Consider the following 144,179-nt stretch of genomic DNA (forward strand, 5'->3'; position numbering starts at 1 on the left):
CCTGAAGGGAATAGTCACCCCTAAAGAAGTTCAGGCATACCTTTTAACAGTGCAGGAGGGGGTATGTGGAGGCGACACTCCACGTTCCCGCCTGTTGTTGGTTTGGGCAGATCGGAAGCCTGAAGGGATCCGTCGCCCTCTGTAATTCATTAGAAGGAATAAAGAATAAAACGTTAAAATAAAAATTGTGGTCTGAAGACCAGACCCATGTGCCTCCTACAGACACTGAGCATGAACTAGATCGGCTGGATCCAGGGTAGATGCATTCTGCAGAGGAGGAGGAGTTAATTTTGTTATATTCACTTAGTGTCAGAAGCATACACCCATGGCCCTGTGTCCCCCAATGAGGCAAAGGACAAAATTAAATGTCTCAAAATATGGTGCTGCAAAAACTTTATTTTGAAAAAAAGTGTCTTTAGTGTGTAACAGTAGCCAAACATAAAAAAACTGATCTAAATCTGGTATTGCTGTAATAGCACCGATTGAAGAATAAAGTTGCTTAATCACTTATACCGCACGAGAAACGGCATAAAATAATAAATATTACCAATTCTTCACCTTCACCTACTGTGGATTTGTTCATTCTGCCTCCCAAAGATCGCAGTAAGGCTCAGCACACAATTATCCTGCACTCTACACTGAGGGCTTATACCGGGGTTTCCGTGTAAATCTCTTAAATACGTGATTCAGCCAGAACCGCCGGTGGAAGATTCCCAATAAGGGGGCAGATGGAGGCACTGTGAACGCCAAAGGACCTGTGATCCGGCGGTGTCAGTCTTTTTAGGCGTGCATAAAAACAAGGCCCACCATAGTTTTGTGCACCTCTGAAAGGAAGGACATAGCTGAACAGAGGCCAAACAGAGTCCATAGTAACTCTGCTGCCTCATTATAGTGATTGGATCCCTCGGGGGTTTCATCTGAATCACATCGCTCGGAGATTTAGATGGAAATTTTAAAGTATGTGCTCAGCATAGCACACCGTATAAACATCTCAAAAGTTATGAAAAATGTATCCAATAAAAGCTTCAACTCAATCCACAAAAAAGCAAGCTCTCGCTCAGGTCTGTCATCTGTTAATGGAAATATAGGGGGCTTCCACGTTACTGGTAGTACAAAGGGTATGGAAAAGCAAAATGGCTCCTCACCTCCCTTCTGAGCCCCAGTGTGCATAAACCACCTTTATCGTTCACATTTGAAAAAAAAATTCCAAATTGGATCACTTGAGGGGGGAATTCTGCTCTCTAGCACTTAGGGGCTCTGAATATGGAGTCCGCAAACTATTCTAGGAAAATCTGTGCTGCAGGAAGCAAATAGCGCTCCATCCCTACCAAGACTCTCCGTATGGCCAAGTTGTACTGTACAGCCACATATGGGGTATTGCCAAGTTCAGTAGAAATTATGGGACAAATTTTGGTGCCATTTTTACCCACTTCATGTATGAAAATGTAAAATCTGGGGCTAAAACAACATTTTTGTGGTAAAAATATATATTTTTTTCTTCACTGCCCCAATGGTATAAAATTCTGTGACCCAACGATGGTGTCAAAATGATCACTGCACCCCTAGTTTAATTCAACTAGAGGTACATTTTTTTAAATGGTGTCACTTATGAGAAGTCCTGCTGTTCTAGCACCTCAGGCTCTCTCCCAGTGGGTTATGTTATTTATTAACTATTTTGTGTGACTTAATGCTCTGATTTAGAGGCATGAAAATTAATAGTTTGAAAATTGTGACATTTTTTCCAAATTTACATTTTTTTTTTCACAAATAAAGTCATAACGAAGAAATGTTACCACTATCATAAAGTATATGACAAAATCTAAGAATCAGTGGGATCCGTTGAAGCTTTCCAGAGTTATAACCACAGTGGTCACATTTCAAAATTAAGGCCTGGTCAATAACCTACAAAGCGGCTTGGTCCTTAAGGGGTTAAGCTTTAAACCAGGGGTCCTCAAACTACGGCCCGCCGAGGACAATTATCTGGCCCTTGGGCCCGGCAGACATTGAATTTCACTACAGTTCAATGTCGGCGGGCCCTGTAATCGCGGGCCGGGCAGAATGACTAGGCGGCGAGGAAGGCGATGAGCGACCCTCCATATGCAGCACAGACCATGTGATTGTCATCACGCCCCCTGCATGGCCTGATGACGTCACATGCACTGGTGAGGCTGAAAGAATATGGACTGGCAAGGCTGCATTGATGGGCAGTGCAGTCTGCGTGTCTCTAGCACTGTATATATTTTGGTATTTTACTAATAGCAATTTAGAATCCCTAGGAAACAATGATATCAAGAAAGAACAATTGCTTCACTTGTTACGACTAGCAGTGACAAATATGGAATCGGACATTGACCATCTCATTAGCCAAAAGCAGGCCCATAGTTCCCATTGAAATACAGGTAAGTTTGTTGATTTAACTTTACTTGTTCTTTATTTTAAATATTGTATTTGCTCCTATTTTGTTTTTTACTTTTTTTTTTAAATCAGATAATTTTTATTAATAATATTCAAATTGACAACTACACACAGTTGTGTCAGCAAAGGAGAATAAATATGTTTACAAACATTTTGAAACAATCCCCCAGTTCCCCACCCTCCTCCCTTAAAGCCTCTATAAACAAGAATAGGACAATAGCATACATTGCTTACATAATAAAACAACATCCCACTGGAATCAGTTCCTCTCCATCCAAGGTTTCCAAAGTGTTTCAAAAGTTTTCATACTTTTCCTTTTTTTATAAATACCCTTTTCCATATTAATAACCATATCAGACTGTCTATAAAATTCCTGCAGAGTCGGCGGTACCTCACTCAACCAGTGCCTGGCAATTAGCTTTCACGCAACATACCATAATCTAGCTATGGCCACTTTATGATGATTTGGAACTCGGATCTCTTCCACATATCCCAATACATATATCACAGGATCGCTTGCGATTGTACAGCCATATGATTTCCCAATTGCTTCTCCCACATCCAACCAGTATGAATTCAATCTCGTACATTGCCATAACATGTGTAGAATCCCTGCCCCACCCCCCCGGACTGGCACCTAGGACACTCGGAAGTCTGTCTCAGCCCTGCCTTATATAGCCTATCGGGAGTTCTATATACTCTGTGAAGCACATATATTTGCGAAAGTCTACCCGGCTCACTTAATGATAACACAGGTCAACCAAAAAAAATTTTTTTTCTGGTGTCCAAAATATTTTAATGAATTTGGGGTATTTTTGGGGTGCTGATTCTGAATATGCTATCAGTTTTGCCAGATTGGCTCAAGTTTTTGAGATTTTTGGTATCTTATTTATAGCACTTGTTGGTAAATGCGACGCATCATCTCATTAATTTCTTTGGATTAGTACTTGAACTGAGCAGTTCTCAATATAGTTTTGTGTTAATTAGTGTTCTAAAAGTTTGTTCATAGCTTGATTTTTGCACTAACTTTAGGTTGTTGTCTGTTTTCCAGTGAAAAGCATGAACTCATCAAGAAGAAGTCGTCTTAACGATCCAGACTCATTCTGTTACATTTGTGGTGAATACACACTGCCAAAACATAACAGGCTTCGTAAAAAAAGTGTATTTTGCCTATTTTGGGGTTATGCTTGGGGACCAAGACAAGTTTTGGGCACCACACATAGTGTGCAAAGCATGTATCGAATTATTACGAAAATGGAGCAAAGGACAAAGAAAAAGCTTCAAATTTGGTGTTCCAATGGTGTGGAGAGAGCCAAAAAATCATCATGATGACTGTTATTTCTGTGCAGTGCAAGGATTCAATAAGCATAAGAAACGAAAATGGGAGTAACATGGAATCTGCAAGAAGGCCTGTCCCTCATTGTGAAGATGTGCCTGTACCTGTGTTTACCATAAATAACAGTCATCATGATGATTTTTTGGCTCTCTCCACACCATTGGAACACCAAATTTGAAGCTTTTTCTTTGTCCTTTGCTCCATTTTCGTAATAATTCGATACATGCTTTGCACACTATGTGTGGTGCCCAAAACTTGTCTTGGTCCCCAAGCATAACCCCAAAATAGGCAAAATACACTTTTTTTACGAAGTCTGTTATGTTTCTTCTATGTTTTGGCAGTGTGTATTCACCACAAATGTAACAGAATGAGTCTGGATCGTTAAGACAAATTCTTCTTGATGAGTTCATGCTTTTCACTGGAAAACAGACAACATAAAGTTAGTGCAAAAATCAAGCTATGAACAAACTTTTAGAACACTAATTAACACAAAACTATATTGAGAACTGCTCAGTTCAAGTACTAATCCAAAGAAATTAATGAGATGATGCGTCGCATTTACCAACAAGTGCTATAAATAAGATACCAAAAATCTCAAAAACTTGAGCCAATCTGGCAAAACTGATGACATATTCAGAATCAGCACCCCAAAAATACCCTAAATTCGATGAAATATCTTTGGCACCAAAAATGCTGTTGACCAGTGTAATTGGGGAATATATTCCATGATATCCCCCCATTTATCCTCCTCTATCCTTCCCAGCTCTTCCTCCCATTTCTCTTTTGCCTTAATAGGGAATCTTAAGAAAGGCATATAACAAATCCCTATAAATATCCGAGACAACCCCTTTCGTTCCTCCCGTCACACATAGTCCACCAGAATGTCTCTATAAATTCCCATATCCATCGTTTTACTCTGCGCAAGATAGGCATGTCTCAACTGTCCATATTGAAACCCACAGGTCTCCTGCAACCCGTAACTCTCCAGCAGTGCCTCAAAGGATAAAAGTCCTTGTGCGTCCTGAATCTGAGCCACATATTGAATACCCAATGATGTCCAATTTTTTAATTCCCCCATTTTAATAAATTCAGGTAGTATTTCATTATGCCATATTGGGGAGAGATTTGTTAAAAGTCCCACTTCTCGTTTTTTTAATTGCCTCCCATACTTTTTGAACCAGTATCAAAGTAGGATAGGCCGTTCCAAACTTCCCAAATCCCCCTGCCTCCAATCCCTGAACCAATGGGTCCCTTCCCACCAACCAAACCAAAATCCACTGAACCGAACCCATTCCATTCACCTCTCTCCAACCTCTCATCTGCTGACCCTGCGCTGCCAAAAAGTAGATCCAGGGATTCGGAAGGGCCAATCGCCCCATCTTTAGGCCTCTGAAGCAATTCCAGCCTAATTCTTGGCTGTTTCTTCTCCCAAACAAGGTCTGGAAATATAGAGTTAATGTTATGAAACCACTTTCGGGGCAACCAAACGGGGGAATTATGCAATATATACAATAATTGGGGCATGAGAATCATTTTAATTAAGTTTATATCTCTCAGTGGTGGGAAGGATAACTTGCATCACGCCCCTTTCTTCCTAAACCTGTCCAACAATGGGGACAGATTCAGATCGACGTAGCTCGAGAGAGGAAAAAACACTTGAACACCTAAATATTTGAACTGAGAAACCACTGTCAGCTTACTACCTTCCCCTGATATTGGGATGTCAACACCCCCTTTTATCGACTATCAAGATATTTGACTTCGCCCAATTTTTTTCAAGACCAGATATATCACCAAATGTCCTAAGAATATGCATCACACCCTCCAAGGCCTCTCCAGAATTTTCTAAAAAGAGTAACATGTCATCTGCATATAGGGCTATTTTCTCCTCTATCATGCCATACCGGAATCCCCTAACCGAAGTCGAGCTCCTAATTGTCTGTGCCAGGGGCTCCACTGCCAAGGCAAATAGCAGCGGAGACAGCGGACACCCCTGCCTAGTCCCCCTATATAAACCAAAACTTCCAGACAACTCTCCATTAACTCTCACCCTAGCAGTTGGAGAATACAATAACCTCACCCACGAGATAAAAGTCAGCCCGAAACCAAAAGATCTCAAAACCTCCCAAAGATAGCACCATTCAACACTATCAAACGCTTTACGCGCATCCAGTGAGACTACAACTCTATTACCCTAGTTGTCCAACGGCAGGTGCAAGTTCAGGAATAATCTACGTAAGTTTATCGCTGTAGACTTATTTGGCATAAAACCAGATTGATCAGGATGGACCAGATTCTGGACCACACTTGCCAAACGGTTAGCCAATACTTTAGCAAAAATCTTAACATCCGTCGTCAGCAACGAAATTGGCCTATAGGATTCCGCCAATTCCGGGTCCTTACCTTCCTTTAAAATAACTACAACTGTCGCCTCTCTCATGGACGCCGGCAGCTCTCCCTCCCGTAGCGCCTCATCAAAAACTATCTTTAATTTAGCCACTGAAATATCCAATAAATTCTATATCTCAACCGGGAGTCCATCTGCTCCAGGGGCCTTGTTGTTAGTCATTGACATGACAGCAAGTCTAATGTCCTCTTCCGTTATATAGGTTCATCCAACCTCCTCCTATCGCAATCCCCAATCCTAGGACGTTTCGCCTCACCCAGGAAGTTTACAATGTCCCCCAATGTAGCCCTCAACCCAGATGAATACAACTGTTCATAAAAACTTCTAAACTCACCCAAAATATCCACTACATCTGTCAACACAGTCCCCTCATCGGTCCTTAGTTTGTACACATATGATGATTCTTTCTGTGCCGCCGTTACCACCGAGAGCAAGTGCCCCACACTTTCTCCTTCCTCAAAAAACTGTAATTTCTGAAAAGCTCTTCTTCTCTCCGCTTTTTTCATATACAACTTATTAACTGCTTCCTGGGCTTCCCTTAGTCTACATTGAGATATCTCTAATAACCTATACCACAAGGCCTGTATCCACAATTCAAAAATATATAGGATAGAAAGGATAGATTCAGTGCTAAATAAGCATGTGACAGTAGTAAGCCAACAAAAGTGGGATCACAGTGAACACCAGGCACCAACAGGTGTGTGAAAGTTAAATAGATCACTCAGTAAGGCTGCTGTCATACTAGCAGTATTTGGTCAGTATTTTACATCAGTATTTGTAAGCCAAAACCAGGAGTGGAACAATTAGAGGAAAGGTATAATAGAAACACGTCAGTACTTCTGCATTTATCACCCACTCCTGGTTTTGACTTACAAATACTGATGTAAAATACTGACCAAATACTGCTAGTGTGACGGCAGCCTTATAACCACATGAATCTTATATATAATGAAGGTGATTCTAGGTTTTGGAATCTTAAGATGAGCCAAAATAAAACCTCAAAGAAGGCTATATGCCACATTAAAAAGAGTCAAACTAAGGATATCCGAGTAAACGTAGTAATTATCTGGAGGTGCCTGGAGCTCTGTGATGCCCACCGTCCCCAACGCGCATTTCGGCGCTCAGCCATCTTACTTAAGATTCCAAATCCTAGAATCACCTTCATTATATACAAGATTCATGTGGTTATTACTGAGTGATCTATTTAACTTCCATACACCTGTTGGTGCCTGGTGTTCACTGTGATCCCACTTTTGTTGGCTTACTACTGTCACATCCCTGTACAATTTCTGTTTATGTAATTGTAAAGTTTTTTTATATCCTTTTACACATTGATTCTTTATGGTGCTTGTTCTCGATATGATCTCATTGAGATACCTCTGATGGGTCCGACACCATATCTCTTTCTGCTCTAATTTCTCTATGATCTCTTTATCTTCCATCCTAGTCTTGGATTTACATCTAGAAATCTCCCTAAAAAGAAGGCCCCTCAGAAAAGCTTTCATTGCGTCCCAAACTACCCGCTTATCAGCGCTATCTTCATTAAACTGCCAGTACTCTGATCTCCTTCTTAATGTTATCCATATTAATATGTTCAAGCCACAGGGGGTGAAATTTCCACCCACCTCCCCATCTAATCAAGAGCTCTATAGGCTTGTGGTCCGAAATCACTCTCGGGAGATATTCTATCCCACAGATCATGCGTGTCATTAAATCATTTCCTAGTGCTAGGTCAATCATGGAAAGGGAACCGTGGGTTGCAGAATAACAGGAGTAACAGACTACATTCTCATTCCTCACTCTCCAGAGGTCCATCATCCCCAATTCTGTCATAATTCCCAAATAATAAATATAATTCCCAAACGTCGACAGTTTTTTAGTGCCTTTGCTTAAACCTTTCTTATACCTGTCCCACCCTTCATCCATCACATTATTGACATCCCCAATAATTAACATTGGTAATCCCATACCCCGTTTATACAATTCAAATATTTCTTGTACCTTTTTCCCAGAATATGGGGGTGGGAAGTAAACAGCCGCTAGACATAATGGTTGCCCATAAATTTTGCAGAATAACAGAACATATTGCCCATCTCTATCTACATGACTCAATTTCTTCAAAAGGCGTGGACGCCTCAATCAGCAGAGTCCCCCCTAGCATATGAAGAATACGTAGAGTGATAAGACCTCCCTATCCACCTCCTTTTTAACACTTCTACCTTTTCTGCAAGTAAATGTGTCTCCTGGAGACAAATGACATCCGGGCCCCGTTTTCTCACATATTCCATAACTGCCGTTTTCAGAGTTCCCTCCGACAGTCCTCTTATATTCCAACTAACAACTTTAATTGTCTCCCACCATGAAACCGCACAAATACAAATTCCTGACCCCTTGAAATAGGATGTTGTTCCCAGCAAACTATAAGTCCCAATTTCCAGCAATAGATCTCACCACTCCCCCCCAATATTAACACAATAACCCATAACTAATCCGCTGTTGTCTTTCACCTCTCTTATCAGAGAGTAGGTAGTCCAGCGTCTAGCTACCCTTCCCTCAGTACCTGTAATCCGCTGTAACTAGAACACCTCCCCAACCCCTCCGCATATAAAACATTATGACAATAAGTCCTCTGAGAACCGCAATAAACTATTAAACCAAAGTTCGGAGGTAACAATAAGGCAGCATCATCTTCATCTCCAGAATCTTCCTATCACTTCCCTCCTTCTTTGTTAGCTGTGAGCTTCTGCTTATTTAAGTCCAGCCACTTAGTGGCTTCTGGTGTTGGGAAAAAAGTGAACCGCCCCCAGGGCTAAAACCCTTAATTTCACCGGGTAGAGAGTAGAATAAATCAATTTCAAGTCTTTCAATCTCCTTTTAACTGCTCCATAACTCATCCTCTGTTTTTGCACCTCAGCAGAGTAGTCAGGGTAAATAGAGATCTTCTGGCCATTAATGTACATCCTCAGCTGCACGAGCACTCCTCAATATAGCATCTCTGTCCCTATAGTTCAGAATCCTAGCAAAGATAGTACGAGAGGGGAACCCCGGCGGGAGAGGTTTCATAGGAACGCGGTGCGCTCTTTCCACTGCAAATAACTTAGACAGGTTATCAGCGCCTATCTTGTCCTTTGTTTTTTACTTCAAAATAAGATATGTGCAGTGTGCATCCGAATTTGTTCATAGTGTTTTTTAACCCCTTTCTGCAAGCTGACGGAATAGTATGTCAGCTGGCAGATCCCCTGCTTTGAGGTGGGCTCCGGCGGTGAGCCCACCTCAAAGCCGTGACATGTTAGCTGTTTTGTACAGCCGACATGTGCGCGCAATGAGCGCGAGCGGAATCGCGATCCGCCCGCGCCCATTAACTAGTTAAATGCCGCCGTCAAGCGCTAACAGCGGCATTTAACCAGCGCTCCCGGAAGTGCTCGCATTGCCATAACAACCAGAGGTCTCCTTGAGACCTCTATGGTTGTTGATGGCCGATTGCTTTGAGCGCCACCCTGTGGTTGGTGTTCAAAGCAACCCTGCATTTCTGCTACATAGAGGTGATCTGTGCTTCACCTCTATGTAGCAGAGGCGATCGTGTAGTGCATGCTTCTAGCCTCCTATGGAGGCTATTGAAGTATGCCAAAAAAAATTTAAAAAAAAGTGTTTAAAAATATAAAAAAAAAAAAAAAAATATATATAAAAGTTCAAATCACCCCCCTTTCGCCCCAATCAAAATAAAACAATTAAAAAAAAATCAAACATACACATATTTGGTATCGCCGCGTTCAGAATCGCCCGATCTATAAATAAAAACAAAGGATTAACCTGACCGCTAAATGGCGTAGCGAGAAAAAAAATCAAAACGCCAAAATTACGTTTTTTTTTGGTCGCCACGACATTGCATTAAAATGCAATAACAGGCGATCAAAAGAACGTATCTACACCAAAATGGTATCATTAAAAACGCCAGCTTGGCACACAAAAAATAAGCCCTCACCTGACCCCAGATCACGAAAATTGGAGACGCTACGGGTATCTGAAAATCGCGCAATTTGTTGTTTTTTTTTTAGCAAACTTTGGAATTTTTTTTCACCACTTAGATAAAAAATAACCTAGACATGTTAGGTGTCTATGAACTCATAATGACCTGGAGAATCATCATGGCAGGTTAGTTTTAGCATTTGGTGAACCTAGCAAAAAAGCCAAACAAAAAACAAGTGTGAGATTGCACTTTTTTTGCAATTTCATCACACTTGGAATTTTTTTCCCGTTTTCTGTTACACGGCATGGTAAAACCAAAGGTATCGTTCAAAAGTACATCTCGTCCTGCAAAAAATAAGCCCTCACATGGCCATATTGACGGAAAAATAAAAAAGTTATGGTTCTGGGAAGGAGGGGAACGAAAAACGAAAAAAGCTCCGGGGGTGAAGGGGTTAAACTATATTCCGGCCCTCCAATGGTCTGAAGGACCGTGAACTGGCCCCCTGTTTAAAAAGTTTGAGGACCCCTGCTTGAAACGGTTAAGTCAGCATGAACGAATTCAGGAAAAGATAGATAAGTAATATACCAACATAACAGTATGAGGGCTTGCTGTTATTTTTTACAAGTCAACTGTTTTGTAAACAGCTGGTCAAACATCTTAATAATAAGAATATTCTTAAAGTATAGTATACTTTTAACAAGTCACTATTTGGTTAAACCACCACAGACAATAAAACAAATTAGACATTTATTCAAAAAGTTACATTTATTTAACAGAAAGACAAACCTAACCATACTGTTCATTCTTAAGCGAGGAAGACTGTCATATGTAATAATCATACGTAATAAAACTTCCTCAAAAACAAATGCTAACAATTAAGAACTAGGAAACTAAATACAAATTTGGCTTAGCAGGTGTAAAGACTTGTCCAGTACTATGAAAGTAAATGACTTCAACATTAACGACACCTAACTCCGATATAAAGTGGACAATTAAAACTGCCTTTATTTTTTATATTTATTTACTTTATTACAGTTAAAGGGAATTTGTCAGCAGATTTTTCCCATTTATTCTAGAGCAGCATAACAGGGCAAGAGGGCCTGATTTACAGTGATGTCTCACTAATGTGTTGTAGTTTCAATACAAATCAGTGTTATATCAGCAGAAAATGATCACTGTGGGCAGGGCAGTCAGGCCTGTGTGAGCAAGCCCCTTCCACTGATTATCACCTCCTGATCATGTACACAAGAAACTGCCAAAATCAGGAGTGTGGGCAGGGTGATTCACAGCTCAGCACTCTGACCTCTGCTACATCTACAGCAGGGAAAAACAGGGATTCCATCAAAATTACACCAAGCAGTCCAGAAAGTGACATCCCTGAAATCAGGGTCTCTTGCCCTATATTGTGCCGCTTTCAGATTACATAGCAAAAATCTGGTAACAGATTCCCAAGACACGCAAGATTCATAAATATATATATTATGTTGTCATCATCCGTGGAGCAATGCTCATTGACATCAGCTCTTGGAAAAGAAGTTTGCAGGCGTAAGGCATTCGTACCAAGGATATCTGTAGAGGAGGAAAAAAGAAAAATATTAAGAGCAATATTGTATATACTGTATGAGCCATTTTATTAATGAAGAGTTAATACATTTACTCTAAAACACAACATTAACAAAAAATATTTATGACAAGGCATTTATGAAAATGTCTAGGAAGCCAGTGGTTAATGGCATTGAATGCTAAAACTTACAAATGGAGATGCTGACGGATTAAATGAAAATTAACCAAACACTATAAGGCTATGTGCACACGTCAGGATTTCTTCCAGAAATTTCCTGAACAAAACCGGACATTTTCTGCAAGAAATCCGCATGCGGTTTTTTTCGCGGTTTTCTTGTGTTTTTTTTACGCGTTTTTTTTTCCCGCTTTTTTTCCGGAGCTTCCCAATGCATTAAATAGCGGGAAATACGCAAAAAATCCGCAGAATTAATGAACATGCTGCGTTTTATACCGCGATGCATTTTTTTTGCGGAAAGAAAAATGCATCATATGCACAAAAATTGCAGAATGTATTAAAAATGATGGGATGTTTATGTATGCGTTTAAGCGTTTTCCCCACGGAAAATGGACGAAAAAACGCGAAAAATCTTGAACGTGTGCACATAGCCTAAAACTGATTTCATGGTGCTAAGAAGGTGTAATAATCTTCCAATGCTCAATTGTATGAGAGATCTCGATACAGTGTTCAAGTGGCAGACAAACAGGAGAAAAATTAATATTTCCAAACGTAGAATTATCCTTTGGCACTAGCAGCTCAAGCACATGGTAAAATTCTGGGAGTGCCAGATTACAGAATAGTCTACAGAAGATTAACGTTACTTACTTGTGTTTTGTTTCTGCATCCTCTGCATTCATATGTGTGAGTCCTGGTATTTGCGATTGCCATCAACCCACAGAGATTGCAGACATGTACTTGGTAGGGGTCGGACGCTTCAAATAATCTCTCCCGAAGAAACTGGGCAGCACCATGTGCAATCTGACAGTCACGCTCCATTTCTCCAAATCGAAGACCTCCATCGCTATTAAGGGACATTTTAATAGTCAGTGCAACGTTTTCAGCTACACAATCATTAAGGAGGTGAAAGAAGGTGACCATTAAACATTACAGACATGTTAGTAATGTAAGACAGACCGGAGAATGACTCAATACCTACTGGAACACAAACGAGCGCATCCAATGATTAACGCGTCTCGTGTATACCTGTCCAGCACTTTACACGGCACACAGTATGCGCTGACTGGCAATCTTTTTAATCTGTGCTAAGCTAAACACTTACCGTGATCTACCTTCCATAGGCTGTCTGTTCAGAATCTGAATTGGACCTCTTGCACGAGAATGAATTTTATCATCGACCATATGCTTCAATCTCTGGTAATAAGTAGGTCCAATGAAAATCTGGGATGTGATTTTACGTCCTGTGAATCCATTATAGAGAACCTGTATGTCAGAAAGTAAAACAATATAAAGGGTTAATGTAATCACAAAATAATCTTATTTTTAAATCAGGCGACTGTGTGAATATGCCTCCATATACTATTTTGATCCACACATACCAAAGGCTCCTGACTGATATGGGGCATGTGGCTAATATCTAATAAGAGGCACTTTTCACAATAGTCTAAATCTATATGGCACATCTTACCTTCATACTTCATGATGTACTTTAAGGCTATGTGCACACGTAAGGAGGGTCCTCTGCGGGTTCTCCCGCAGCGGATTTGATAAATCTGCAGGGCAAAACCGCTGCGGTTATCCCTGCAGATTTATCGCGGTTTGTCTTGCGGTTTCCTCCTATACTATTGATGCTGCATATGCAGCATCAATAGTAATGTTAAAAATAATAAAAAAAATGGTTATATACTCACCCTCTGACGTCCCGATCTCCTCGGCGCTGCACGCGGCGGTCCGGTTCCAAAGATGCTGTGCGAGAAGGACCTTCGTGACGTATCGGTCATGTGACCGCGACGTCATCGCAGGCCCTGCTCGCACAGCAACCCTGCGACGGGACGGCCGCATGCAGCGCTGAGAGGTGAGTATATCATTATTTTTTATTTTAATTCTTTTTTTTTTTTACACAAATATGGTTCCCAGGGCCTGGAGGAGAGTCTCCTCTCCTCCACCCCGGGTACCATCTGCACATGATCCGCTTACTTCCCAAATCGTGGGCATAGCCCCATGCGGGAAGTAAGCGGATCAATGATCAATGCATTCCTATGGGTGCAGAATCGCCGCGATTCTGCACAAAGAAGTGACATGCTGCGGAATGTAAACCGCTGCGTTTCTGCGTGGTTTTTCCCGCAGCATGTGCACAGCGGATTGCGGTTTCCATAGGGTTTCCATGTAACTGTAAACGCAATGGAAACTGCTGCGGACCCGCAACTGCAGAAACGCTGCGGTTCCGCGGTAAAAACCGTAACGTGTGCACATGGCCTAATAGCTGACGATCACAAACTTACATACTGCTGGGTATCACTACTGCATGTCCTTATCTGCACTTTTTATGTTAGGTTATTGTTTGTCCAATTGTGTTAATAAAATATTGTACTTTTAAAAACAAACAAACACTCCTTTTTCAATCTCTCCTGTCCTTTTAGGAAGAGTTTAAAGCAGTTTCCTCATCATCCCAGACAGGATTACAGTGACTGATAACGCTGCTGATGACACAGGATCCAATCATAACAGGTAATTTCACAGCTCCTATAACATATCTAGAATTACTTATTCTTTTTTTTTAAATTAATTTAACATTAATTAACATGCTATATGATCAGAGAAGAATATCAGACAAGCCATGGTACCATGGTTTCTGAATTTAACAATATAAAATGGTTTACCTCATTTCCTCTAAGATGATATCCATAGTCTGATAACAAATTTGAAATCTTTTGCACGTTGACTGCATCATTAAACGGCGTTGCATCACCAATTTCTCCTTTGTTTGCCGATACCTATAAAAGTTTAATGTAGTATAAAACAATCCCAAAGATCACCAAGTATAATGTCACATCTGACTATAATAGAATTTCTTCTTTACCTTCCCCTGCAGACATTCAATCAAGTGACCAATAGTCATACGAGAAGGGATGGCATGAGGATTGATGATGATATCTGGTGTAATGCCTTCACATGTAAAGGGCATGTCCTAAGATTAAACAATACATGCATTAAAAAGGCAGTCATGTGTCTTAAAGAGGTATTCGCATATTATAAAATTGGCAGAGTTTGATAGCATGAAAAGGAGATTTTTGTGTACTCACCGTAAAATCTTTTTCTCCGAGCCACTCATTGGGGGACACAGGACCATGGGTGTTATGCTGCTGCCACTAGGAGGACACTAAGTAAACAGAAAGATTAACTCCTCCTCTGCAGTATACACCCCTTCACTGGCTACAATTTCCCAGTTCAGTAGTAAAGCAGTAGGAGCATGAACAATGACAACCTATGTCAAAACCAAAGAAGTAACAACAAGCCAACCAGGCTAACAGGGTGGGTGCGGTGTCCCCCAATGAGTGGCTCGGAGAAAAAGATTTTACGGTGAGTACACAAAAATCTCCTTTTCTCCTACGCCTCATTGGGGGACACAGGACCATGGGACGTACCAAAGCAGTCCCTGGGTGGGGAACAATATGCTAATACCCCATGTACCACTGACTTACGGCTAAGGAACTGCCGCTTGCAGAATGCGCCTGCCAAGGGCGGCGTCTGCAGAAGAGAGAGAATGAATGTGGTAATGTTTGGTGAAAGTGTGCAAACTGGACCATGTCGCAGCCTTGCAGACCTGCTGTGCTGACGCCTGGTGCCGAATGGCCCACGAGGCGCCCACCGACCGAGTAGAATGGGCCTTGATCCCAGCCGGGATAGGCACACCCCGGACACGATAGGATTCTTGAATGGCTGACCGAATCCACTTAGCTAGAGTAGCTTTGGAAGCGGGAGAACCCTTCCTGGACCCGTCTGGAAGTACAAACAGGACATCCGACGTGCGGAAGGGAGCCGTCCTCGAGACGTACCGACGAAGAGCCCTCACCACATCAAGAGTGTGCAGAGCCTTTTCAATGCAATGGACTGGAGCCGGACAGAACGAAGGCAAAACAATCTCCTCATTGAGGTGGAAAGGAGAAACGACCTTGGGAAGAAAAACGGGAGAGGTTCTCAAAACTGCCTTGTCCGGATGAAAAATTAGAAACGGAGGGCGGCAGGAAAGTGCCGCTAGCTCCGAGACCCGTCTGATGGACGTAATAGCCACTAGGAAAACTACCTTCCAAGAAAGGAAGGTCAGGGAAACGTCCGATAGCCGTTCGAAAGGAGTCTCTTGAAGAGCTCCGAGAACCAAATTAAGATCCCACGGATCCAAAGGCATTTTGTAGGGAGGCGCCACACGGGAAACTCCCTGGAAAAAAGTCCTGACCGGCAATCTATTGGCGATTTTTCACTGGAAGAGTACTGACAATGCCGAAACCTGACCTTTTAGAGAACTGAGAGCAAGTCCCGAGTCCAGGCCAGATTGGAGAAACTCCAATATGGCAGGGACAGAAAATACTAGAGGAGATCGCCCCTGTGTGTCGCACCATGAGAAGAAAATTCGCCAGGTACGGTGATAACTGCGCATGGATACGGGTTTCCTAGCCCTGATCATGGTGGAAGACACCTTGGGGGTAAAACCCGCTTGGCCTAGAATCCAGGATTCAACGGCCAGGCCGTCAAAGACAGGGCCCCTGAGTTCTGGTGGTAAATTGGGCCCTGTGAAAGGAGATCCACACGATCTGGAAGACGCCAGGGGGCGTCGGCGACCAGCTGAACTAGTTCCGCATACCATGCCCGACGCGGCCAATCCGGCGCGACGAGGATCACTGGTACCCCCTCTGCTCTGATCTTCTTGATGACCCTCGGCAGCAGGGGAAGAGGGGGAAAAATGTACGGGAGGCGGAATTGGCGCCAAGGCAAGACCAGGGCGTCCACTCCGAGGGCCCGTGGGTCGAGGGACCGCGCAAAGAATTGTGGAATCTTGTTGTTCATTCTGGATGCCATGAGATCCACATCCGGGGTCCCCCAGCGATGACAAATCTGCTGGAAAACTTCCGGGTGAAGGGACCACTCGCCGGAAGCGAGACCCTGGCGGCTGAGGAAGTCCGCCGCCCAATTCTCCGCACCTGGAATGTGGATCGCTGAGATGGGCGAATGGTTGGACTCGGCCCAACGAAGGATGTGGGACACCTCGAGCATAGACTTCTTGCTGCGGGTTCCCCCTTGGCGGTTGATGTACGCCACGGCCGTGGCGTTGTCGGACTGGATTCTGACCGGGTGACCAGCCAGAAGGTGGTGAAATTGGAACAATGCTAGCCTGATAGCTCGTATTTCCAGGAGATTGATGGGAAGACGGGACTCTCGAGTGGACCACCGTCCTTGAGCTGTGTGATGGTTGAAAACCGCCCCCCAGCCTATGAGGCTGGCATCGGTGGTCACCACCAGCCACTGCACCGGGAGAAAAGACCTTCCTTGGGATAGGGAGGACTTCAGCGTCCACCACCTGAGGGTCTTCCTGACCCGTGGGGACAGGAGGAATCGGCGGTCGAGGGAGAACGGATTGCCGTCCCATTCCGAGAGCAGCGCATGTTGTAGGGGACGGAGATGAAATTGCGCGAACGGAACCGCTTCCATGGCAGCTACCATCTGCCCGAGAACGCGCATGCTGAATCGAATGGAGTGGGAGACTGGGCGGGAAAGGTCCTGAGCTCCCTGCTGCAAGGCCAAGGCCTTGTCTAGAGGGAGGATGACCAGACCGCGAGAAGTGTCCAGTGTCATCCCAAGAAAAGAGATCCGATGTGCCGGAACTGGAGAGGATTTTTGGAAGTTTATCTTCCAACCCAGGCGAGAGAGAGTATCCACCGTGAGGACGACGGACTCCTCGCAGGCTAGGTAAGAAGAACCCTTTATCAGCAGGTCGTCCAGGTACGGCAGTACCACAACTCCCCTAGAATGAAGAATGGCCATGGCAGCCGCCATGACCTTCGTAAAGACTCTGGGAGCGGTGGCGAGACCGAAGGGCAAGGCCACAAATTGGAAATGTTCTCCGCGAAATGTGAAGCAGAGGAACTGTTTGTGCGGAGGAAAGATTGGTATGTGCATCCTTGATGTCTATGGACGCCAGGAATTCTCCTTTTTCCATAGACGCGACCACAGAACGGAGGGATTCCATTCTGAAGTGTCGGATTTTGACGAATTTGTTTAGGAGTTTGAGGTCTAGGATCGGGCGTAGCGATCCGTCCTTTTTGGGGACCACGAATAGATTCGAATAGAAACCCTTGAATCTTTGTTCTAGGGGGACCGGAATGATGACTCCGTCCTTTTGTAGAGCCCGTATTGCCTGGAGGAACGCTGTGGCCTTTGACTTTTGAGGGCAAGACTGGAAGAAACGCATGGGTGGAGGGGAGGAAAATTCTATTTTGTATCCGGTGGACACCAGTTCCCTGACCCATCCGTCGGAAACGACTGAGAGCCAGGCTTGACGGAACAAGAGCAGGCGCCCGCCTACTTTGTTGGTGCCCTCCGGATGATGCAAGGAGTCATTGGGAGGATCTATGGGATGTGGATCCCTTAGACCCGAGTGGTCTCGGTCTGGGTTTCCAGTTACGGTTTGGTCTGTAAAAGACCTGGGCGCCTCGGCCACCGCGCGAACCGCGTCCTGATGCGGAGGCAGAGGATGTAGAAGACCAGTTGGCATGGTGACGAAAAGGCCGAAATGGAGGTTGCTGTTGGTACCGAAAAGGCCGGGTAGGCTTTTGCTGGGGGAGAAATTTACTTTTTCCTCTGGTGGCATCCGAGATCATCTGGTCTAATTTTTCTCCAAATAACCGACCAGCCTGGTAAGGCAGGGCTGTCAAAGAACGCTTGGAAGCCGAATCTGCTCGCCAATCCCTGAGCCACAGGGCTCTCCTGATGGAGATTGCATTGGCGGCTGCCTGTGCGGCGCAATTAGCTGCGTCTATTGAGGCGCTGACCATGAAGTCCCCGGCCTGAGCTATCTGGTTAGCCAGATTGATGGCTTCTGGAGATAAGTCACTAACTTGGATGGTCGAGGAAAGTGTCTCGGTCCAAGAGACCATAGCCTTAGCCACCCAAGAGGCGGCGAAGGAAGGGAAGAGAGAGGCTCCTGTGGCCTCAAAGACGGAGCGAGCCAGATAGTCAATCTGGCGGGTCAGAGGGGTTCTTAACGGAGGAACCGTCAGAGAGAGACAGGATGGTTTTTGACGCAAGATGTGATACAGCCGGGTCCACTGAAGGGGACTGCAGCCAGTCCTTGATCAGTTCCCGAGAAAAAGGATATTTGGCCTCGATGGACTTTTGCCCCATGAAGCGTTTATCTGGACGGTCCCTATGTTTTTGTACAATCTCCTTAAACTCAGGGTGAGAGCCAAAAACCTTTTGAACCCGTTTAGTCTTTTTGAATGACACCGCGTGTTCGGGTGCGGATACGGAGTCCTCAGTCACCTTCAGGGTCTGGTTGACTGCCTCGATGAGAGAGTCGAGAGACTCTTGGGAGGGAGAGGATTCCTTAAAGTAGGAATTGTCGGACTCATATTCAGAGTCGTTTGGGTTTGGGGAAGGGGACCGGGAAGCAGAGCTTGCAGGCGCTGAAGGACTTGTTGGCCTATGGTCAGGGGACGAAACGTGAACCCGTTTTCTAGAACCCCGGGTAGAAAGTGACAGGGTACGCCCCCTGCTGGAGGATGGATCGGTACCGTCGTCAGAATCCTCCGCGGTCTGACTAGGAGGGGGGCCCCGGAGGGAGTCAATTGCCTTGACCAGGGAAGCCACGGACCGTGACAGAGTAGCTGCCCACTCCGGGGGACTAGGCTCTACAGGATCGACGGCTGCGGCCTCGGCGGCGATATCGGCGGTGGCGGGAGGTGGCTGCACAGAGGCTGTGACACAATCCGCACACAGCGGGCTACTGTAAGCTCGGGGCAGCGCCGTATTGCAAGTGGCACAAACAGTGAAAAACACTGTGTGCTTCTTGTTACCCTTTTTGGTCTCCTTGGATTGAGACATAGTGTCCTTTAGGGACAGAGCGGGGTAGTATGCAGGGAAAGGGTTAAACTTTATTGAAGCAGCTTACCCACGATCCTGTGTCTGTGTCCCCGGGGAGGAATGAGCTGTGGCGGTTCTTGGGCTGCGTGGGCCACCTTGCAGAGAAGAAGAAATATGGCCCCCGAGAACTGCAGGGCGCCTCTCGTCCCAGACGAGAAGCGCCAAAAAAGGGGGGCGGGGTTTTGCGGCCGTGGGAGGTACCTGCCCACTGAGGCCTACTCGGGTCGAAAAGCCGGGGACTAAATTTCCGGCCTGCCCGGCGATGTGCGGCGGTGAGGCCGCAAAGAGCGTCGCTGACAGCGCAGGTCCCCGACCGCCGGAGCCTCTCCCCAGGGACTCCCGCAGGTAACGCCGGCGCCCCCCTGAGCTTCGGGGGGCAGGAGGGATGTGTACTTACAGTGCCCTCCGGTAGCCGGTCCCCCTGTCAGCTGTACGCTGCACTTCCTCACATTCAGATCCTCTTCAGCTTAAGCCTTCTGAAGATGTTGCAGGGCATTGGAATAACCCTGTGCAACGCCACAGTGGGCCTTGTCTGTGGGGCCCCCGGAGAGGTACATCAGAGCGGACTCTGTGTGCTCGCCGCAGCAGGGGGGAAGGGAGATCGGGACCAAGTGGGAACCGTCGCCCCGGTAAAATTGGCGTGCTCCAGCGTCGCAGGAGAGGGACGGGGAGGTATACTCGCCGTGCTCGCCTGTTGCTGGTTCGGGGGAGAGCGGGCCCTATAAAAAAAAGGATCCGTCGCCCCCTTCAATAAATTAAATAAAAAATAAAAATTTACAGAAAATTAAAATAAAAATTAAAATAAGAAAATTGGGGTCTAGAAATAGACCCAAGTGCCTCCTACAGACACTAAGCAAGAACTGGGAAATTGTAGCCAGTGAAGGGGTGTATACTGCAGAGGAGGAGTTAATCTTTCTGTTTACTTAGTGTCCTCCTAGTGGCAGCAGCATAACACCCATGGTCCTGTGTCCCCCAATGAGGCGTAGGAGAAAATAAGTTTATGATTGACTTGCTTTTTCAATCTGCTATGGTTCTCCTGCTAGAAGAGAGTTTGTCTTAGGCCGGTGTTACATTTGCGTGTGCAAAGCGAGAAACTCGCGCGAGTCTCTCACATCAATACCTGGCACTGCCACTCGGGACCAGAGCGTGCGGCTGCATAGAAATACATGCAGCTGAACGCTCCGGTCCTGAGTGCCGGGTACGAGTTTCTCGCATTGCACACGCAAGTGTGACCCTGGACTTATATAGTTTATAGCCTGTTGCCAGGGGGACTTAGAGAGTGTCCAAAAATGTATAGTAGCTACATTCAAAACGGCAATATGACACTTATCTCCTGAGATCTCAGTCACTTTTATCCAGACTATTATTTTCTACAGAGAAGTTTGACAGGGTTGTTCACCCACCTGACCAAGAGCTGCTGTTATCAGTCCTGCAAAAATCACAAACGTGGGCCACACCCATCAACTGTATAAGACCTTTCATTGGATCTTTTAATTTAAACTGAGTACTTTCTCCATATGGTGCTGATCCACTGATTCTGGAACAGATTTTTTTTTTCTTCTGTGCCCTCCATTCCAAAGTTATGCTCAAAGTATTTTACCGATCGGATTAATTTAATTTATATTTTGATAGATCGGACATTTCTGAACGCAGTGATACTAAATATTTGTATTTTTTTCTCAATGGTTTTGTTTTCAATGGGACACAAGGGGGACAATTTGAACTTTTTTTATCTTTATTTAATAGTCCCCCTAGGAGACTTGAAGCTACGCTACTCTAATTGCTTGTGCTATACTTAACCCCTTCCCGACATGTGACGGAATAGTACGTCACATGTCGGGACCCCCGCTTTGATGTGCGCTCCGGCGGTGAGCGCACATCAAAGTCGCGACATGTCAGCTGTTTTTTACAGCTGACATGTGCGCGCAATAGCGGCGGGTGAAATCGCGATCACCCGCCGCTATTAACTAGTTAAATGCCGCTGTCAAACTCAGACAGCGGCATTTAACTACCGCATCCGGCCGTGCGGCCGGATATGAGCGCATCGCCGACCCCCGTCACATGATCGGAGGTCGGCGATGCTTGTACATTGTAACCATAGAGGTCCTGGAGACCTCTATGGTTACTGATCGCCGGTGGCTGTGAGCGCCCCCCTGTGGTCGGCGCTCACAGCACACCTGCATTTTAGCTACATAACAGCGATCTGATGATCGCTGTTATGTAGCAGAGCCGATCGGGCTGTGCCTGCTTCTAGCCTCCCATGGAGGCTATAGAAGCATGGTAAAAGTTAAAAAAAAAAGTTAAAAAAAATGTGAAAAAAATAAAAAAAATATAAAAGTTTAAATCACCCCCCTTTCGCCCCAATCAAAATAAATCAATAAAAAAAAAACCCAACCTACACATATTTGGTATCGCCACGTTCAGAATCGCCCGATCTATCAATAAAAAAAAAGCATTAACCTGATCGCTAAACGGCGTAATGAAAAAAAAAATCGAAACGCCAGATTTACGTTTTTTTGGTCGCCACGACATTGCATTAAAATGCAATAACGGGCGATCAAAAGAACGTATCTGCACCAAAATGCTATCATTAAAAATGCCAGCTCAGCACGCAAAAAATAAGCCCTCACCCGACCCCAGATCACGAAAAATGGAGACGCTACGGGTATCGGAAAATGGCGCAATTTTATTTATTTATTTTTTTGCAAAGTTTGGAATTTTTTTTCACCACTTAGGTAAAAAAGAACCTAGTCATGTTAGGTGTCTATGAACTCGTACTGACCTGGAGAATCATAATGGCAGGTCAGTTTTAGCATTTAGTGAACCTAGCAAAATAGGCAAGCAAAAAACAAGTGTGGGATTGCACTTTTTTTGCAATTTCACTGCACTTGGAATTTTTTTCCCGTTTTCTAGTACACGACATGGTAAAACCAATGATGTCGTTCAAAAGTACAACTCGTCCCGCAAAAAATAAGCCCTCACATGGCCAAATTGACAGAAAAATAAAAAAGTTATGGCTCTGGGAAGGAGGGGAGCGAAAAACGAAAACGGAAAAAGCTCCGGGGGTGAAGGGGTTAAATAGTGCTGCAGCGATTCTATACACAGCAGAAATGACGATCTCCTATGAACGCCGGCTACGAGCCATCAACGCTCTGCAATCACGTCAAAGTAAGGGACACAACATATGATGTAAATCTATATAATAAGTTTTGAAGGTGTTAATGGTGAAATTTTCCCTTAAACCAACAGGTATATACTTCTGTGGGGGTAATTGTGTTTTGATTGCTTTTTCTCCTGCGATGCTGGCTGAACACTTAGACAGTAGTTCTTTGGGATGCACCCAGTTGGTTGAAAGGAAAAGTTGCACCACTATTACTGGGGTCATAACTTCGGAATGCAAGGATCACAGAATAAAAAGAAAACCCGTTTCAGAATCAGTGGAGCAGCAGCAATCAGATGAAGCAACAATGAAGCCAGGAGGCTGGAGAGCTGTGTGCTACTGTATACACTACCCCTTATTATAGATGAGTTATATAAAATGGTATTTAACCCCTTAGTGACGGAGCCAAATTTTTGAAATCTGACCAGTGTCACTTTATGTGGTAATAACTCTGCAATGCTTCAACAAATCCCAGTGATTTTGAGACTGTTTTTTCGTGAAGCATTATACTTTATGATAATGATAAATTTAGGTCAATACATTTTGTGTTTATTTATAAAAAAAATATAAAAAATTTGAGAAAAATGTTAAAAAAATAGCAATTTCCTAATTTGAATGATTATCCCTTTAATCCAGATGGTCATACCATAGCAAACCATTAATAAATAACATTTCCCACATGTCTGTTTTACATCAGCACCATTTCTAAAATGTTATTTTATTTTGTTAGCACTTTAGGAGGTTTAAAAATGTAGCAGCAATTTTTCATTTTTTCAAGGAAATTTACAAAATTTATTTTTTTAGGGACTTATCCATGTTTAACCCCTTCATGACCCAGCCTATTTTGGCCTTAATGACCTTGCCGTTTTTTGCAATTCTGACCAGTGTCCCTTTATGAGGTAATAACTCAGGAACGCTTCAATGGATCCTAGCGATTCTGAGATTGTTTTTTCGTGACATATTGAGCTTCATGTTAGTGGTAAATTTAGGTCGATAATTTCTGAGTTTATTTGTGAAAAAAACGGATATTTGGCAATTTTCACATTTTGAATTTTTATTCTGTTAAACCAGAGAGTTATGTGACACAAAATAGTTAATAAATAACGTTTCCCACATGTCTACTTTACATCAGCACAATTTTGGAAACAAATTTTTTTTTTGCTAGGAAGTTATAAGGGTTAAAATTTGACCAGTGATTTCCCATTTTTACAACAAAATTTACAAAACCATTTTTTTTAGGGACCACCTCACATTTGAAGTCAGTTTGAGGGTTCTATATGGCTGAAAATACCCAAAAGTGACACCATTCTAAAAACTGCACCCCTCAAGGTGCTCAAAACCACATTCAAGAAGTTTATTAACCCTTCAGGTGTTTCACAGCAGCAGAAGCAACATGGAAGGAAAAAATGAACATTTAACTTTTTAGTCACAAAAATGATCTTTTAGCAACAATTTTTTTATTTTCCCAAGGGTAAAAGGAGAAACTGGACCACGAACGATGTTGTCCAATTTGTCCTGAGTACGCTGATACCTCATATGTGGGGGTAAACCACTGTTTGGGCATACAGCAGGGCTTGGAAGGAAAGGAGCGCCATTTGACTTTTTGAATGAAAAATTGGCTCTAATCTTTAGCGGACACCATGTCGCGTTTGGAGAGCCCCCGTGTGCCTAAACATTGGAGCTCCCCCACAAGTGACCCCATTTTGGAAACTAGACCCCCCAAGGAACTTATCTAGAAGCATAGTGAGCACTTTAAACCCCCAGGTGCTTCACAAATTGATCCGTAAAAATGAAACAGTACTTTTTTTTCACAAAAAAATTATTTTAGCCTCAATTTTTTCATTTTCACATGGGCAACAGGATAAAATGGATCCTAAAATTTGTTGGGCAATTTCTGCTGAGTACGTTGATACCTCATATGTGGGGGTAAACCACTGTTTGGGTGCACGACAAGGCTCGGAAGGGGAGGCGTGCCATTTGACTTTTTGAATGGAAAATTAGCTCCAATCGTTAGCGGACACCATGTCGCGTTTGGAGAGCCCCTGTGTGCCTAAACATTGGAGCTCCCCTACAAGTGACCCCATTTTGGAAACTAGACCCCCCAAGGAACTTATCTAGATGCATAGTGAGCACTTATAACCCCCAGGTGCTTCACAGAAGTTTATAACGCAGAGCCGTGAAAATAAAAAATAATTTTTCTTTCCTCAAAAATGATTTTTAGCCCAGGATTTTTTAATTTTCCAAGGGTAATAGGAGAAATTGGACCCCAAATGTTGTTGTCCAGTTTGTCCTGAGTACGATGATACCCCATATGTGGGGGTAAACCACTGTTTGGGCACACGGCAGGGCTCGGAAGGGAAGGCACGCCATTTGGCTTTTTGAATGGAAAATTAGCTCCAATCATTAGCGGACACCATGTCACGTTTGGAGAGCCCCTGTGTGCCTAAACATTGGAGCTCCCGCACAAGTGACCCCATTTTGGAAACTAGACCTCCCAAGGAACTAATCTAGATGTGTGGTGAGCACTTTGAACCCCCAAGTGCTTCGCAGAAGTTTATAACGCAGAGACGTGAAAATAATAAATGGGTTTCCTTTCCTCAAAAATATTTTTTTAGCCCAGAATTTTTTATTTTTGCAAGGGTAACAGGAGAAATTGGACCCCAAAAGTTGTTGTCCAGTTTCTCCTGAGTACGCTGATACCCCATATGTGGGGGTAAACCACTGTTTGGGCACATGCCGGGGCTCGGAAGGGAAGTAGTGACGTTTTGGAATGCAGACTTTGATGGAATGGTCTGCGGGCGTCACGTTGCATTTGCAGAGCCCCTGATGTGCCTAAACAGTAGAAACACCCCACAAGTGACCCCATTTTGGAAACTAGACGCCCCAAGGAACTTATCTAGATGTGTGATGAGCACGTTCAACCCCCAAGTGCTTCACAGAAGTTTACAAGGCAGAGCCGTGAAAATAAAAAATCATTCTTCTTTCCTCAAAAATTATGTCTTAGCAAGTAATTTTTTATTTTTGCAAGGGTAACAGGAGAAATTGGACCCTAACAGTTGTTGCCCAGTTTGTCCTGAGTACGCTGGTACCCCAAATGTGGGGGTAAACCACTGTTTGGGCACACGTCGGGGCTTGGAAGGGCAGGAGCACCATTTGACTTTTTGAACGCAAGATTGGCTGGAATCAATGGTGGCGCCATGTTGCGTTTGGAGACCCCTGATGTGCCTAAACAGTGGAAACCCCTCATTTCTAACTTCAACACTAACCCCAACACACCCCTAATCCTAATCCCAACTGTAGCCATAACCCTAATCCCAACCCTAACCCCAACACACCCCTAACCACAACCCTAACCCCAACACACCCGTAACCCTAATTCCAACCCTAATCCTAACCCTAATCCCAACCCTAACCCTAATCCCAACCCTAACCCTAATCCCAACCCTAACCACAACTGTAACCCCAACACACCCCTAACCCTATCCGTAACCCTAACCACAAGCCTAATCTTAACCCTATTTCCAACCCTAGCCCTAATTCCAACCCTAACCCTAAGGGTATGTGCCCACGTAACGGATTCGTGTGAGATTTTTCCGCACGACTTTTGAAAAATCTGCAAGTAAAAGGCACTGCGTTTTACCTGCGGATTTACAGCAGATTTCCAGTGTTTTTTTGTGCGGATTTCACCTGCGGATTCCTATTGAGGAACAGGTGTAAAACGCTGCGGAATCCGCACAAAGAATTGACATGCTGTGGAAAATACAACGCAGCGTTTCTGCACGGAATTTTCCGCACCATGGGCACAGCGGATTTGGTTTTCCAAAGGTGTACACGGTACTGTAAACCTGATGGAAAACTGCTACGAATTCGCAGCGGCCAATCCGCTGCGGATCCGCGGCCAATCCGCTGCGGATCCGCGGCCAATCCGCATCCAATCCGCAGCGGGTCCGCGGCCAATCCGCTGCGGAGCCGCATCCAATCCGCTGCGGAGCCGCGGCCAATCCGCTGCGGATCCGCGGCCAATCCGCTGCGGATCCGCGGCCAATCCGCTGCGGATCCGCATCCAATCCGCAGCGGGTCCGCGGCCAATCCGCCGCGGGTCCGCGGCCAATCCGCCGCGGATCCGCATCCAATCCGCCGCGGAGCCGCGGCCAATCCGCTGCGGATCCGCGGCCAATCCGCTGCGGATCCGCGGCCAATCCGCTGCGGATCCGCGGCCAATCCGCTGCGGATCCGCGGCCAATCCGCTGCGGATCCGCGGCCAATCCGCTGCGGATCCGCGGCCAATCCGCTGCGGATCCGCGGCCAATCCGCTGCGGATCCGCGGCCAATCCGCTGCGGATCCGCGGCCAATCCGCTGCGGATCCGCGGCCAATCCGCTGCGGATCCGCGGCCAATCCGCTGCGGATCCGCGGCCAATCCGCTGCGGATCCGCGGCCAATCCGCTGCGGATCCGCGGCCAATCCGCTGCGGATCCGCAGCCAAATCTGCACATGCCATAACCCTAACCCTACCCCTAACCCTACCCCTAACCCTAACCCTACCCGTAACCCTAACCCTAGTTCTAACCCTAACCCTAGTTCTAACCCTAACCCTAGTTCTAACCCTAACCCTAGTTCTAACCCTAACCCTAGTGGAAAAAAAATATATATATATATTTTCTTTATTTTATTATTATCCCTATCTATGGGGGTGATAAAGGGGGGGTTTATTTATTATTTTTTTTTATTTTGATCGCTGTGGTAGAACCTACCACAGCGATCAAAATGTACTTGAATGGAATCTGCCGGCGGGCGTACTGAGCATGCGCCCGCCATTTTGGAAGATGGCGGCGCCCAGCGAGGAGACGGCCGGACACCGGGAGGATCGGTAAGTATGAAGGGGTGGTGGGGGGGTGGATTGGAGCACAGGGGGGGTGATCGGACCACAGGGGGGAGCGGACAGCAGGACGGGGGAGCGGACAGGAGCACGGGGCAGCGCAGCACAGGACGGAGGGGACCGGACCCCATAACGGAGGACTGGGGGGGCGATCGGTGGGGTGGGGGGGCTCACATCAGTATTTCCAGCCATGGCCGATGATATTGCAGCATCGGCCATGGCTGGATTGTAATATTTCACCTGTTTTTTAGGTGAAATATTACAAATCGCTCTGATTGGCAGTTTCACTTTCAACAGCCAATCAGAGCGATCGTAGCCACGGGGGGGTGTAGCCACCCCCCCCTGGGCTGAAGCACCACTCCCCCTGTCTCTGCAGATCGGGTGAGATTGGAGTTAACCCTTTCACCCGATCTGCAGGAGCGCGATCATTCCATGACGCATACGCTGCGTCATAGGTTGCATTGGCACCGACTTTCATGACGCAGCGTATGCGTCAAAGGTCGTGAAGGGGTTAAAGTGACTTTAGGGGTCCCATATATTGGGAAACCCCCAAATGTGATACCATTTTAAAAACAGCACCCCTAGACATATTGAAACATGCTGTCAGGTAGTTTATTAACCCTTCAGGTGTTTTACAGGAATTAATGCAAAGTGGTATGACAGAAATGAAAATGTGTATTTTTACCACCTAAATGCCTCTAACTTCTGAACAGGTTACTATAGCCGTCAGACTGTAAGGCCACTATTTGGTCATGAATTGCCATCGCAAACATCAGGACCGCAAAATAATGATCTGAGGGCACCAGTTTGGATAAAGAGGAAGCCCCCACACTCTGTTAACCATATATAATGATGTAGTCACTATTGACAGCAGCATCTAAGAGGTTAAACAGATTTGGACGGTGCAAACACTGATCGTGGCTGATACAGCAAGTTGTCAGCTATAGTGTACAGTCAACAGCTGCTGGATTGTCACCTGTATAGGGATGCTATTCTCATATCTCAGGTCAGTTAAAAGACGTATTGGCGGTCATTAAGGGGTTAATTTAAGAGGAAACAGAGCAAAAAGTCAAAATCTGCCTATTTAAAAGTAGTTTTTATGATAACACATCCTGGCTGAGCGCTGTTCTAGTAAGGCCTCAGATAAAGCAGGTTATGTGGATGTGATATCTGTACTACCAGCAGGAAAATCAGCATTGAAGCAGCCACGCTACAATGTTCAGGACAACAAAAATCTAACACTGGAGACCATTATATTATTATTGTGCAATTTGATGTACTTTTTATGTAGGAAAACTACAAATACCTCTTGCCTGTATTGAATCCCACAGGTTCCTTTCTGCCCATGCCGACTGGCAAACTTGTCTCCAATTTGAGGAATTCGAACTGACCGTACCTAGGCCGTAGGAAAAACATGGTTATTATTATTTATATAGCACCATTAATTCCATGGTGCTGTACATTAGACGGGGTTACATATAAATTACATTAATTAACATCACTTACAATAAACAAAACTAACAGTGACAGACTGACAAAGGGGAGATTGACCCTGCCCTTGTAGGCTTACATTCTACAGCATTATGGGGAAGGAGACAGTAGGTTGGAGGTTGCAGTAGCTCCGATGGTGTTGAGGTGGTCGTGTAGTCATTACAGGTTGTAAGCTTCTTTGATTATAACTTGGTTATAACTAACTCCACCTATGTCACAATGTATAGTGTCGGCAGATGAGACAAAATTGGACCGGTTTGCAGGTTTATTACAGCACTGATCTAATACTAGCCAGATTTCGTGATACCTCTGCCAATAAAGCATTGTCTTTACAAATGGCCTCAAGTTATCTCTGCAACATTATACATCATGCTCAATAAAACCTAGAGATACATGTTCATAGCACTGTTCTTACCCTGATTTTGCAAAACTTGTATCCTTCCTGGTTAAGAGTAACCATGACTTGATCCACGATGCCGGTTTCACTTGTACGCAAGAAAGTGCTACAATCTCGCTTTGTGTAACGTCGATTGGTACTGTCTAGCTCATCTTCATTTTCAGGCAGAGTCACCGTTTTACCAATGATTACGTCATCGCCTGAGACTCTGACACCAGGTGCAATCAGACCGTCCTCATCCAACTTGTCGTAGATGGCGTGTCTCATACCTATAGGCAACCACATCAAAATGACAAACCGGGTTAACTTTAACGCCTGATATTTCAAAATTTAGGTAGGATGCCCAGGATTACAAAAACAGCAACCAAATGGTCCAATAAGTTATATTTGGTGAAGAGAACGGGACTGAGCTGCTATACTACTCAGAACCCACAGATAGAGATGATGCTGTTTTTTAATTTAAAACAAAAACAAAAAAAAACACAGTCATCCTGTGCAATCCTTTTAATCAGTTCAAAATCAGGCCATTTCCCCAATTCCTGACCAGGCACATTTTAAGGTTTTTTTTCCCCCAGACATGGTTTAAAGAACTGTATAATTGCAAGAGGCCCTGCACGGCACCCGTCTCCTGCTCTTTCCTTGCAGCTCCGGGTGACGTCACCCAGACCACGCCCCCTCATTCCCTGCTGCAGTGGAGCGGCGCCCTCGGCCGGGACGCCGCTTGTCTAATTCTCTGGTGCGCGTGGCGGCTAGGCGCCAACAGGGGAGGACGCTCCCCGCTGCTCTGCCGTTCCACGCCGCTGATCTGACCTCCAACTCTGGACGCACGGAGGAGCATCTGTCTTCTTTTTTGCCCAGCGCACCACCACGCCAAAACGCCCTGACAGATACAGTACCGGCACCACAGCGACACAGTAAGTGCTTACCCCATTTCTCTTGTGGGAACCATTTTTTGGACACTCTTTAAACTGACTTAGTCCATTTTCCTAGAGTAAGGTAGCGCGGTGACCTAAACCCTATAGCATAAAGTTTTTCCTTTTTACATGACAGGCTTGGCACAGTAGCTGTCTAGGCACCAGCAGTTTCCTCCATCTCCACGCTCAACACCTTTTGGAGCGCCGGTGTGTTTACTATATTTACTCCTTAAATAAAATTGTTTGCTTAAATTTAATTAAGAAATGTTGGCAAAGTTTTTTATCCAAATCAAAATGTGTATTTAAATAAAAAATTCAAGAAATGCATCCATGGTCTTCTACAAAGAACAGTAGGCGTCAATCTCAAATTTGTTCCAGTGACCAGTGTAATTTCTTGTTCTTTTTTTAAATGCAGAGTTTAGTATGGGGGAAAAAAAAAATGTACCAAAAATTGTATACGTTATAATGAAAAAAATAAAATAAATTTATAATAGATCATTTTCTTATGATCTCATTTTTTTTTAAATTCTTATTTACGATAAAAGTTGTTCCAATAAAAAGTTTAGAAAATCCAGAGGTGAAAGTTAGCTCAATTTAATCTTTTCTTACCCTGGCATGTCTCACGAGTAGGTTTCTCAAAAACTTCTTCTTGATCAAATCCTTTTTTAGACTCCTGTTCTTTGTAAGAGCGATAAAAAACAGACCTGAAGAAAAAAAAAAAAAAAAAGGAAATTGCATATAAATACTTCATGAATTAACAATTATATTTTCTATAAACAGGTACCGTCCATGTTACTGAGCAGTACAGGTGGACTTTTTGCAATCTAGATCAGTGCTTTTAAACAAATTTTACCAGGAAACTTTTGGTTATTCTGGACCTGGTTTGGAAGATACCAGTGTCAACGGACTTTATCAGAGGTAGACCTTAGCTCCTGGTCCGCAATGCAAAATCTGATGTCTTTGTATGCGGCAACAGGGGCCTTAGCTCACAAGAGTACAGCTACAACTGCTATCTCTACAACCTATAGCGACTTGCCAGCACACCGAAGGAAAGCAGGCAAACATCTCAGCCATAACCAAGCTGGCTGAGAACCGGATGCTTTATTTCTACCTGACAGCTTCTATGAGCATAGAATATGAGATCCATGAGACACGGATATAGATTCTTAGGCCTCGATGCTGGTGTTTTGCACACCAGTCTTAATGAAGGGAGTGCTGGAGAATGGAGGTGTCAAATTTATTAAAGGGGTTTGTCCATTACTTTTATATTGACAGCCTACCTTCAGAATAGGTCATCAATATCACATTGATTGGGGTAGAAATCTGGCACTCCTGTAGGATCAGTTGTTCCCAGTGCTGGCCGGATGGGATCAGTTGCAGAGCTCAACAGCACAGCTCCATCAACTGTATAGAGGCCGCAGACTTGTATTGCAGCACCCCAATGCAGCCACTATACAGTTGATGGAGCTGTGTTGAACTCTGCAACTGATCACATACCACTGCAGTTGGCACCAGAAAAAGCTGATTAGGGTCGGTCCCAGGTGTTGCACACCCACTGATCTGACACCGATGACCCATCTCTAAGAATAGGCCATCAACATAAAAGTACTGGAGAACCCCTTTAAAGGGAACCTGTCACCCCCCCAGGGCCTATTAAGGTAAAAGAGCCACCTTCATCAGCACTAAGGTTACATTCTGTGAAGGTGGCTCGTGCTTAGTATCCCTAGGAATGCTGAAATAATCACTTTTATACATTTCGCGCCATACCTGTATTGCGTCAGGAATGTATGATTTCTCCCTGACACATCCCACCGGGCGCTGCCTCCTCTCTGTCCTGTGTCGTCACCGGCGCTCTGCAATTATTTCTAGGGCATGCGCCGTGCGCGCTGCCCTGGAACTTACAATAAGTGATGTAAGTAGATAGCGCCTGCGCACAGTGGAGGCCCCAGATCACGCCCCGCAGTGTGTTATGATGTATTCACACTGCGGGGCTGGGAATATGGTGCTGTGTTCCAGCATAGTGGATGGGATTTCAAGAAATCCCATGTCCATTATGCGTGCACCGATGCCCACCGATCACCTGCGGAGACAGACATGCGGCACGTCTTTCCAGACCCCAGCATGTCTATCTTACAGAGACGCTCAGTCTCCACAAGATAAATATCACCTCTACAATGTATTGGAAGCTGTGATTCCACACGGTTCAATGAACACATGCGGAATCACCTGCATTCAATAGCCGGCAGCGCTTTGGAAGCAGCGGACATGTGTTGCGTCCTAACCGCTGCCAATCACTGTCCGTGTTCACCAGGCCTTGCATGTTTTTTTTTTTTTGTTTTTTTTGTTTTTTACAATTTTTGCCAAATGTGGTGTAAATTACAAATAATTTGTTGAGCATGCTTGGCCGTGCCCTGTTCAAGCTGTTCACACTTTTCAAATAGTTGGCGGAAAATTAAAAAAAAAGCCAAAAATCGTAAACTGTGCAACTTTCATTTGCGGAAAGATTCCGCAACATTTCTAGCAGTTTACTGCCAAAATTCTGTTGAAAACTGCTTGCCGAATAGGGCTTTTAGAAGCCATCTTTCTGTTCACACCTAGCTAATAGGTTACACAATAGATAACAGTTATCTCTATATTTCTAGCCTTATACACACTTCTAAAGACCATACCTGAAAAAGCCTCTGTCCACAGCAGAGCGGTTCATAATGACAGAATCTTCCTGGTTGTATCCAGTGTATGAGGCAATGGCCACAATAGAATTAATGCCTGGAGGTTAAAATATAAAATACTCCATAACTATACCATGGGTGCATCAGGCTGACAAAGCAAAGAAGAAAGGGACGTGAGCAAAAGGAAGATCACAGAGCAAAAGATTTTACCTCACGTAGTCAGGTAACAATTACCGTAATCATCTTGTGTTTAGGAACATATTACTTACACTACTGTATGTTCACATGTCTAGTAGTGATCAATTAGAACGGCTCCAGCAGAAATCCTTTGGCAAAAAAATTGTGCAGACAACTTTTTAGGGCAGTCTCACGTCCAGATAATTCCGGTACCGGAATTATCCTTGTCCGTGTGTCCGTGAGCTCAAGTTGGCCATCCGTGTGGCACATGTGCGGCAGCCGTGTGCCGCCTGGGTACCACACGGACCGTGCAGGAGAGACAGCGCTAAAGTTTAGCGCTGTCCCCTGCATCGTGCTGAAGCCGCGATTCATATCTTCTGTGCAGCAGCGTTTGCTGTAAAGAAGATATGAATAATCCATTTTTTTAGTGGTATTTCGTGTTTAAAATAAAGCTCCATGTCCCCACCCCCTGTGCCCCCCCCCCCCCCCCGCTGTTCTGAAAATACTCACCCGCCTCCCTCGCAGTGTCCTGTCCTGGCCGCAGCTTCTCCTGTATGCGGTCACGTGGGGCCGCTCATTTACAGTAATGAATATGCGGCTCCACCCCTATGGGAGGTGGAGCCGCATATTCATGACTGTAATCGGCGGCCCACGTGACCGCATACAGTAGAAGGTGCAGCCAGGACAGGAAGCAGCGACAGCCAACGAGGGAGCCGGGTGAGTATTTTCAGAACAGCGGGGGGGCGCACAGGGGGTGGGGACATGGAACTTTATTTTAAACACGAAATACCACTAAAAAAATGGATTATTCATATCTTCTTTACAGCAAACGCTGCTGCACAGAAGATATGAATCGCGGCTTCAGCACCATGTGGGGGGGACAGCGCTTACTGGAGCGCTGTCTCCTGCACGGCACACGGAGAACGTCCGTGTGCGGTACGTGTTTTACACGGACCCATTGACTTTAATGGGTCCGTGTAATACGTGCGCTCCCACGAACACTGACATGTCTCCGTGTTTGGCACACGGAGACACGTTCCGCAAAAAATCAATGACATCTGCACAGATGCATTGATTTTAATGTGTCTACGTGTGTCAGTGGCTCCGGTACGTGAGGAAACTGTCACCTCACGTACCGGAGCCACTGACGTGTGAAACCGGCCTTAATCCGTTTTTAAATAACCAATCTCTGCTGGATCAGTGTTTTTTTTTACATTGAAGTCTATGGAAAACGGGACTTAATTAGCCATCCATTTTTTTTCATTTGTAATGGATCAAGTTTTTGCTTACTGGATCCAATAACCGATCCATTTTGTAAGCAAAAACGGATCAGTTACAAATGAAAGAAAAACAGATGGCTAATTAACAGATCTGTTTCCCATAGACTTCAATGTAAAAAAATAAATAAATCACAGATCCAGCAGAGATCAGTTATTTAAAAACGGATTAAAAAGTTGTGTCTTCACTGTTTGTTTGCCAACGCATTGCTGATGGATGTGTTCTAACTAATCACTACTGGACATGTGAACATAGCCTTAATCATAAGTAAATGGGGCTTCCTATTCAGTCACCTGATTGCAGGCATCATCACGTCAGGCTGGGACAGAAACCACAGAGTCATGGTTTTTAGGCAGTGGTGGGTTAGGCTACTTTTACACTAGTCCGTCGGTACGGCCCGACGTACTGACGGAGAGTATGTTAAGTAGCACAACGGGGGCAGTGGATGCAGTTTTTCAACACATCCACTGCCCCATTGTAAGGTCCAGGGAGGAGGGGGCAGAGTTTCGGCCGCACATGCGCGGTCGGAAATGGCGGACACGATGCCCAAAAAACGTTACATGTAGCGTTTTTTGTGCCGACGGTCCGCCAAAACACGACGCATCCGTTGCACGACGGTTGCGACATGTGGCGATACGTCGCAATGCGTCGCTAATGTAAGTCTATGGGGAAAAAACTCATCCTGCAGACAGCTTTTCAGGATGCGTTTTTTCTCCTAAACGACGCATTGCAACGTATTCCAAACGACGCTAGTGTAAAAGTAGCCTAACACATCTTTATCTCAAAGAGCACAAGTCCTGATATAGTACTCAATGAGTGATAACAAAAGAAAAAAAACATTTAAAATGGAATCTAATAACTTACCAGCAGGTAATTCTCTGAATCGCAAGTACTCCATTGATCGTGTAGTTACCAGTGGTTTTTGAGGATAATACAGTACATGAGCTAATGTATCCATCCTAACATGGAAATTAGTGATGTAGACTCCCATGGCTTGTTTACCCATAGCAGACTGATAAGTGTTCCTAGGAGACTACAATAGAAATACAGAACCAATAAATTAGTATGCTTACTGCGACAAAAGTTTTGTCTTCTTCCCAAATAAAAAAAGTACCTGAAGGCTACACGGACGTTCTGTGTGTTTTGGAAATGAATATAAACGATGTTAGGCAGCACGGTGGCTCAGTGGTTAGCACCGTAGCCCTGCGGTCCTGGATGCAAATCACACTAAGGATTTTGTATGTTCTCTCTACGTTTTCATGGATTTCCTCCTATACTATTAAAGACATACTGGTAGAGATGAGGAATTTAGATAGTTATCCCCAATGGGGACAGTGATGACATCTGTAAAGGGCTGTGGAATTGAGTAAAATAAATGTTGCTGACAGACTTCTGTGGTCCCATACAGTGGGATTCTCTGCAGAAACTGCATTGCTAAAAAGAACTATGGTTTATTTCTATCTAAATGCATGGTTTTGGAAGTCACCTGACTAGTGAGGGGGTGTAGTGGAGCCTGATCCTGTCAGAACCTTACCTTACTAAACAAAATACACAAAAACACATTACTTTAAAAGAGGCAAGTACCTGGTTATGATCAGGGAAAGGGATAATGGATGCACAGACTCCCAGGATCATGGATGGGTGAATTTCACAGTGTGTGTAAGTCGAACAATACGCGACACCCTTTTCTTGCAAGTCATCTGGTGTCATGGCAAGCATAACAGTTTCCTCTTCAAGAGTGTCTATGTATTCCACGACACCACTTGCTACCAGGTCCTGCCAACTACACAAGAGAAAAAAAGTAAAATGTTTAAAAGGGGTTGTCCACCCCTGCAGACGTTTCAGCAAGCCCTGCAGCCTGCCAAATCTTAGCTGTGTGCAATATACACACTGTAAGGATTCTGCTCCGCTCACATGACCTCAAGTTTGCAATCTGAAAAGTTGCAGTCGGGTGCAGGCTTGAGCCTCAGCCATTACTCTCAATAGGAAACTCAATAAATCACTAAGGCTAGTTTCACACTAGCGTTTATCCGGGCTGCGGACTTCCTCCGTGAAGCCCCGCCCACTGCCACACCTCTTGTTTTGACAGTGCGGCATCTGCACGAAAATGCAACATGTTGCGTTCGTCGCAGGTCGTCGCACTGTCAAAGCGACGCATGCGGCAGCATCCGCATATAGCGGCATGGCCTGCCTACCCAATGTTAAAGATAGGGTGCGCATGCCGCCATAAAGAGGCGCTGCAGTGGGCAGGGCTTCACGGAGGAAGTCTGCATCCCTCCGCAGCCCGGATAAACGCTAGTGTGAAACTAGCCTAAGAGAAGAGTCTGAAACTATATTTACTGTAGCTTTTGACCACAAGAATATGATCTGCACAGTTGTGGTCATGGGGTGCCTGCTGGATTGGGCAAGTATAAGCTTATTCCTAACTGTGCACATTACACACCGTTTGGATTTGGCAAGCTTTCTAAAGGGATGACCAACACTTTTAAGTGCAACTACTGAAATAATACGTTAAAAAATAAATGAGTATCGTAAAAGAATAAAGAAAAGGATTCGTGTTACAACATTCTTACCTGTAATTATTGTATTCCCTCTCCTTTAGCTGATCTATGTGTCTCCTTTTCAACAGCAGCTTCTGCTTTTCCACAATCAGCAATGGCCTGCAGATCCTACCAGCATCTGTGTAGATTCTTATCTCTCGCTCCCTGATGTCTCTGATCATAGACACCTGAAGATGGTAACGTTACATCCATCATACACAATCTACTCCTTTTTCAACTTCAAAAACAAATTGACAATAATATTAAAAGGGTTGTCCACTACAGGAAAAATCCTTATTAATGGTCCTCGGGAGACTATGAAAATCTGTCACTGTGGGGCCCCTGCTGGTCTGTTGGGAATGGATCAGTGCTGTCTATCCAGGGGGTGAGTAACAATACTTTTAAATTTTCCTCACCACTGTAAGCACATTAGAAGGGGGCTGTCCAGCAAAATCACTTAATTACACTCCGTTAAGAAGTGCACCCATCATAAACTATATCTCAAACACAGTGTGACTTAACACAGAAAAACTGTATTGGGCTGAATTTCTGCTTGTCTAATACATAGTTCCAGATTCTCCTTAGTGCCAGCAAATGTCAAATATAAAAACATATGCCAGAGGTAAATATAAATTCCTACAGACTCCGTGATCTTTTAGAAGCGTGAATAGTGATGGGCGAGCATGCTCGGGTGTTATCCAAGTATCTTGGGCATGCTCGGATAATATGTTCGAGTCCCCGCAGCTGCATGTTTTGTGGCCGGTAGCTGCAACACATACAGGAATTGCCTAGCACGCAGCAACACACGCAGGGATTGGCTGCCTAACAGCCGCGAATCATGCAGCCGCAAGGACTTGAACGTATTACCCGAGCATGACCGAGATACTCTGATAACACCCGAGCATGATCGGATAACAAGTTACCCGAGCACATTCGCTCATCGCTAGCAGTCACATCTTTTTTGTAGGTATGACGAGATATCCAACATACGTTTACAGCTAAATGGCAAAAATGGAAATAGCATTATGTTTAACACATTACAAAATATTTACATACCTCAGAGACAATGATGTCCATTTGACGACGCAGCTTTCGAAGAGTATTCATCAACTGCTCTGGATCCTTGTGGATACCAACCCAGCACCCATTCACAAATATTTTCGTGGCACTACGTTTGATTAAAAAAAACATTATTCCACTAACGTTTAATACTTGCAGTATACTTCTAAGATAGAACTCTGCAAAGCTAAGTCTCAGAACGAACGTTTTAGAAAGTGAGATTCACCAAGTATTATGTAGTAATTAAAAGTTCAATCATTTATTTTAGGGACCCATTGGGTAATGAGGTTTTTTTTATTATATGCAGCACGTTACAGCATACATACAGAATAGTAAGCACAAGCAACAGCTGCAATATGAGTGTTTTTAAAGTAACTTGCTCTGCAATTGCTGCTGGGGAGATTTCTTCAAGATTTTCCATACTCCATTCTTCCAAAAACTCCAAAATTGGAGAAGGTTGGGATCCGACAGAAATGTAGGCCATCAGAGCCAAATTCTTCACAAGTCCTACAGCGTGGCCCTGTCAAGTCACAAGTAGATCATTACACTTACATACGCAAATTTTATTATTAACCCCTTCCCAACATGTGATGTACTGTTAGGTCACAAGGTTGGTCCCGGAGTATGGAGTGGGCTCAGGTGCTGAGCCTGTATCAAACAAAGCAGATGTCGGCTGTGATACACAGCAGAAATCTTACTGTAACCGCAGCAGCCGGAGCTTGCTCTGATCACTGCGGTGTAATCATTTAAATGCAGTTGTCAGTTACTGACACTGGCATTAAAATTGTGCTAACGCTGGTGTGTGCACCTGCTCCCATCGCCCTTCTCACAAGGTGATCATGGGGATTCAATGGGTTCAAAGTGAAGACTGGCGTGTAAATATGTAAATATATACTCATATACACACCGCCCTCTAAATATCAAGTCTCTTGAGGGACTTAAGAAGACCAAAAGATAAAAAAACGGGGAACACCCCAAAAATTAAATCAATCCTCTAAGTAATCAAGAAATTGTGCATAATGAAAAGGGCTTAAGCTAAGTAATAGTTGGTTTGTTTTTATATAGTCACCACTGCCTATGACAAAGTTTACTAGTTTTCTGAAAGCAGACAACTTCCTTAACTTACCTCAGGGGTCTCAGCAGGACACACCATACCCCACAGAGTGTTGTGCAGTTGCCTGGGTTTGGCAAGTTTACCATCTCTACCAATAGGTGAATTCAATCTCCGCAAATGAGAAAGAGTTGATGCAAAAGTCAGTCGATTCAACACCTTTAAAATTAAAGCATAATTTGAGTATAAAAACAAAACCAACAAAAAAAACAACACATTAAAGGGAACCTGTCAGCCCCAAAATCGAAGGTGAGCTAAGCCCACCAGCATCAGGGGCTTATCTACAGCATTCTGGAATGCGGTAGATAAGCCCCTGATGTATCCTAAAAGATGAGAAAAAGAGGTTAGATTATACTCACCCAGGGGCGGTCCCACTGCGGTCCGGTTCCATGGACGTCGTGGTCCGGTCCGGGGCCTCCCATCTTCTTACGATGACGTCCTCTTCTTGCAGTCATGCTGTGGCTCCGGCGTACTTTGTCTGCCCTGTTGAGGGCAGAGCAAAATACTGCAGTGCGCAGGCACTGGGCCTCTCTGACCTTTCCCGGCGCCTGCGCACTGCAGTACTTTGCTCTGCCCCGGATGTAGTTTTTCAACGCATCCGCTGCCCCATTGTAATGTACGGGGAGGAGGGGGCGGAGTTCCGGCCGCACATGCGTGGTTGGAAATGGCGGACACGACGCACAAAAAAAGTTACATGTAACTTTGGCCATACGTCGCAATGCGTCGCTAATGTAAGTCTATGGGGAAAAAACGCATCCTGCGGGCAACTTTGCAGGATGCGTTTTTTTCTCCTAAAGGACGCATTGCGACGTATTCCAAACGACGCTAGTGTGAAAGTAGCCTAAGGCTACTTTCACACTGGCGTTTTTTGTCCTCCGTCGCAATGCGTCGTTTTGGACAAAAAACGCATCCTGCAAAAGTGCTTGCAGGATGCGTTTTTTCTCCATAGACTTACATTAGCGACGCATTGCGATGGATTGCCACACGTCGCATCCGTCTTGCGACGGATGCGTCGTGCTTTGGCGGACCGTCGGCACAAAAAAAACGGTACATGTAAAGTTTTTTTGTGCCGACGGTCCGCCATTTCCGACCGCGCATGCGCGGCCGGAACTCCATCCCCTCCTCCCCGCACCTCACAATGGGGCAGCGGTTGCGCTGAAAAACAGCATCCGCTGCACCCGTTGTGCAGCGCCAACAACGCTAGCGTCGGTACGTCGGCCCGACGCTAGTGTGAAAGAAGTCTAAGAAGCCAAAGATTGCACATTCTTAGGCTGTGCCTCTTCATTTTGCTACATAAATTGCAAAAGCGCAAGTATTTTTATTTAGTTACAACCTTACTAAAAAAACATTAAACATTACAAGAGCAGCAAGCATATTTTACATTAAGGCAATATAAATGTTGCCTTACCTGAGACACACCAGCTCTAGCCTGATGAGCTTTCTTTTGGTCACCCCAATTACCCGTTGCTAGAGAGTATTTTAAACCATCTGAAATTATACGAGTCTTAATCGCCAGCTCCAAGTTAAAATCCTTTCCTCGGTCGATGAATTTCTGGGCATAAATCCTTACTTCTTTCAACAAGTTCTTGAACATTCTACAAGACAAAAAAAAAGTGATATTGTGGACAATCCGGTGAGCACACGCAACATCCCCCCCCCCCCAAAAAAAAAACACCGAACAAACTAACAGCTACTAAATTATTACCCCCTGAAGAGAAATGCAAGCAGCGGGCCTGCAAGATCCAGCCTTTTGTTTCCATAATGATCTCTGTCATCCAGCTCTCTCCTTCCAAGAGCAGCTAGGAGCAGTCTGTGTACCATGTACCTAAAACACAAAGAAAGATCAAATTAGAATAAGGAAATAAAAATCAAAAATAAAGAAAATACAGCACAAGTGGGTTCAGCTTTATACAGACTCAAGCTTTTATTTTCACCTAAAAAACTTCCATGACAGACAGACAGACAGACACACAACCCTGTAAGAAGGAAGTTGTTGAAGGGGTTTTCCACTTTTAGAGAAGTGTACCCAAATTGATTCCAGTAATAATAATGCAATATAGTACTCTCGGTCGCCTGCTGCTACAGTGTGAGTTTGGACTGAATTGGTGATATTATGTTGACAGTCCAAATGACCACTGCAGCCAAAACACTGAGCCCAGTGGTTCCTGCCATCTACTCTGACGGGAGACATTTGATTCACATATTCAGGCAGTATTGTTTGGTTTTTTTGTTTGTTTTTTTCAATCCTTATGTGTAATCCAAATTCAGGAATAGCCCCAACAAAAACCGAAAGTGAAAAGGTACAAAGATTTTGTACTATAATTTCTGTGAAGGATCCACCACTGGGCACAAGCTGGCCAAACATGTTAGATGGCTGTCTGATGAACAATGATTCGGCTGACAATCTTGGCCAACTCTTCCATACACAGGAGCGCTTATTTTGCAGAGCTCTCCTGTGTGCTCTATGAGAAAGCTGCCAAAAGACACGTTGGCCGGCAGATTATCTAAGGATTATAATGCGATCAGCAGCATAAAATTGGACATGCGAGATCGACATCTTTCCCATCCATCAGCACTAAAACATTAGAACATCGACAGAATCGATCATTATTGGTGGATACAGCCGACATTATTTTCATGTGTTTGGTGGCCATAGGTTCACTAATGGCTGACTAAAATACCACTATGCAAAAGTTTCCAAGTAACTGACCTTTACTAAATCAGTAAGTTACTGAAAAATAGTAAAATCTTTACACACATTAGTATTACAGCTTTGACTAGGATTAGCCACATTTAATGCAACCATATTTGATCAGTAGGGATGTGGCTGAGCGTTGCATGCGGTGAGGTGTGCCTTCCCTGAGCTCCAGCGGCACGCATACTGAATGGAACATTTAGAGGCAGAGGAACAGACCAGCGATAGACTGGCCCACTCCCTTAAATTTTCTGGATAATAGGGAGCAGTTCTCCAGTCTGTGGCAGTTTTATGACACATTCCAATAATCAGGGGAGAGATGAAGATGCGGTGCTGGCCAAAATTCAAGATGGTGCCCACACTGCCAGTGGGTGGAGGCAGAGATGAGACAGGAGATGTGGCTGTACGGCTGGAGCAGTCTGACCACATGCCTCCTTCCTCAAGTACCCCGCTCAAGAGGTCAGTGTCTGCTATACAGGATATAAGGGAAACACCTGGTGAAGGCTCCCAATTTATGGCATTATCTATGAGAAGGAGACTGAACCACCTGAGCTAGGGGGTAAGCCCTCAAAAGGCATAATGGAGATCCACTGCAGCCACTAAAGGGAAGAGTTGTATCCTTGAAGAGATCTCTCAGGGGGACTCACCTGTCAATAAATGTTACTTTACTCTCAATACGTTGATGGGACAAGTCTGCCATATACAAGAATCTTTCTATACGTTGTGATGTGCAGAAATGGGCGGAAAGCGCAGCAACTGAAAGCAGAGTTAGTGAGTTGGAAGACACTCTTCCCCCTCCAGTCTGCAAAGATATTCTGAGTCACATACACAAGCAGTCGCAGCACCGATTCCTAAAGCTGAAGACCTGGTAAATAGTCAGAGACACTAATATATAAGGCTATGTGAACACGTTGCGGATTTGGCTGCGGATCTGCAGCAGTTTTCCATGTGGTTTACAGTACAATGTAAACCTATGGAAGACCAAATCCACAGTACCCATGCTGCAGAAAATACCACGCAGAAACGCTGCGGTTTATTTTCTGCAGCATGTCAATTCTTTGTGTGGAATCCGCAGCATTTTACACCTGCTCCTCAATAGGAATCCGCAGGTGTAGAAACGCATGTGAAATCCGCACAAAAAAGGCAGGAAATCCACGGGTAATCCGCAGATAAAACGCAGTACGTTTTACCTGCGGATTTTTCAAAAACTGTGCGGAAAAATCAGCACACGAATCCGCAACGTGGACACATAGCCTTAGACTGGTTTTGGCTCTGGAAGGGGCTGAGTGGAATGAACCGGATTATTTTTTTGAAAAGGAGATTTTTGTGTACTCACCGTAAAATCTTTTTCTCCGAGCCAATCATTGGGGGACACAGGACCATGGGTGTTATGCTGCTTGCCACTAGGAGGACACTAAGTAAACACGAAGAGTTAACTCCTCCTCTGCAGTATACACCCCTTGACTGGCCAGTAACGACTCAGTCCGGTAGTAAAGCAGTAGGAGTATAAGAAAACCAAGACAAGTAAACGATGTCCAAAACTGAGGCACAAAATACAACAACAAACAGCTAATAGGCTAACAGGGTGGGTGCTGTGTCCCCCAATGATTGGCTCGGAGAAAAAGATTTTACGGTGAGTACACAAAAATCTCCTTTTCTCCTACGACTCATTGGGGGACACAGGACCATGGGACGTCCTAAAGCAGTCCCTGGGTGGGGGGCAATTGCACTGCTAAAACCCCATGTACCACTGGCTTAGTGAGGTACCACTGTCTGCAGAATGCCCCTGCCAAGGGCAGCGTCTGCCGAAGCCTGGGTATGGACGTGATAGTGCTTCGTGAAGGTATGCAGACTGGACCAAGTCGCAGCTTTACAAAGCTGTTGTGCGGAAGCCTGGTGCCAAATGGCCCAAGAAGCACCGACCGACCGAGTCGAATGCGACTTAATCCCTGCTGGGACAGGGGTGTTCCTGACGCGAAAAGATTCCTGAATAGTGGAGCGAATCCACTTGGCTAGAGTGGCCTTTGAGGCGGGTAGACCTTTCCTATGTCCCTCTGGAAGCACGAACAGGACATCCGACTTACGGAAGGGAGCCGTGCGAGATATGTACCGCCGAAGAGCTCTAACCACATACAGAGTATGGAGAGCTTTCTCGATACGATGGGTTGGTGCCGGACAGAATGATGGCAAGACAATGTCCTCATTTAGATGAAAGGAGGAGACGACTTTCGGTACGAAAGAGGGAGAGGTTCTCAAAACTACCTTGTCTGTGTAAAAAATCAGGAAAGGGGGTCGGCAAGAGAGTCGCCAACTCAAACTCTCCTGATTGACGTAATCGCCACGAGAAAGACCACCTTCCATGAAAGGAGGGTGAGAGAGATGTCCTGCAATGGTTCGAAAGGGTCCTCCCGAAGAACTCCGAGAACCAAGTTAAGATCCCATGAAGCCAAAGGCATTCTATAGGGGGGACCACCTGGGAGACTCCTTGGATGAACGTCTCAACCGGCAGTCTGGAAGCGATCTTTCGTTGGAATAGAACAGACAGACAATGCGGACACTTGTCCCTTGAGCGAGCTTAGGGCAAGGCCTGACTAAGCCTGATTGGAGAAACTCCAGAATGGACGGAATGGAAAAAAACAGAGGAGAACGTCCGTGGGCATTGCACCATGAAAAGAAGATGCGCCAGGTGCGATGATAGATGCGCATGGATACGGGTTTCCTAGAGCGAATCATGGGAGAACAAACCCCTGGAGAGAATCCGGCTTGGGCTAAAATCCAGGATTCAATGGCCACGCCGTCAAAGACAGGGCCCCGGAGTTCTGGTGGCAAATCGGGCCCTGTGAGAGAAGATCCGTGCGATCTGGAAGCCGCCAGGGGACGTCGGCGACCATTTGGGCGAGTTCCGCGTACCATGATCGGCACGGCCAGTCCAACGCGATGAGAATCACCAGTCTCCCCTCTGCCCTGATCTTCTTGATGACTCTCGGGAGCAGAGGAAGAGGCGGAAATATGTATGGTAACTGGAACCGATGCCACGACAGGACCAGAGCATCTGCCCCGATGGCGCAAGGATCGCGCAATGAACTGGGGAACCTGGTTGTTGAGCCTCGAGGGCATGAGGTCCACATCCGGCGTCCCCCAGCGAAGACAAATCTGCTGGAAGACTTCCGGATGGAGGGACCACTCGCCTGAGGCAAGACCTTCCAATTCTCCACACCCGGTATGTGGATCGCCGAGATGAGCGAGTGACTGGTCTCAGCCCAGCGCAGGATGTGAGAGACTTCGAGCATGGCTGCCCTGCTGCGGGATGCCCCTTGCCGGTTGATATGCGCCACGGCTGTGGCGTTGTCGGATTGGATTCTGATGGGATGGCCTGCGAGAAGGTGGTGAAAGTTGCGTAAGGCAAGAGTGATTGCTCGAATCTCCAAGATATTGATTGGAAGACGCAACTCTCTTGTGGACCAACGACCCTGTGCCGTGTGGTGATTGAAAACTGCACCCCAGCCCAAAAGGCTGGCATCGGTGGTCACCACTAACCAGCGCACTGGGAGAAAGGACTTCCCTTGGTTCAGGGAGGACTGTAGCGTCCACCACCAGAGGGTCTGCGTGACCTGTGGGGGCAGGCGAGAACGACAGTCGAGGGAAAACGGGCTCCTGTTCCAGGATAACAGGAGCGCCTGTTGCAGGGGACGGAGATGGAGCTGCGCAAACGGAACGGCTTCCATTGCCGCAACCATTTTCCTGAGGATGCGCATTGCGAAGCGAATGGAGTGAGGGACTGGGCGGGAGAGGTTGCGCGCTCCCTGTTGTAAGGACAAGACCTTCTCTGGAGGGAGAATGACCAACCCACGGGAAGAGTCCAACATCTTGCCTAGGAAGCAGATTTGCTGAGCCGGCACTGGAGATGATTTCTCGAAGTTGATTTTCCAACCCAGGCGAGAAAGAATCCACGGTGATATTTACAGACTCATCGCAGGCAGAATGGGACGGACCCTTGATTAATAGGTGGTCCAGATAGGGCAGAACTACCACTCCCCGAGCGTGAAGGATGGCCATGACGGCCGCCATGACCTTAGTGAAGACTCTGGGGGCGGTGGCAAGTCCGAAGGGCAAGGCTACAAACTGGAAGTGTTCTTCTTGGACTGCGAAGCGCAGGAACTGCTGATGAGAGGGAAAAATTGGAATATGTAGATAAGCATCCTTGATGTCTATGGATGCAAGGAACTCCCCTTTTTCCAGGGACACGACAACGGAACGGAGCGAGTCCATCCTGAAGTGTCGGACCTGTACGAACTTGTTCAGCAGTTTGAGGTCCAGTATGGGCCGTAGAGTCCCGTCCTTCTTTGGGACCAAAAAAAGGTTGGAGTAAAACCCCTTGAACCTTTGGTCTCGAGGGACCGGAGCGATGACACCATCCCTTTGAAGCGCCTGTATGGCCTGAAGAAGATGTGACGCCCTTGATTTGGGGGGGGGGGGGGGGGGGGAGAAGACTGGAAGAAGCGCGGAGGGGGGATGGAAGAAAACTCGATTTTGTATCCGGAAGACACGAGCTCTCTGACCCACTTGTCGTGAACGACAGAGAGACAATTTTCACGGAACGAAAGGAGGCATCCGCCTACTTTGTCGGTGTCTGCCGGACACGTCGGCGAGTCATTGTGTAGAAGGCTTAAGGTATGCGGATGGCTTAGGGGCAGAAGGTCTCGGTCTGGGTTTCCAGGAACAGTTTGGTCTGTATGAGACCTGGGGATTTGTTTTCCCGCCATCCCGAACCAGGGGAAGAGGAGGACCAACTGGAGTTGTTACGAAAGGACCGGATTTGAAACTGCTGTTGATTCCGAAAAGGCTGGGCAGCTTTTTGCTGGGGAAGAAATTTACTCATCCCTCCGGTGGCGTCAGAAATGATTTGGTCTAGTTTCTCCCCATATAAACGGCCAGCTCGGTAAGGTACAGAAGTCAGCGACTTCTTACAAGCAGAATCCTTACAAGCCATAAGGCCCTCCTGATGGAAATTGTGTTTGCAGCCGCTTGCGCTGAGCAATTAGCCACATCTATGGAAGGGTTAACCACGAAATCTCCAGCCTGAGCTAACTGGTTAGCTAGTCTGGCCGCCTCTGGGGAAAGATTACTGCCATGGACGGTAGAGGTTAACACCTCTGCCCAGGCCACTATTGCCTTAGCCACCCAGGTAGCTGCAAAAGATGGAAGGAGAGCTGCTCCTGAGGCCTCAAAGACTGAGCGAGCCAGATAGTCAATTTGACGGTCAGAAGGATTTTTGACTGATGAACCGTCGGACAAGGATAAGACCGTTTTGTATGCGTGATGCTACGGCAGGATCCACAGAAGGAGAGAGAAGCAACTCCTTCACCAGGTCCTTGGAGAAAGGATATTTAGCTTCCGTGACTTTTTGAGCTGTAAAACGCTTCTCTGGGTGTTCCCTGTGTTTTTGGATAATGTCCTGAAACTCAGGGTGATTAGCAAATATCTTTTGGACGAGTTTAGTCTTTTTGAAAGATACAACGTGTTTCTGAGTGGAAACAGATTTGTCGTCCACCATTAGTGTTTTGTTGACTGCCTCAATAAGGGAGTCAAGTGTCTCCTGACCGACAGAGGAGTCTTGGGTCAAAGATTCCTCCGACTCGTATACCGAGTCATGTACGCTGCGACCCTCAGAGGAGGGGGAGCAAAAGATGAGCTCACAGATGCTGAAGCTCAAGCACAGACGGGAGATGAGGGAAGGGTTCTTTTTCTGGCACCCCGAGAGTCCCGTAGAATGGTACGCCCCCTGTGGTCGGACGGCCCCGCACCGTCGCCAGATTCCGTCGCAGCCGACGGAGGAGAGTTCTGGCTTAAGGAGGGCCCACGTAAAGAGTCCAATGCCTTGACCAAGGACTCCATTGAACGTGACAAGGACGCGGCCCACTCAGGAGGGTTAGGCTCGGCGGGGTCGGTGGAGACATTGGAGGTGGCGGCAGAAGGCGGCTGCGCACAGGCCGGGTCACAGTTCTGGCACAAAGGGGTATTGTGGGCACGTGGCAACGCAGAATTGCAAGTGGCACAAAGTAAAAAACACAGTGTGCTTTTTATTGCTCCTTTTTGCGTCCTTAGATTGAGACATAGTGTATGTCTATACTCCGAGTAACCTGCGATAGCAGGGCTATGGGAGCAGAGAAGGGGTTAAGCTTTTCCCTATGGAGTGGAGCAGCTTACCCACGGTCCTGTGCTGATGTCCCCGGGGAGGAGAGAGGGAAGGAAGTGTTTTCGGCTGAATTTTCCCTGCTGAAGTGGAGTCCCAAGATGGCACTTGAGATTTACAGGGCACTTCTCGTTCAGAGTGAGAAGCGCCTGAGTAGTGGGCGGGGCTTGGACGGTGGGCGGGAATTTTAAGTTGCGGCCTAGTCCGGCAGTAGAAGCCGGGGACTAAATTTATGGAGCCTGATGACCGCCGCTGGCATCTAGCCAGCGGTATCTCTCCCCAGGGACCCAGACCGCACCTTCCCACGCAGGCGGCGTGAGGAAGGGTATTACTCACCGAGGAGGGGTGCCTGCAGCTCGATCGATCCTCCTTATGCCGGGGGATGGAGAGCGTCTGCGTCTTCATATGTGCCTGCCGCATGGGGACTTACGGAAATGCCTGCCGCATGGGGACTTACGGAAATGCCTGCCGCATGGGGACTTACGGAAATGCCTGCCGCATGGGGACTTACGGAAATGCCTGCCGCATGGGGACTTACGGAAATGCCTGCCGCATGGGGACTTACGGAAATGCCTGCCGCATGGGGACTTACGGAAATGCCTGCCGCATGGGGACTTACGGAAATGCCTGCCGCATGGGGACTTACGGAAATGCCTGCCGCATGGGGACTTACGGAAATGCCTGCCGCATGGGGACTTACGGAAATGCCTGCCGCATGGGGACTTACGGAAATGCCTGCCGCATGGGGACTTACGGAAATGCCTGCCGCATGGGGACTTACGGAAATGCCTGCCGCATGGGGACTTACGGAAATGCCTGCCGCATGGGGACTTACGGAAATGCCTGCCGCATGGGGACTTACGGAAATGCCTGCCGCATGGGGACTTACGGAAATGCCTGCCGCATGGGGACTTACGGCTACTGTGGGGTCTACGTGATGCCGAGGTGAGGGCATAATTTCGGATGAGCCCGGGAGATGCACATAAGAGATATACTCTATGTGCTCGCCCTCTTACAGCGGGGAGATCGGGACCGTATAGGAACCGTCGCCCTGGTGTAGCTCAGGGTACTTTCACACTAGCGTCGGGCCGACGTACCGACGCTAGCAGTGAATGCGCTGCACAACGGGAGCAGCGGATGCCGTTTTTCCACGCATCCGTTGCCCCATTGTGAGGTGCGGGGAGGTGGGGGCGGAGTGCCGGCCGCGCATGATCGGTCGGAAATGGTAGTCCGTCGGCGGCAAAAAACGTTACATGGAACGGTTTTTGCAGCCGACGGTCCGCCACAACACGGCGCAACCGTCGCACGACTGTTGCGACGTGTGGCAATGCGTCGCAAATGTTAGTCAATGGTGAAAAAACGCATCCTGCAAGCACTTTTGCAGGATGCGTTTTTTCGCCAAAACGACGCAGTGCGACGTATTGCAAGAAAACGCTAGTGTGAAAGTACCCTTAGGCGTGCCCCATTCGTCGCAGGAGAGGTACAGGGAGGTATACTCGCCTGTTGATGGTTCGGGGGAGAACGGACCCTAGAGAGGAATCTGTCGCCCCCTTCACTCCGTTAATTAAAAAAATAAAAATAAAACAAAAAACGGTGGGGTCTGGAAAGACCCAAGTGCCTCCTACAGACACTAAGCAAGAACTGAGTCGTTACTGGCCAGTCAAGGGGTGTATACTGCAGAGGAGGAGTTAACTCTTCGTGTTTACTTAGTGTCCTCCTAGTGGCAAGCACCATAACACCCATGGTCCTGTGTCCCCCAATGAGGCGTAGGAGAAAGATTGTTACTGGATACCTTTGGCAAGGATACCCTCACTACTTTGTTTGCAGTGGAGAACGCTCACAGGGTCCCCCCATGAGACCGGGCTCAATGGGCAGACCACAAGGAACATATTGATCTAAGTCCTACACTACAAGGACCAATATATCATACTAGCTATTGAACCCGTTCTACGCCCGGGTGGCGAGCATTTATATTGGTATATGGTCACCATCCTGGTATGTGCTGTTCCCATCTTGCTCTCCCATCCCGTCATGTGCTGCTCCATCCTGCGGCCCCATCCCGTCATGTGCTGCTCCATCCTGCGCCCCCATCCTGTCATATGCTGCTCCATCCTACACCCCCATCCTGTCATGTGTGTGCCCCCATTCTGTCATGTGCTGCTCCCATCCTGTCATGTGCTCCCATCCTGTGCCCCCATCCTGTCATGTGCTGCTCCATCCTGCGCCCCCATCCTGTCATATGCTGCTCCATCCTACACCCCCATCCTGTCATGTGTGTGCCCCCATTCTGTCATGTGCTGCTCCCATCCTGTCATGTGCTCCCATCCTGCGCCCCCATCCTGTCATGTGCTGCTCCATCCTGCGCCCCCATCCTGTCATATGCTGCTCCATCCTACACCCCCATCCTGTCATGTGTGTGCCCCCATTCTGTCATGTGCTCCCATCCTGCACCCCCATCCTGTCATGTGCTGCTCCCATCGTGCGCAATCATTCTGTCATGTGCTGCTCCCATCCCGCGCCCCCATTCTGCCTGTTCCGGTTTCCATTCTGCCATATGTTGCTCCCATCTTTCTCTCTCTGGCTCTACTGCCCGAGTGCGGCTGTGCTGAGTGCGGGCGGCTGTGCTGAGTGCGGGCGGCTGTGCTGAGTGCGGGCGGCTGTGCTGAGTGCGGGCGGCTGTGCTGAGTGCGGGCGGCTGTGCTGAGTGCGGGCGGCTGTGCTTGGCTGTGCTGAGTGCGGGCGGCTGTGCTTGGCTGTGCTGAGTGCGGGCGGCTGTGCTTGGCTGTGCTGAGTGCGGGCGGCTGTGCTTGGCTGTGCCGAGTGCGGGCGGCTGTGCTTGGCTGTGCTGAGTGCGGGCGGCTGTGCGTGGCTCTGGTGAGTGCGGGCGGCTGTGCGTGCCTCTGGTGAGTGCGGGCGGCTGTGCGTGGCTCTGGTGAGTGCGGGCGGCTGTGCGTGGCTCTGGTGAGTGCGGACGGCTGTGCGTGGCTCTGGTGAGTGCGGACGGCTGTGCGTGGCTCTGGTGAGTGCGGGCGGCTGTGCGTGGCTCTGGTGAGTGCGGACGGCTGTGCGTGGCTCTGGTGAGTGCGGGCGGCTGTGCGTGGCTCTGGTGAGTGCGGGCGGCTGTGCGTGGCTCTGGTGAGTGCGGACGGCTGTGCGTGGCTGTGCTGAGTGCGGGCGGCTGTGCGTGGCTCTGGTGAGTGCGGGCGGCTGTGCGTGGCTCTGGTGAGTGCGGGCGGCTGTGCTTGGCTGTGCTGAGTGCGGGCGGCTGTGCGTGGCTCTGGTGAGTGCGGACGGCTGTGCGTGGCTCTGGTGAGTGCGGGCGGCTGTGCGTGGCTCTGGTGAGTGCGGGCGGCTGTGCGTGGCTCTGGTGAGTGCGGACGGCTGTGCGTGGCTCTGGTGAGTGCGGGCGGCTGTGCGTGGCTCTGGTGAGTGCGGACGGCTGTGCGTGGCTCTGGTGAGTGCGGGCGGCTGTGCGTGGCTCTGGTGAGTGCGGGCGGCTGTGCTTGGCTGTGCTGAGTGCGGGCGGCTGTGCGTGGCTCTGGTGAGTGCGGGCGGCTGTGCTTGGCTGTGCTGAGTGCGGGCGGCTGTGCGTGGCTCTGGTGAGTGCGGGCGGCTGTGCGTGGCTCTGGTGAGTGCGGGCGGCTGTGCGTGGCTGTGCTGGGGGCCTGAGCAGGCAGGGACACCGGCGCGCTGTGGGGGTCAGGTGCCGGAGTCGCCGCTAGCTCAGGCCCCTGGCACTTGCTATATTTACCTGTCCCCCCGTTCCACTGCTGCGCGCGGCTCCATCTTCCGGGTCCTGTCCTCTGGCTGTGACTGTTCAGTCAGAGGGCGGCGCGCATTAAGCGCGTCATCGTGCCCTCTGAACTGAACGTCTCAGGCAGAGGATGTGGAGGACGGAGGCTCGCGCAGCGGTGGAATGGAGGATAGGTAAATATACTCACCCTCCTGGCTCCGTGGCTCGTCCCTGCTTCTCCGTTGGGGATCGCGGTGTGCGTTCACTGCTTACGCATACCGCGATCTCCTGGGAGCGTCACTCTGTGGGGTCCAGACTGCGCCTGCGCTTGTGCAGTCTATAAAGGCTTCGGACAGAGTGACGCTCCCAGCGTTATATTATAGATTAAGGAAAGCAAGAGAGAGAAGCAGGATATTAAGCTCGGGGGGACAGAAATTCTCCTTTTTCTCCAGACTTCTCAGTGGAGGTCCAGTGTAAAAGGTCTGTTTCTAGACATAAAAAGGAGGATTAGGGTGCTGGACCTACAATACTCAATGATTTACTCTGCCAAGCTCAGAGTGGTCGCACTTTGCACTACCCCATTCTTTGAGTCCTCAAAAGATGCACTCAGATGGCTGGACAGTCATGAGTAACAAATCTGGCAGGAGGCTGGAGGGGCCAGAGGGGCACGTGATAGCCCTAACGTATGCTGAAAGTCACTTCTCACTACCTGTTAGTATCTCCAGCAGGCCTCTCTGCTGCAGTACAGAGGCCTCATTTAATGTTACAATGTGCCATTAGTACTATTGTCTGCAGCTGCGTACACCTACTAGTTAAAAGTTTTGTTTGAGCCCCATCCCAATCTTACAACATTAATTGCGGGGGTGGGGGTGGGGGGGTTCTTCTGCATAAAAATTGTTAATACTTTTAAGAGCCGGGAGTACGGTTAAAGGGATCCTCTCAGCAGTTTTGGCCCATAAGAGATACGGCCACCACCTTTCAGGGCTGATATACAGTATTCTATAGTGCTGTATATCTTCCCCCAACCCTACCTGAAAGAGAAGAAAAATAGCTTTTATTATACTTACCTGTGGGGCGGTCCGGTCCGATGGGTGTCGCTGTTCTTGGTCCGGCGCCTCCTTTCCTCTTGCGATGCCGCCCTCCTGCTTGCTTCGTGTGGATGACGCATCTCCTCGGCACCGCACTCCTGCGCAGGCGTACTTCTCTGCCCTGTTGAGGGCAGAACAAAGTACTGCAGTGCGCAGGTGCTGGGAAAGGTCAGAGAGCCCCGAGCGCATGCGCACTGCAGTACTTTGCTCTGCCCTTGACAGGGCACAGGAGCGCTGTGCCGAGGAGACCGTGTGGATGACGAAAGGACGCGTCATCCACACAGCAAGCAGGAGTATGGGGATCGGAAGAAGATGAGAGGCACCGGACGAAGACCAGCAACGCCCATCGGAACAGACTACTCCGCAGGTGAGTATAATGTAAGTTATTTTTCTTCTCTTACAGGTTGGGTTGGTATTTAGACCCCTTTAAATGTTTCACTCGGTTTCATTGCAGCCATTTGGTAAATACAAAAAAAGTTAATTTTTTTCTCATTAATGTACACTCTGCACCCCATCTTGACTTAAAAAGTAGTAGTAATTTTTGCAAATTTATTAAAAAAGAAAAACTGAAATATCACATGGTCATAAGTATTCAGACCCTTTGCTCAGTATTGAGTAGAAGCACCCTTTTGAGCTAGTACAGCCATGAGTCTTCTTGGAAATGATGCATCAATTTTTCCACATCTGAATTTGGGGATCCTCTGCCATTCTTCCTTGCAGATTCTCTCCAGTTCCGTCAAGTTGGATGGTGAACGTTGGTGGACAGCCATTTTCAGGTTTCTCCAGAGATACTCAATTGGATTTAGGTCAGGGCTCTGGCTGGGCCAGTCAAGAATGGTCACAGAGTTGTTCTGAAGCCACTCCTTTGTTATTTTAGCTGTGTGCTTAGGGTCATTCTCTTGTTGGAAGGTGAACCTCTGGTGGTCCCAAGCGTCTTCCATTTAAGGATTATGGAGGCCCTGTGCTATTAGGAACCTTGAGTACTGCAGAAATTCTGTTGCACCATTGGCCAGATCTGTGCCTTGCCACAATTCTGTCTTTGAGCTCCTTAACCAGTTCCTTTGACCTCATGATTCTCATTTGGTCTGACATGCACTGTGAGGTCTTACATAGACAGGTGTGTGCCTTTCCAAATCAAGTCCTATCAGTTTAATTAAACATAGCTGGACTCCAATGAAGGACTAGAACCATCTCAAGGAGGAGCACAAGGAAATGGACAGCATGTGACTTAAATATGAGTGTCTGAGCAAAGGGTCTGAATACTTATGACCATGTGATATTTACATTTTCTTTTTTATTAAGTGTGTGCATGAGATTTCTGAAATTTCAATGTTTTGCTCGTACTGTAAAACGCAGCTTAAAACTTTGACGCCTTTTTAATTGTCATACTTCTCCATTAGGACAAACCACAGTGGTTTGTTCTGATGAAGAAGTGTGACGCTTTGAAACGCATTGACTAAAACTGCATTCCTGGGCTTCAAACTCCTCCTCATTACTCATCCGCCGACAGCGCAGATTTAATCCGTTTTCACCCCAATTCTTGATGTTCTCATAGCTGTGGGTCTGCAGCAGCCAAAGCCTTTTTAGCAGTTGTGAGCACACAACCCTACCAGTTGAGCACCACTGTCTATATTTCATTAACTTTTAGCTAGATAAGACCATAAAGCGTTTATTGTAATTCCAGCTCTATATTCTAATCTCAGACAATGGCGTTTAAATGGAGTGCTTACTGGTGCTCGTATCCAACAGATACCATAGGGTTCCTGATGGGTTACCATGGCAGCCGGATCACAAATTATTCAATATGGAGCATGATGTAATTTTTTTTTTTTTTACCTTTCAAGCACGACTGGACTACATTTGCATAAAAAATTAGGCACTTTTTAAAAATTATTGAATCAGGTCAAAAACATCTGGAAAGCAATGATAGGGAACATAAAAAAAATCCTGGCAAATATATAAATAATAAAAAAACTAAAAAAAAAAAAAAAAAAAAAAGATGCAACTTAGAAAAATTTAGCACAAATCAAAACAGGCTTAAAACATCAACAACGCTAGACAAACAGTGGCAAATGCAATAATGAAAGAAAAATTTAACGCAAACCTCACCCTAAAAAGTAGGCTTTTTTAGTCTCACAGAAATCACTGACACCAACATGTGGAAGCATCTCTTTTTGAAGAACTTCCTTGGCATATTTGATTCTTTTTTCCTTGGTGACACCAGGCTTAGCGCCTCTAGAACCAATGAAATTCAAAGCAACATTCTGTTCTTGGATAACAAAGGCTTCATCAAGGGAAGGCTTTACCTGTTGAAAACAAGACAATGGGTCCTAAAAATTGCCAAAAAAAAAAAAAAAAACACCTCCCAAAACAAAAAGGTGTTGTAGCCCAAAGTACTGTAGCGTGAATAAAAATCATGCAAGTCTTTGTCACATTATTGAAGCATCTTCCACTACGGCGAAACAGAAATTTATACCAAGTTCAAAAACAAGTTAGGGCATTCGCAAATACAACTCAGTGATGTCCACATAGATGCACGTTTACCATACTTTGAAAGCTACCACGGTAGACTAGTCGAGAAGACTTGTGCTTGGCGGCTTGCCGTCAGGTAGTCACCCCCAAGCGTGGTTTCACCTTCATGACCTGGCCAAATTTTACAATTCTGAGCAGTGTCACTTTATGTGGTAATAACACTGGAACACTTCAACGGATTCCACGGTTTCAGAGAATATTTTTACGTGTCATGTTTTACTTCATGATAGTGGTCAAATTTCTTCCATATAACTTATTTGTGAAAAAAATTGGAAATTTGGTGAAAATGTTGCAATTTTCAAACTTAATTTTATGCCCTTAAAATCAGAGTTATGTCACACAAAATAGTTAATAAAAACATTTGCTACATCTCTACTTTACATCAGCACACTTTTTTAAAACATTTTTTTGTTACAAAGTTAGAAGGTTTAAAAGGCTGTCATGTGCAAGTTTGTTACCTGAGGATGAAGAACCGGTCCCTGGGAAAGAAGGTTCGGAAGCTCCAGATGTACCCAGGGGTCGGAGATGGACATCTTCCTCAGCCAAGAAAACCACATCATCTTTGGCCAGAAGCACCATTAAGATCACTTTTGCCCCGTCTTCCCGGACTTTCCTCAGAACCACCGGAATCAGGGCAGTTGGAGGAAAAGCATAGGCTAGATAGTGTTCCCATGGAATCATGAAGGCATCCAACACTGAGGTTCCCTTTGGGGTCTATTGAGCAGAATAAATCTACTTTCCTGTTCCGACTGTTGGCGAATAAATCTATGGAAGGTCGTCCCCACATTTCTGCGACCTGATCGAACATTGACTGATTGAGTTCCCATTCGCCCTGTCTCAGAAGGGTCCAACTAAGGAAGTCTGCTCTGCGATTTTCTGTCACTCTTATGTGGAGTGCAGATAGAGACCCAAGTTGCCCCTGGCTAACTGAAAAATGGACTTTGTTACTTCCATCGGAGGGCGGGATCGGGTTCCTCCATGGCGATTTAAGCATGCTACCATTACCCGGTTGTCTGAGAATACTCTTTCGTTGTGACCCTGAATAGTGTTCAAGAATTTTAAATTGCATCTGTGGTCAGAACCTGAGAGGCTGAAAACACTCCGGGTTAAGTGGTCTATCCTCATCCACCATTCTAAAGAAAGTGCCGTTTTTGATGACAAGGTTGGCTGACCTTCTAAATGCCCTTTTTGAGAATTTCTGGCTGTTAAGATTTCCCACTGCAAATCCCTGGTGTGTCTGAGCCCATTGAATGGCCGGGATACAGGCAGTCATGGAACCTAGGAGGGACATCGCTTTCCCGAGATATCAGGGCTATGATCTTCTGAACTTTCTCTGCCAGGAGGCGACACTCCTGATTTTTTTAATGCAATATGATGCATAGATATTCCTGCACTCGGCCTGGCACGGTTTTGGATTTCTTTTGATTCAAAAGCCAGCCAAAGTTCGTCAAGTAATCCATGACTTTCTCTAGTTGTTTCTTGCAATCATGGAGGGAGCTGACCATTATCAGAAAATCATCCAGGTATGAGACAATTAGGATATCTTGCTCCCTCAAGTGTGCCGTTACCTCTGCCACTATCTTGGTGAACACCAGTAGAGCTATGGCTAGACTGATTGGGAGGGCCGTGAACTGAGTGCTTTACTACCCCTTTTATCGAGACTGCAACCCGGAGGAATTTCTGATAGTCTCTGTGGATGAGGACGTGATAGTAGGTGTCCTTTAGTTCCAGAACAGTCATGAAACAGTCCAGAAACAACATTTTTACAGATGTTTTTATTTTTTCCATTTTGAAGGTTTGAACCTTCAATAACTTGTTCAGTTTCTTTAGATTTATGATTGTCCTGAAGGTTGCATCTGGTTTTTATCTTCAGGAACAGTGAGGAGTAGAATCTTTCACCTTTTTCCTGGTAAGGGACCTCTTGAAGGACAGATTTCCTTATCAGGCCTAGAACCTCCTGCTCTATGGCTAGTTGCTCTTCGTTTGAGGATCTCTAGGTTGTCACTACGAAATTTGGTTGGGGAGTTGAGTGGAATTAAAATTTTAGACCTGATTTTATTAGGTCTAAGATCCAAGAGATGTTGGATATTCTTTCCCAGGTCGAGAGAAAGAGAGATAAGATAACCTTCCCCCCTCATTAGGATGGCTTCCTGTTATCACTGGGGGGGGGGGGGGGGTTTGTTGAACAAGAACCCTTTGGTCTTCCTCCTTCCATCCTCCTACTTATCCTGGTCCCTGGGGGGCTTCCTCCGGATAATTTTCTTATTCCGAAAGGATTTCCTATAAGAGGTATTGCAGAGGACAGGGAAGCGTTTTTTATTATCTACCGCTTTATCCAGAGTATCATCAAACGTAGGCTCGAATAAGAATTCGCCCTCACAGGGAATGGAGCATAATCTTGACTTTGTTTGGAGGTCTCCTGGCCAACATTTAAACCAGAGGGCTCGCCGGGCTGAATTAGAAAAAAAAAAATGCTGATCTGGCTGCCAGTCTGACCGAATCCGCCGATGCATCAGCCAAGAAAGCATATGCCCCTTTCATTACCGGGATGGAGTCTAGTATAGCATCCCTATAATTTTTTTTTCTCTTAGCAGGGATTCCATCTGGTCTAGCCAGACCATCAGTGATCTGGCAGTACAAGTTGCAACTACTGCAGGTTTTAACCCCGCGGCGGCCTCTCATGAGCCCTTCAGGAAAGTATCTGTTTTGGCCATGGGATCCTTCAATACCCTATGTCCTCAAAGGGAACGGAAAACTTTTTGGAAGCCTTATCAGTTGCCACATCTAATTTTGGTGCCTTCTCCCAGAATGAACATGCCGGGTCATCAAATGGATACTTCCTCTTTGGGGACAAAACGAAAAGGCCCTTTCTCTCTTTTTTTCTACTCTTTCCTAATTAGGGATTGGATTTTCTCATTAAGAGGGAAAGATCTTCTCTCTTTGTTCTAGTCCGCCAAACATTATGTCCTGAACTGATCTTTTTGGACGAGGGTCTACAAGCCACATTGGTGGCCCTGACTGCTTTAACGAGGCTGTTTCCTCTAAATGGAAACAGCTACGACCGCCTCTGTCTCTGGATGAAGATGAATCGAACGTATCCGAGTCTCCCTCTTCATCCTCTAAACTGCCAGACCTGGACTCAGGGGACCTGTTCCTGGACTTTCGCTGTTTTTTCTCCTTTATCCTGAAGGAACTATACCTGTGACTTTATTATGGCTCTGAGGAAAACTTTGTTTTTTTCCACAGATTGTTTGCTCTATACAAGAGCTGCATAGTCTTTCTTCCCATGTAGTGGGTAACTCCTCTGGGCAAAGTGGACAGGTCCTATGTTTGGTGGTCTTACCCGCACTTTTACTTTCTGGGATAAGCGGAGGAACCATTCTTGTAGATGGGTTCTCTCTTGGGTTCGACGCCATACTGGAGTCATTGCTGCCCTAGGACGAACTGCGAGAACGCCCACTCTCCCTGTTACCACGGTCGTGATGATGGGAAGGGTCCTCTTGATCAGGGCTGTGGAGTCGGAATCGCAGAGTCGGAGCTGGTGTCATAGAAATTGTGGAGTTGGAGGTTTGGCTTACCGACTCCACAGCCCTGCTCTTGATGTCCCGTCTCCTTATCCAGTTTTTCCTTTTACTGTCACTGCTGTGGCTGCAACAGCAGCTACTGCTGAGGTGGTGACTGGGGATGCAGAGTCTGCAGCTCCTGGTGCTCCTGCTCGCTCATGACTGAAGGCAAGACTGACAAAGCTCTATCTGAAGCACTGTTCTAGTGCTTTCTGGCAGTAAATAGGCACCTCACTCACAGCATCTCCGGAAGAGCATGCGCCGAACTGGATTCCCAGTCATGACTTGTGGCGCAGCATCATAGGGACGCACCGCATCCCCGCGCGTGCGCACAGGAACCCGGAAGTTCCCGTGCGCGTTTCCCACCAGCGCTGGCCCGGGCTGCCTGCAGAACAGGCGGTGAGACACCAAGGAGAGGCAGCATGCCCACAGCGATGATCCATCTTCTCTGCTGCCTCTCCTCGAACATTCTAGAGGCCCACTGACGCCAGTAGTGGCGCCTCAAGACACCGCACCAGCTGAGGAAGGGAACCCCCACTGCCTGAATCGGTCTTGTCCGGGCCTGGCATCCCACGACGATCCTTCTCTTCTAGAAATCAGGTATGCCTTTACAAGTACGCCGACTGTAGGTTCCCCGTCAAGGACAGGAAACCAAATGATGCGGGAGATGGGCCCTTTTTATCTGTAGGTTTCCTGTCCTTGAAGGGCGGATCCCATCTCTGCATGGTGCAGTCATGGGGGGAAGGATACATTTTGTTTTAGCCCCAGATTTTACATTTTCCAGAGTGAAAATGTAAAATCTGGGGCTAATTTATCTTCAGCTGTAGTGACGATTTTGACTCCATGAGTGCTTTCCAGAAACAGGCAACAGTGTAGTGCCCCATACGCTGTAGTCCCCAATACGCAGTAGTGCCCAGCTCGTGCTTCTGGAGACATGCACCTATAAATTAGGTGGGCTCTCATCGCTACAGAAATGCCAAACATGTGGACGCTAAGTGTGGTTTAGGCACACTGGAGCTCTGAATGGAGGGGCCATTTGGACTTGTGAGCAGGGCCTTACTGTGATCTTTGGGAGGCAGAATGAACAAATCAACAGCAGGTGAAGAATTGGTTTTATTTATTTTTACGCCATTCCTTGTGAAATTAAGTGATTAGACTATTATTCAGTCTGGTGCGATTACAGTGATACCAGATTTATATTGTTTTTTTCTGTTTGGCTGCTGCCACACACTAAAATAAACTTTTTAATGCAAAAACCTATAATTTTTCCATATTTCGTCTTATGACGTCTTTTTTGCAGGACGAGTGAACAGTTTTATTGGTACTATTTTTGGACAAATGACTTCTTGATCGCTTTCTATTCCGATTCTTGGGAGGCAGAATGAACAAAAATAAGCAATTAAGGATTTTTAAAAAATTTTTCTTTACTGCCATTCCGCATGCAGAAAAGTTGATAAGGCTAGGGTCACATTGCGTTAGGGCAATCCGTTAAGCGCATAGCGCTAGCGGATTGCGCTAACGCAATGCTTCTCTAGGGTCCGCGTTCGGAGTCCCCGCTAGCGCAGATCCCCGATCTGCACTAGCGAGGAACGGACCTCGGGCGCGCCGCGGACGCTGCAAGCAGCGTCCGAGGTCCGTCACTCAAATGACGGCACATCGCTAGCGCACGCCCAATGTGGGCGGGCGCTAGCGACGCGTTCACCATTACAGGCTATGGCGGCGTTAACGGACTACGTTAACACCGCGTTATGCCGCGGTGTAACGTAGTCCGTTAAACGCGGTCACATAACGCAATGTGACCCTAGCCTAAGGCAGCTTTATTCTTAGGGTCAGTACGATTACAGAAATACCACATTTATATTTTACGTTTTGGCGCTTTTACACAAAATGCATTGCTTTATTCTCAGAGCTAACACTTTATTTTTCCGCTGATAGAGCTGTATGGCGGCTTGCTTTTTTTGAGGGACAAAATGACATATTCAGCTATACCATATTTATCTACATTCATCCGTCTGATTGTGTTTTATTCCACTTTTTGTTTGGAGGTAAGAAGATAAAGCATAGTTTTTTGTTTTGTTTTTTTTACAGTGTTCACTGAAAGGATTAATTAGTGGGGCAGTGTTCCATGTTGGCTCATCCAGAATGCAGCAATACTAAATATAGTTAGTGGGGTTTTTTGCATAAAATTTCTTGTATTAACGCCATTACTGGAGGTATTTTCGTTTTTGTGCTCCTCTTCTTCCCAGAGCCATAACTTTTTTATTTTTGGGTCAATATGGCCATGTGAGGGCCTGTTTTTTTGTGGGACGAGTAGTACTTTTGAACAACACCATTGGTTTTAACATATCATGTACTGGAAAACAGGGGGAAAAAAAATTCCAAGTGCAGTGAAATTGCAAAAAAAAAAAAAAAAAAAAGTGCAATCCCACGTTTTTTTTTTTTTTTTCTATGTTCACTAAATGCTAAAACTGAACTGCGATTAGGATTCTCCAGGTTATTACAAATTCATTGACACAAAACATGTACAGCTTTTTTTATCTACGTGGTGAAAAAAATTCCAATCTTTGGCGCAATGTTTTTATTTATTTATATTTTACATTTTCTGATACCTGTAGCGTCTTAATTTTTCGTGATCTCAGGTTGGGTGAGGGCTTATATTTTGCACGCCGAGCTGACCTTTTTATTGATATTATTTTGGTGCAAATACGATCTTTTGATCACCCGTTATTGCATTTTAATGCAATGTCGTGGTGACCAAAAAAAAGTAATTCTGGCGTTTTGACTTTTTTCCTCACTACGCCGTTTAGCGATCAGGATAATAATTTTTTTTATTGATAGATCGGAGATTCTGAACGCGGCGATACCAAATAGGTGTATGTTTGATTTTCTGTATTGTTTTATTTTGAATGGGGCGAAAGGGGGGCGATTTGAACTTTTATATTTTTAAAAACTTTTTTTTTTTTTTTACTTTTGGCATGCCTCAATAGTCTCCATGAGAGACTAGAAGCTGCCATAACCTGATCGGCTCTGCTACAAACAGGCGATGATCAGATCGCCAGTATGTAGCAGAATTACTCACTTGCTATGAGGAGACCTCTGGTTGTCATGCCAACCCCATCGGTGACCGGTGATCATGTGACCGGGGTCACAGATTGGCGGATTTCAGGCGTGCTTAATGCCACTGTCAGTTTGACAGCGGCATTTAACAGGTTAACAGCCACAGGAGGATCGCGATTCCTCCCGCGGCTGTTAGCAGCACATGTCAGCTGTTCAAAACAGCTGACATGTGCAGGAAAGGATGTGGGCTCAGCGACGGAGCCCACATCAAAGGGAGGGTGTCTGACATCGGTGTATTATTATGCCCTATGTCGGAAAGGGGTTATTAGTTTTTCTTTTTTTTTTGTTCTTTATTTTGCAATTTTTTTTTTAAATATATTTTTACAATTTAAAACTTTTTAACTTTCTTACCCTGTCCCAGTATGACATCAACTTTCCACTGACTGATTGCTGGTCTAGTACTCTGAAATGCTTTTGCATTGCAGGATATTAGAACAGTGTCTCGCAAGCAGGGAGGCGGCGTGTCAGCTCCTGCTCTGAGCTTCCCGGCCACGGTACCTGGGTGACCCAACGGCCATCTTTTTGCCCGGAATCAACATGGAGACCATCAGCAGAACACAGCTCAATACATATAAAGTGCATGTCAGGAAGGGGTTAAACATACCTGGCTGAAATCATACAGCCAGTGCCTGATACATGCTGTCCGTGACTCAGGCAACATATATCAGCTGTAAGGTTCCCTTTTATTTTCTAGAGATACATTAAAGCATTTTATTTTGGACAGTGTGAGGTCATATTCACACAATACTGGGAAAGTTCCTGATATATGTGCTAAATATGTGTATAGGGTTACATTAGTCTGACAAGGGACAAACTTGGTATAAGTCAGCCTACTGGAAACACACTGAAAAAAAAAAAAAGAAACAGAGGAGCAAACAATGCTATTCCATACAACAGTAACCAAAAGGCAAGGGAAAAGAAGGGTGCGTCGAACATTATTTTTTTTTTACATTACATGAGCCTATGGTTAAAAAGTGCAACTGTACATCATTGTTTAATGCACATGTTATGCTAAGCATAATAATCAGAGACCATAATCGTGATGTGAGCAGAGTCTTACCCGCCAACTATCTATAGAGCAAAGCCCTCTTCAGGTTTTTTTTTTTTTTAGTCAAAGTAATAAGTGGATCCAAAACATAATGGAAATATTAAGGAAGGACCTCAATCCTGCTGGACCCACATATGGTATTAATTCAAAATCTGCAAACATTTTTCCAGCCTCATGCGGGTAATATATCATCAATTTCTTGCATAGTGGCAGGTGTCCCGGCAGCACACCCAAAATTCAGAGCTGTAGATTTTCAACCACATGAGGAATTGCAGCTTTCAGCATAAATTGGACAGATATTGGCGTTAAATGACCCGAGATCAGGGAATATAAAGAGAAGACGCTGCTACTCTTGCACAGAAATCATAAGATAGTCATCTCACTTACCATTTCCATCATTTCGGGATCTTCAAAATCATATATTATATGTTCCAGAATGTCTCTATCAGACACAAACCCCAAAGCTCGAAACACAATGATGATGGGCACCTCTTGTTTAATGTAAGGCAATGTTGCAACAATACGCTGGCCAATGGCACTTTTCTTTGCACCCTGATGAAAAAAACAGTCACAGAAAAATTAATTCAGCTTTTAATTAAAAGAAAATGAATTTTCAGGCAAAATATCTGATCAACTGAAACAAACAAACAAAAAAAAACATTTGTAAGTGGGGATCATGTGGCTGACTGCTTGTTAATACACTAGATGGTGGCCCGATTCTAACGCATCGGGTATTCTAGAATATGCATGTCCACGTAGTATATTGCACAGTGACGTAGTATATTGCCCAGCCACGTAGTATATTGCCCAGCCACGAAGTATATTGCCCAGCGACGTAGTATATTGCCCAGTGACGTAGTATATAGCCCAGCCACGTAGTATATTGCCCAGTGACGTAGTATATTGCCCAGTGACGTAGTATATAGCCCAGCCACATAGTATATTGCCCAGTGACGTAGTATATAGCCCAGTGACGTAGTATATAGCCCAGCCACGTAGTATATTGCACAGTGACGTAGTATATTGCCCAGCCACGTAGTATATTGCCCAGCCACGTAGTATATAGCCCAGCCACATAGTATATTGCCCAGTGACGTAGTATATAGCCCAGTGACGTAGTATATAGCCCAGCCACGTAGTATATTGCCCAGCGACGTAGTATATTGCCCAGCGACGTAGTATATTGCCCAGCGACGTAGTATATTGCCCAGCGACGTAGTATAATGCCCAGCGACGTAGTATAATGCCCAGCGACGTAGTATATTGCCCAGCGACGTAGTATATTGCCCAGCGACGTAGTATATTGCCCAGCGACGTAGTATATTGCCCAGCCACATTGTATATTGCCCAGCCACGTAGTATATTGCCCAGCCACGTAGTATATTGCCCAGCCACGTAGTATATTGCCCAGCCACGTAGTATATTGCCCAGCCACGTAGTATATTGCCCAGCCACGTAGTATATTGCCCAGCCACGTAGTATATTGCCCAGCCACGTAGTATATAGCCCAGTGACGTAGTATACAGCACAGAGCCATGTAGTATATTGCCCAGTGACGTAGTATATAGCCCAGCCACGTAGTATATAGCCCAGTGACGTAGTATATTGCCCAGTGACGTAGTATATAGCCCAGCCACGTAGTATATTGCCCAGTGACGTAGTATATTGCCCAGTGACGTAGTATATAGCCCAGCCACATAGTATATTGCCCAGTGACGTAGTATATAGCCCAGTGACGTAGTATATAGCCCAGCCACGTAGTATATAGCCCAGTGACGTAGTATATTGCCCAGTGACGTAGTATATAGCCCAGTGACGTAGTATACAGCACAGAGCCATGTAGTATATTGCCCAGTGACGTAGTATATTGCCCAGTGACGTAGTATATTGCCCAGTGACGTAGTATATTGCCCAGTGACGTAGTATATTGCCCAGTGACGTAGTATATTGCCCAGTGACGTAGTATATTGCCCAGCCACGTAGTATATTGCCCAGCCACGTAGTATATTGCCCAGCCACGTAGTATATTGCCCAGCCACGTAGTATATTGCCCAGCCACGTAGTATATTGCCCAGCCACGTAGTATATTGCCCAGCCACGTAGTATATTGCCCAGCCACGTAGTATATTGCCCAGCCACGTAGTATACAGCACAGAGCCATGTAGTATATTGCCCAGTGATGTAGTATATAGCCCATTGACGTAGTATACAGCACAGAGCCATGTAGTATATTGCCCAGCCACATAGTATATAGCCCAGTGACGTAGTATATAGCCCAGCCACGTAGTATATAGCCCAGTGACGTAGTATATAGCCCAGCCACGTAGTATATTGCCCAGCCACGTAGTATATTCCCCAGCCACGTAGTATATTGCCCAGCCACGTAGTATATTGCCCAGCCACGTAGTATATTGCCCAGCCACGTAGTATATTGCCCAGCCACGTAGTATATTGCCCAGCCACGTAGTATATAGCCCAGTGACGTAGTATACAGCACAGAGCCATGTAGTATATTGCCCAGCCACGTAGTATATTGCCCAGCCACGTAGTATATTGCCCAGCCACGTAGTATATAGCCCAGTGACGTAGTATACAGCACAGAGCCATGTAGTATATTGCCCAGTGACGTAGTATATTGCCCAGTGACGTAGTATATAGCCCAGTGACGTAGAATACAGCACAGAGCCATGTAGTATATTGCCCAGCCACATAGTATATAGCCCAGTGACGTAGTATATAGCCCAGCCACGTAGTATATAGCCCAGTGACGTAGTATATAGCCCAGCGACGTAGTATATAGCCCAGTGACGTAGTATACAGCACAGAGCCATGTAGTATATTGCCCAGTGACGTAGTATATAGCCCAGCGACGTAGTATATTGCCCAGCCACGTAGTATATTGCCCAGCCACGTAGTATATTGCCCAGCGACGTAGTATATTGCCCAGCCACGTAGTATATAGCCCAGCCACGTAGTATATTGCCCAGCGACGTAGTATATTGCCCAGTGACGTAGTATATTGCCCAGTGACGTAGTATATTGCACAGCGATGTAGTATATTATTATTATTTATTTATATAGCACCATTAATTCCATGGTGCTGTACATGAGAAAGGGGTTACATACAGGGTTATAGATATCGTTTACAGTAAACAGGTTTACAGTGACGGACTGGTACAGAGGGGAGAGGACCCTGTCCTTGCGGACTTACATTCTATGGGATATTGTATATTGCCCAGCTATGTAGTATATTGCTCAGTGACGTAGTATACAGCACAGAGCCACGTAGTATATTGCCCAGTGACGTAGTATATTTCCCAGTGACGTAGTATACAGCAGAGCCACGTAGTATATTGCCCAGTGACGTAGTATATTGCCCAGCCACGTAGTATATTGCACAGCGATGTAGTATACAGCAGAGCCACGTAGTATATTGCCCAGCCACGTAGTATATTGCCCAGCCACGTAGTATATTGCCCAGCCACGTAGTATATTGCCCAGCCACGTAGATTGCCCAGCCACGTAGTATATTGCCCAGTGACGTAGTATATTGCCCAGTGACGTAGTATATTGCCCAGCCACGTAGTATATTGCCCAGCCACATAGTATATTGCCCAGCCACATAGTATATTGCCCAGCCACGTAGTATATTGCCCAGCCACGTAGTATATTGCCCAGCCACGTAGTATATTGCCCAGCCACGTAGTATATTGCCCAGCCACGTAGTATATTGCCCAGCCACGTAGTATATTGCCCAGCCACGTAGTATACAGCACAGAGCCACGTAGTATATTGCCCAGTGACGTAGTATACAGCACAGAGCCACGTAGTATATTGCCCAGTGATGTAGTATATTGCCCAGCCCACGTAGTATATTCCCCAGCCACGTAGTATATTGCCCAGTGACGTAGTATATTGCACAGCGATGTAGTATACAGCACAGAGCCACGTAGTATATTGCCCAGCCACGTACTATATTGCCCAGCCACGTAGTATATTGCCTAGCCACATAGTATATTGCCTAGCTACGTAGTAGGTTGCCCAGCCACGTATGTCACAGGTTAAAAAATAAAAAATAAACATACTCACCTTCCGATCCAAGGGCCCCTTGTAGTTCTAACATACTCACCATCAGGGCCGGACTGGCCATAGGGCACTTCTGGCAAATGCCAGAAGGGCTGGTGCCAGTGGTGGGCCGCTCAATCCGCCGCCCCCGCCGTCGCATTCAACTATACCGGCGTATAGACGCCGGTACAGTTGAATGCAATGATGGAGGAGAGAGCGTCTACAGACGCTCCTCTCCCATCATTCCCCGCTCTGCCTCTGACACTGCGGGTGCGCGATGATGTCATATCATCGCGCACCTGCTGTGTCCCGGGCAGACTGCAGCTGCTGAGACAGAAGCAGGAACCAGGAAGCAACGCTGGGCACGAGGAGAGGTGAGGAGAGTTTTTTTTTTTCTGGACTGTGGGGCCATTCTCGGAGGAGGGGAGGGGAGGAAGAGAAGAGATGTGGGCTGTATATAGTTCTCTGTGGGCTGTGCTCTGTGCTGTATACTGCTGTGGGCTGTATATAGTTCTCTGTGGGCTGTGCTCTGTGCTGTATACTACTGTGGGCTGTATATAGTTCTCTGGGCTGTGCTCTGTGCTGTATACTACTGTGGGCTGTATATAGTGCTCTGTGCTGTATACTACTGTGGGCTGTATATAGTACTCTGTGGGCTGTGCTCTGCTGTATACTACTGTGGGCTGTATATAGTACTCTGTGGGCTGTGCTCTGTGCTGTATACTGCTGTGGGCTGTATATAGTTCTCTGTGGGCTGTGCTCTGTGCTGTATACTACTGTGGGCTGTATATAGTTCTCTGTGGGCTGTGCTCTGTGCTGTATACTGCTGTGGGCTGTATATAGCTCTCTGTGGGCTGTGCTCTGTGCTGTATACTACTGTGGGCTGTATATAGCTCTCTGTGGGCTGTGCTCTGTGCTGTATACTACTGTGTGCTCTGTGCTATATATAGTACTCTGTGGGCTGTGCTCTGTGCTGTATACTACTGTGTGCTATATATAGTTCTCTGGGCTGTGCTCTGTGCTGTATACTACTGTGGGCTGTATATAGTACTCTGTGGGCTGTGCTCTGTGCTGTATACTACTGTGTGCTATATATAGTTCTCTGGGCTGTGCTCTGTGCTGTATACTACTGTGGGCTGTATATAGTACTCTGTGGGCTGTGCTCTGTGCTGTATACTACTGTGGGCTGTATATAGTACTCTGTGGGCTGTGCTCTGTGCTGTATACTGCTGTGGGCTGTATATAGTTCTCTGTGGGCTGTGCTCTGTGCTGTATACTACTGTGGGCTGTATATAGTTCTCTGTGGGCTGTGCTCTGTGCTGTATACTGCTGTGGGCTGTATATAGCTCTCCGTGGGCTGTGCTCTGTGCTGTATACTACTGTGGGCTGTATATAGCTCTCTGTGGGCTGTGCTCTGTGCTGTATACTACTGTGTGCTCTGTGCTATATATAGTACTCTGTGGGCTGTGCTCTGTGCTGTATACTACTGTGTGCTATATATAGTTCTCTGGGCTGTGCTCTGTGCTGTATACTACTGTGGGCTGTATATAGTACTCTGTGGGCTGTGCTCTGTGCTGTATACTACTGTGTGCTATATATAGTTCTCTGGGCTGTGCTCTGTGCTGTATACTACTGTGGGCTGTATATAGTACTCTGTGGGCTGTGCTCTGTGCTGTATACTACTGTGGGCTGTATATAGTACTCTGTGGGCTGTGCTCTGTGCTGTATACTACTGTGGGCTGTATATAGTTATCTGTGGGCTGTGCTCTGTGCTGTATGCTACTGTGGGCTGTATATAGTTCTCTGTGGGCTGTGCTCTGTGCTGTATATAGTTCTCTGTGGGCTGTGCTCTGTGCTGTATACTACTGTGGGCTGTATATAGTTCTCTGTGGGCTGTGCTCTGTGCTGTATACTACTGTGTGCTGTATATAGTTCTCTGTGGGCTGTGCTGTATATAGTACTCTGGGCTGTGCTGTATATAGTACTCTGTGGGCTGTGCTGTATATAGTACTCTGTGGGCTGTGCTGTATATAGTACTCTGTGGGCTGTGCTGTATATAGTACTCTGTGGGCTGTGCTGTATATAGTACTCTGTGGGCTGTGCTGTATATAGTACTCTGTGGGCTGTGCTGTATATAGTACTCTGTGGGCTGTGCTGTATATAGTACTCTGTGGGCTGTGCTGTATATAGTACTCTGTGGGCTGTGCTGTATATAGTACTCTGTGGGCTGTGCTGTATATAGTTCTCTGTGGGCTGTGCTGTATATAGTACTCTGTGGGCTGTGCTGTATATAGTACTCTCTGGGCTGTGCTGTATATAGTACTCTCTGGGCTGTGCTGTATATAGTTCTCTGTGGGCTGTGCTGTATATAGTTCTCTGTGGGCTGTGCTGTATATAGTTCTCTGTGGGCTGTGCTGTATATAGTTCTCTGTGGGCTGTGCTGTATATAGTACTCTCTGGGCTGTGCTGTATATAGTACTCTCTGGGCTGTGCTGTATATAGTACTCTCTGGGCTGTGCTGTATATAGTACTCTGTGGGCTGTGCTGTATATAGTACTCTGTGGGCTGTGCTGTATATAGTACTCTGTGGGCTGTGCTGTATATAGTTCTCTGTGGGCTGTGCTGTATATAGTACTCTGTGGGCTGTGCTGTATATAGTACTCTCTGGGCTGTGCTGTATATAGTACTCTCTGGGCTGTGCTGTATATAGTACTCTCTGGGCTGTGCTGTATATAGTACTCTCTGGGCTGTGCTTTATATAGTACTCTGGGCTGTGCTGTATATAGTACTCTGGGCTGTGCTTTATATAGTTCTCTGTGGGCTGTGCTGTATATAGTTCTCTGTGGGCTGTGCTGTATATATTACTTTGTGGGCTGTGCTGTATATATTACTTTGTGGGCTGTGCTGTATATATTACTCTGTGGGCTGTGCTGTATACTACTGTGTGGACTGTGCTGTATACTTCTACGTGGGCTGTGCTGTATACTACTGTGTGGTCTGTGCTGTATACTACTGTGTGGTCTGTGCTGAATACTGCTGTGTGGGCTGTGTTATCTACTACGCGAGCTGTGCTATAGTATGCAGGCTGTGCTGTATACTATGCGGTTTGTGCTATATAATATGCGGGCTTTGCTATATACTATGGGGAGTAAGGAGATTTTTGTGTACTCACCGTAAAATCTTTTTCTCCGAGTCATCATTGGGGGACACAGGACGAATGGGTGTTATGCTGCTGCCACCAGGAGGACACCAAGTTAAACACACACAAAAGATTAACTCCTCCCCTGCAGTATACACCCACAGGCTGGACAATCCAGAGCCAGTTCGGTAACAAAGCAGTAGGAGTAAGCCAGTTAACAAACAGAAAACATGTCATAGTCAAAACACAGACTGAAAAGAACAATTGAGCCAACTAGGCTAACAGGGCGGGTGCTGTGTCCCCCAATGATGACTCGGAGAAAAAGATTTTACGGTGAGTACACAAAAATCTCCTTTTCTCCTACGTATCATTGGGGGACACAGGACGAATGGGACGTCCCAAAGCAGTCCCTGGGTGGGCCAACAAGAAGTTATAAATGCTGTGCGTGCCTACGAGCTACAGATGAGACACTGCCGCTTGTAGGATTCGCCTACCGACGGACGCGTCTGCCGAGGCCTGAGAGTGCACATGGTAGTGCTTCGTGAATGTATGCAGGCTGGACCATGTAGCAGCCTTGCAGACCTGCGCTGCCGAAGCCTGGTGCCGGATGGCCCAGGACGCGCCGACTGACCGGGTAGAATGAGCCTTGATCCCCGGAGGTGCGGCGTGACCCTTGACACGGTAGGACTCTTGGATGGCGGAACGAATCCACTTGGCAATGGAGGCCTTGGAAGCAGGTAGTCCCTTCCGTGGCCCCTGCGGAAGAACGAACAAGGCGTCTGACCTACGGAGAGACGCAGTTCTGGAGACGTAACGTCTAAGACCCCTCACTAAGTCCAGAGTGTGGAGCGCCCTTTCCGTGCGGTGGGAAGGAGCAGGGCACAGTGAGGGAAGGACAATCTCCTCATTAAGATGGAAGGAGGAAACGACCTCCGGAAGAAAAGTCGGACATGTCCGCAGAACCACCTTGTCCTGGTGGAACACGAGGAAAGGAGGTCGGCACGACAGAGCTGCCAGCTCAGAGACACGTCTAATAGACGTGACAGCCACGAGGAAGGCAATCTTCCAAGACAAGAACAGCAAAGACACTTCATGCAAGGGCTCAAAGGGGGGCTCTTGAAGAGCACGGAGAACTAGGTTCAGGTCCCATGGTTCCAAGGGCATCTTGTAAGGCGGAGCCATATGAGAAACACCCTGGATGAAGGTCCTGACCTGCAATCTGTTTGCAATCTTTCTCTGAAAAAGAACCGAGAGAGCAGAAATTTGGCCCTTAAGAGAGCTGAGAGCAAGACCCAAGTCTACGCCTGATTGGAGGAATTCCAAAATGTGAGGGATAGAAAAACGGAGGGGGAAACGTCCCCGCTTCCTGCACCAGGCGAAGTATACCTTCCAGGCGCGGTGGTAGATGCGCATAGAAGAAGGCTTGCGTGCGCGGAGCATGGTAGATATCACCGTCTGGGGCAACCCCTTCTGCCTCAGTACCCAGGACTCAACGGCCACACCGTTAAACACAGGGCCTCTGAGTTTGGGTGGTAAATGGGCCCTTGAGACAGGAGGTCTGCGCGACTCGGCAGCCTCCAAGGTACGTCTGAGACCAGTTGAACCATCTCGGCATACCATGTCCTGCGCGGCCAGTCCGGAGCGATGAGAAGTACTGGGATCCGTTCTGCCTTGATCTTCCTGATCACCTTTGTCAGAAGAGGAATTGGGGGAAAGATGTATGGGAGTCTGAAACCCTGCCATGAGAGGACGAGAGCGTCAGCTCCGAAGGCTGAGGGGTCGTGAGACCTGGCCATGAAGACGGGAACCTGGCAATTGAGGCGAGATGCCATTAGGTCCACGTCCGGGGTCCCCCATCGAGAGCATATCTGGTGAAAGATTGCGGGATGGAGAGACCACTCTCCGGGATCGAGGCTGTGGCGACTGAGAAAGTCCGCTTCCCAGTTTTCCACGCCTGGGATAAAAACTGCTGAGAGTATGGAATGATGTGTCTCGGCCCAGCGGAGAATTAGCGTCACCTCGACCATGGCCGCCTTGCTGCGAGTGCCCCCTTGGCGGTTGATGTAGGCTACCGCAGTGGCGTTGTCGGACTGGACTCTGACCGCACGGCCGGAGAGGAACGGCTGAAAATGATGGAGAGCCAGTCTGATTGCCCGAATCTCTAGGATATTGATGGGCAGCTGGGACTCCTGCGGAGACCAGCGACCCTGAGTCGAGTGACGCTGGAACACTGCACCCCAGCCGAAGAGACTGGCGTCCGTTGTGACAACCAGCCAGTGCACCGGAAGGAAAGACTTCCCCCGAGTCAGGGAGGACCTCTTGGTCCACCACCTGAGGGACTGTCTGATTGGGCGAGAGAGAAGGAGACGGCGGTCGAGCGAGGCGGGATTCCTGTCCCATACTGCCAGAATGGCATGTTGTAAGGGACGGAGGTGAAAAACCGCAAAGGGCACTGCCTCCATTGCCGCCACCATCCTGCCGAGTACCCTCATGGAGAAGCGTAGGGAGTGAGAGCGAGGTTGAGTAAGCTTCCGGACTTCTCTCTGAAGAGTGGATACCTTTTCCGGAGGCAAAAGTACTAGACCCTGAGAGGAGTCTAAGATCATTCCCAGGTAGGATATGGTTTGGGCCGGGACTGGGGAAGATTTTTTGAAATTGATTTTCCAGCCCAGGCGCAAAAAGGTATTTATAGTGACGTCTACCGCTTCTGAACAGGACCGGAAAGAGGGGCCTTTTATGAGGATGTCGTCCAAGTAGGGCAACACCACTATGCCCCGAGCATGTAGAATGGCCACGGCAGCTGCCATGACCTTGGTGAACACCCGAGGAGCAGTGGCCAGCCCGAAAGGTAGGGCGACAAACTGAAAATGGTGCCCCTGGACCGCGAAGCGGAGGAAGCGCTGATGAGACGGTAGGATGGGAATGTGCAAGTAAGCGTCTTGAACATCTAGAGATGCAAGGAACTCGCCCTCTTCCAGAGAGGCAATTACCGAGCGGAGGGACTCCATACGGAATTGACGTACACAGACGTACTTGTTGAGGAGCTTGAGGTCCAATATTGGACGTACTGAGCCGTCCTTCTTTGGTACAATGAAAAGATTGGAATAGAAACCTTGGTACCTCTCGTTCTGAGGTACCGGGATGATGACCCCGTCTTCCCATAGCGATCTTATGGCCTGAAAATACTGACGGACCCTTGCTCTGGGAGGAGGGGACTGGAAGAAACGAGATGGGGGAAGAGAGACAAACTCTATCTTGTAACCGAAGGACACTAGGTCGCGGACCCATCGGTCGGGAACTACCGAGAGCCACGCGTCCCGAAAGAAGAGTAGGCGGCCGCCAACTCTGTCGGTGTCCTTTGGCGTCTGCCAAGAGTCATTGAGGTGGAGACCTGTTGGGTCTGGGCCCCCTGGACCCCTGTTGTCTGGGTCTGCCTCTCCAAGAGGGAGAAGGTTTGTAAGATGGCTGGGAGGTTCTGTCCTTGCGCTGACCTCTCCCGGCGCCGGGTGGTGCGGAGGGAGAATTGGACCAATTGGAGCCGAAACGGAAATATCGGCCTCGGCCCTGTTGGTTGCGAAAGGGACGAAAGGTCCGTTGCTGGGGAAGGAATTTGCTCTTTCCCCCTGTGGAGTCTGCGATAATTTTATCTAGTTTGTCCCCAAAAAGGCGTTCGCCCTGGTATGGAAGGGACGTGAGAGATTTTTTGGATCCTGAGTCCGCTTTCCAGTCCCTGAGCCAAAGGGATCTGCGGATCGTGACAGCATTGGCCGCTGCCTGTGAGGCACAATTGGCCGCGTCTAAGGATGCGGAAACTACAAAGTCCCCCGCTCTGGCAATCTGAGTGGCCAGGTGTGAAACCTCGGGGGGTAAGTCGGCGTGTAGAGCTGTAGAAGCTAAAGACTCGGCCCAATGGGTCATGGTTTTTGCAACCCATGTGGCGGCAAAAGAAGGGAAGAGAGAAGCCGAGGAAGCTTCAAAAGCCGAGCGAGCCATCTGGTCAATTTGTCTGTCAGTGGGATGCTTGATGGACGCGCCCTCGGAGGAGGATAGAACCGCCTTGGTGGCTAGCCGCGACACTGGCGGGTCCACGGAGGGTGACTGAGACCACTCCTTAGCAAGGTCCTGAGCAAACGGATACTTCAATTGCATAGCCTTCTGACCTGAGAAGCGTTTATCCGGACGGACCCTGTGGAGATCGACAATGTCCTTAAATTGAGGATGCGTAGGAAAAAATCTATGAGCCTTTGTGGTTCGCCCGAATGACACGGGATGAACCGCCTTGGACGGGGTTTCCTCCTCTAACTGTAGCGTCTGACTTACCGAGTCTATGAGAGAATCTAGGGTCTCTTGGTCGTGACGATACTCTGGGGAACAGGACGCGCTGGATGCGTCGTCCAGAAAGGATTCCCTGCTATGAGCTGGGGATGAGTGACGAGAGACTTCGCTCTCTGAGCCGGAGGGCTGATCACGGACCGGAGATATTACCCTGGACTTCTTTCTAGATGAGAGAGGGCTTCTGGAAACGGTACGACCTCTAGGCCGAGAGGGGTTTTTAGGCCGCGTTACATCATCCGTGGAAGCGCCCTGGGTAAGGGACGGGTCACGGAGGGACTGTATCGTCCTTTCCAAGGATGCCACAGATCGGGCGAGGGAGGACGCCCATGCGGGGGTACTAGGCTCACTACATTCCGGGTCAGAGGCCGGAGTATCCTGTGCCGCAGACATTTCGCAGGCGGAGCACAGCGGGGTAGTGTGACCTCGGGGCAGAGATACCTTGCAGGAGGTGCACACAGCAAAAATAACAGAGTGGGTCTTTCCAGTCCGTTTTTGCCTAGACTGTGACATCTTTGCCATAAAGTGAGCGTACTGGCAGGGGAAGAGACAATCCTACTGAGTGCGTCTCACCAAGTTCCGCGGTGCTTGGCAGAGAGATCCTGAAGTCCTGTGCGCTGTGGTGCTGCAGAGCCGCCAGCGCACTTCCTGGTCCAAGATGGCCGCCGAGATGTGAGAAGGGCGCTTCTCGGGAACGAGAAGCGCCCAGAGAGGGAGAGAGAGAGGGAGGGGGGCGTGTCATGGGCGGGCGGTGGATTCCCTGCTATGCGCGTCGGAACGCTGCCATTGCCACAGAATGTCCGTGGTGGAATCCGGACCAGGGACGGTAAACAGTGCCACCGCCCTAACAGAGCGCCGAATTGCCCGTGCCCCGCGGCTGCAGCGCCGCATTAGAAAGTGGATCCCTGAACGGGCGGTCCCCTGTCAGCTGGTCGGCCCCCGCACTTACCTTGTGCGATGGGGCCGATGCTCCATCCACCTTCACCTTAGTAGGGAGAGGGTGGAGAGCTTCTGCCGCTGTGCAACATCCGCTATGTTCAGTGGTGATGCAGTGGGCGGCTGCACGGACGCCATGGCATTCTGTCCGGCTGTGCCCTGGCTCCAGGAAACTTAGGTGGATGATTAGTCCCCGTGGTCGCCTGACAGGGAGGGAGGGAGATCGGAACGCTAGGGAACCGTCGCCACACTGGAAAGTGAGCCAGGGCTGGCATCCATCGTCGCGGGAAAGGATACAGGAGGAACGCTCCATGTACTTGCCCGTTGTTGGTGCGGGAGAGATCAGAGCTGAAAATTTGCCTGTCGCTCCCTTCCGTTAAAAAACAAAAATTGGTGGGGTCCTGAGGACCCAAGTGCCTCCTGAGACACTAAGTAAGAACTGGCTCTGGACTGTCCAGCCTGTGGGTGTATACTGCAGGGGAGGAGTTAATCTTTTGTGTGTGTTTAACTTAGTGTCCTCCTGGTGGCAGCAGCATAACACCCATTCGTCCTGTGTCCCCCAATGATACGTAGGAGAAATATTATATTCTATGGGGGAGGCCATGTTATGTACTATGTGGCTGTGTTATATACTATTGTGGGGGTATATTATATTCTATGGGGGAGGCTGCGTTATATACTATGGGGGGCTGCATTATATTCTATGGGGGGCTACATTATATATTATGGGGAGGTGGGCTGTATTATATTCTATGGGGGTTACATGCTCTGGGGTGGCTGCATTATACTCTGGGGTGGCTGCATTATACTCTGGGGTGGCTGCATTATACTATATGTGGGCTGCATTATACTGTATCGAGGACTATGGGGAATACGTTATACTATATGAAGAACTATGGGGTGCATTATACTATGGGAAGTGAATTGTACTACATGGATGACTGTGGCGGTGCATTATACTATATGGAGCACTATGAGGATTGTATTATGCTATATGGAGGACTATGAGGATTGTATTATGCTATATGGAGGACTATGAGGAGTGTATTATACTATGTGGAGGACTGAGCAGTGTATTTTAATATATGGAGGACTATAGGGAGTGTATTATACTATATGGAGGACTATGGAGCACATTATAATATATGGAGGACTATGGGGTGTATTTTACTAAACAAGTAAAATGCTGCATATTCGGATTGTTTTTGCTGGAACAAAAAGCCTTGTTGTCAGCAGCACATTGCCAGTGTAAACTGTAGATGTGCTGCTGAAAACATGATACTGTATGGTGATCTGTTAGTGATCTATTAGTGATCGTTCTGTCTCATCATTATTCCTCAGCTGGTGGAAAGAGGCCGGGAAACAAGCGTTGAACAACTTCAGTATTGTCGATCAAACTCGTTTAGCGGCCTGAACTCAGCGCACGTAAATACAACAGAAAGGCTTCTGTGTGATGTGCAATATGTTAGCATTTGGGGACCCATTTTAAACTTTGCCTAGGGCCCCACTTTGCCTAAAACCGGCCCTGCCTACAAGTGTACAAAGATATTATACAGTCACCATGTGACAAGTGGGCCTGTGTAACTTCAAATGCCAGGGCTGAATTTTAGTCCCAGTCCGGCCCTGCTCACCATACTTGTAGTTCTGTCGCCTGTGCGCGGTACAGGAGGCAGCTTCCAGTCCCAGGGTGTGATGACGTCGGTCACATGACCGTGACGTCATGACAGGTCCTGCTCGCACAGGCGCACAGGGCCTGTGATGACATCGCGGTCACATGACCGTGACGTCATTTCAGGTCCTTCTGCCATATACGATAATTGGTACCGGAACCTGCCGCTTGCACAGAGCGGTTACCGGAGGGTGGCGAGGAGCGGAAAAGGCGGCGGAAGGTGAGTATATAATGATTTTTTTCTTTTTATTATTATTTTTAACATTAGATCCTTTTTACTATTGACGCTGTATAGGCAGCGTCAATAGTAAAAACTTGGTCACACAGGGTTAATAGCAGCGGTAACGGAGTGAGTTACCCGCGGCACAACGCGGTCCGTTACCGCTGGCATTAACCCTGTGTGAGCCGTGACTGCGGGGAGTATGGAGCGGCCGGCCGGCACTGACTGCAGGGGAGTAGTGCCCGTGCAGTTGGACTGTGCCCGTCGCTGATTGGTCGCGGCAGCCATGACAGGCAGCTGGCAAGACCAATCAGCTAATGAATAACCGTTACAGAAGTTGCGGACAGACAGACGGAAGTGACCCTTAGACAATTATATAGTAGATGAGAAACAAATACAATGTATTTGCAATAAACCTATAATATTAGGTCTGAAAATTACAAAGAGGAATAAAACTCTTCCATACCTGGCCTCCTCTTGCCAGCATGCTGACCCATATCGAACTGGTTGGCCTTGATGAGTTTTCCAGGCAAGACCTACATTCTGCAGTGTATGCATACTTTGAATCTTTCTTCGCAAACACATATACTGTGTTTGTTGCCATTTTTTCTTGGGCAATTAAGACCTAGAAAGAAAGAATGAGGCGAGTTAGTAGAATGAAAAAAGGGCTCCACTGTTCCAACAGCAAAACTGCCAAGTGACCAGGATCTGAACGTATAATGGTTGACAAATTCAGACTTGATCCTCAGAAACTTCAGCATTCAGCCCAACATATCAGCCGTTCAAAGAGTTTTGCCTTTTTTATATTTAGTTTTGATGGACACAATTTTGTTGTCAAAATTGAGTCTCCATCCTGACCCTTGATGTACATATATTTACCAAAGCGAAACCTTTGTGTAACATAGTGCACATGTACGCTGCTCCTGCCAAATGCAGCCGGCAACCGTTGAGTGTTGCAGCTCGCTACCTCTGCAAAGACTCCCAGGTACCCCGCAAAAGATCGATCGGATGATTCCAGTGTCACTAAGGCTACTTTCACATTAGCGTCGTTTGGCCTCCGTTGCAATGCGTCGTTTTGGAGAAAAAGCGCATCTTGCAAAAGTGCTTGCAGGATGCATTTTTTCTCCATTGACTTGCATTAGCGACGCATTGCGACGGATTGCCACACGTCACATCCGTCGTGCGACGGATGCGTCGTGTTTTGGCGGACCGTCGGCACAAAAAAACGCTACATGCAACTTTTTTGTGCGTTGTGTCTGCTATTTCCGACCGCGCATGCGATGCCGGAACTCCGCCCCCTCCTCCCCGGACATTACAATGGGGCAGCGGATGCGTTGAAAAACTGCATCCGCTGCCCCCGTTGTGCGGCGCTTTCAACGCTAGCGTCGTTGCGTCGGCACGTCGCATTGCGACGTGCAGTGCACGACGCTAGTGTGAAAGTAGCCTAAGGCTGCCGTCACACTAGCAGTATTTGGTCAGTATTTTACGTCAGTATGTGTAAGCCAAAACCAGGAGTGGAACAAAGAGAGGAAAAGTATAATAGAAACATATGCACCACTTCTGCATTTATCACCCACTCCTGGTTTTGGCTTACAAATACTGATGTAAAATACTGACCAAATACTGCTAGTGTGACGGCAGCCTCAGAGATAGGACTGTTTATTCTGTACAGACTATCAGAGCTCTATATAGTGACATACTGTCTTAAATTCTCAAGTGTGTAGTAGCAATGCTATCAAAGGAGACTTTTTTTTTTACTGGAGTTTTTCTTCATGTTTTTGATGCTGCAGTTTGTCTTTTTTGGCATGTCATGTTTTAAATAAAGCTACTCTGTTTTTGATAATTCCTTGTATTTGATTCTGACAACACTTTATTGATACAGTCATGAGCAGACAAACTACATGCGTCTTTGGTATGGCACCACAGTGAAAACACACTAAAAACACATTTTCATTATTTTAGCTGTGGATTTTCCATATTAAATATGGTTCTATGTATTTTGTGGAGAAAAAAATATGAAGCGTCAAAAAAGCTCACCAAAATCTCATTGTGGGAATTTAATCTAAGTGTTAAGGTTCAACCTAACATCAGCTCTCATTGGTTTTCCCCTAACTCCATGTGCAGACAGCAGGATCATCCAAATTTGAGATTTTCTTATTATTTTTCAGTGTTGAGCTGGTCCATCTAGTCCAATCCAACTTCTACATCCAGCAATTAATTTTATTGAACAGATTTTCTTTTTGGTCAGACTATCAGTAAGGTCCCACAAGTCAGCCAACACCTTACCTCCTTGGCCATACACTGCAGTACACTTTTTTAGGCCTTTTAAAAACGTGTCCACTACAAACAAAAGCTCTCAATGCGACTCAACCCACTTACACGCACGGTGACCCTAACTTTGCATCCCCTAGAAATCTAGTCCCCTCATTACATTTGAAAAACTATGTATAACATTTATACCCCTCAACAGCAGATAGCGATCAACGAGTCCCTGGTGATTTGGGAGGGCAAACTTTCGGCAGGTAGGCTGATCACTGCTGTTAGAGGCAGATGCCAGCTATATAACGTAGCCAGCATCTGCTCCTGGGCTCGCTCCACCACATATACATCCGTCATGCAGACTGAGGGGGTTAAAGATAGCTAACTGCCTTTTTAGGAATGGGGGATGCAGGGTATGGTGACCTCACAGATACCTTATAATGAAAAATCAGAAATGGGACTTTCAATTTAAACAGGACCTTTCACTGGATTTTTTTAAATTTAAACTAAGCCCACCTTCAGTTGTCACAGTCCCACTGATTATGAAACATTGTTTATGGCTTTCTATTTTTTTTTTAAATAAATGTACCTTTAACCAACTGAGAATTTAACACAGAACTTCAACCTTCTAGTCAAATGCCTAAGAACTTCTCTGAGTTTTTTTTGTTTGTTTGAAGTTAAATTTATTTTATTCCTTTGGAATGGAGGGGCATAAAAGAAGAAAAAAGGAAATATTCCAGAATCAGTGAAACAAACCTAATCAATAAGCTTGGCAGATATAAATAAAGCAACGTATAGAGGCAAGATAAGGACAATGCAGACAGTTCCAGATCTGTAGCCTGGGGTACAATACAAATACCGTCCAAGTGTACAGCAAGAATGACCACTGTGGTTGAGAGAAGACTAATAGTAAAATTACCTTTTCAGATCCATTGATAATAAAGTATCCTCCGGGATCCAGCGGGCACTCATTTAACTCACAAAGATCACGATCAGTGAGGCCATTTAAAAGACAATAAGTGGAGCGCAACATGATTGGGATCTTTCCAATAAAGGTCTTTTGATGTTGAGTTTGGATTTGGTCGTCCCCTTCTTTCACAACGGTTTTTGTAATATCCACATAGAGTGGGGCTGAATACCTTAAACACAGTAAGAAAAACCTATTATGATGTACGCAGAAACCACATGTCTATGGGCTAATTCCAAAGCAAGACCTAGATTTTGGTCATTTTAACTTGATAACGGTCTGTAAAAGATTTTGGAACTAGAGACCTTTTCAAATGCTGTACATTTTCCAAAAGACATCATTTCTTTAATTACAGACTTGCCTATATAGTCCGATCACTTGTCTTCTTGGTGCTAACAATCTAGTTTGTTCAGTAGCAGGCTTGTCCAGCATGTGCACGGTTTCTGTAGTAAATGGCTTATGCACGTGGGGTCCGTGGAGTACACAACCCTCAGAGTAGCGCTCATAACACTACTCAGACACATGGGCCATGTTATATACAGCTGTCTGCCTGCACTTTGGCTGAGAACAGATAACGAGGGCTTCTTCCAAGACTGAGCTGGCTTGTACTATGTGACTAGAAAGCGGTCTGATGGGGCAAGTACAGTAATAGCCAGCAGTCACTTTGGCACGGAAAAAGCATTCACTATCCGTTCTTAGCCACAGCACAGGCAGACAGTTACCAGTCTTTCTCCTTTATATGATTTGCCCTATGTACAGGGTTATGAGCACTACTCACAATTGGTTGTGCTGCACCCTGGCCTCCGAACATAACCCATTAACCACAGAAAACATCTGCACATGCTCGAGTAGGGAAGAAGCCCAGAAAAGGACAAAATGGATTGTGAGCAGCAATAAAAAGGCAAGTAAATGGCTAGATGCATAAGTCTGCAATAGAAAAATGATGCATTTTGGAAAATAACCAGTTTGAAAAGCTTATATTTCCAAAACCTTTAACAAACCATGGAATATAGTAAAGTCCCTTAAATCAAGGCCAATATGGGAAAAGCAACAAGAAAGTAAGATGAACTGAAAATCAAAACAAAAAAATAAATAAATAAAAGAAACAAGTATCTATAGCACTTTTTTGGATGGTAAAGATATATAGATTTAAACAGCAGAAGAGAGGGAAAAAATATTTCATATTAATTAAAAGATCACTGAGAATGTATAGATGTGGAGGGGTTAATGTCAGTAACGTTGGTGGTGTAGCGTTATACCTGGTTTCTGAGTGCCTAGGGTAGAATAGGTGGGTAATGTTTTATTCTACAGTGGTATCAGAAGTTGGATGCATACTTGTATACTTGTGGTCTAATGATACAGTACATTTGGAGGTTGAACCAAAAAGTAAAGGGTATTTTATACCGTCCCCAACAGTGACAGGAAGTACCAAAACAGTTCACTTTAGTAGTTTTGGTCATAAAGAACACAAGTACATTTATTGTGGAGTCAACTATTTGCATGGTGTCTTCAATTTCTGGCTTCTAATACAGCTAAACAAGAAAGAAAAATATATAACGACACTGCTGTGGGGCCAGACAACCATATGCTGAATGGAGTGCTTTCCGGATAGAGGCCGCCTCTATAGACTCCGGGTGCTCATGCCAAAACAGGGTATATGCAGCAAAAAAGAAAAAGAAAAATGCAGATAGCACTCACCGGTCCTTAAAACTTCATCCTTTATACAAACTTTAAAATGTCATGGCCAGAGGAACAGGTTGCTAGGATGTGCGAGCTGGTGTAAGACGACGGCCGTTTCGCGCTGCTCAGCGCTTCAACGGCCGTCATCTTACACCAGCTCGCACATCCCAGCAACCTGTTCCTCTGGCCATGGCATTTTAAAGTTTGTATAAAGGATGAAGTTTTAAGGACCGGTGAGTGCTATCTGCATTTTTTTTTCTTTTTTGCTTCTAATACATCTGGCCAACCAAGGACCTATGTGTATCCTATATAGTGCACAGACAGAATTTAACCCTTGGAAATTCAGGAGAATGACTTCCGTCTCAGAGACAGAGTCTCTTGCTATGGTTAGCTTAACCCCTTCTCGACCTGTGACGCCACGTAGGTGTCATGAAAGTCGGTGCCAATCCGACCTGTGACGTCTATGTGGCATCATGGAGGGATCGCGTCCCTGCAGATCGGGTGAAAGGGTTAACTCCAATTTCACCCGATCTGCAGGGACAGGGGGAGTGGTACTTTAGCCCAGGGGGTGGCTTTGCCCCCACGTGGCTACGATCGCTCTAATTGGCTGTTGAAAGTGCAACAGCCAATCAGAGCAATTTGTAATATTTCACCTATGAAAAGTGGTGAAATATTACAATTCAGCCATGGCCGATGCTGCAATATCATCAGCCATGGCTGGAAAACCTAATCTGCCCCCCGCCACCGATCTCCTCCCCAGTCCTCCGTTCTGTGGTCCGCTCCCCTCCGTCCTCCTGTCCGCTCCCCTCCGTCCTCCTGTCCGCTCCCCCCGTGCTCCGATCCCACCCCCCCGTGCTCCGATCCCACCCCCCCGTGCTCCGATCCCACCCCCCGTGCTCCGATCCCACCCCCCCGTGCTCCGATCCCACCCCCCCGTGCTCCGATCCCACCCCCCCGTGCTCTGATACCCACCCCCATACTTACCGAGCCTCCCGGTGTCCATCAGTTCCATGGGCGCCGCCATCTTCCAAAATGGTGGGCGCATGCGCAGTGCGCCTGCCGAATCTGCCGGCCAGCAGATTCGTTCCGTGTACAGTTTGATCACTGTGATAAAACCTATCACAGTGATCAAAGTAAAAAAAAATTGTAAATGAACCCCCCCCCTTTATCACCCCCATAGGTAGGGACAATAATAAAAGTATATTTACTTTTATTTTTCCACTAGGGTTAGGGTTAGAACTAGGGTTAGGGTTAGAATTAGAGTTAGGGTAAGGCTATGTGCACACGTATTCTGGTCCTCTGCGGATTTTTTCGCAGTGCAAAACCGCTGCGGATTTACTGCGGTTTTACAACTGCAATTTTCTATAGGAGCAGCTGTAAAACCGCTGCGGAATCCGCAGAAAGTGACATGCTGTGCAATGTAAACCGCTGCGTTTCCGCGCAGTTTTTTCCATGGCATGTGCACAGCGTTTTTTGTTTCCCATAGGTTTACATTGAACTGTAAACTCATGGGAAACTGCTGCGGACCCGCAGCTGCGGAAACGCTGCGGATCCGCAGCGGTTTCCACAGCGTGTGCACATAGCCTTAGAATTAGGCTATGTGCACACGGTGCGCATTTGGCTGCGGATCCACAGCGGATTGGCCGCTGCGGATTCGTAGCAGTTTTCCCATCAGGTTTACAGTACCACGTAAACCTATGGAAAACCAAATCCGCTGTGCCCATGGTGCGGAAAATACAGCGCTGAAACGCTGCGTTGTATTTTCCGCAGCATGTCAATTATTTGTGCGGATTCCGCAGCGTTTTACACCTGTTCCTCAATAGGAATCCGCAGGTGAAATCCGCACAAAAAACACTGGAAATCCGCGGTAAATCCGCAGGTAAAATGCAGTGCCTTTTCCCTGCGGATTTTTCAAAAATGGTGCGTAAAAAATCTCACACGAATCCGCAACGTGGGCACATAGCCTTAGGGTTAGGGTTGGGATTTGGGCTAGGGTTGGAAATAGGGTTAAGATTAGGCTTGTGGTTAGGGTTATGGTTAGGGGTGTGTTGGGTTGTGGTTAGGGTTGGGTTAGGGATTAGGATTAGGGGTATGTTGGGGTTAGGGTTGTGGTTAGCGTTGGGGTTAGGGTTGTGATTAGGGTTAGGCACATCAGGGGTCTCCAAACGCAACCTAGCGCCACCATTGATTCCAGCCAATCTTGCGTTCAAAAAGTCAAATGGTGCTCCCTCGCTTCCGAGCCCCGACGTGCGCCCAAACAGTGCTTTACCCCCACATATGGGGTACCAGCATACTCAGGACAAACTGGGCAACAACTTTTGGGGTCCAATTTCTCCTGTTACCCTTGCGAAAATAAAAAATTGCTTGCTAAAACATCATTTTTGAGGAAAGAAAAATGATTTTTTATTTTCACGGCTCTGCGTTATAAACTTCTGTAAGCACTTAGGGGTTCAAAGTGCTCACCACATATCTAGATAAGTTCCTTGGGGGGGTCTAGTTTCCAAAATGGGGTCACTTGTGGGGGGTTTCTACTGTTTAGGCACATCAGGGGCTCTGCAAACGTAACATGATGCCCGCAGACCATTCCATCAAAGTCTGCATTCCAAAATGTCACTACTTCCCTTCTGAGCCCCAACGTGTGCCCAAACGGTGGTTCCCCTCCCACATATGGGGTATCAGCGTACTCAGGACAACTGGACAACAACTTTTGGGGTCCAATTTCTTCTGTTACTCTTGTGAAAAAAAAAATTGCGGGCTGAAAAATAATTTTTGAGGAAAGAAAAATTATTTTTTATTTTCACGGCTCTGCGTTATAAACTTCTGTGAAGCACTTGGGGGTTTAAAGTGGTCACTGCACATCTAGATTAGTTCCACGGGAGGTTTAGTTTCCAAAATGGGGTCACATGTGGGGGAGCTCCAATGCTTAGGCACACAGGGGCTCTCCAAACGAGACATGGTGTCCGCTAAAGATTGGAGCTAATTTTTCATTGAAAAAGTCAAATGGCGCTCCTTCCCTTCCGAGCCCTGCCGTGTGCCCAAACAGTGGTTTACCCCCACATGTGAGGTATTAGTGTACTCAGGAGAAATTGCCCAATACATTTTAGGATACATTTTATCCTGTTGCTCATGTGGAAATGAATAAATTAAGGCTAAAAGAAATTTTTTGTGAAAAAAAAGTACTTTATTTTTATGGATGAATTTGTGAAGCACCTGGGGGTTCAAAGTGCTCAATATGCATCTAGATAAGTTCCTTGGGGGTCTAGTTTCCAAAATGGGGTCACATGTGGGGGAGCTCCAATGTTTAGGCACACAGGGGCTCTCCAAACGCGGCATGGTGTCCACTAACGATTGTAGCTAATTTTTCATTCAAAAGTCAAATGGCGCTCCTTCCCTTCCGAGCCCTGTCGTGCGCCCAAACAGTGGTTCCCCCCCACATATGGGGTATCGGCGTACTCAGGACAAATTGTACAATAACTTTTGGGGTCCAGTTTCTCTTTTTACCCTTGGGAAAAGAAAAAAATTGTTGCTAAAAGATCATTTTTGTGACTAAAAAGTTAAATGTTCATTTTTTCCTTCCATGTTGCTTCTGCTGCTGTGAAGCACCTGAAGGGTTAATAAACTTCTTGAAAGTAGTTTTGAGCACTTTGAGGGGTGCAGTTTTTAGAATGGTGTCACTTTTGGGTATGTTCAGCTATATAGACCCCTCAAACTGACTTCAAATGTGAGGTGGTCCCTAAAAAAAAATGGTTTTGTAAATTTCGTTGTAAAAATGAGAAATCGCTGGTCAAATTTTAACCCTTATAACTTCCTAGCAAAAAAAAAAATTTGTTTCCAAAATTGTGCTGATGTAAAGTAGACATGTGGGAAATGTTATTTATTAACTATTTTGTGTCACATAACTCTCTCGTTTAACAGAATAAAAATTCAAAATTTGAAAATTGCGAAATTTTCAAAATTTTAGCCAAATGTCCATTTTTTTCACAAATAAACTAAAAAATTATCGACCTAAATTTACCACTAACGTGATGCCCAATATGTCACGAAAAAACAATCTCAGAACCGCAAGGATCCGTTGAAGCGTTCCTGAGTTATTACCTCATAAAGGGACACTGGTCAGAATTGCAAAAAACGGCCAGGTCATTAAGGTCAAAATAGGCGGGGTCATGAAGGGGTTAATGTGTGACAATTCTTTTTGTTTTTCTTAAGCTTATGTACCAAAGATTCATTATATTGATCATTGTGTAGGCAGAAGCTTTCCATGACTTGCTAGCATACTGGTCTAGTCTCTTCGCTCAGGAAGGATCATATAGATGAGTGTCAGCAGAGAGACAGAACTATGTGGCAGCATAGCTGTCAGTGATCGGGGCACAGCGCTTTACGAATGCTCTGCCTGATCATTTAAGGCTAGTTTCACACTAGCGTTTTGAGGAGCTGCGGACTTCCTCCGTGAAGCCCCGCCCTTGGCCGCACCTCCGACTCTAGCTCCGCCTACTTCTGCATGCGGCCGGCATGCGTACCTATCTTTAACATTAGGTACGCAGGTCGTGCCGCTGTATGCGGATGCTTCCGCATGCGTCGTTTTGAATGAAAAAAAAAGAAATTGCTACAAGCTGCGTCCTACGCTGGTCGCCGCATCGTCAAAACAACGCATGCGGAAGCATCCGCATACAGCGGCACGACCTGCGTACCTAATGTTAAAGATAGGTACGCAGGCCGCATGCAGAAGTAGGCAGAGCTAGAGTCGGAGGTGCGGCCAAGGGCGGGGCTTCACAGAGGAAGTCCGCAGCCCTCCGCAGCTCCTCCAAACACTAATGTGAAACCGGCCTAAGAAAGCAGTTGGAGATCTGGCACTGCTGTGATCTTCCTGACTGCAGAAAAGAAGACGCAACCAACATAGTCAGAAATAGTCATAGTCAGAAAAACACGGTAATTATTGTGTGTCGCCTGCAGTGATGTACAGAGATCAGCACTCACATCAACCCCGTGCCCAAATGAGGCTCACAATGCGAGTGCTCTATCGCAGACACACAATATGATCAATTCTATAGGAAGAATAGGAGCATGGGAGAGACTTCAATCTTCTACTTCCATCCTATGATAATAACATTCTTACGTCAGATTTCTAAGTCTTGCTTCATTCGGCATCATTGGTGAAGGAGCACCATCTCTTTCCCAGTGTGTAGGTTTAGACAGGTAGATTTGCTCAAACTTCAGGAGGAATCGTGGCTGTAAAATCATTACAAAAGTCAAGATATAAATGAAGTAGAAGACACATAGGCAAGTAAGAGACAGCTTAACACAAATTTACTGCAGTATTCCATCACAGAATAGCAGGCACGGAAAAAATGTCCTGAAGAGTAACTCAAACACAAATCAGCCGGCTTATATACGATGCCATGGTGGGTGTCTATGGTACAGTTGCGTACATTGACCGCCTTCCCTCTAAATGACATACTAATAAATCATGTAGAGGGTGCAGGAGTAAGTAGCGGGCTCAGGAGTTGTGTTATACCGCCTTCATCTGCCTCTCACAGCAGCTACTAGAGCCAGCTCTGATCACTACTGTTTAGCATCTTTAATAAATGCCACAGATAGCAGCAGCATTGACAGCATTGAAGCAGCACTCATTTTCAGGTGTCCACTGGTCTCCAGGACTATGATTGATGGTGCTGATAAATTGCCATGCCAGTGTCATGATGAAACCCACGTGGCTGGCATCCTGGTGTTACTGTGAAGCCTATGACCATCATTTTCTCTATATACTACACTGATGTGGTAGTGAAGTACATAGAACAAGCAAATATTTTTTTTTTTCAAATAGGAGTTTAAAATCAACCCACCTTTCCCAAATTCAACAGAAATAAAAACCATAAGGTGCTCACGGTGAGTATTTGGTGAGCTTTTTGCCTCAGTATCTGTAAGCCAAAAGCAGGAGTGGGACAGTCAGAGGAAATGTATAGTAGAGACTCGAGATGAGCAAACTTGTGGAATTCGTTGGCCAATCTCAAATTCGATACAAACGTAGCATATACGTAGCAGATTCATGTTCGGACAACCGTGCATTTAAAAAAAAAAAAAAAAAAAATCAGCAAAATTTGGCCAGTTTGTTACATGATCGCATTTGCTCTAATGCCTTTGGCTAGGATAGTGGTGCTGTATGATGAGCAGGGTGGATGGGGGGACGTGTTTAATGAGGGGAAGGGGTGGGGAAAGGTTAGAGGAGTGGTGCTGAACTGATTTTTTTTATTCCCTTAACTTAATGTGCAGAGATTCCAACAGCCAATCAGAGCGTGGAAACCATCCACACACAAGGGCTGTTGGCTGCTGAAGTCACATGACCCTCTACATATAAAGAGCGGACATGTTGTTTTGACACCATTTTGTCAGTGTAACAGCGCAGACAGGCTGTTCCCGCTGCTACTGGATAGTTAGAATGCTAGCTAGGCGGTTTATTGTCAGCTAGTTCCGATACATAGGATCTTGTGTGGCCGTGAAATCAACCTTATAATAATAATAATCTTTATTTATATAGCGCCAACATATTCCGCAGCACTTAACAGTTTCGGACAACAGTCATAAGGAACAACGTTAACATTACAATAATTAAGCAAAATAAGACGACACTGCTTGTAAGAGCTTACAACCTACAATGGGGGGGGGGGGGGGGGAGATACAAGGTAGAGGTATTTACAATGATGGTCCAGCCATCTTCAGGGGTGGGGGATAGGGGGATAGATTGAAGTAGTGAATGGGCTACACACACAGCAGATCAATCGTTTTTGCTACTTATGTGGTCCAGAGACACCAGGGCACATTTAATAATATAGTGCTTGAGTCCACATTTGAGAATCTAAATTGTTTGTTTTAATACTGTGCTCCAGAAAGAAGGCCACATTTCTGCAGGAAAATATTTAGTGTTGCTAATATTTTTAGCCAGCCAGAAGAAGTCCACATTTGAAAATACAAATTCTTTGTACTAATAGTGTGCTCCAGAAAGCAGGCTACATTTCAGTATATAAATTCTTTGTGCCAATTGTGTGGTCAAGCCAGAAGGTCACATTTCAGCATGGGACAGCGCTTGGAGCAGCATTTTTAGCTTAAACATTATCCAGTGACAGGTGTAAGCCTGGTGATCCGAGAGCCCTGCCAAATTCAGGCAACACACATGAAGGAGACCCAACTTGGAGTTCAAACATTTCCAAAAATTAGAGGCAGACACCAGGAAAAGTGACATCAATTTGTTTTATTGATTTATTTTACTGACTTATATAGCGCCATTTATGCCACAGCGCTTTTTCAGACATTTTCAATTGCACCACAGTAAAAATAATATAATGGGGCTATGACACCCCTTCCACTACAGGCAGCCCACAAGATGGAGATCCAACTTGAGGTCTCCCCATTTCATAAGATTGTTAGTAACATCAGTAGCAGCAGCAGGCACAGAGGACACCACAAAGGTGTCACAGACCACAATAAGGCAAGATCAATGCAGCACACTAAAAACTACACCATCACCTAGTCTGCCCAGTCAAACTGGGGTACAAAAGTTATTGAAGATCCATGACTTGTTGTTGATGAAAGTTAGGTGGTCTACACTGCGCGTATCTGTCAGGACACCACCAGCAGTGCTGAAGACACATTCTGAGAGAACACTGGCTGCCAGGCATGACAAAACCTCCAAGGGTGACAGGCGAGTTTAGGCCACTCTTCCATTTTTAAAGACCAAAATGCAAAAGGATCCAAACCACCCCTGATGGCATTGATATTGAGCTTGAGATACTGCACCCTCTTCTACAGTCGCTCACTGCACGTCAGACTTTTACTTTCTTCTGCTGGTGCACTGGCTGGTCTAAAATATGTGAGAAACGCCTCACAATTTTTAATTTCTTTATTTACTTTATTCACTTATACAGGGTGGGCCATGCATATGGATACACCTAAATAAAATGGGAATGGTTTGTGATATCAACTTCCAGTTTGTGGGACATTAGTATATGGGAGGGGGAAAACTTTTCAACATGGGTGGTGACTAGTGATGAGCTAGTGTACTCGTTGCTCAGGTTTTCCAGAGCATGTTCGGATGGTCTCCGAGTATTTGTTAGTGCCCCGAGATTTAGTTTTTGTTGATACAGCTGCATGATTTACTGCTGCTAGCCAGGCTGAGTACATGTGGGGGTTGCCTGGTTGCTAGGGAATCCTCACATGTAATCAAGCTGTCTAGTAGCCGCAAATCATTCAGCTGCTGCAAGGAAAACTAACTCTCCGAGCAGTTACAAATACTCGGAGACCACCCGAGCGTGCTCTGGAAAACCCGAGCAACGAGTACACTCACTCATCACTAGTGTTGACCATGGCGGCCATTTTGAAGTTGGCCATTTTGGATCCATTAACATTCCCATGTTATTTAGGTGTATCCATATAAATGGCCCACCCAAAAAAATTTGCCTCATCACTGAACATAATGTTCTGTATAAACTGCGGGTCCTGTTCCAACTTTTGTTTTGCCCATTAAGCAAATTCAGCACGCTGATCTGACATCAGTCGAACATTTCTTCAGCGGATATTAGCTACTCACAAATGGCACCCTCACAAAATCCAGCTGCTGCAGCGTCTCAACGAGGAGGACCCAGATTGGCACACTTACAAATACTGAGGTAAAATATTGAACATGTGCACGTGGCCGAATTGGTATTGATGCGTTGGGGAAAGTCATTGGGTCTGTCAAATTATGAAGTTATTTAAGGCTACTTTCACACTAGCGTCGTTTGGAATACGTTGCAATGCATTGTTTAGGAGAAAAAACGCATCCTGAAAAGTTGTCTGCAGGATGCGTTTTTTTCCCCATAGACTTACATTAGCGAAGCATTGCGACGTATGGCCACATGTCGCAACTGTTGTGCGATGGATGCGTCGTGTTTTGGCGGACCGTCGGCACAAAAAAAATTACATGTAACGTTTTTTTGTGCGTCATGTCCGCCATTTCCGACTGCGCATGCGCGGCTGGAACTCCGCCCCCTCCTCCCTGGACCTTACAATGGGGCAGCGGTTGCGTTGAAAAACTGCATACACTGCCCCCGTTGTGCTTTTATTTCACAGCATGCTTCGGTACGTCGGCCCGACACACTGCGACGGACCCGTACCGACGCTAGTGTGAAAGTAGCCTAACCTGTATGGTAAAATAGCAGGAAAAAAAGGAGACCAAAACATTGTGTGTACCCCAAAATGGTACGAACACACACAAAAAAAAAAAGTCTGCATCACCATGCAAAAAAATAAGCCTTCAAATAAGCCGACCTACAGCAAAACAAAAATGTTACAGGTCTTAACTAGTCTTGACTAGTGTCACTTTATGTGGTAACAACTCAGGAACGCTTCAACAAATCCCAGTGATTTGGGGACTATTTTTTCGTGGCACACTATAATTTATCAGAACAGTAAAGTTAAAGGGAACCTGTCACCCCCCTAGGGCGTTTTTAAGTAAAAGAGCCACCTTCAGCAGCACTAAGGCTGCATTCTGTGAAGGAGGCTTTTATGTTTATACCTAGAAACGCTGAAATAATGAGTTATAAATTTGGCGCTCTACCTCTATTGAGTCAGGGAGGTATGATTTATCCCTGACTCAAGCACCTCGCATCATCCCTTCAGGTGATTTTCAGGAATCACTGCAAATTGGCATGGCACAAATGAAAAAGTGTATTCTTACCACCTAAATGACTTCAGAACAGGTTACTATAACCGACAGACTCTAAGGCCACTATTTGGCCGTGAATTGCCATGGCAGACATCAGGACCACACAATCATGATCTCAGGGTGCTGATGTGGATAAAGAGGGAGGGATATTTTTGTCAGCATTTACATTAACCCCCCCCACACACACCAATTTTAAGTTTAGCATCACCATAATCATACTGATCTGGAGAATCAAGTTGCCAGGTAATTATTACCACACAATGAATGTCAGAAAAAATAATAACACCCTTCCTGCCCCCTCTACGCAAAAAAAAAAAAAAAAATCACGTTTTACCCCCGTACAACTTTTACTGTAATTACATTGTTTTTTTCTCGTTTTCCAGAACATTTTATGATTATATGAATGTTATAATTCTGAACTACTATAAACATAAGGGTGAATGACCTCGGGGAGATCAAAACATCCAACACCGGAGACACCATCACGTGTTTCTCAACGCAGTGATCCAGAACACTGCCCCCATCCCTTATGGGAAATATGCAAATGCATGTAGAAAAGCCGCGGAGACACCATCACGTGTTTGTCAACGCAAGCAATGAATAGCCAGGTCTTTCACCGGGAAGGAACAACCACGGGAAGGGCAGCATCCAATAAAGGAAAACCACCTATGCCAAAACATGGTATCCATCCACAGACAGCTGTTTCGGGGTATTTGCCCCTCATCAGTGTGGAGTAGGAAACTGGCTATTAGGAGAATTCATAATTCTAAACTACAACCTGTCGTGCAAAAAAAAAAAAAAAAAAAAACAGCCCTCGTATGGCTATGTTGAAGGAAAATAAATAAAAAAGTTATGGCTCTTGGAGGTGTAGGAAAAACAAAAGTGCAGAAATTGGTAGCGGAGCGGCAGGAAGGGGATAAATGGAATGCCACAGATTGTCAGCTTTCTGCCTATGCACAGTGTATACAAAAATCTGCTGATTATACAGAGCTCAGCATTCAGAGGTGGTAGGTGTACATCAGATGAAACAGTGATTTGTATCAAAAGTACAACAAGCAGCACAATAAGAGATATATTGCAGAAATCAGGATCTCAGTCCCTACATCATGTTGCTCTCATATGGGGTAGCAAAAACCTTAAGATAGATTCCCTTTAAGTAATAAAAAACAATAAGTAAATAATCGAGCCTTCCAAAGAACAATAAATAAAAGAACTGCCCTACATTACAATTTACACATATACTAAAGCCTACTATTTGCTATTGCACAGGTCTGGAGTTTATAAATGTATGACTGGTATAGTAGATTCACTTGTCATCTGCTCTACATGACTGAGACCTACCGGTTCTTCTACTTCTCCTGAGGTGTGCTGAGCTTCAGCTTGTAGATCTATCGGTGGGGCATCCTCCACAATTCTCTGCACGGACATCTGAATGAACTCATCAAACGAATCAAGTTGTTGACGTACCAACCCCTTCTCATCAAAATAGGAGCTGAAGAGAGGCAAGAATGACAGAAAATACCAAGATGAGTTACCATAACATGTACAGGGTTGTCTTGTCTCTACCTCCATACCTTTCCTGCAGGATCGGACATAAAGACGACCTGTCACCAGGTCTAAAGTGACTAGCGATGAGCGAATATACTCATTACTCGAGATTTCTCGAGCACGCTCAGGTGTCCTCTGAGGATTTTTTTAGTGCTCGGAGATTTAGTTTTCATCGCCGCAGCTGAATGATTTACATCTGTTAGCCAGCTTGATTACATGTGGGGATTCCCTAGCAACCAGGCAACCCCCACATGTACTTATGCTGGCTAACAGATGTAAATCATTCAGCTGCGGCGATGAAAACTAAATCTCCGAGCACTAAAAAATACTCGGAGGACTCCCGAGCATGCTTGAGAAATCTCCAGCAACGAGTATATTCGCTCATCACTAAAAGTGACCAGTTTTTGCTCTTATTTTATTCCTGCTTGCACTCCAGAGAAATGGGACTTTTTATATATGACCGGATAGTATTTCAAAAAAGCTTAAAGATATGTTCCAGCTAATCCTACGGGACACATCTACTTGCCTTAAAAAAAAAAAAGTCTCAGGAAAGCAGCGGAAATAAACTAATAGCAAATAGTGTTTACTTTTCACCTGTTGATAAGTTCCCCCTTAAACCAAACACTGAACCCATTCATCAAATATCGCTAGGATGCTGGGGCATAACTATCATAGTCACAGAAAGTGGGACCGCAACTGGGCCCATGCAGGAAGCGAGGCCCGCTGACGCCTACTTCAGCTGGATGTGCATCCGAAAATGTAAATTCTGCTGAAGTGTATGGTAGTACACAGACCTGTGGGCTCCCTGTGCTATTATACATGCTGCCAGCCAATCAGGGGCCAGCAGTTGACATTGACATGCCAGTCATAAGCGGCGCATGGCAGAGACATCATCTGTTGCCCGTGCTGACATACTGAAGCCAGATGTCGGCTGCAGGACACATTCCGCTGAGGGTGGAGGAAGGTAAGAATTGTTTATTTTTTTATGTTACCAGAATGGGGTTAAGGATTGGGGTCATTATACCAGGAACAGGCCCAAGATGGAGGTCATCACACAAAAATGGGGTGAAGAATGGCAGACATCATACCACGGTGGCTCAGTGGTTAGCACTGCAGCATTGCACCACTGGGGTCCTGGGTTCAAATCCCACCAAGGGCAAAATCTGTAAGGAGTTTGTATGCGTTTCCTCCAGGTTCTCCGGTTTCCTCCCACATTCCAAACACATACTGATACGGAATTTAGATTGTGAGCCCCATCGGGGACAGTGATGATAATGTCTGTAAAGCACTGTGGAATTAATGGCGCTATATAAGTCAGTAAAATAAATACCAGGACCGGTCCCAGGACGGCAGGCGTCATGCCAGGAACGGGCCCAGGACCACGGGGCCCAGGACCGGCAGGCGTCATGCCAGGAACGGGCCCAGGACCGGCAGGCGTCATGCCAGGAACGGGCCCAGGACCGGCAGGCGTCATGCCAGGAACGGGCCCAGGACCGGCAGGCGTCATGCCAGGAACGGGCCCAGGACCGGCAGGCGTCATGCCAGGAACGGGCCCAGGACCGGCAGGCGTCATGCCAGGAACGGGCCCAGGACCGGCAGGCGTCATGCCAGGAACGGGCCCAGGACCGGCAGGCGTCATGCCAGGAACGGGCCCAGGACCGGCAGGCGTCATGCCAGGAACGGGCCCAGGACCGGCAGGCGTCATGCCAGGAACGGGCCCAGGACCGGCAGGCGTCATGCCAGGAACGGGCCCAGGACCGGCAGGCGTCATGCCAGGAACGGGCCCAGGACCGGCAGGCGTCATGCCAGGAACGGGCCCAGGACCGGCAGGCGTCATGCCAGGAACGGGCCCAGGACCGGCAGGCGTCATGCCAGGAACGGGCCCAGGACCGGCAGGCGTCATGCCAGGAACGGGCCCAGGACCGGCAGGCGTCATGCCAGGAACGGGCCCAGGACCGGCAGGCGTCATGCCAGGAACGGGCCCAGGACCGGCAGGCGTCATGCCAGGAACGGGCCCAGGACCGGCAGGCGTCATGCCAGGAACGGGCCCAGGACCGGCAGGCGTCATGCCAGGAACGGGCCCAGGACCGGCAGGCGTCATGCCAGGAACGGGCCCAGGACCGGCAGGCGTCATGCCAGGAACGGGCCCAGGACCGGCAGGCGTCATGCCAGGAACGGGCCCAGGACCGGCAGGCGTCATGCCAGGAACGGGCCCAGGACCGGCAGGCGTCATGCCAGGAACGGGCCCAGGACCGGCAGGCGTCATGCCAGGAACGGGCCCAGGACCGGCAGGCGTCATGCCAGGAACGGGCCCAGGACCGGCAGGCGTCATGCCAGGAACGGGCCCAGGACCGGCAGGCGTCATGCCAGGAACGGGCCCAGGACCGGCAGGCGTCATGCCAGGAACGGGCCCAGGACCGGCAGGCGTCATGCCAGGAACGGGCCCAGGACCGGCAGGCGTCATGCCAGGAACGGGCCCAGGACCGGCAGGCGTCATGCCAGGAACGGGCCCAGGACCGGCAGGCGTCATGCCAGGAACGGGCCCAGGACCGGCAGGCGTCATGCCAGGAACGGGCCCAGGACCGGCAGGCGTCATGCCAGGAACGGGCCCAGGACCGGCAGACGTCATGCCAGGAACGGGCCCAGGACCGGCAGACGTCATGCCAGGAACGGGCCCAGGACGGCAGACGTCATGCCAGGAACGGTCCCAGGACGGCAGACGTCATGCCAGGAACGGTCCCAGGACGGCAGACGTCATGCCAGGAACGGTCCCAGGACGGCAGACGTCATGCCAGGAACGGTCCCAGGACGGCAGACGTCATGCCAGGAACGGTCCCAGGACGGCAGACGTCATGCCAGGAACGGTCACAGGACGGCAGGCGTCATACCAGGAACGGTCCCAGGACGGCAGACGTCATGCCAGGAACGGTCACAGGACGGCAGACGTCATGCCAGGAACGGTCACAGGACGGCAGACGTCATGCCAGGAACGGTCCCAGGACGGCAGACGTCATGCCAGGAACGGTCACAGGATGGCAGACGTTATTACACATAACGGTACAAACGCTCTTACATCTGACCAACATGGAGGTGGGGGTCCAGGTCAAAATATTACACCGGGGTCCATGGGACTCTAGTTACGCCACTGCTACGATGTGCGACCAGCGTCTGATCAGTGGAGATCCTACTGCTGACCAAAGCGGTTATTTGAAAAAAGCCAAACAAATCCGTCAGCTGGGTAACAATACTTTCCTACCACCGCTGCTGACATATCATCCTAGCCATATAACCCTTGCCAAATGGGCACTGGTGGGATCTTCTAGCAAAATGCCACCCTTGCCTTTATTTAGTTAGTAACTAAGGCTTCACCAAAGTGAAAAATACACAGAAAGATATTAACACCAATATGCCGCCATTTGCAAGATCTCCGCTTGTGGTCAGTGAGTAGAAACAGTTTTCATCCGGTCACTAGAAGCATATTGTGCACGGCTTGTCCAATCCCCTAACCTTCCCTTCTGGGGTGTCAGTGGACGATTAGGAACCTCTAGTCTAAATGTACAGGCCACCACTACTGAAAGCAAGCAGAGATCTTGTAAATTCGATCTCCTGGGATCTGTACACATGACCCTCCGGGGGAGGGCTAGAAACCTGGCTTACCTGATCACAATCCAACAAGCCTCCTGCCATAAATCTGGAGTGATCTCATCATCCTCCTCATCATACTGCATGTCTACAATAGAAAGCAGTCACTATCAGCACACACGTCGGCCATGATGGCGCATACACTTCGCCCCCAGCAGCCTCTTACCCTCTTCCGCGTCGTACATGATGGCAGCTCACTGGAGACTGAGCCACAGAAAAAAAAATCCACACACAGCGCTCAGTGTCTTCACACTAGAACCAGCACAGCCGCCAACACCGGGAAAAGCAGAGGAAATAGAAGCACTTCCGCTTCCGGGTCAATTTCACGTGAGACGCCAACACTATCTGACTCTATGGTTTCAGTCTGTAAGAAGGAGTCAGCCCACACAAGGATAGCTGTAGTGCGCCCTGGTGGTCAGAGCCGGTACTCACCTGTTGATTTGTTCCGATTGCTCCCCTGCTATAGTGACAGTGTTATATCAGCCTCCCACCACCTTCTGCAGTATGACAGAAAGATGCAGGCGTTGTGGCCGAAGTTTTCACATGCCCTTTTTTAGTAGGCACGTGGTTTATTTCCTTACATAGCACCATCATAATCTGCAGCCTTATACACCGGACCATCACCATCATTTTTTTTTACATTTTCCCCCTATCTGTACGTCAAAGGAGTGAGGGAGGAAACCCACGCAAACACGGGGTGACCGTACAAAACTCCTTGCAGATGTTGTCCTTGGTGGGATTTGAACCCAGGACCCCAACACTATTAATCCAGTGTGTTGCTATGGTCTCACACAACAGATATCACACATCTCTGAAAGACAGGAATGAGGGGCACATACTGTGGAGTACACCGTGGACATTTCTGGTCTGCCCTAAACTACTTCCCTAGCCTCACCCACACCTATATATGTGCCCTCACAGAAATACTGCGCCTAGTGAAGCCCAATATGTTCCCACACAGTACGGTACTACTCTCAGCGTCCTCACAGAGTACCCCACAAATAGTGTGAATCCACTACTGCCCCCCACACGGTATGATGTCCTCACGGTACATCGCTACACACAGTATGCTATCCCCCTACAGTAAATCCCCCATATACAGTATGATGTCCCACAGTACATCCCCCCCCCACACACAGTATGATGTCCCCACAGTACATCCCCCCCCACACACACACAGTATGATGTCCCCACAGTACATTTCCACAGGCAAAGTATGTTGTCCCCACAGTTCATTCCCCCACACACAGTATGATGTCCCCACAGTATATTCCCCCACACACAGTATGATGTCCCACAGTACATTCCCCACACACAGTATGATGTCCCCACAGTACATTCCCCCATACACAGTATGATGTCCCCACAGTACATTCCCCCACGTACAGTATGATGTCCCCACAGTACATTTCCGCACCCAAAGTATGATGTCCCCACAGTACATTCCCCCCACACACAATAAGATGTCCCCACAGTACATTTCCCCACACACACACAAAAGTATGATGTCCCCACAGTACATCCCCCCACACACACAAAGTATGATGTCCCCACAGTACATTCTCACAAACACAGTATGATGTCCCCACAGTATATTCCCCCACACACAGTATGATGTCCCCACAGTATATTCCCCCACACACAGTATGATGTCCCCACAGTACATTCCCCACACACAGTATGATGTCCCCACAGTACATTCCCCCATACACAGTATGATGTCCCCACAGTACATTCCCTCTACTCACAGTATGATATCCCTTACAGTACACTCCCCTACACACAGTAAGATGTCCCCACAGTACATTCCCCCCCACACACAAAAGTATGATGTCCCCACAGTACATCCCCCCCCCCACACACAAAGTATGATGTCCCCACAGTACATTCTCACAAACACAGTATGATGTCCCCACAGTATATTCCCCCACACACAGTATGATGTCCCCACAGTATATTCCCCCACACACAGTATGATGTCCCCACAGTACATTCCCCCATACACAGTATGATGTCCCCACAGTACATTCCCCCACGTACAGTATGATGTCCCCACAGTACATTTCCGCACCCAAAGTATGATGTCCCCACAGTACATTCCCCCCACACACAATAAGATGTCCCCACAGTACATTTCCCCACACACACACAAAAGTATGATGTCCCCACAGTACATCCCCCCACACACACAAAGTATGATGTCCCCACAGTACATTCCCCCACACACACACAAAAGTATGATGTCCCCACAGTACATCCCCCCACACACACAAAGTATGATGTCCCCACAGTACATTCTCACAAACACAGTATGATGTCCCCACAGTATATTCCCCCACACACAGTATGATGTCCCCACAGTATATTCCCCCACACACAGTATGATGTCCCACAGTACATTCCCCACACACAGTATGATGTCCCCACAGTACATTCCCCCACACACAGTATGATGTCCCACAGTACATTCCCCACACACAGTATGATGTCCCCACAGTACATTCCCCCATACACAGTATGATGTCCCCACAGTACATTCCCCCACACACAGTATGATGTCCACACAGTACATCCCCCCACACACAGTATGATGTCCCCACAGTACATTCCCCCATACACAGTATGATGTCCCCACAGTACATTCCCTCTACTCACAGTATGATATCCCTTACAGTACACTCCCCTACACACAGTATGATGTCCCCACAGTACATCCCCCCACACACACACAAAGTATGATGTCCCCACAGTACATTCCCCCACACACAGTATGATGTCCCCACAGTACATTCCCCCACACACAGTATGATGTCCCCACAGTACATTCCCCCACACACAGTATGATGTCCCCACAGTACATTCCCCCACACACAGTATGATGTCCCCACAGTACATTTCCCCACACACAGTATGATGTCCCCACAGTACATTCCCCCACACACAGTATGATGTCCCCACAGTACATTCCCTCTACTCACAGTATGATATCCCCTACAGTACACTTCCCTACACAGTATGATGTTCTCATAGTACATTCCCCCACCCAAAGTATGATGTCCCATAGTGGCCCTCACACAGTATGAAGTTCCCACAGTCCCCTTCCACACACAATTTTATGCCCCTTAAAGGGAATCTGTCACCCCAAAAAACGTATCTGAGCTAAGCCCACCGGCATCAGGGGCTTATCTACAGCATTCTGTAATGCTGTAGATAAGCCCCCGATGTATCCTGAAAGATGAGAAAAAGAGGTTAGATTATACTCACCCAGGGGCGGTCCTCCTATCTTCATTCGATGACGTCCTCTTCTTGTCTTCACTCTGCGGCTTCGGCACAGGCTTACTTTGTCCTGTTGAGGGCAGAGCAAAGTACTGCAGTGCACATGCGCTGGGCCTCTCTGACCTTTCCCGGTGCCTACGCACTGCAGTACTTTGCTCTGCCCTCATCAGGGCAGACAAAGTGTGCCTGCGCCAGAGCCGCTGCAAGAAGACAAGAAGAGGACGTCATCGTAAGAAGATGGGAGGCCCCTGACCGCGACGCCCATCGGACCGGACCGCAGTGGGACCGCCCCTGGGTGAGTATAATCTAACCTCTCTTTCTCATCTTTCAGGATACATCGGGGGCTTATCTACAGCATTACAGAATGCTGTAGATAAGCCACTGATGCCGGTGGGCTTAGCTCAGGTACGATTTTTGGGGTGACAGATTCCCTTTAAGTCCCCCTCACACAGTAAAATGCCCCATCCATCCCCTTCCCACACAGTATTATACCCCACAAACCCATAATACAGTATGCTGCTCCCAAAGTCCCCCACACACAAAGTGTTATACCCCAACAGTTCCTATACACAGTGTAGACCTTTACAATCACTCTCACAAATTATGATGGCCCCACAGAAGCATCACATTTGCCTGTCACATCCTTGCTCACTGTTCCTGTGTTATGGGTCTCTGCTGCCAGTCTAGATGGAATGGTGAAGCAGCTCCTTGCTCCACCATTTTATTCAACTGTACTTGTGTTATGAGGACACAGATGTAGTCAAAGTCAGATCATCCTGATATTGTCTCGCTGGATCTGGTACAGTTGGAAGGTATGGATAGCCCATAATTATGTGCCAGCCCCAGGTGCTTTGTAACAGTTTACAAGCCACAGGTTCCCTCATAACAATGTGCTAGCTATCAGTGCCCTGTATTAGTTTACAAGCCCAATAACAGTATGCCTCCCAAAATGCTCTGCTCCCATAACATTCTATTAACAGCTATAGATGTCACAACAACAGTGTGCCCTTCACATATATATAGTGTGTCAGCTATAGATGAACCCATAAATATGTGTCATCCACAGATGCCCACACAACAATGTGCTATCTCGAGATACTCCTTTAACGGTGTCTATGATCTACAGAAGTCCATTTTTCATGGACGTGTTAAAGCCGTGGTTTTCACTGATGCAACATGTACCCATCATAGTCTATGGGGCTGTTCACTTTTCCATGTTTTTTTGGCGGTTCATGAGTCCATAAAAAAAATCCCGGAGACATGTCAGTTTTTGTATGAAAATCATGGACTCCACACATTGCCTTTCATGTGCAATCCATGAGCTCTATGTGATTAACTTAGTAATGGATAGAGAAGTTCTGTAATTTATTTATTTTTTCATAAATGAAAATCACCAATGAAACATTAAAGTGTCTTGCTGACAACCTCCCCTACCTGCCAGTAGATATAGCATATCTTGACTTCAGCAAAGCATTTAACAAAGTATCTCACACAATCCTTATTGAAAAAATGACTAAGTATGGAATGGACAAGGCAACTGTTAGGTGGATTCATAACTGGCTTAGTGATCAAACCCAAAGAGTGGTCGCAAATGGCTGCACATCCAGTTGGAAGAATGTCTCAAGTGGGGTACCACAGGGCTCTGTCCTGGGCCCTGTATTGTTCAACATCTTTATCAATGATTTAGATGAAGGAATTGAGGGTAAACTGATTAAATTTGCTGATGACACAAAGCTAGGAGGGATAGCTAATACTAGAGAAGAGAGAGGATTCAAAAAGATCTAAACAAACTGAAGCAGAGGGCAGCAACTAAGGCTGGTTTCACATTTGCTGATGGAGAGCTGCGTACGTCCTCCGTAAAGCTCCGCCCACCGCCGCACCTCCTCCGGTCAGCTCCGCCTACATCGGCATGCAGCGTGCGTACCCTATCTTTACCATTAGGTACGCAGACCATGCCGATGTATGCGGATGCCTCCGCATGCATCGTTTTGACGGTGCGGCGACCTGCGTCGAACACGAGTTGCATTTTGTTGCCGTCGCCGCACCATCAAAACGATGCATGTGGAGGCATCCGCATACATCCGCATGGCCTGCGCACCCAATGTTAAATATAGGGTACGCAGGACGCATGCAGACGTAGGCGGAGCTGAATGAAGAGGCGCAGCAGTGGGCGGGGCTTCACGGAGGAAGTCCGCAGCCATGCTGAACGGTAGTGTGAAGCTAGCCTTACAGAATGTTTTTTAACAGGGAGAAATGCAAAGTCCTACATCTGGGCAAGAAAAATGCATATGCAGAATGGGAAGAATAGGACTAAGCAACAGCACATATAAAAAAAGACTTGAGAATACTAATAGATCACAGACTGCACGCAAGTCAACAGTGTGATTCAGCAGCGAAAAAGCAAACACAGTTCTAGAATGAATTAAGAGGAGCATAGAGTCTAGATCACGTGAAGTCATTATTGCCCTCCACTCCTTTTTGGTTAGACCTCATCTGGAATACTGTGTCCAGTTTTGTGCACCACATTTTAAAAAAGACATCAACAAACTGGAGCAAGTTCAGAGAAGAGCGACCAGAATGGTGACTGGTCTGCAAACCATGTCCTTTGAGGAACGGTTACAGGATTTGGGAAAGTTTAGCTTGCAAAAAAGAAGACTGCGAGGAGACATAATAGCTGTCTGCAAATATCTCAAGGGCTGTCACATTGTAGACTGATCAGCTTTATTCTCATTTGCACAAAAAAGACTAGAAGCAATGGGAGGAAACTGAATGGGAGGAGACAGATTAGATATTAGGAGAAACTTTTGGACAGTGAGGGTAATCAAGGAGTGGAACAGGCTTCCACGAGAGGTGGTGACTGGTGAGTTCTTTCAATGGAAGTCTTTAGACAGAGGCTGGACAGAAATCTGTCTGAGATGATTTAATGAATGCTGCATTGAGCAGGAGCGAATGTCCTTTGAAAAGACGTTATACAAGCATTATCGTGTGCTAACCGAGTGTTGTTCATTGTGCTCGAAAAATATGTTTCAGTCTCCGCGGCTGCATGTCTCGTGGCTGTTCAACAGCCGCAATACATGCAGGAATTGCCTAACAAACAGACAAACCCTGCATGTGTTGCGGCTGTCTAACAGCCAGGAGACATGCAGCCGCAGGGACTCGAACATATTATACGAGAACGCCGAAGACACTCAGCACACAAGCGTTCTCAGATAATGTATTGTCCGAACACGTTCGCTCATCACTACTTACTATCTTCCTGAGATGCCATGATTATCACCCTCCTAGGGAACCTGGGTATGGGGAAACGCTTCCAGGCGGTTTGGAGGCAATGGAAATAGCATAGCATAGTTAAGTACCTTTCCATTTTTCTCATTATTTATGCCTACCAACAATATTTATCCCTGTTTTACTACCTTTATTTAGGGTTACCTAGGGAAAGTTGTCGAGCAGCCATTGTCACAATCATTTTACTGTATGGTGCCAACCTCCGCATTTAGGCAGGCATGAATATATGTTTATTTACGGACATCTAGCCCCTTGCAGACTGACCTTTGGGGATTGACCTTTGATATAGGGCATGTCCAAATCTGCACTGTGCCACTTTATCTAATTAGGGGGTTAACCCCAATTTGACTTTTGTGTTGCTTGTGTTATCTTGGGATTTTTTTTAATGCATATCTAATAAATATACATATTTAAAAGGGATTTTTTTAATGTTAACCTGCCAACATCCACTAGGCATATAGAAATGAAAATGAGCACACCATGGCTCCATCTGCATCATTATAGTCAATGGCACATATGCCCAAATCTGGTTTTGCTGAGGTTCAGTTGTGAGGCGAACACAGCCACTGAACGTAGGGGCAAACATCCTGCTCCATGCAGATCAGTTTTCTGGTGGATGAACCATATTTCAGTCAGATGAATAGGCCATTTACACACACCATATATAGCTGTATACAGCTGTCGGGCGAGTGATGCTTTGGACCATTGTTTGTCGGACGGTCATCTCAGGCGACTCTCCCATACACAGGAGCGCTGGTTCTGGCAGCACTCTTCTCTATGAGTAACGTTGGCTGGCGGCTTATCTCTGAAAGAGCGATGCGATGGGCTGCCCGAAATCAATAACTTGCCTGATAATTAGTCGGCCGGCGCTCCCATACACATTCGGCCAAACCCATTGATATCGGCAGGTTCAGCAGACATTAGTCTAATGTATATGGGGCCGTTAGATTTTTAATGCACTCTAAGGCTACATTCACACGTGTGATGGTCTGAGTACAGACAGCGATGCACGGACTGTCCGCAAATCTCCTGACCTGAACCCGACAGCCTCAAATATGCCTATGAGGCTGCTGAGAGGGGGTTAGGAGACTCCCAGCAGCTCTCTGCATTGGGATCTGTACTCAGACTGCAACGTACTGACGTGTGAATTACAGAAATGTCCAAAAACATACTAATGCCAATATGTAGGGACCTCCACCATGGAAAGAGCTCCCAAAAAGCATAAGAGTATAGGGGTGTGTAAACTTATAATGCCTATTAAGTGGATACAAGTATCCAAACACACCACTCACAAGGAGAATGTTAAAAGAGTAACACATTTTATTAAATACAATTATTAAAAAATTCAAAACATAATCATAAATAATGGATCATAGTGTCTATCAAGAGGAAAGGATTTTTTACCCAAGTATAGTGCACAAAAGTAGGATAGAGGAAATGCATACAAGCTCTGGGGTCATGTGACTTATATACTGTACATATACCAGCACATCGGCATGCAATATACTGTCAAGGTGAAAATGTATTTTCTTATATACCTTTTATACTTTTATAAATCTTTATACACTTTTTGTACTGATATACTTTTATACTGTGAAACAATAAGTTTTTCCTATCTGCTAGCTAATGCAAATGTAATTGTATCTAAAGATGGCTGCCAATGTTCATTGTTTATTTCAGTTTAGAATGTGAAGAGTTAAGTTTATTTCTCTTGAAAAAGATAACTCAGGAATGTGAAGAAAAGGAGGATCCACCAGAAGATGTCAGAACAAATCAGAAAGACTGGATGCTAGTTTAAACCCCGCCTAATGCACGCCTTCCCCTAACACTCAATATAGTGTTTTGTATTTTAGAATAAAGCCAGTTGGTGCCATCGCTGCAGACATGTGTGAATGCACGGGGCATTAACTAAGTTTGAACCAGCTACCTGTCTGATTTATTCTTATCCGGTACCAGATGCCCTGCACACATATTAATTTGGAATGACTGGTGAATGAGGATTAATTGTCGTTATTACGGCCCCGACAATACTGTGTATATCACCTTAGCCAAATGGCCATAAAGTGCAGAGTGCAGATGTATCAAAAAGTCAACAGATTAATGTCACCGACACATACCCATGTGGTAAGCCCGTCCTCAGATATCCCAGCTGTCCCAACGCGCGTTTCGCGTACCCGCTTTCTCAAGGGAGAAGTGTGCATGTCATGTCTTAAACTGTCCTGGCTTATATGGCATTCCTATTCACATAAGGGCCAATGCCGCGTCGCGCATGGCACCGTTGCCCCCGGGTCTCAGGTGCATCAGCTTCCGGCACTCAACTTCGGCGTGCGGGGAAGAAATCCTCCATGACATCATATCCGCAAAGCCGTTCATACAAGAGGCCTTAGGCAAAATGCCAGGCACCCGGCTCGGGCGCAGTGCGCATGCGCGTCGCCATATTGTTGAAGCCCTAAGTTCTCTATGGAGAGTTCTCCTCAGTGTCCCGGTGCATCGGTACAAGGAAAACGTAAGTTACTCCCATGCTGGATAACCCAATCAATACCAAGTGCATACAGGGACCTTGCATAAACTTGAAAATATCACCGTTCATACATGGATCATGCCAATACATATTAGCATAAATTCTTGTCCCACATGATAACACCAGTAGCGCTAACCCTCTATCAGCACCACACAGTGTTACCATGTCGAACCATCAAGAGTATCATTAGAGAAAATAGGTACATACAATCAATTCCAAAAACATTTAAAATCAACAATACATTATATGCAAAAAGTCCAAAGGAACATAAAGAATGTTGTAAGGGCGTACCCCCTTCGGAGCCTAGCTTGCACTGAACACTAGGCCGGACATGATTCCAGATAAAGTCATCAAAATGTTATATGGAGCTGGATAGGGTCCCTTTCATGATCCATTTGAACTGCTGATAGATTAAAGACATCAGTCTTTGCAAGGTGAGTAGAGGAAGCCACATGCCAAACCAAGACAGATTATAGAGGATTTTTCTCGGAAAAGATTACTGGAGTAAAAAGAAAATAAAAAAAGAAAATTAAGACATGTGAATATAGCCTTAGGGTACTGTCACACTATACGATTTACCAACGATCACGACCTGCGATACGACCTGGCCGTGATCGTTGGTAAGTCGTTGTGTGGTCGCTGGGGAGCTGTCACACAGTCAGCTCTCCAGCGACCAACGATGCCGAGGTCCCCAGGTAACCAGGGTAAACATCGGGTTACTAAGCGCAGGGCCGCGCTTAGTAACCCGATGTTTACCGTGGTTACCAGCGTAAAAGTAAAAAAAAAAAAACAGTACATACTTACATTCCGGTGTCTGTCCCCCGGCGTTCTGCTTCTCTCCACTGTGTCTGCGCCAGCCGGAAAGCACAGCGGTGACGTCACCGCGTTACCGCTGTGCTCGCTTTCCGGCTGGCCGGCGCTCACAATGCAGAGAAGCAGAACGCCGGGGGACAGACACCGGAATGTAAGTATGTACTGTTTGTTTTTTTTTACTTTTACGCTTGTAACCACGGTAAACATCGGGTTACTAAGCGCGGCCCTGCACTTAGTAACCCGATGTTTACCCTGGTTACAAGCGAACGCATCGCTGGATCGCTGTCACACACAACGATCCAGCGATGACAGCGGGAGATCCAGCGACGAAAGAAAGTTCCAAACGATCTGCTACGACGTACGATTCCCAGCGGGGTCCCTGATCGCTGCTGCGTGTCAGACACTGCGAGATCGTATGGATATCGCTGGAACGTCACGGATCGTACCGTCGTAGCGACAAAAGTGCCACTGTGTGACAGTACCCTTAGGCTGCATTGACAAGTAGCGACCATGTTGCAGTTCTTTGCCGAGATTGTGGTTGATCAGCAGTGTGAGAAAAGAAAACCCAATGCCTTCACGTGTGAACGCAGCCTTAGGTCATGTTCATACACACACTAAGGGGGAGACAGACGGCCGTATTTCTCAGGCGAGGATTGCATCGCACTGCACGGACGGGCCCAGCACTTCTCCTGACCTGAGCTTGACAGTGTGATGTATTTCCATGCAGCTGTCACGCTCAGCTCAGGAGAGGTGCCGGTCAGTCCGAGGACTGCAATGTGATCCTCGCACAAGAAATATGGCTGTCTATCCCCTTAGGCTAAGTTCACACAGCGTATAACAAATTATCCAAGTATCATAAAAAGTGGTCAGTTTTTACCTCACTTGTGACCACAGCAGTCAGTCACTAAGCTCAGCTGTGATGCCAATGTAGATGGCACAAAACACTGACTGGCTGCAGCAGTCACATGCGCTCTGGTTTTGGCATTAACAAACACCAGGACAGTGGCGGAGGGGCAGTGTGGGGAGGGTACTATACCTGCTTGCTATTTTCTACATGTACAAGCCTATGGAGAAATAAAAATGAATCCTAGACAATCCCTTTAAGAGGAGCATATTTTTGTATACAGACCACAATGGCTGGTGGACCTGAACTTACTCATATGTGTCTATGGGGCCGTAAATTCGGGAGACCTGTCAGTCTGGTCCACATCAGGGTCATGAAATAGTCCAGTGTGAATCTGGCCTCACAGAGTCATTTGCTTGGAGCACACATGGACATGGCGCTAGGCTTTTGGACATGTGAAGGCCTTGGGCCAACCTGTTAGACAATGGCTACCACATTTGTGCGCGTTACTCTTACTATTGCCCCAAATAAGGCTAGGTTCACATTAGCGTATCTGTGCGCAGCATATCATCTGCATGCGCAAATGCATGCCAAAACGCATTTAAACGCATGCTTATGGCTACTTTCACACTAGCGTCGGTACGGGCCGTCGCAAACCGTCGGCCCGACTTACCGACGGACAGTGTGTTAAGTAGCACAATGGGGGCAGCGGATGCAGTTTTTCAAAGCATCCGCTGCCCCACTGTAATGTCCGGGGAGGAGGGGGCGGAGTTCCGGCCGCGCATGTGCGGTCGGAAATGGCGGACACGACGCACAAAAAAACGTTACATGTAACTTTTTTTGTGCCGACGGTCCGCCAAAACACGACGCATCCGTCGCACGATGGATGTGACGTGTGGCCATACGTCGCAATGCGTCGCTAATGTAAGTCTATGGGGAAAAACGCATCCTGCGGGCAACTTTGCAGGATGAGTTTTTTCTCCAAAATGACGCATTGCGACGTATTGCAAACAACGCTAGTGTGAAAGTAGCCTTAGCTGCATTTTTTTTTATCCGCATCAGCTTACGCATGATGCCAAAGAACCGCTGCGTGTGCAGGCATTTGTGGCATTTTTTGCCTGCGCTTGCGTTATGTGCATGCGTTCGATATTTCCAGGAGGGCGTGTCTCAATGGGCGTGTTCCTGGACATGCGCAGGCCGAAGTACACAAGCGCCTCAAACGCATGCATATGTATGTCCTTATAATAATAATAATAATAATTTTATTTATATAGCGCCAACATATTCCGCAGCGCTTTACAAATTATAGAGGGGACTTGTACAGACAATAGACATTACAGCATAACAGAAATCACAGTTCAAAACAGATACCAGGAGGAATGAGGGCCCTGCTCGCAAGCTTACAACCTATGAGGAAAAGGGGAGACACGAGAGGTGGATGGTAACAATTGCTTTAGTTATTTGGACCAGCCATAGTGTAAGGCTCGGGTGTTCATGTAAAGCAGCATGAACCAGTTAACTGCCTAAGTATGTAGCAGTACAGACACAGAGGGCTATTAACTGCATAAAGTGTATGAGAACATGATGCGAGGAACCTGATTATGTTTTTTTTTTTTTTGTTTTTTTTTTTAATAGGCCACACAGGGATCATTAGGTTAATGCGTTGAGGCGGTAGGCCAGTCTGAACAAATGAGTTTTTAGGGCACGCTTAAAACTGTGGGGATTAATCGTATTAACCTAGGTAGTGCATTCCAAAGAATCGGCGCAGCACGTGTAAAGTCTTGGAGACGGGAGTGGGAGGTTCTGATTATTGAGGATGCTAACCTGAGGTCATTAGCGGAGTGGAGGGCACGGGTAGCGTGGTAGACTGAGACCAGAGAGGAGATGTAGGGTGGTGCTGAGCCATGGGGCGCTTTGTGGATGAGGGTAGTAGTTTTGTACTGGATTCTGGAGTGGATGGGTAACCAGTGTAATGACTGGCACAAGGTAGAGGCATTGGTGTAACGGTTGGTGAGGAATATGATCCTGCCTGCAGCATTCAGGACAGATTGGAGCGGGGAGAGTTTGGTAAGAGGGAGGCCGATTAGTAGAGAGTTACAATAGTCCAGACGGGAATGAATAAGTGAAACGGTAAGGGTATGTGTCCACGTTCAGGATTGCATCAGGATTTGGTCAGGATTTTACGTCACTATTTGTAAGCCAAAACCAGGAGTGGGTGATAAATGCAGAAGTGGTGCATATGTTTCTATTATACTTTTCCTCTAATTGTTCCACTCCTGGTTTTGGCTTACAAATACTGATGGAAAATCCTGACCAAATCCTGATGCAATCCTGAACGTGGACACATACCCTAAGGGTATGTGTCCACGTTCAGGCTTGCTTCAGGCTTTGGTCAGGATTTTATGCAAGTAAAATCCTGACCAAAACTGCACCTGAGGTCACTGGCAGGTCACCTGCGGTGTGCCTGCGTGTTTTGCTCATTGTAGCAACATGCTGTGTTTTGAAAAAAACGCACCGCGCATGCGTTTTCGCGGCAAAAACGCATGCGTTTTTTAACGCATAGTGGAGTCGGGATTTCATGAAATCCCCTCCACTATGCTGAAACATCTGGACGCTGCGTTTTTGACGCTGCGGAAAAACGCAGCGTCAAAAACGCAGCGTTTCCTGAACGTGGACACATACCCTAAGGGGAAGGTGAGAGGAGGAGGAACCAGCAAAACATACAGTGAAGGATCGGTCAGAGAGATAGGAGGAGAACCAGGAGAGAACGGTGTCCTTGAGGCCGATGGAGCGGAGCATAGTGAGGAGGAGCTGATGATCCACAGTATCGAATGCTGCAGAGAGATCCAAGAGAATTAGCATGGAGTAATGACCATTAGACTTAGGCTACTTTCACACTAGCGTTAACTGCAATACGTCGCAAATGCGTCGTTTTTGCGAAACGCCGCATCCAGCAAAAGTTTTTGCTGGATACGTTGTTTCGTCATAGAGTAACATTAGCGACGCATTTGCGACGCATTTGCGACGCATTTCCAAACGGTGAATGCGTTTGGCGGCGTTTGGGCGTATGGTAGCGGTCCGTCGGGAAAACAAAACGCTACATGTAACGTTTTTTGCTCCCGACGGTCCGCTTTTTCCGACCGCGCATGCGCAGTCGGAACTCCGCCCCCACCTCCCCGCACTTCCCCGCACATCACAATGGGGCAGCGGATGCGTGGGAAATATGCATCCGCTGCCCCCGTTGTGCGGCGGAGAACACACTAGCGTCGGGAACGTCGGCCCGACGCGCAGCGACGGGTTGTTCCCGACGCTAGTGTGAAAGTAGCCTTAGGCTACTTTCACACTAGCGTTAACTGCAATACGTCGCAAATGCGTCGTTTTTGCGAAACGCCGCATCCAGCAAAAGTTTTTGCTGGATACGTTGTTTCGTCATAGAGTAACATTAGCGACGCATTCGCGACGCATTTGCGACGCATTTCCAAACGGTGAATGCGTTTGGCGGCGTTTGGGCGTATGGTAGCGGTCCGTCGGGAAAACAAAACGCTACATGTAACGTTTTTTGCTCCCGACGGTCCGCTTTTTCCGACCGCGCATGCGCAGTCGGAACTCCGCCCCCACCTCCCCGCACTTCCCCGCACATCACAATGGGGCAGCGGATGCGTGGGAAATATGCATCCGCTGCCCCCGTTGTGCGGCGGAGAACACACTAGCGTCGGGAACGTCGGCCCGACGCGCAGCGACGGGTTGTTCCCGACGCTAGTGTGAAAGTAGCCTTAGCTGTTAGTAGGTCATTAGAGACTTTAGTGAGGGCAGTTTCAGTAGAGTGTAAAGAGCGGAAGCCAGATTGAAGAGGGTCGAGAAGAGAGTTAGGCTACTTTCACACTAGCGTCGGGCTCGGCCCGTCGCTGTGCGTCGGGCCGACGTTCCCGACGCTAGTGTTGTCTCCGCCGCACAACGGGGGCAGCGGATGCATTTTTCCAGCGCATCCGCTGCCCCATTGTGAGGTGCGGGGAAATGCGGGGAGGTGGGGGCGGAGTTCCGGCCGCGCATGCGCGGTCGGAAAAAGCGGACCGTCGTGAGCAAAAAACGTTACATGTAGCGTTTTTTGCTCCCGACGGTCCGCCACTGCACGACGCATCCGTCGCACGACGGGTGCGACGTGTGGCAATCCGTCACAATGCGTCGCTTAATGTTAATCGTGAAAAAACGCATCCTGCAAACACTTTTGCAGGATGCGTTTTTTCGGCAAAACGACGCATTGTGACGGAATGCAGTTAACGCTAGTGTGAAAGTAGCCTTATCTGAGAGATAGCGGGTAAGACAGGAGTGGACCAGGCATTCGAGGAGTTTTGAGATGAAGGGAAGATTAGAGACAGGTCTATAATTAGCGGCACAGTTTTGGTCGAGGGAGGGTTTTTTTAAGTAATGGATGTATGATGGCATGCTTAAATGAGGAGGGAAAAATACCAGAAGTGAGAGAAAGGTTGAATGGTTGTCCTTGCTTACCAATGCGTTCCCATAGACAGTAATGCGTTGTTTTGATGCACTCATCCGCATGCGTATGCCTGTGCATATTTTACGCAACGGGCGCGGCAAAACAACGCATGCGTACGCATCCACATACAAACTGAGGCCAACGCATGTCCCTGCGTACACAATGTTGAAGATAGGCACGAAAGACGCATGCAGATCTATACGGATCTGTAAGCAGCGCACAGCTACACTAATGTGAACCCGGCCTAAGTCAATGGGGGAATCAGTGTTTATTAGGGCTTGTTCACACGATCCTTTTTTCGCTGTGGATTTTTCAGGTCCTGATTTGTGAAACCCGCAGTGCAAAACCTGCGGTGGTTTTCACTGTGGTTTTCAGTCCTTTTTCTACTGCGGATTCCACTGCGGGTTTCCAGATCCATTTTCCTATTGGTGCTGGTGGAAACCCGCTGCGGAATCCACAGAAAGAATTGACATGCTACTTCTTTTTTTCCGCTGAAAATCCGCGCTGATTTTCAAGCCGAAAAAAGGATAGTGGGCACAGCGGATTTCGTTTTCCATAGGGTAACATTGTACTGTACCCTGCATGGAAAACGTCTGCGGATCCGCAGCTGAAAATCCGCTGCGGATCTGCAGCGAAAACCGCATCGTGTGAACATAGCCTTAGTGTCCGTGTCCATTTATAGGGCAATGTGAGCAGAGCCGTTAGGACTGGAGGTTGTAGAGGACAATGTGTGTGACGTGGTAACTAGTGGCAACCAGCTCTTTCTCAGGGAGCAACCTGACGTCACTTCTGACCAAAACCGCTTCTTATTAATCCTAAAGTTCTCACAGTTTATTGAACCCCGCCAATACTAGGCGTCTCCTCTGCCGACTCTCCCATAAGTCCGTCCCCTTAGCCCCGCCCTGGGACGTCTCCCCTTTAAATAACGACCCAGCGTGCGGAGTTGAAAGCTGAGGTAGAGCCACAGTGCACTTCGGCGGTGAGTGGGCGGCGGGCGCTGTGACCTGTGTGTCCTACCCGGCGTGGCTTGGACACGCGTGGTCGTCAGTATCGTGGTGACTGACTTTCTCCCCCGCTAGCTGGCTTTCTCCCTCTGACTTTCTCCCCCGCTGACTGACTGACTGACTTTCTCCCCCGCTGACTGACTGACTGACTTTCTCCCCCGCTGACTGACTGACTGACTTTCTCCCCCGCTGACTGACTGACTGACTTTCTCCCCCGCTGACTGACTGACTGACTTTCTCCCCCGCTGACTGACTGACTGACTTTCTCCCCCGCTGACTGACTGACTGACTTTCTCCCCCGCTGACTGACTGACTGACTTTCTCCCCCGCTGACTGACTGACTGACTTTCTCCCCCGCTGACTGACTGACTGACTGACTTTTCTCCCCGTGTCCTCAGGTGAAATCTCGGCTACCAATCTCTGGCATCATGGCAACTAACGGCGCGGACCAGGGTGCGCAAGTGTGTGAGAGTCCCGAGCTGCAGGTGAGTGGGCGGCTGGACTCTGTGGTGCAGGGCGCCCTGTTCTGTGCCATCGGCGCTGACGTTAGACGTGGCGATCACCGCTGCCCTTTGTATCTCCAGTCAAGGACTTGTGCTCTGGTTCCAGCGCCCGATCACAAGCATGTAGCGCCACCAGTGCCCTGTGCTACGGCTGCTCTACATCTTCTGGGCACATGTACCTCTGTGTTGTTGGGATCTGCCGCACAAGATTTGTCACTGCATCTTGGTGCCATGGAAACCATTGGGTAGACAGGATCTCTATGGAAGTGTCTGATTATTTGAGGCTGTGTAGTGATGACTTGCTGATCAGTGGGGTGTCTGCACTGATTGGCAGTGACACCAGTGTGCTGACTTACCCACTGATCCATTTACTCCCTGTGGGGCTGCACTCTGCTTTTTCCAGCAGCTCCATGGGAAGTGAATGGTGTTGGTGGCATTTTGCAATGCTCCATAAAGGTTCTCAAATCTGGTGATTGGTAACAGACACCCACCAATCAGAGTAGATAAAACTTGTAATCGCTAGAATCGATCACCCCTCCTTAACTCCTTCTTGACATGACTGTTTCATGTGTGGTGAAAAAAGTGCATTTCCACAACTTGCTTTTGATTACCATGTTCAATAGATGGTTGACATGACCTGGCAATGACTTTCCCGGTTAGCAAAATTATAAAAATGCCAATTTCTTAAACTTTCACTGTACTTATTAGTTCCCATAGGGGACCTGAACCCATGATCATTACAAATGCTTGTTATGTAGTAAAACAATGAACAGAAGCTGGTGTTCAGAGTAGTAGTCATGACCAGCACTGGAGTCTGCAGCAGACTGTTGTGGTATCTTATGAACAATACCACAGGGAATAATGTCAGATGACAGTGGTGTTTAAAGGGAACCTGTCACCTGAATTTGGCGGGACCAGTTTTGGGTCATATGGGCGCGGTTTTCAGGTGTTTGATTCACCCTTTCCTTACCCGCTGGCCGCAATATTGGCTTTAAGTTCATTCTCTGTCCTCCGGAGTACACGCCAGCGCAAGGCAATATTGCAGGCTTGGTTTCAGAGCTAGCATATGACCTAAGTCATATGTTGGTATGGGGTGTGAACGTCTATCAAGATGAGGCCTTGTCTGAAGGCATATCTAATGTGAGGTGTAAGGATGCCCATAAGAGTGGCATGGAAAGGGAGACTGATGTTGCCAGAGTATGAAGAATACATATACCTCTAACACTTAATGTATTCAAACAGGGTGGCTAATACAGAAAAGTAGAGCTTCTAAGACACTACAAGATCTTGGTTATAAAGAACTGTTTTTTCACCACTTATTGCAGAAGGAAACTCCAATCCTCTCAGAAAGGATTGATATATAGAAGTGTAGCCACTCCTTGAACACACTTGTAGATCTACAGAAGGCTCAAATGATGCAAACTCCTTAACATACTACATGGAAAGTGTCAGGATTTCTGAATTACACAGTATCTTCACTAGCCATTTGCATAGTCCATATTGCTGCCAAGATTCTTCCCAGAGAACATAGTATGTCCAGCTCCTGGTGATGTAACACCCCTATAACAGAACAACTTCTTGTTCCTATGCTTGGCATGAAGTCTCCTGCAATATCCAGGACTAACCACATTACGGGCCACGTGTGACAATGTTGAGGCTGTTGGTCCTGTCATGTGGATCTGATAGATATGGTTTGTCACTTGATATTGCAATACTATATTTAACTTTTGTTTAATACAGAGTTTGTTTGTTTTTTTTCCCTCCAAAATGAAACTCTGTTCTCATCAGCATCCATGAACTCGGGTTTTGTAAGTTCTGTGGGTTTTTTTTGTTTGTTTTTTTTTAAGCAACATGCAAATGGCATTCATATCCAAAACAGATCAGTTGCATAACTGGTGCAGAGGGCCCTATTGACTACACTTTGGGCCTTTAATAGTTTACTTGCACATTTTTAAACAGGAGACAGGGTTATACATGATGCCCCATAACCAATATGAGGGCCTTCTGCTTCCACTAATCGGTCATACAATGGATTGGTTTTGGACACTGTCCCATCTGTCTGTTTCTATAGCAGAACAAACATGATTCCTGTTGTGAAACCTTTTATAGTATAGGTTGTTGTGGTGGTTAATAATGGTGTGCCTTTTAGGAAGGCTATAAATGTGTGGGGTTTATTTTTTGGTCTGGAGCTTCCCCAGCTCACGTTATTGTGCAGTATTGGATATATGGAATGCAGCAAAGTACAGGAGGACACTCCAGGTAGCTTGAGAGAACCCGTGATATGTGTAGCTCTCTGTAAACTGCTATCTAGAGATCTACTCTTAATGGTGACCCTTGTATAACACTGCACAGAAGAGCAGATCTGAATGGGAGCAAGATGGGAAGTCCTGGAGCTTGGTATACTGCCTTGGTGTGATTTCAGTAGAAAAGATTGGATGTCATCATAGCGGTAATGGAGGAGAGGAGGGGGGGTCTTTGGGTGTCACTACTATGAGTGGGGCAGGAGCTGAATGTGGCTTGTGACTCACATTCAGCTATGGAAGAGGCTCCCGAGGTCAGAAAAGTTGAGGACCTCTGCTCCAGTCCCTGACTTGTAGCTCCCAAATCTTTGCCAACTTTAAAAATTGTGCACCCAGGATTAAACTATTAAGTTGGCAACCAGGCCTCAACCATGTGACTAACAAGTAGCATTAGGTTTGGCGGTAAAGAATTGGCCTGTAAAACAAATCATTCACTGTCACGCGGCGGGCGGGGGGGGTAAAGTCCCAAAAACATGTAAATTCCTGAATGCAATTTCCTTGGAGATGACCTCTGATAAGTTTATTCTTATTCTGCTCCCTTTGGTATTAAGAAATAACATGAACAAAAGCTGTCCACTCTTGAACTGGTGACGGCCCTCTTAAACCCCTTATATAATCTTATAATGGGGGTGGTGGTCCTGCAATATAATGTACTGACACTGTTTAACCCCTTCACTAGCCTTTGCTTTATAGGCACATCAAAGGTCGTGTTGCTAAACCCACATCTTTCCATGCACGTGTCAGCTGATCTAATCAGCTATGTGCCTCTATCAGCCAAGGGTGGTTCAGAGATTGACAAGTGAAATGCTGCTGTCAATCACTGACAGCGGTATTTAATATGTGCCAGCAGGAGGCATGGCACTGTGGGGTGCTGCTGGGTGTCTGCAGAAGACCCCATGCCTGTCATTGTGAACCTCCTATGAACACTAGCTGCTGTTACTAGGTTTTTTAACCATGTTACAAAAAACCCCTGCTAACACACTGCTGGTATCTAGAAAAATATAGATCTTCTTCAAAAGGGATAAATCCAGCAAAATTGCACTCTTACTGACTTCTCCTGCACTTTGTGTGCACATACCAGTTATCATCCACCTGTCATTGATTGTAATGGGAAGAATCTGCTTTAAGGGGTTACCATCCTTCAGAAAATCTGTCCCTGGTCAGTTTAAGGGTTAACCAAAAAACTGCACTTAAAGGGAACCTGACCCCCCCTCAGGCGTTTGTAACTAAAAGAGCCATCTTGTGCAGCACTAATGCTGCATTCTGACAAGGTGGCTCTTTTAGTTATTGTTCATTGCACTGCAGAAATACCGTAATCGCTTTTGGATTTGGTCCCTCATACCTGTGAAATCGCCAGGGAGGCAGGCCTCCCTCCCCCCCTCTTCATACAGACGCCTCCCAGTTGTCACTCTGCAAGAAGGGCGCCGCCTCCTCAGCGTTATTCAGTTGTCCAGGCGCCTGCGGTCATATTCTGCCTTGGGCATGCGCAGTTCTCGCTGCCCGACAGCTGACATCACTTGATGTCTTGTTTACTGTGCCTGCGTGCACACACAGCCCAAGATCCCCCTGGGTGCACGCAGGCGCAGTAAACAAGACATCAAATGATGTCTGTCTGCACATGCCCAAGACAGAATATGACCGCAGGCGCCTGGACAACTGAATAACGCTGAGGAGGCGGCGCCCTTCTCAGAGTGACAACTGGGAGGCGTCTGGATGAGGGGTGGGGAAGGCCTGCCTCCCTGGTGATTTCACAGGTATGAGGGACCAAATTCAAAAGCGATTTATTTCTGCAGCAAACAATAACTAAAAGCCACCTTGTCAGAATGCAGCATTGGTGCTGCGTAAGATAGTTTGTAACTAAAAGCCAACGCCTGGGGGGGGGGGGGTGACAGGTTCCCTTTGACTCGCTGTGCTAGGGTCCATCACAAAATGTCACTGCTTCTGATGTCTATTGCCTATAGTGCTGGCCTGTGTTTAAAAGTGAAACTAAGGCTACGTTCACATTAGCGTTAAGCTAATGTGCGTCGGGTTTGCGTCGGCGACGCATGCGTCATGCGCCCCCTATACTTAACATGGGGGACGCATGCGTTTTTTATTGTTGCGTTGTGCCACACATGCGTCTTTTTTGCCGCAAGCGTCGGACCAAGAAAACGCAACAAGTTGCATTTTTCTTGCGTCCGATTTTCGGCAAAAAACGACGCATGCGTCGCAAAACGCAGCGTTTTTGCGTGCGTTGTGCGTTGCGTCGTCGACGCAGCGGCGCACAACGCTAGTGTGAACTTAGCCTAACTGAAGTGGAAGTTGAGGGGTCATGATAGTCATGTGTTTATTTATGCATCTCACAGAAATCCTGTGGCTCATAGGAGTTCAGTGACCTCCTGTCTATAGGACAACATGTACTGGATTGAGTTAGGCTGGAAATTGTAACAGCTGCTCATATGGGAGGAATGTATGGATGAAGCAATTCACAGGCAAGAATCTGTGCAATTTAATGGAAATCTCAGTAGGATCAACCCTCTAAAGCAGTCTACATGGGCATGTAGGTCAAAGGAAGCTAAATTAAATAATCCCTTGATATCTGCAATCCAATGTTTTATTACAGACATATCAATGTCTTTATTATATGTAAATGAGCTTTTCCAGGCTATAGGCTGGACACTGAGCTGCATGAGACTCCACCTCCAGAGTATTTTAAATAAAAGGCCATTGCCAGTATGAGACTTCTAACTAACAGAGTAGTAGAACTGAACTTTGTCTAACAAACATGTTAGTAGCTGCAGATCTAACAGCTCTGCTGTACTGTAAGTGTCTGCCTGTGAGATGGAACCTGCAGATGTCAAGTATCATCACACAGCTCTGCAGAGAGCAGCCATTACACATCACATTTGTACCTCTGCCCATTTAAAGTAAGCTCTGGAGGCAGATTCTCATGCAGATCAGTATCGGGTCCCATAGCCTGGAAGGTTATTTCTGTATAAGATATCAGATCACTACATTCAGGTTTGGTCCTTCTGACAGCCTTAGAGGTCTATGTGCACACGTTCAGGATTTCTTGCAGAAATTTCCTGAGCAAAACCGGACATCTTCTGCAAGAAATCCGCATGCGTTTTTTGAGTGTTTTTGCAGATTTTTCCAGAGGTTCCCAATGCAATAATATGGTGGGAAATCTGCAAAATTAATGAACATGCTGCGCTTATTTTTTTTTTACCACATTGCATTTTTTGTTTTCACGAAAAAAACGCATCATGTGCACAAATTGCAGAATGCGTTCTAAATGATGGGATGCATAATGTATGCATTTTATAGTGAGAAAAACACGAAAAATCTGCAATGTGTGCACACAGCCGAACAGTGTATAGTGGGGAATAAATAGCTGGAGTGATGCTCTAGAGTACAGTGATAACATTGACTGTTAGTGAAGGCCAAATAGAAGTGTTATGGTTTAAAGGGCTTTTTTCTGGGGCTATATAGATCTCTTTTGCACTGATTTAATGGAATATACCTTAAAGGGAACCTGTCACCACGTTTTTGGAAGATGGGATAAAAATAGCGTTAAATAGGGGCAGAGGTGGGCGTTACATTAGTGTGTTTGTTATGCGTTTATTACCCACCTAAGTTGCCGAAATACCTTTGCAAAGTCTCCGTTTTCGCCTGTCAATCAGGCTGGTCTGGTCAAAAGGGCGTTGTCTTCCCCCAGATTTTGCGTAGTTTTCCGTTGGTGGCGTAGTGGTGTGCGCATGCCCAAGGTCCCGAATCCTCTGCCAGGGGATTTAAAAGTGCGCGCTGTTCGTTATTTCATTGGTGATCGGTGGGCGCGGCCATCTTCCTTTGGCCGCGCGTGCGCAGAAGCGGCGCTCTGCTGGCCGCGGCTTCAGGAAAATGGCCGCGGGATGCCGCGCGTGCGCAGATGGATATCGCGGCGGCCATTTTCCTGAAGCTGCGGCCAGCAGAGCGCCGCTTCTGCGCACGCGCGGCCAAAGGAAGATGGCCGCGCCCACCGATCACCAATGAAATAACGAACAGCGCGCTCTTTTAAATCCCCCTGGCAGAGGATTCGGGACCTTGGGCATGCGCACACCACTACGCCACCAACGGAAAACTACGCAAAATCTGGGGGAAGACAACACGCCCTTTTGACCAGACCAGCCTGATTGACAGGCGAAAACGGAGACTTTGCAAAGGTATTTCGGCAACTTAGGTGGGTAATAAACGCATAACAAACACACTAATGTAACGCCCACCTCTGCCCCTATTTAACGCTATTTTTATCCCATCTTCCAAAAACGTGGTGACAGGTTCCCTTTAAAGATGTCTTGGGATGAGATGAGTTCTGGCTTGAGCTGACTGATCCTGTAGGAGTCTCACACATGGCAAGAATCCACAATGGCTTTTATTTAGGGATGCAAGTTACTTCACTCGAAGCAAGTGTTTGGGAGATTTTGTGCTTGCGCCCACCCTTTCAAATTATAAGGTTGCATTTTATGATGCACATCTTTGACACAATAGTTAACGCATTTTGTTTTTCTTTTTTCATATTGCATGTCCTTTTCTTCCTGGGTCAGCAAAGTAAATTGTGTATTCTCCCACAGAATGTGGTTGACCGTGTCGCACAACTGCCTCTTGTCAGCTCTGCTTTCAGTGTGGTGAGTTCTGCATACAACACTACGAAGGATAGTCACCCATACATCCGTAACGTTTGTGATGTGGCTGAGAAAGGAGCCAAGACTTTAACAGATGTTGCTGTAACTGGATCAAAGCCTCTTATAAGCAGACTGGAGCCACAGAGTAAGTGTAATAAATGTGTACCTGCATTAATCTGAAGGGTAAAACTGCTTTGAGTCCTCCTATAAGAGTATTGATAAACAATGCTTAAAGGGAACATGTTAGATTTTTATGCTGCCTGAATAACACTGGCTTGTGCTTAATTTTATTTGGAGAGTTAGGGTATGGCTCCACGGTCCGGAGTGGCGGCGGTATCGCCACAGCGGCGAAGCCGCTCGGCGCTAAGCCCCGCCCCCTTTCTGGGACGCGATGATGCCGGATGTGTACAGTACACATCCGGGATCATCGCACCCCTCGCCATAGGGCCCTGTGATATGTCTTGCGGGGACGCTGCGTCCCCACAAGGTGTACGGACATGCTGCGATCTGAAAAGACGCGCAGCATGTCCGGAGTCGCAGGGCCGCCGCGTGCGGGTTTCCACGCATAGTGGAGACGGGATTTCATAAAATCCCCTCCACTATGCTGGAACATCTGGACGCTGCTTGTTTGACGCTGCAGCGTCAAACAAGCAGCGTTTACTTACCGTGGAAACATACCCTTAATCAGTCCATTTTAACAGCAGTTAAGGTACCGTCACACTAAACGACTTACCAACGATCACGACCAGCGATACGACCTGGCCGTGATCATTGGTAAGTCGTTGTGTGGTCGCTGGGGAGCTGTCACAGACAGCTCTCCAGCGACCAACGATCAGGGGAATGATTTCGGCATCGTTGAAACTGTCTTCAACGATGCCGAAGTCCCCCTGCAGCACCCGGGTAAACATTGGGTTACTAAGTGCAGGGCTGCGCTTAGTAACCCGACATTGAATGTGTCAGCGCCGGCAGTAACAGCGGTGACGTCACCGCTGTGCTCTGCTTTACGGCTGGCGCTGACAGTCAGTGCAGGGAAGCTCTCGGCAGCAGCGCGTGCATTAGCAGCGCTCCTGCCGAAAGCCGTTTTAACCCTGGGGACGTGACAGACATCAGAATGTGAGTATGTAGTGTTTGTTTTTTTGTTTTTTACTTTTACAATGGTAACCAGGGTGAATATCGGGTTACTAAGCGCGGCCCTGCGCTTAGTAACCCGATATTTACCCTGGTTACAAGTGAACACATCACTGGATCGGCGTCACACACGCCAATCCAGCGATGACAGGGTGATCAGCTACCAAAAAATGGTCCTGATCATTCCCCAACGACCTCCCAGCAGGGGCCTGATCGTTGGTCGCTGTCACACATAACGAGATCGTTAGCGGGATCGTTGCTACGTCACCAAAAAGCGTGACGTTGCAACGATATCGTTATGTGTGACTCAGCCTTAAGTAACATTATCTCCCCAACTTATTTATGTCCACAAAAGGATCAGCTCACCTTTGTGGTTATAAATCAGCTGAGGATCCAAGGAACAGAGCAGCTAAACTCCTGCCAGAATGACCACTGATGGATTATCAACACTACATTCTACATCCAGATATGTGCAGGGAACTGGCTAAAAAGACACTGAAGGGTTTTTCTATTCGCCACGACAGCACCCACTGAGAGAGGGGATCCGCCCCCGGGAACAGGAAACCCACAGAGATAAAAGGGGCGGCCCCCCCTCGCTCCTCAGTTGGTTTCCTGTTCCTAGACGGGAACCCACAGAGAAGATTCTATGGATCAAGAGGAAAACCCGCCTGGACTGCCGCCTGTACGACTCTGCTGAGCGGCAGGGGCTCCAGAGCGGGTAAACAGAGACGGGGGGATGATCCTGTGGACCCCTCATCTGCTGATGCTGTCAACAGTCTCCCTGCTGGGACACTGTTGTATGAGGCCACCGATGATGCGGAGCGGCACCTACCTCGTCCAGCCCGGAGGTCCTGGGCAGGTAAGACGATATACTCCTGGTGGAGCCGCTGTGTGCTGGCGTCTCCCCGATGTCCTGCTCCCTCCGGAATGGAGGTATTGAATTGCAGCATGGCTGCAGGTGCAGCACTTACCGGCGCGTCTTCCAGCGTGTAGCAGAGACGCCGGCGCATGCGCAGTAGCATCGGCGTCCCGGAAATGCTTGGTTGAACTTCCGGGGTCGCGAGGTCGGCCAGGGCTCATCTATAGGCGCCATTGCGGTTGCCGGTAATTACTTCAAGCATCTGCAGCTGGAGAAGGAGACTGCGGGCCACACACCTGGGCTAATCGCTAATCTCCTCTATTGATCAGGTACAAAAAAAAAAAAAAAAAAGAGGGGGAGTGTTTTCTCAGCTGTGAGGCACAGGATCGGTGAAAGTCAGGCCGCTCTGCACCGAAAGCTGATCAAACAACCCGGCAGACGGTATTTAACCTTACTCCTGGGTGAATGCGTAGCTGGCTTTATGGGGGCTAATGGTAGTTTCTCCTACTTCTATCTTATAGGGTAAGCGGACGGAGAAATCTAGGCACAAGCAGTGTGCGATGTGTAATGAGCCCCTGCCGGACTCCTATATTAAGAAATTATGTCAGAGTTGCATAGATTACACCTTGCAGCAGGAGAGTTCGGTCAGGATGAAGGAGATTCGTCTCATGATAAGGGAAGAACTTCAGTCCTTGGGAGGTAGTCCGGCGGTGAATGTTGGGAAAAGAACCAGGAAGGCGCCTTCTCCTGCAGCAGACACGTCAGCAGAAAGTGGGGAGGTCAGCTCAGACGTTTCTCAAAAGTCCGGCTCCTCGGATGACCAGGATTACGTCTGTTTCCCTACAGACAGTGTAAATCTAATTAAGTCAGTGAGAGGTACTATGGGGGTATCAGAGTCTAAAGAACCTCAGGACGCTATGTTTGCTGGTCTTTCACAGAAGAAAGGCCATGTATTTCCGGTGAATCAGGCCATCAAGGACCTGGTTAAACGGGAATGGAATAAAGGACAAAAGGGGTTTGTGCCAGTCTCGTGTAAAAGGCGGTACCCCTTTGATGAGGACTTGACCACTTGGTCCAAAGTACCTAAAGTAGATGCGGCTGTGGCATCCACCTCCCGCCGTTCCTCCCTGCCAGTGGAAGATGCAGGTTCCTTATCAGATCCTATGGACAGGAAGTCTGACACAATACTTAAAGTCATGGGAGGCCTGTGTAACTGCCTTTAAACCTGCAATTGCAGCCACATCTACTAGCAGGTCTATGCTAGTTTGGCTCGACCAGCTGGACCAAAACATCAAAACTGGGGTATCCAGGGAAAAATTGCGCTCTGCTATTCCTTTAATTAAAGGGGCTGCGGCATTTATTTCTGATGCCTCTATTGACTCACTCCGTCTAGCGGCCAGAACGGCCAGTCTTACTAACACGGCTCGTAGAGCCTTATGGCTAAAAAACTGGAAAGGAGATGCCCAGTCCAGGTCCAAATTGTGTGCCATACCCTGTCAGGGTGAGTACCTCTTCGGAACAGTATTAGATGAAATACTCACTAAGGCAGGTAAGGAAGAAGGGGTTCCCTAATCCCTTTATTCCTTCTTACAGAAGGGCGTTCAGGAAGCCACCATTCGGCAAGAAGGGAGGCTATAAAGACCGGTGGAATAATAATAAAGAATTTAAACAAAAAGGAAATTTGTTCAATAAACGTCCCTTTAAGCCAGCGGATAAATTCCGTTGACCCGGTTCTGCCAGTGGGAGCTAGACTTCTACAGTTTGCAGAGCAATGGAAGAAAATAACGGTCAATCCATGGGCCATCAATTTAGTATCTTCAGGCCTCGTTTTAGACTTCATCCAAACACCTCCGGATTCCTTCCTTCTTACATCCTTAAAATCTAGGCCTCAGCAGGAGGCCCTGGAAACGGAAATTAAATCCCTCATATCCAAACACGTATTAATAAAAGTGCCACCATCCCAGATAGGGAAGGGCTTCTACTCCCCCCTATTTCTAATTTCTAAGCCCGATGGCTCTTTCAGAACCATAATCAATCTGAGAAAATTAAATTCCTTTATAAAACCCAGAACATTTAAAATGGAATCTATTCGTTCAGCTATTAAAAATGTTTCCAAATTGTTACATGGTAGTATTGGATCTTAAGGATGCTTACTACCATCTCCCCATACACCAGTTACACCAACAATTTCTCCGAGTAGCAGTGGTTATAGATGGGCAGGTCTGTCATCTACAATACCGGGCTATGCCATTTGGTTTATCCATGGCTCCAAGGGTTTTTACCAAGTTACTATCAGAGGTAATGTCCTTCCTACGAGTAAGGGACACACTAGTAATTCCGTATCTAGATGACCTGTTGATTGTAGGTAGAGATTCCCTACAGTGTGAGAAGAGGTTGGGGGAAGTAGTTTTTTCTTTGCAAAAACTGGGCTGGATTATAAACTGGGAAAAATCCAGGCTCCAGCCTGTGACATGTCAGAAATTTCTGGGGCTCCTATTGGACTCAGTTGACCAGATATGTAGGCTTCCTGATGAGAAAAAGACCACCATAATACATAAAGTGAGTATAGCCATCAGTAAGCGTAGTATGTCATTGAGGAATGCCATGTCTTTATTAGGTTCCCTGACTTCCTGTCTTCCCGCTGTCCAATGGGCGCAATTCCACACCAGACAGCTACAGAAATTTGTATTACAAGAGGACATTAGGAGGGAAGGAAGGCTGGATGACACAGTCGTTATAACGTCAGATGTAGTACACTCCCTTGCATGGTGGTTAGATTGGGACAATCTATCTAAGGGAGTTTTATGGGTTATCACTCCATCCACTAACATTACCACGGATGCTAGTCCCGATGGCTGGGGGGCACACTTTCAGGATCAGGTAGCCCAGGGTCTCTGGTCTTATGCAGAGCTTGAGAATTCCTCTAATGTAAAAGAGTTGAAAGCTATATTTTATTCCCTGCTCCACTTTCTCCCTCAGCTGAGAGGCTCTCACACAAGGGTCTTCTCCGACAACACAACCGCAGTGGCCTATCTGAACCGTCAAGGAGGTACTCGGTCAGAAAATCTTATGGGAGTTGCTTCGGACATCATGGAGCTAGCCGAAGGTCACCTACTATCCTTGTCGGCAGTACATATCAGAGGCATAGACAACCTTCGTGCAGACTTCCTCAGCCGCCACACTCTGCATCAGGGGGAATGGATGCTCAACAGGGAAGTGTTCAGGTTGATAACAGCCAAATGGGGTGTACCCCAGAGACTTGTTCTCCACACGAGCAAATCGTCAGGTGAGGATGTTCGCCTCTCTATGCAGAGAGGACAATCCGGACATATTCGATGCCCTCCATATAACATGGGCATTCGACCTAGCCTATGCATTCCCCCCCATGGAATCTACTGCCTGTGGTCATAAGAAAGATAAGGGAAGAAGGGGCAAGAGTTCTACTGATAGCCCCATTCTGGCCCAAGAGGCCATGGTTTTCGTGGCTCAGAGCGATGTCCATTTCAGACCCCTGGATTCTGCCTCAGACCAAAGACCTTCTATCTCAGGGGCCGTTCCTACATCCTCAAGTAAAAGGAATGAACTTGACTGTCTGGAATTTGAGAGGCAGTTACTAGAGCTTAGAGGATTTTCTAGAGGATTAATAAATACCCTCATGAGGAGTAGAAAGCCTTCCACTACCAGAATTTATGTTAGGATTTGGAAGAAATTTCTTGAATTCCATACTGCACATCTCTCTTCGGAAGTTCCTATATTCTCAATATTAGAATTTCTACAGAAGGTGGACTTGGGACTCTCGGTTAGCACATTAAAAGTCCAAATTTCGGCTCTAGGAGCTCTGTTCAATTCTGATGTTGCAGGCAATAGATGGATATCTAGGTTTATTTCCGCTTGCGAGAGATCAAAACCTATTAAGGTACCACAGATTCCTCAGTGGGATCTGACGTTAGTCCTGGATGCTTTGACACAAAGCCCTTTTGAGCCTCTTCAGACAGCCTCATTGAAACTTGTCTCATTAAAAACGATATTACTAGTGGCATTAGTATCTGCCAGAAGGGTGAGTGATCTCCATGCCTTATCAGTAGATCCTCCATTCCTATCAGTGACTTCTGACAGAATAGTTTTAAAAACAGATCCATGTTATCTCCCTAAGGTAGCCACTAGTTTTCATAGGTCTCAGGAGATCTTGTTACCTACCTTTTATGAGAACCACTCGACTCCAGAAGAAGCTAGGCTTCATACCCTAGACGTTAAAAGAGCTATTCTAACCTATATAGAAAGAACTAGGGACTGGAGGGAGAGTAGGGCTCTCTTTGTGTCTTTCCAGGGGAAGAACAAGGGATCCAGAGTCACAAAGTGCACACTGTCGCGCTGGATCCGGGATGCTATAATCTTGGCGTACAGATCTAAGGGAAGAGATCCTCCTCTGCATATCGGAGCACACTCCACTAGGGCCGTATCGACTTCCTGGGCAGAAAGAGCGAACGTGCCAATACACCTTATATGTAAGGCTGCAACTTGGTCTTTGCCTAATACCTTCTATAAGCACTATAGACTAGACCTATCTGCTGCTTCTGATCTAACCTTTGGGGTATCGGTTCTCGGCTCAGTTAACCCACCCAATCTATAATCTCTGTAAATCTCTCAGTGGGTGCTGTCGTGGCGAATAGAAAATACCGGATTACTCACCGGTAATGCTCTTTTATAGAGCCCACGACAGCACCCATTCGATTCCCTCCCTTTTCTTTATTTAGTTGCACGTGGTGTCTTGTAGGGAGATGTATATAGTAGAGTAAGATGATATGAAGTTGTAAATATGTGTATATATAACTAAACCTGTTAAACTAAAAAACCTGGCGGCAGTTCCTCCTTATTCTCTGTAAAACAACTGAGGAGCGAGGGGGGGCCGCCCCTTTTATCTCCCTGTGGGTTTCCTGTTCCCGGGGGCGGATCCCCTCTCAGTGGGTGCTGTCGTGGGCTCTATAAAAGAGCATTACCGGTGAGTAATCCGGTATTTTAAGGAAGCAAAATGCATGTTTTTTTTTTTTGGTTTTTTTTCCTCACCTCTTTATCATTCTCCTACCAGTGTAGATCCAATTCAGAATTAAAATGTTAAATGTATAATGTCTTTCTAGTTGCCACTGCTAATGAACTTGCCTGCAAAGGTTTAGACAAATTGGAATCCACATTGCCTATTCTTCAGCAGCCAACTGAGAAGGTATGATTGGACTTGTCTGTAAATGTTTAGTGAACTAAGTACTTGGAACCAAAATTATTTGAACTAGGGTTGCACTTGGGGGCATTGAAGTGCCCTGATTGAATGTGGCATGTTTAATTCCTCTTAAGGACTCTTTCCATCAGGTACTTCCCTCATACACAAAGGATGTGCTATACATGTGTAGATATGGGTGCCATTGCTGGAATCCACGCTTATCAAGAAGGTCACTGTTGCAAGCTGCTTTTCAGAGCAGTGGTTACATTTTCATACAAATGTGTGGGTACACTGGCAATTTCTCTTGTGCTGTAAATTTATACATAAAGCTTTAAGGGTATGTGCACACGATGCAGAAACGCTGCAGAACTGCACTGATTTACAGTACAATGTAAATCAATGTGGGGAAAAAAGCTGTGCAGAAACGCTGCATATTTCAAAAGTGCATATCACTACTTTTGTGCAGTTCTGCAGCATTTCTGCACCCCTCCATTATAGAAATAAAATCTGCACAAAAAAACGCAGTAAACGCAGCTGCGGATTCTGCCAGGCGATGCAGATTTTGTGCAGAAAATTCTGCACCTCTTTTCTTGCGTGTGCACACAGCCACAGCTCAAGTGTTTAACTTTGAGATTGCTATTAGCTGGCCTTAGCCATAACTGGAATTGCTCGACTTAGGTGATAAAACTGGAATAGTGTGTGTAGTAGCATTAGAGTACTCGCAAGACAAATGAAAAGGTATACCACTACTTTGCAGTATATGTAGCGGCAGTATGGCAATTTGTAACATGAGTCTTGTGATCCAACATGATTATGTATTGGACCTCTGTATTAAGCACTCAATAGACCACATATTGTTTATGAATTTCTGCAGGTAGTATCAGACACAAAAGAGCTGGTGACTGGAGCACGTGATGCAGTAGTTGGGGCTGTGACTGGCACTGTGACAGGTGCCTGTGATACTGTCACTAGTGCAGTGTCTGGTATAATGGGCTTGGCAGCTGGTGCGGTGCAGGGAAGCGTGGATGCCACTCGGTCAGTGGTCTCAACAGTGATGGACACACAAGTAGGCCAGTTTGTGACCAGCAGTCTGGATACAGTCCTGGGAAAATCTGAAGAGTGGGTTGATCATTATCTTCCCATGACAGATGAGGAACTATGTAAGTAACTGAATTCAATAAATAATGTTCTGGTCTGCTCTTCCCCACTTGTGGTACTCATCAGGGTGGCTTCACTACTGCTTCAATCAGTTGTACTACACAAGTGGCACTCTTGAGAACTCTTGTAGAACCAGACTGGCCTTCATTAGGCTACCTGTTTCTCAGACTATTACATTACTAAACAGTAATTATGCCTAATAGATGGGCTTGGGTAAGATGGAGTCCCCATTGTTACATACTAAACAAAAAACCTTGGTTTTGTAGTGCTAATGTACCATTTATGATGGCATGTGTACCATCCCAGTTTTGTAGTCATACCATGTGGTATCTATTCTTCATGCTGTTTATGAAGGGTCATAGTACTGTTTGCACTTGGGCAATGCAGGTACCCATTTGGTAAGACTCCTGGCTTGCTTACAAACATCTGTACTTGTGATGCCTCATGTTGAGTTTAATACTACTGTAACTAGCAGCACAGAGGAAATATTGAGCAGTTGCCCATTGCAGTAAACTAGCATTTAGCAGTATCTTGTAAAGTGCAATTAATCTAGTCATTCCTTACTATGGAAGAGTGTCTTCTTGTCACTGTTGGACTTTCCATTTACAGCTCAGCTGGCCGCAACTGTAGAGGGATTTGAAGTCGCTCCGATTCAACAGCAAAGAGAACAGCAAAGTTATTATGTTCGTCTGGGTTCTCTGTCCTCTCGTCTCCGTCATCGTGCATATGAGCATTCTTTGGGCAAGGTGAAGAGTGCCCATGTCAGCACTGTGGAGACCCTAGCACAGCTGCGCCAAACTATTGACCTGGTAGGACTATAAACCGCTTCCCTCACCCCCCCCTCATTTTGTTGAAATAAAAATGTTTTTCTTGTTAGATGGAGATGCTCAAGCATGGTGTACACGGTGGCCAAGAAAAACTGCATCAGCTGTGGCTTAACTGGCATCGCAAGCAGTCTGTAACTGAATCTCTAGATGGGGAGAGAGAACCTGAACAGGTAATGTGAAAAGTGAATAAGTCTATAGAGTAAAGCTATGAATAATGCATAGGAGGAAAATTACCTACACTAGATAAAAACAGATCAAAGGACAGTCTCTGAGAACAATTATCCATAATAGGTTACCATATTTTTCAGACTATACAATGCACCACAAATTTTCTGGAGAATGGGGGTCCAGATTCAGCTTACCGGTGGAGGAGTGGTCCAGGCTGGTGCAGTGGCCTCTGGTAAATCCCATCCCAGGCTGGTGCAGCGGTGCTCTGGGGTTCCCAGTGGTTCCGCAGACATTGTGACAGGTGCGGCAGGCACCGCCAGGGTTTTCTGAATGCCTGGAGGCATCAGCAGATCCATTGCTGCGATGCGGTGGCCTCTGGGGTAAATGGCCACATGTGCAGCAATAGATCTGTAGGGGGGGCCTCGGGCATTCAGAAAATGTAGAGTTCCCCTGCACCAGCCTGGGAAGGGAGGCTGCATCGCCCTGCTGCATTGGATCCAGACTACCGCCACAGTATCTTATTCCAACTATAAAATGTGCACCCCCCCCCCCCCCCCCCAATATTACTATTTATTTTTTTTTTAAAGTCTGAAATGTAATTCCTGAAAAGGTAGTAAACTACCTGAGAGCCGTTTTCAATCTGTTGGGAGGTGCGGTTTTTAAAGTGATATCACTTTTGGGGTTTTCAAATACCGTATATAGGACCCCCAAAGTCACTTCAAACCTAGATGGGTCGCTCAAATAAATTTTGTTATGTTTCCAAGAAATTACTGCCACATTTTCAAACATCCTAAAATGCAAATAAAATAACATTTTACAAATGGTGCTGACGGAAAGCCAACATGAGATTTATTAATGTTTTTCTGTGGTAGGACTGTCTGGATTAAAGGGATAATCATTCAAAGTTTGAAAGTTACTATATATATATATATATATATATATATATATATATATATATATATATATATATATATATATATATTCGTATAAGCCAAGATTTTCAGCCCAAATTTTTGGGCTGAAAGTGCCCCTCTCGGCTTATACTCGAGTCATGATCGGTGGTGGGGTCGGCGGGTGAGCACTGTCATATACTTACCTGCTTCCGGGGCTCCTGGCGCCCCCCCTGCACGTCCCACTGTCTCCGGGTGCCGCAGCCTCTTCCCCTGAGCGGTCACGTGAGACCGCTCATTAGAGAAATGAATAGGCTGCTCCACCTCCCATAGGGGCGGAGCCGCATATTCATTTCTCTAATGAAGCGGTGCCGGTGATCGCTGATAGAGAGAGAGGCTGCGGCACCGAAGACAGGCAGGGGGAAGGAGCGGGACGCCGGGAGCAGGTAAGTATGACATATTCACCTGTCCTCGTTCCACACGCCGGGCGCCGCGCCATCTTCCCGGCGTCTCTCTGCACTGACTGTGCAGGTCAGAGGGCGCGATGATGCATATAGTGTGCGCGCCGCCCTCTGCCTGATCAGTCAGTGCGGAGAGACGCCGGGAAGATGGCGCCGAGGAGCTGCAAGCAAGAGGTGAGTATGTTTGGGTTTTTTTTTTTTTTTTTTTTTTTATAGCAGCAGCAGCACAGCTTTATGTGGAGCATCTATGGGGCCATAATGAATGGTATGGAGTATCTATTTCTAATTTTGAAATTCACCGGTACCTGCTGCATTTTCCACCCTAGGCTTATACTCGAGTCAATAAGTTTTCCCAGTTTTTTGTGGCAAAATTAGGGGGGTCGGCTTATACTCGAGTCGGCTTATACTCGAGTATATGTGTATGTATGTGTGTGTGTGTATATATATATATTTTTTTTTTTTTTTCATCTTGTCAGATTTTTGACAAACACAAAATAGATCGCCCTAAATTCCCCATTCTCATACTAGTGTGCCATGAACAAACACTCAATCACTGGGATCTGTTGTATTCCAGAGTTATTACCACAAAGTGACAGTGGTCAGATTTATAAAAAAAAAAAAAAAATTGTCCCATCACTAAAAGGTTAATCTGACTCCTCTAATGTTGTGTAATGGGGAATCTGTCACCAGGAGGTGCAATAGCCTCAGCACTGCTTCACTGTCCCAAGGGTCATGGAAGGTTTTGGCAAAAACTGCAGTTAAATAGGACATCACATATACAAATTACCAGGGCTAGTCCAAGAGGAGTGCACTCTGATGTACAGTCTTAGGCCCCCTTCACACACCTGTATAGGAACAGTACCAGTGCCTTTCTGGAACAGAAAATAATTACAAGGCTTCTGCTATAATATACAGTGTTAAATACACGGATGCCATCTGTGTGCTGTACATGTTTTACACACACCCATAGACTTGTATTGGCCCTTTTCATTCGTGCTGCCAGAAGACATGTCTGGGTAGCTTAAGGCATGTATGTAAAAACATGGACATGTGCACAGCAGCATAGGTTATAATGGGTACATGTAGCATCCAATGCCACATACTTCAAACACAGGCATATGAAGGAGGCCTTGGACTGGGAGAATCTGATGTCCCAGCCAAGCCCTCTCGGAATCCTGTGCTCAAACTCCAGCACAAGTGCAGTAACCAGAACCATGTGCCACTGCCTGCTTGAAATCTTGGACTGGGGCATTGATCTCCTGCCTAAGCCTCTTACCAGGCATGGACTGGATGTGTCAAAGGACAAGGTTGGTATGGCTTCAGTGGCAATTTGCTTCTCTGCCTAGAGCTGTGCTCTAAGCTACAGTCTCCCTTGTCCTGGTGGCTGGCATTTCTTGTGCAATGTCTGGCTGCCCAAGAGTTTTTATCACCAGTGTTCAGAGCACAGTACTAATACTCACGCTGCTGTGCTCTGACTCTGTACTGTAGAAGTGTAAAGCCTTGTGCCATAATAGATCCACTCAGTCTGTGTAGCTAATCCTATATTCTGAGATGGAGTCAGCTGAGCTGTGGTGCTGATCTGAGCAATGCATTGATTGCTCTGGTCTATACGATCTCCACTGCCAGTCCTCCTCAGTGACAATGTCTACATCTTGATATTGCATTCCAGTCACGAATGTCCCTACACTGACCTTTGAAACTTAATTCTACCGTATCTTATTGCAAATGCCCAGAAGGGGAGGAGATGTTGCACACGTGAGCAGCAGGGCTGCCAACCTACTGGAAAATTCAATGGCCTAAAATTTTTACCTACATTTGACACGCCCCTAAAGACCAGAATAGGAATATGCTCGGACAAAAATTATACTGACCTGTCTGATCTATAGATATCCAATGTAGAAATCTGATCAAATGTTAAAAATGCTAGAAGTCTAGCAATAACAAGCAACATAAAGCACACTTGTATAATGCAAAGAACCACATGTACCTCAGTCCTCAATACAGTATTGTCACCACACATTGCTCAATACAGAATTATGGGCCCCATATATTGCTCCATACACAAACTTTTCTCTCCCCGTTCCGGTCAGGTCTCCTCCTAACTGACATCTTGGCACAGAGCACGCTTTAGTGACATTGGCACTACCTCTGCACTGAGACAGTCAGAATGACTCTGAGCAGCGGACACCAGCATGCTGGCATAGGGCCCGCCTGACTACCTGTAGTGAAGAGACCCAGCTCATCAGCCAGCACTGCAGGCAGGTCTGCAGCAGAATGCTGCCATTTTTTCCAGAACTAGGTATGCCTTGTTAGAAGTGGATAGTCTTCAAATGCACCAGCCTTCTAGACTGGCTCGCATACATTATGTAGTCTCCAATTCACAACTTGTTGTAATCCTAGTCATTGGGCTTCACAAACTTTAATTTCTAAGTGCCTCTGTACCACACACCTAGCTACAAAAAAAAGATCTTAAACACTGAATATTCCTTAGCTTGGGTCTCATACAGGTGGAAACTAATGTGTTTATGGAGGTGATTAAAACTAATCGTGGAACTATGAAGGCTTTTAAATTAGTAGCCTAGGAGCTGATCCCAACAAGGACATCTGTATTGAGTCCGCATTATTTGTTTACTTGAATGCACGGTTTCCTCCATGTCAAAGGCACTGATAGGAATTTTTGGATTATCATTCATTGTTAGCACTGTGGAATAGATCATGCCAACGTATGCTTGTTTAAGCTTGCTAAAGTGCTAATATCAACCTTTCTTGCAGCCTCTGGATTCTCGTGTGCTAGTCATGACCCGTACACTGACCAAGCAACTACAAACCACCTGCTTTACTCTGGTATCTGGGGCACAAGGCCTACCAACTAACATACAAGACCGAATGCAACAACTGCGGCAAACTGCTCAAGACCTGCATTCTTCTTTTTCTTCTGCTCGCTCACTCCAAGATATTTCCTCAGGAATTCTGACTCAAAGCAGGGAACAAGCTGCAAAAGTCCAAGACCATGTGAATGAGCTTTTAAGCTATGTAGTTGCAAACACTCCATTAACATGGCTGGTGGGCCCCTTTGCCCCTCAGCTGGTTGAGCGTCCAGAAAATGCCTGAAAAGATACCATAGGTGATCCTGATGTCCCAAATGTTTGCACTTAATTTTGAAGGTGATATTGTGTGACTTCTGCAGTTTGCTATTGTTCACAGCTTTTCAATTAGTACTTGTGTAACCTTCAATTTTCTGTACTTGTATGGCAAGATTCATAAAACATTCTATGCTCTGCATTTCTGAGTTGTGTGGTTTTTTTTTTTTTTTTTTTTTTTTCTCTTCACATGATGGAAAGCAACCAGGATTGCCCGTAGGGATTACTAACAGTGCCCTTTTTAATCTAATTTAATGCGTGTGATTATGCTTTACTCCTTAGCAGCCTCCACACATGGTAGATGATGGCTCTTGTGTAGCTACGGTCTGAGCTGACTGGCATTTAAATGTAGCAGTTGCCAGGGCATGAGGACAGCTTCATCTATCCTACCTTGCTCTACCTGTGACTTGACTGTGGGGCATTGATCAGTTTGTCTCAACTTTATACTCTTGTTGGCCTCGGCCACAGGCTACACTTTATAGCAGACCACAATGTTTATATTCACTGTATACTCCAGCATATGCTATATGGCATTCAACTGATCCCTTAAAATGAACCTTCAATTCTTGCATGTACATAAACACACCTGCTTACCACATAACCAAGCCATGAAATCAACAGAAGAAATGGCAACACAAACCAATTACACCTTCTGTGCCTCCACCCCCACATAGCCATTAAACCCCCAACTCTATGCAAGTTTGCAATTGATGTAAAAGCAACAATATTCTCCAAATCATAAAACTCACTTAATAAACAATGAAGACCATAAACTAAACTCAAGTGTGAGTGAACTCGCCTATTCAAGTATGAGTGGCAAAAATGAACTTGTATGAATGTGCAAATTGCCTCTGCGGAAAAAAAGAGGACTTAACTCTATAGCGCCACCTATTGGAAGTAGCGATCCTACAAGTGGTATGTCACTCTCCATAAAGAGAATCGTTACCCCTTAGACCCCAGTCCAGAGCCTCTCACCTAGCCAAATAAGTTCTCAGGCTTCGCACTGACGAGGGCCAACAGCCCGAAACACCGTGTCTGCAAATTGAGATACTGATTTGGCTTTTATCGTAAGTCATATTGCACAACTCGTTAAAGGGTTGATTGACTTGTAGGATCGCTACTTCCAATAGGTGGCGCTATAAGAGTTAAGTTTTTTTTTTTCAGCAGAGGCAATTTGCATATTTAAATTCCCAGAGGAGCATTGCACGGCGAATAAGCCTCCTTACCTTGACAAGCCAGCTGGTATGTCACTCTCCATAAGGAGAAACGTTACCCCTTAGACCCTTTGTATGAATGAGTTTTAACATTGAGAAACTGGTCTTTCAGACCTACTAACTAGTGTATGAAACAAATGCTAACACAGATGATCATCTGTGTCAAAATGAAAATGTTTAGGCACTGATTCCAAAGATAGTGTTTTCGTAAGATGGTTTGGCCAAATTCAAGCAGAAAAAAACAAAATACGTTAGGTAGTTGTGTGAAACTTTATACACCAATTCAGGCCAGATATGCCAATGTAGAGGGCCTTTTCGCACTTAACAGGTGAACCTCTTACTGGCATACCTGAAGATGGGTCAGTGCTTCCTTGCCCATTATCCCCTCCAGGAGAATGGATGCACCTGAGCTCAAGGAACAGCAGCAGCTCTTTGGAAAGCCCCAGAAGAAAACAGACTGGAATCAACCCCATAGCAGTACTTGTGGTGGCAGTGTTGGTGAGACAAGATTCTGCTGCCAAATCCAGTCAGAAGCTCCAGCAGAATGGGTGAGTCATCAACCTCCTTCTGGCTGATGTTTTGGTCACTTTAGAATGTTGGTTGTTTTTTCACCCTCGTGGTAGCATGAGACGGCCTTAACAACCCACACAAGTGGCTCAGGTAGTGCAGCTCATCCAGGGTGGCACATCAATGCGATCTGTGGCAAGAAGTTTTGTTGTCTGTCAGTGTAGTGTCCAGAGGTTGTAGGTGCTACCAGGAGACAGGCCAGTGCACGAGGGTTCCGTAAGAGGGCAACAACCCAGCAGCAGGACCGCTACCTCAGCCTTTGTGCAAGGAGGAGCACTGCCAGAGCCCTGCAAAATGACCTCCAGCAGGCCATAAATGCGCATGTGTCAGCACAAACGGTTAGAAACAGACTCCATGAGGGGGTGGTCTGAGTGCCCAACGTCCACAGATAGGGGTTGTGCTCACAGCCCAAGGCTTGAAAAAGGCTTAGAGCCGAAACGTCACCATGCCATGTGGACCTAATAAAGGCCACCTTATTTTGAAACTACTTTTTGGAGTGCTGCCTTCGTTTTTTTTTGTTTGTTTGTTTGTTTTTTTACTACTATATGTTGGCAAGTATGGATTGATTGCTGGGAGATTCTGCACCCACTTAATCTTTTAGTGCTGTTACGTTTTATTTTTTTCTAAAATATATATTCGAGCATAAGCTGAGATTCTCAGCCCAAGTTTTTTTTTTTTTTTTTTTTTAGTCTGAAAGTGCCCCTCTCGGCTTATACTCGAGTCAGTTGGAGGGGGAGCGGCGGCTGTCACATACTCGCCTGCTCCTGGCATAGTCCCTGCATCTCCGATGGTCTCCGGGTGCTGACTACTTCTTCCTGTGTTGAGCGGTCACATGGTACCGCTCATTACAGTAATGAATATGGATGCGAATCCACTCTCATAGGGGTGGAGCTGCATATTCATTACTGTAATGAGGGGTACCAGTGACCGCTCAACGCTGGAAAAAGCTATCAGCGCCCGGAGACCACCTGTAAGAAAGAAGCAGGGACCGCACCGGGAGCAGGTGAGTATAATGGGGAGGGTGAGCACTGCGCAATATTCATCTGTCCCCTCTCCACCGCCGGGCACCACTCCGTCTTCCTCATCCTGTTCAGGTCAGAGGGTACGATGATGTGTATAGTGCGTGCCCTCTGCCTGAACAGTCACTGCAGAGGATGCGGAAGACAGCGGTGCCCAGCGGTGGGACAGGTGAATATTGCAAGTGCTGGGAGACTGAGCGACGAGAGGGGAGTATGTCATGTATCCTTCTTTTTTTTTTTTTTTTTTTTTTCTTTTTTTTTTTTTTTTTTCTTTTTTTTTTTTTTTTTTAATCGCAGCAACAGCATATGGAGCATCTTATGGGGCCATAATCAGCATTTGTGCAGCATTATATTGGATAAATGTCTGTATGGAGCATCTTATGGGGCAATAATCAACCTTTTATGCAGCATTATATGGGGCACATTTTCTATGGAGCATCTTATGGGGCCATTATTAACCTTTGTGCAGCATTATATGGGGCATATTTTAATATGGAGCATCTTACGGGGCCCATCATGAACTGTATGGAGCATTATATGGGGCTCCTGATTCAATATGGATATTCAAAAACACTTAACCTACTGATGTCTCAATTAATTTTAGTTTTATTGGTACCTATTTTTATTTTTGCCATTTACCCGTAGCTGCTGCATATTCCACCCTAGGCTTATACTCGAGTCAATAAGTTTTCCCAGTTTTAGGCTTATACTCGGGTCAGGTTATACTCGAGTGTATATACGGTATGTGTGTGTGTATATATATATATATATATATATATATATATATATATATATATATATATATATATATATATATATACACTCTATATGTGGTTAAGACACTCTGGAGCTTAGAAAGGAGGGGGGCATTGGGATTTATGAACACAGGATTTCCTGAAATTCTCTTGGAGGGTGAGGAGCCATTTTGCTTTTCCAGAAGCCCTCTAGATTTCCGATAATAGGTGATGGACCTGAGTGGGGACTTGCTTTTTTTTTTTTTTTGTGGATTGAGTCGAAGCTTTTATTGGGAACATTTTACATAACATTTAGGATCACATTTATCTGGCAACCTACACTGAGCACTTACTTTGGGGTTTCCATCTAAGTCTCCCACTGATGTGACAGATGAAGGTTCCATTCACTATAATGAAGCAGCAGAGTTACTCTGGACACCGTCTGGCTTCTGTTCAGCTGTGTATTTCTTTTCAGAAGTGGACAAAACTGTGGTCGACTACGTTTTTATACATGCCTAAAAAGACGGACACTGCCGGATCACAGGTCCTACAGTATCCACAGTGTATCCATCTGCCTCATTATAGGGAATCATCCATCGGTGGTTCCGTCTGAATCATGTATTTCAAAGATTTACACGGAAACCCCGGTGTAAACTCTTTGCGCAGAATAAATGTGAGGCTAAGCTTTACTGCGATCTTTGGGGGGCGGAATGAACAAATTAACACAAGGTGAAGAATTTGTTTTATTTATTGTTTATGCCATTCCTAGTGTGGTATAAGTGACTAGACAACGTTATTGTTCGGGTCGGTGCGATTACAGCGATACTAGATTTATATTGGGTTTTATGCTTGGCTCCTGTCACACACTAATACGCTTTTTATTGCAAAAACTAGCTTGTTCATCCCCATATTTAGACAGCTATAATTTTTCCAGGTGACAGCTTCTTTTTTGCAGGATGAATTGATGTTTTTATTGGTACCATTTTTGAGCACCTGACATTTTTTAATCGCTTTCTATTCCAATTTAGGGAGGCAGATTGAACAAAAACCAGCATTTCAGGAATTGTTTGTTTCTTTTATGCCATTTCTCGTGTGGTAAAATTGATAAGGCAGATTTATTCTTTGGGACAGTACAATTACAGCAATACCACATTTATATAATTTTTTTGTTTTGGCGCTTTTACAGAATAAAAACTTTTATAGAAAAAAATAGTTAAGTTTTCAACCTAAACAATGCCAAAATGCGACCGTCCGGGCTGAGAACCACTGGAGAATGAGCTTCTGCGAGTGCAGCATCAGTGACTAGCGGTGACCTCATCGTTCTGCAGTAAACTGCAATGACCTCAGCATCATGAGAAAAAGTTTCACATTGTAGTGCTCAGCTCAGTGACTTCACCGCAGTTTAATGCAGCTCACCGTGAGAAATTCTCCAGTGGTTTTCAGCCTGGACAGTTGCATCTTGGAAGCATTCAGGTTGAAAACTATTTACCGCAGACATAGATTATGGCGTAGCATGGAACATCGAACGGGAGGGATATTGATTTTTGTTTTATTACTGAAGATGAGGGCTTCAATGCAATGGGTGATAGGTAAGTATAACAGTGTTTGTTTTTAAATAAAAAAGTCAGTGTGTTTTGTTTTTATTTCAAATTCATCTTATACATGCCTCTCCATTAATAAACCCATGGGCTTGATGTCACCGGAAAATATAAAGGTGACATCAACCCGACAAATAAGGACCCCACTTGCCACAGCCACAAGGCAAATGGCAAGAATCAGGCATAGGACTAGAATTGGCACATCTATTTATACATTAACATAAGATCACCCCTTAGCCTTCGTTGTTCCAACTAAATAGCCCCAAGTGTAATAACCTATCTTGGTATTGCAGACCCCCCAGTCCTCTAATAACCTTGGTCGGTCTTCTCTGCACCCGCCCTAGTTCAGCTATGTCTTTCTTATACACCGGAGACCAGAACTGTGCACAGTATTCTAAGTGTGGTCGAACTAGTGACTTGTATAGAGGTAAAATTATGTTCTCCTCATGAGCATCTATGCCTCTTTTAATACATCCCATTATTTTATTTGCCTTTGTAGCAGCTGCCTGACACTGGCCACTAAATGTGAGTTTGTCATCCACCCATACTCCCAGGTCTTTTTCATTGATGGTTTTGCCCAGAGTTTTAGAATTAAGTACATAGTTAGGGTATGTGTCCACGTTCAGGAAACGCTGAGTTTTTGACGCAGCGTTGAGCAGCATGCATAAAAAACGCGGCATCCAGATGTTACAGCATAGTGGAGGGGATTTCATGAAATCCTGTCTCCACTATGCAGTAAAAGACGCATGCGGCACACCCGAGAAAACTCACATGCGGCGTGTCTTTTAAGAACGCAGCATGTTCTTACATTGCAGAAAAAACTCAAGGACAACGCAGGTGACCTGCCAGTGACCTCAGGTGCAGATTTGGTCAGGATTTTACCTGCATAAAATCCTGACCAAATCCTGTAGCAATCCTGAACGTGGACACATACCCTAGGGGTATGTGTCCACGTTCAGGAAACGCTGCGTTTTTGACGCTGCGTTTTTCCGCAGCGTCAAAAACACAGCGTCCAGATGTTACAGCATAGTGGAGGGGATTTCATGAAATCCCGACTCCACTATGCGTTAAAAACGCATGCGTTTTTGCCGCGAAAACGCATGCGTGGTGCGTTTTTTCAATACGCAGCATGTTGCTACAATGAGCAAAACACGCAGGAACACCGCAGGTGACCTGCCAGTGACCTCAGGTGCAGTTTTGGTCAGGATTTTACTTGCATAAAATCCTGACCAAAGCCTGAAGCAAGCCTGAACGTGGACACATACCCTAAGGGTATGTCTCCACGGTACGGATGGGCGGCGGTATCGGCGCAGCGGCGAAGCCGCTCGGCGCTAAGCCCCGCCCCCTTAATGGGACGCGATCATGCCGGATGTGTTAACTCTTCACATCCGGGATGATCGCTCTCTCCCATAGGGCCCTGTGATATGCCTTGCGGGGACGCTGCGTCCCCGCAAGGTGTACGGGCATGCTGTGATCTGAAAAGACGCGCAGCATGTCCGTAGTCGCAGGGCCGCCGCGTGCGGGTTTCCACGCATAGTGGAGACAGGATTTCATCAAATCCCCTCCACTATGCAGGAACATCTGGACGCTGCTTGTTTGACGCTGCAGCGCTGCGCAGCGTCAAACAAGCAGCGTTTCCTGAACGTGGAAACATACCCTTATACATCTTATTACTTCTACCCAAGTGCATGACCTTATATTTATCCCCATTAAAGCTCATTTGCCATTTATCAGCCCAAGCTTCTAGTTTACATAAATCATCCTGTAATATAAAATTGTCCTCCTCTGTATTGATTACCCTGCAGAGTTTAGTGTCATCTACTAATATTGAAATTCTACTCTGTATGCCCCCTACAAGGTCATTAATAAATATGTTAAAAAGAAGAGGGCCCAATACTGACCCCTGTGGAACCCCACTGCTAACCGCGACCCAGTCCGAGTGTTCTCTATTAATAACCACCCTTTGTTTCCTATCCCTGAACCAGCTCTTAACCCACTTACACATATTTTCCCCTATCCCCATTATTCTCATTTTATGTATCAACCTTTTGTGTGGCACCGTATCAAAAGCTTTGGAAAAGTCCATATACACTACGTCCACTGGGTTCCCTTGGTCCAGTCCAGTCCGGAACTTACCTCTTCATAGAAATTGATCAGATTAGTCTGACATGAACGGTCCCTAGTAAACTCATGCTGATGTTGGGTCATGAGGTTATTCCTCTTCAGATACTCCAGTATAGCATCCCTTAGAATGCCCTCCAGGATGTTACCCACAGTAGAGGTTAAGCTTACTGGCCTATAATTTCCGAGTTCAGTTTTTGTCCCCTTTTTGAATATTGGCACCACATTTGCTATACGCCAGTCCTGTGGTACAGACCCTGTTATTATGGAGTCTTTAACCCCTTAGTGACAGAGCCAATTTGGTACTTAATGACCGAGCCAATTTTTACAATTCTGACCAGTGTCACTTTATGAGGTTATAACTCTGGAACGCTTTATCGGATCCCGCTGATTCTGAGATTGTTTTTTCGTGACATGTTGTACTTCAAGTTAGTGGTAACATTTCTTCGATATTACTTGCGATTATTTATGAAAAAAATGGAAATATGGCGAAAATTTTTAAAATTTTGCAATTTTCAAACTTTGTATTTTTATGCCCTTAAATCAGAGAGATATGTCACAAAAAATAGTTAATAAATAACATTTCTCACATGTCTACTTTACATCAGCACAATTTTGGAAACAATTTTTTTTTTTGTTAGGGAGTTATAAGGGTTAAAAGTTGACCAGCAATTTCTCATTTTTACAACACCATGTTTTTTTTAGGGACCACATCACCTTTGAAGTGATTTTGAGGGGTCTATATGATAGAAAATAACCAAGTGTGACACCATTCTAAAAACTGCACCCCTCAAGCTGCTCAAAACCACATTCAAGAAGTTTATTAACCCTTTACGTACTTCACAGGAACTAAAACAATGTGGAAGAAAAAAATGAACATTTTACTTTTTTTTGCAAACATTTTACTTCAGAACCATTTTTTTTAATTTTCACAAGTGTAAAAACAGAAATTTAACCACAAATTTTGTTGTGCAATTTTTCCTGAGTACGCCGATACCCCATATGTGGAGGTAAACCACTGTTTGGGCGCACCGCAGAGCTTGGAATTGAAGGAGCACCGTTTGACTGTTTCAATGCAGAATTGGCTGGAATTGAGATCGGACGCCATGTCGCGTTTGGAGAGCCCCTAATGTGCCTAAACAGTGGAAACCCCCCACAAGTGACACCATTTTGGAAACTAGACCCCCCAAGGAACTTATCTAGATGTGTGGTGAGCACTTTGAACCCCCAAGTGCTTCACAGAAGTTTATAACGTAGAGCCGTGAAAATAAAAAATCGCATTTGTTTTCACAAAAATGATTTTTTCGCCCACAAATTCTTATTTTCACAAGGGTAACAGGAGAAATTAGACCACAAAAGTTGTTGTGCAATTTCTCCTGAGTACGTCGATACCCCATATGTGGAGGTAAACCACTGTTTGGGCGCACCGCAGAGCTTGGAACTGAAGGAGCACCGTTTGACTTTTTCAATGCAGAATTGGCTGGAATTGAGATCGGATGCCATGTCGCGTTTGGAGAGTCCCTGATGTGCCTAAACAGTGGAAACCCCCCACAAGTGATACCATTTTGGAAACTAGACCCCCCAAGGAACTTATCTAGATGTGTGGTGAGCACTTTGAACCCCCAAGTGCTTCACAGAAGTTTATAACGTAGAGCCGTGAAAATAAAAAATCTCATTTTTTCTACAAAAATGATCTTTTTGCCCCCAAATTTTTATTTTACCAAGGGTAACAGGAGAAAATGGACCCCAGAAGCTGTTGTACAATTTGTCTTGAGTACGCCGACACCCCATATGTGGGGGTAAACCACTGTTTGGGCGCATGGCTGAGCTC

General features: G+C 46.5%; 2 protein-coding genes across 6 annotated transcripts; one reads left to right on the plus strand and one right to left on the minus strand.

Annotated features, from left to right (window-relative positions):
- Positions 1-10,871: 10,871 nt before the first annotated feature.
- On the minus strand, positions 10,872-97,894 carry POLR2B (RNA polymerase II subunit B). The gene is made up of 25 exons (XM_077273855.1): positions 97,738-97,894; positions 97,587-97,659; positions 93,723-93,873; positions 87,801-87,913; positions 80,960-81,179; positions 78,248-78,406; positions 63,808-63,972; positions 55,270-55,466; positions 41,157-41,276; positions 40,860-41,046; positions 39,467-39,610; positions 38,721-38,860; positions 38,338-38,449; positions 37,315-37,469; positions 36,326-36,524; positions 35,606-35,774; positions 33,287-33,383; positions 31,227-31,321; positions 29,722-29,972; positions 29,122-29,211; positions 14,724-14,831; positions 14,524-14,637; positions 12,966-13,126; positions 12,512-12,707; positions 10,872-11,694 (listed from the first exon to the last, which is right to left on the minus strand). Exons 1-25 carry the CDS (start codon positions 97,754-97,756, stop codon positions 11,605-11,607), a joined length of 3,525 nt encoding a protein of 1,174 aa, XP_077129970.1. The 5' UTR covers positions 97,757-97,894; the 3' UTR covers positions 10,872-11,604.
- A 15,765-nt stretch (positions 97,895-113,659) lies between these two features.
- Positions 113,660-135,237, plus strand: PLIN3 (perilipin 3). 5 transcript variants are annotated; one of them, XM_077273867.1, is made up of 8 exons: positions 113,660-113,784; positions 114,208-114,294; positions 121,175-121,397; positions 128,375-128,457; positions 129,326-129,611; positions 130,219-130,418; positions 130,487-130,606; positions 134,728-135,237. In XM_077273867.1, the coding sequence occupies exons 2-8, from the start codon at positions 114,238-114,240 to the stop codon at positions 135,064-135,066; spliced, it is 1,308 nt and encodes a 435-aa protein (XP_077129982.1). In that variant the 5' UTR covers positions 113,660-113,784; positions 114,208-114,237; the 3' UTR covers positions 135,067-135,237. The 5 variants fall into 5 exon arrangements, with proteins under 5 accessions (XP_077129982.1, XP_077130000.1, XP_077130009.1 ...); XM_077273885.1 differs by having other exon boundaries at positions 113,665-113,784; positions 121,202-121,397; XM_077273894.1 differs by having other exon boundaries at positions 113,781-113,860; positions 121,202-121,397.
- Positions 135,238-144,179: the final 8,942 nt, after the last annotated feature.

This window comes from Ranitomeya variabilis, chromosome 1 (genome assembly GCF_051348905.1).
Source record: "Ranitomeya variabilis isolate aRanVar5 chromosome 1, aRanVar5.hap1, whole genome shotgun sequence".
NCBI classification, from domain to species: domain Eukaryota; kingdom Metazoa; phylum Chordata; class Amphibia; order Anura; family Dendrobatidae; genus Ranitomeya; species Ranitomeya variabilis.

What these genes read in the sequence shown, in the direction of transcription:
- POLR2B (XM_077273855.1), bottom strand. An exon ending in GTCCTGCTGAGACCCCTGAG is followed by an intron (nt 38,861 to 39,466) that starts GTAAGTTAAGGA and finishes GTGACTTGACAG; the next exon opens with GGCCACGCTGTAGGACTTGT. An exon ending in GGATTCAATACAGGCAAGAG is followed by an intron (nt 14,832 to 29,121) that starts GTATTTGTAGTT and finishes GTTTAATCTTAG; the next exon opens with GACATGCCCTTTACATGTGA.
- PLIN3 (XM_077273902.1), top strand. Translation starts at nt 114,486, where the DNA reads ATGTACCTCTGTGTTGTTGGGATCTGCCGCACAAGATTTGTCACTGCA. An exon ending in CATGACAGATGAGGAACTAT is followed by an intron (nt 129,612 to 130,218) that starts GTAAGTAACTGA and finishes TTCCATTTACAG; the next exon opens with CTCAGCTGGCCGCAACTGTA. An exon ending in GGGAGAGAGAACCTGAACAG is followed by an intron (nt 130,607 to 134,727) that starts GTAATGTGAAAA and finishes CCTTTCTTGCAG; the next exon opens with CCTCTGGATTCTCGTGTGCT.